Source organism: Salmo salar, chromosome 13 (genome assembly GCF_965601325.2).
Source record: "Salmo salar chromosome 13, fSalSal1, whole genome shotgun sequence".
Classification (NCBI taxonomy): domain Eukaryota; kingdom Metazoa; phylum Chordata; class Actinopteri; order Salmoniformes; family Salmonidae; genus Salmo; species Salmo salar.
The window spans coordinates 92,221,343-92,346,705 of NC_138303.1; the positions used below are offsets into that span (position 1 = coordinate 92,221,343).

Genomic DNA, 125,363 nt, shown 5'->3' on the forward strand with positions numbered 1-125,363 from the left:
AATAATCTTCCATTTGCTGATCTAGGCTTAGTTATGGGCTGTGTAACAAAACAGTCTGTCTTTAGTTGCCTGTGTATCATTTCGACATGAGGTTAGTCTGCGCTCTGGACTCTGAGTGCCGCTGTTGGACAGTAAGACGAGTTATAAGCTTCAAATTCACAGAACCTCCTGACTGATGGATTCATATGAGCTGATACAACATTCGGGGGAAGATATCTAGAATCAAACAGGAATGAAAATCAACACTGAATGATTACCAATATAGCTGATTTAAGTGGACTAAGAGAGACTTGTGCATCAGAAGGCTACTCAATATTTCTGTTCAGAAATGTATATTTTTGCAGTTTTTTTCTGAAATGTTTGAGGGAAAGCAAAATCGAACGCCACAATGGCAAGCACGGTTGATTATTGTGTGTGCCCTCTTGTCGCATATGGTTCAATGCCAGGTGCGATTTTCGATTCCAGAGGAAATGGTACGAGGGTCTTTGATTGGGGATCTCAAAGAATTTGGGACTAGATATCCGAAGACTAAAATATGGCCGGGCCCGCATTGTTTCTGAAGAAAAGGATTGTGTAGAGCTAAACGCGGACAAAGGGATTCTGATGGTCAAACAGCGCATAGACGGAGAGGAGCTGTGTGGACACATCCCCCTGTAGCTTCAACTTCGAAATGGTTCTAGAAAATCCAATGGAATTATTTAGTATAACTGTGGAAATACTCGATATCAACGATAATTCACCCGCCTTTGCGAATAAGGAAATTACCTTGAATATCAGTGAAGTAGCGTCGCCTGGAGCTCAATTTATTTTAGGCAGTGCCGTGGATCCTGATGTAGGTTTAAATGCCCTGCAAAGCTACAGTCTTAAACCTTCGAATCATTTTACTTTAAAAGAACAAATGTTTGCTGATGGTGGTAAATATGTGGAGATGGTTTTGCAAAGTCCTTTATATAGAGAGAAGGAAGGTGAAATGTTTCTAACATTGACAGCTGCCGACGGAGGAAATCCGCGGAGAACAGGGACTGTGAGCATAAAAGGGAATGTTTTGGATGCCAATGATAATGCTCCGGTTTTTAGTCAAGCCGTATACAAAGCCTCTGTTTTGGAGAATTCCCCTAAAGGGACTTTAGTAGCAACAGTGATTGCGACCGACGCAGATGTGGGCAGTAATGGTCAGTTAGAATATTACATTGACCACCTTACACAACAAAATGCTATGGTGTTCACACTAAATCCAAGCAGTGGAGAAATACGAGTATCAGGTTTAATCGACTATGAGAAAACTAAGCAGTTTCAAATTAATGTAATTGCCAAGGACATAGGTGGTCTCTCAAAATCTTGCAAAGTAGTAATTGAAGTGATAGATGTGAATGACAATCCCCCCATTATAGCGTTGACATCTTTTTCCAATACCATCCCCGAGCACTCTCCCCCGGGGACAACTGTCGCCATTGTTTACATTTACATTTACGTCATTTAGCAGACGCTCTTATCCAGAGCGACTTACAAATTGGTGCATTCACCTTATGATATCCAGTGGAACAACCACTTTACAATAGTACATCTATATCTTTTTTTTCTCTTCTTTTTTTTTGCAGGGGCCTCATATCCATTAATATGGATTTGAAAAGGCACGTTTTCAAAGTAAGAGACAAAGTTTATGTTTGAAAGAGAGGGACAAGTCTATCACACACACCCATACAAGCAAACACACACCCAAGAAAAGCACATGTATTCACAAGCAGAATGCAAATACCCAAGTATGTGAATTGGTTGAGCAAGCACGTGGAGACACAGACATGAATCCATGGAAAATGTACATGTGAAGGTGTAGAATAGTGGTATGCACACATCCATCAAAACTTTTCCCAGATGCTGGATCCGAGAGGAAAACATATGCTGATATTTTCATCTATGCTGTCTGTTGACCTACATCTGACAGTGCAATCTGGTGCGACATGCTTTCTGTTTGTAAGTAGACCTGTATGGCTTGATGAGCAACCCTCAGGCTGGATGTCTTAAATGAAAGGCAAACATTATTCCAAGGTGAAAGAATTGTAAAAGAAAACAAACTCTGATTTCACTGTTGATATTGAGCTGTCGAACTTGTTCACATACTGCTTTACTCTGCTCATATGTATATACTGTATTCTAGGCTACTGTATTTTAGTCAATGCCCCTCCGACATTGCTCGTCCTAATTTCTTAATATTTCTTAATTCCATTCTTTGACTTTTAGAGTGTATTGTTGTGAATTGTTAGATACTACCGCACTGTTGGAGCTAGGAATACAAGCATTTCGCTACACCCGCAATAACATCTGCTAAATACGTGTATGTGACCGATAACATTTGATTTGATTTGATACTTGAACAAGACATGTATTATTATGAGGTTTTGTGGGCCAAAAAAACTTAATTACAGTGAATCTGACAAGCCCAGACAGCACAGAAACACGACACACACAGCGCCAAATCAAACATACACAAACAATGAAGTAACCACACAAACAATGGTTACAAATGTGGGAAGTAGTATATAAAGTTCTAATCGTGCAACTGATAGCCCAAGTTCGACGAGACTTTTTGGAACTTGAAAGATTGCACGTGGCCTTTACCCTGTGGGATTGCACCAGGTCGGATTAGTGGAAGCAGTAGCCTACTGCGAGAGTAGGCAGACTTGGTACTGGAGGAAAAGTAACCAGAAAAAAATAACTAAAGGCAAAGGAAACACTAATAGTCTAACTGTGAAGTGCAGACAGTCAGACTTCATGCAGCGGGCCTTACTGTTTTACTTACCTTATTGTTAACGTGAAAGACTTGGACTCTGGACAAAATGGTCATGTTAATTGTTCCATCGACCATTCTCTTCCCTTTAAGATAAAATCTTCATTAGCGAACTATTACACTTTACTAACAAACAGTGTTTTAGACCGTGAGGTTGTGTCTGAGTATAACGTCACAGTGACAGCGGTTGACAAAGGTCTTCCCTCATTACGTCACAATAAGACCCTTCGCATAAGAATCTCTGATGTGAACGACAATGTGCCAGTGTTCGATAAAAGCGAGTACACAGCTCGGATATTAGAAAACAACTCCCCAGGTGTGTCAATTGGTTTGGTCCACGCCAAAGATGAAGACTGGGGTTAGAACGCCAGGGTCTCCTATTTCTTGGAGGAATCGCAGGTGGGAGGAAATTCTATTTCATCTTTAATATCGATTAATTCTGAAACAGGAGTGATTTATGCAGTGAGATCCTTTGATTACGAACAAATCAAAGCTTTTGAATTCCACGTTAAAGCGCAAGATAGAGGCTCCCCTCCACTTAACGTGACTATGAAGTTACTAATTCAAGATCAGAATGACAACCCTCCTCAGGTTCTCTACCCAGTACAGACTAGTAGCTCTCTGGTGGCTGAAATTGTGCCTCGTTCAGCAGATGTGGGCTATCTTGTCACTAAAGTGGTGGCTGTTGATGTGGACTCTGGACAGAATGCCTGGCTCTCATATAAACTGCAGAAAGCGACAGACAGGGCGCTGTTTGAAGTAGGCCTACAGAATGGAGAAATAAGAACCATACGCCAAGTCACTGATAAAGATGCTGTGAAACAAAGGCTCGCTGTTGTAGTGGAGGACAACGGACAGCCCTCTCGATCAGCTACAGTCAACGTGAACGTGGCGGTGACGGACAGCTTCCCTGAAGTGCTCTCAGAATTCAGTGACTTTATGCACGACAAGGATTACAACGATAACTTGACTTTTTATCTTGTTTTGGCCTTGGCTGTCGTGACTTTTCTCTTCATCTCGTGTGTAATGGTTATAATATCAGTTAAGATCTACAGATGGAGACAATTTCGCAACTTCCACCACTCCAATCTTCCAGTTATTCCATATTATCCACCCCGTTACGCAGACGCCGGAGGGACAGGGACTCTGCAACACCTGTACAACTATGAGGTGTGCATGACGACTGACTCGAGAAAAAGTGACTGTAAATTCGCCAGACCTTTTAGTCAGAACGTTTTAATAATGGACCCGAGCTCTACTATGACTAGAGACAATGCGACCTTGCAACGTTCTCCGAATGAGAAAAGCTTTCTGGATGACCCGGATTCTCCTGAGCAGGTGAGACGGCTGTACAGAAATATTACATGATTTGTTTAGTGAAAGTAGACTGATGAGCTTGCAATATGTTTGGATGCATTTCTTATCAGTACATTCTGTAAATCCTTTGTGGGGTCCTGATGGGGATGGGGGGGGGGGGTATGTGTATTGTCAGCACATTCGTCAGGCCAATCAAATGATGTATTTGTTTCATGATGTAGTTTATTAAGTAGACCTAGTTAGTCTTGAAAAAAGACAGCACTTACAGGGTGCTGTTTCGTGAAGAAGTATGGGCCTACTAAACTCAGAAAAAATGGAAACGTCCTTTTTCAGGACCCTGTCTTTCAAAAGATCTTTCGTAAAAATCCAAATAACTTCACAGATCTTCATTGTAAAGGGTTTAAACACTGTTTCCCATGCTTGTTCAATGAACCATAAACAATCAATGAACTTGCACCTGTGGAACGGTCGTCGAGACACTAACAGCTTACACTAACAGCTACTGACTCTGAAAAACACCAAAAGAAAGATGCCCAGGGTCCCTGCTCATCTGCGTGAACGTGCCTGGCAAATCTGGTGCAGTGCATAAGGAGGAGATGCACTGCAGTACTTAATGCAGCTGGTGGCCACACCAGATATTGACTGTTACTTTTAATTTTGACCCCCCCCCCCCCCCTTATTCAGGGTACATGATTCAATTTATGTTAGTCACATGTCTGTGGAACTTGTTCAGTTTGTCTCAGTTGTTGAATCTTGTTATGTAAATATACATATTTACACATGTTAAGTTTGCTGAAAATAAACGCAGTTGACAGTGATAGGACGTTTCTTTTTTTGCTGAGTTTACATGATAGTAGCAGTGTCTTAACGTGTAAGGCGTTTCAGCACCACGCTTAGTGGACATTGGCCCAGTCATACTAGGCTGTTCCGCCACGAAGCAGACAGCTGCAGTTTAATTTTGAAGGTTTTATTTACTGCGTTGTGGAACGAGCCTTTGAGGCCAAAAACCATTCATTTGCTTTTGTATTTATTTAAAAAAAATATTCTACAAAACATGATCCTTCTCTGCACAGTAAATTATGCCGATGACGTTATAGAAATAGCTTCGTAGCTTCATACATGTACATTACATTCATGATATACGTTTCAGGGTTGATTTTGTACCTCTGTCTCATCATCAGGGATTTAGCATGGTTGTCATCATTATTTTATAGATCATTGCGCTATGTTGCTCTATTGGACACACGGAACTAAAATGTTATTCATGGTGTTTCATGGGTGTCTTTCTTGGATTTGGACTGCAAGGGCCGCTGTTGATCACGGGAGGGAAATAAGAACCAAAAAAATACATCGCAATGATACCTCCCCTCTGTATACAGTTAGAGAGAAAGAGGGCAAAGAGAGAGTCGAGAGAGCAGGATAGGACACGATAATTTTTTTTTAAATTTGGATTCAGGTGGAGACAATCAAGTAACGTCCATTCCAATCTCCCACTTATTCCATATTATCCACCCCGTTACGCAGACGCCGGAGGGACAGGGACTCTGCAACACGTGTCCAACTATGAGGTGTGCATGATGACTGACTCGAGGAGAAGTTAACCTAAATTCGCAAGACCTTTTAATCAGAACGTTTGCATGAAAAAAACTTCCTGGATGAGCCAGATTTCCCATTGGAGGTTAGTTAATTTGATAAATTATTTTGTGTCTCTCATACTTCATGGTTATCCTACACCTCATTTCGTGTAGCTATTAGTTTTCACTGGTATGTTTGTTTTGTTCACTTTTAGCCAACGTGGGGCTGGTGATAGTCTACTCAGTATATATCCTAATGATCATATCCATCTGCTTATTATATTGATATGCCGTTTATGTAATGGTATACTGTATATATTTTGTAGCCTACACGTTGTATAATTGTACTAGGCCTGAGTGGCTGCTGCCTTGCCTTCAGTAGACTTCATCCACAATTCCAGCACCTTGGAAAGCGACAGGGCCTTGCTCTACCACGTTCACTATAGAGCTGGTATTTGCTGTTTTTTATCAGGATGCTGTTCTATTTTACCACACAGTAATTAACACACATGCACTGTTTACGTTTTGTGTGTATATTCCACCGTGTGGTAATCAATATAATATAATAATGTGCACGTGTGAGTGAATATTTTAATGCAGTCTTTTTTACAGCTTTGAATGCTTATGTTCCCATTTCTCGTTTATTTAGTCTTTGGGCTCTGATTGCCGCTGTTGGTCAGTAGAAAAAAGTAATTATCTAACGTGTAGAGGTCCCTCCCAAACAACTGTGATGTATAACAGAAGGCGGAGAGAGAGATTCACATATCTCTTCACGTCTAATAAATACAGGTTTTAATTGCAGTCCGACTGGAATTTTGAGAATTCTTCCGAGGATTTTGTGTTTTGCTGCTACAAGAAAGTGGCCTTCCGGATTTATATTGAGATAAGCCTCTGTTGTTAATAATGGAGGGAGGATTTATCATATTTAACATCATGAGATGGCAACTGTTTTGCCGTCTGCATTGGCAACTACGGTTGTGTTTCATTGCGTGCCTAATCCAGACCGTTTGTGGTCAAATTCGCTATTCTATTCCCGAGGAATTGAAGAAATGATATTTTGTTGGGAATATTGCGCAGGATTTAGGGTTAAATGTGGGACGACTGAGAGCAGGGAGGGCTCGTATCGTCACCGGAGACAGCATTCAGTACACAGAGCTAAAGACAGACAAAGGGGTATTGGTCGTCAGCGAGAGGATTGACCGAGAGCAGCTCTGTGGTGATTTTACTCCACGTAGCTTTACTTTCGAAATAATCTTAAAGAACCCGATTGAACTCACAGTGTCACTGTGGAAATTGTGGATGTCAATGATCACTCACCGATATTTAAAAAACAAGAGATCAAATTGGAATTCAGTGAGTCTGTTGCACCGGGAGCACGCTTTGTTTTAGGGATCGCGGAGGACCCTGATGTTTGAATAAACGCTCTTCAGAATTACATATTAACTCCTAATGATAACTTCATCCTGAAACAACATATTCGACCTGACGGGCTGAAATGGGCAGAGATGGTGCTTCAGAAGCCGTTGGACAGAGAGCAAGAGCCCCGTATCTCTCTTACCTTAACTGCAGTCGATGGTGGAAATCCACAGCGATCTGGCTCTGTAAATATTGAGGGCACTATTTTAGATGCTAATGATAATACACCTGTGTTTAAACAGTCAGTCTATAGAGCAACTGTTATGGAAAATGCGTCCATAGGCACATACATCACTACCGTTAATGCCAGTGACTCAGATAGTGGATCGAATGGACTGATAACATATTCATTTTCCAACATGAACGGTAAAGTGGCCGATGTGTTTAGTGTGGTTGAGAACACTGGAATTATATATGTTGTTGGGCAGCTAGATCACGAAAAAACTAAAAAGTATGACGTTGGCGTCGAGGCCAAAGACCAAGGGGGTCTAGCAGATTCTAGTAAGATGAAGTAGTTGATGTTAATGATAATGCACCTGTGATAAATGTTATGTCTTTCTCATATCCTGTGACTGAAGACGCACCAGTCGGTACGACAATAGCAGTTATCAATGTCAAGGACGTAGACTCAGAGTTGAACGGTCAGGTGACATGTAACATCAATCACAAACGTCAGTTTAAGATCGTGTCTTCTCTTACTAATTACTACACCTTGGTAACCGATTCTGCTTTCGACCGAGAAATATAATATCACAATAAAAGCGACCGATTCTGGCTTCCCACCCCTCTCAAGTAACAAAACAGTTGCTCATAAGATTTCTGATGTTAATGACAACGCCCGTGGGTTTGATCAGAGTGAATACTCCACATTCATCATGGAAAACAACTCTCCGGGGATATCTATATGTACAGTGAGCGCCGCTGACTCTTATTGGATTTCACAATACGCGGATATCTTATCTTTTGGAAGAGACCTAGATAGTTGTGTCATCGTCCATTTCTGTTTATTCTGAGACCGGAGTGTTGTATGCTGTACTGTCCTTTGATTATGAACGAATTAAAGAGTTTAGAGTTCATGTCAAAGCACAAGATGGAGGCTCACCGCCCCTGAGCACCAATGTGACTTTAACTGTATTTAGAATGGAGAAATAAGAACCATACGCCAGGTCACGATAAAGATGCTGTGAAACAAAGGCTCACTGTTATAGTGGAGGACAACGGGCAGCCCTCTCGATCAGCTACAGTCATTGTGAACGTGGCAGTGGCGGACAGCTTCCCTGAAGTGCTTTCAGAATTCACTGACTTAACGCATGAAACAGATTACAATGAGAACCTGACTTTTTATCTCGTTTTGGCCTTGGCTGTGGTCTCTTTCCTCTTCATATCATGTGTATTAGTTATAATATCAGTTAAGATCTACACGTGGAGACAATCACGCATGTATCAGTCTAGTCTCCCAGTTATTCCATACTATTCACCCCGTTACGCAGACACCGGAGGGACAGCGACTCTGCAACATATGTACAAATATGAGGTGTGCATGACTACTGACTCAAGGAAGAGTGACTGTAAATTTGCCAGACCTTTTAGTCAGAACGTGGTAATAATGGACTCGATCTCTACAGATACTTTCCAAAATGCACAAAGAGAGAAAAGTTTCCCACATTCTCCTGAGATGGTGAGATAATCATTGCCCAATGTGTTATGTTGCTTAATAATTGCATTAATTAAATAGTTTTATTTAAATTAGATTAGATTGGGACTTTGTATGTGTATTATCAACTGATTTACTAATGTTTTTCCAAGAGAGCCTCTAGTCCTGTTCATTTCAGCACCACCACTTGTGGACAGCGACACTGTCGGACACAGTCCCGCAGCCTCTTTCACGTATTATTTTATAGGGCACCGTAAGTCTGTTTACAGGTTTTATTATAACAGAACGATACTAAACCTTAATGAATATTTTTTTAACGTTAGGTGTATTTTTTTACATTTAACTTATTTTAAGTGAGAAGTAGTTCTGTCTGGGGATGACAACATATAGGCCTTAATGTGTATCTATCTCAGTTTTGTCTTACATTGACATGTTTTTGAGCAAATGTGTCACACTAGAAGATATAGTAGGCCATACAATTGAAATAATTAATGGTTTGTAGTGTCATTTTGTACAGTAGAAGTGCGCTCCTTGCAATGGTCTGTGAGTGCCGCTGTTGGTTCAGACTGTGAAATGTAAAAAGCACCTCCCATATCTGTGAGCTCTTTCTATCTGAAGGTTGCTAGTTGCTTCAGCCATATTTGAAAACAGACTCGCTAGAGTTACACGCCCGAAGCAGGCGGAACGACATGTTTTGTGATTAATTGACGATCGTTTGGATACTTTTACTTCGTTGTCTTTGGTCTGTGTAGATTGGTTTTTCTGTTGGTCTGGACATTTATGTAGTATATGAACTGGATTTTATCAAATGTCTGCTAGGAATCTGGTATGCGCTTTTGACAGCCATGCGTCACTATGGCTTATCCTCGTTTTATTTGGATGTATAGTCCATGGACAAGTGAGATATTCTATTCCTGAGGAGATGGCGAAAGGCTCGGTCGTGGGTAATGTCGCAGAGGACTTGGGCATTGCTCTGAAAAGGCTGAGGAGCGGCCGAGCTCGTATCATAGCCGGGGACAATAGTCCCTATGTGGAGCTGAACACAGACAAAGGAACACTGGCAGTGAGTGAGAGGATAGACCGAGAGCTCTTGTGTAAACAAACTTCTCCGTGTAGTTTCAGCTTCGAGCTAATCTTAGAAAACCCTATTCAGCTTTATGAAGTTACCGTAGAAATCATGGATGTCAATGACCACGCTCCTACATTTCCCAAAGATGAAATTTATATCGAGATTAGCGAGTCAGCCCTCCCGGGAGCGCGTTTCTTACTAGATAGCGCATTTGATCCAGATGTTGGAGAAAATACAATACAGAGCTACACTCTGAAACCTACTGATAATTTCATTCTGAAACAGGAAACTCGTGCAGACGGAAACAAATACATAGACATGATGTTGCTGTCGCCAGTAGACAGGGAGAGCCATGAGGAATTAACCCTCGTTTTAACCGCAATTGATGGTTGCCATCCACCGAAATCAGGCATGATGAAAATAAATATCCACGTTTTAGACGTAAACGATAACACTCCCGTATTTTCCAAAAAGCTGTATAGGGCGTCAGTTCCAGAAAATGCGCCTAAGGGAAGCCCTGTGGCTAAAGTAAGCGCAACTGATGCAGATAAAGGCATAAACGGAGAGGTGACGTTTGCTTTCAGGTACAGCGCAGACAGTAACAACGGGCTTTTCAGAATCGATGCACAGTCAGGTGAGATTTTCGTTTTTGGACATCTAGATTTTGAAAAAGCTAAAAAGTACGAGTTAAACATCGAAGCCAAAGATCATGGCGGCTTCACTGATTCTTGTGCCATGATTATTGACATAATTGATGTGAATGATAACATGCCTGTCATATCTTTGACATCATTCACGAATCCTGTTTCTGAAAACTCTCCACCTGGCACAACAATTGCAGTGATTAATGTTAAAGACATAGATTCGGGAGAAAATGGACAGGTGCGTTGTAGCATATCAAAAGATTCCCCCTTTGTCATTAGGTCATCATTACGGAATTACTATACGTTATTGACAGAGGAAGAATTAAACAGGGAAATGGTATCAGAATATAACGTCACTATAACTGCCACAGATGAAGGCTCGTCCCCTCTCTCTAGTAACAAGACTATTAACTTACGAGTGTCTGACGTCAATGATAACACACCAATATTTGAAAAGGAATCTTATATCACAAATATAGTGGAAAATAATTCACCAGGTGTATCATTATTTACCGTAAGAGCATCAGACGCTGATTGTTGCCAGAACGCACGCGTCTCCTACATCCTCGAGGATTCTGTGGTTAACGGGGAACCATCTTCCTCCTTAGTTTCAATTAATGCTGAAACTGGTGTTATATATGCGGTGAGATCATTCGATTACGAACAACTTAAAGCATTCAAAATCAATATTAGAGCGCATGATGGTGGTTCTCCAACTCTCAGTGGCAACGCAAGTGTGCATGTACTTGTCCAAGACCAGAACGACAACGCTCCTCAGGTTCTTTACCCAGTACAGACTAGTAGCTCTCTGGTGGCTGAAATGGTGCCTCGTTCAGCAGATGTGGGCTATCTTGTCACTAAAGTGGTGGCTGTTGATGTGGACTCTGGACAGAATGCCTGGCTCTCATATAAACTGCAGAAAGCGACAGACAGGGAGCTGTTTGAAGTAGGCCTACAGAATGGAGAAATAAGAACTGTACGTCAGGTTACTGATAAAGATGCTCTTAAACAAAAGCTCACTATTGTCGTGGAGGACAACGGGCAGCCCTCTCGATCAGCTACAGTCAACGTGAACGTGGCGGTGGCTAATAGCTTCCCCGAAGTGCTCTCAGAATACCCTGACTTTACGCACGACAAAGAATACAATGATAACCTGACTTTTTATTTAATTTTGGCACTTGCTGTGGTTTCACTGCTTTTTATTTTTTCGATTATTGCTATAATGTCAGTGAAAATCTACCGGTGGAAACAGAATCAATTATTCTATAAATCTGCAGCAAACCTCCCCGTTATCCCATATTACCCTCCCGTTTACCAAGATGGAACCCTGGGAACCCTACAGCGTGTATACAACTATGAGGTGTGTGGAACCACTGACTCTAGGAAGAGTGATGTGAAGTTTGCGAGGCCTTATAGCCAGAACACACTGGTGGATGTGAGTCGAATGGGGACAATGCAGCGAGAAGAGCGAAAGCAGGAAGACGCTGATGTCGATGGAGAGGTGAGACACCCACCCTCCCCCTATCCCGTCCTCTATTCAGATGTTGCTGTGTGTGTGTAACCGAAGTGAAATGGCTAGTTAGTTAGTGGTGGTGCGCGCTAATAGCGTTTCAATTGCTGACGTCACTCGCTCTGAGACCTGAAGTAGTTGTTCCCCTTGCTCTGCAAGGGCCGCGGCTTTTGTGGCGCGATGGGTAACGATGCTTCGTGGGTGTCAGTTGTTGATGTTCGCAGAGGGTCCCTGGTTCAAGCCCAGGTTGGGGCGAGGAGAGGGACTGGAGGAGAATGACTGGGTGATGTTTATAATCATGTATGCTCTGGCCTCTATATGATCAATTCAAAGTTTACAGCTGGAACCTACATTTATAATGAATTGTCCATATGTACTATACTACAATTTGCATCACTTGAGTAGGTTTTTGTAAAATAAGCAAGGTCAAATTCACAGTTTATTTGTGATATTTTATGGTGTTAGATACTTTTCAAGATGTGTTCACTTTTAGAGCAACTATGTGGAACAGGCCATGAAGCTGGCAAAATAATTTGTTTTTTTCGGAAATTGTGATTTCTGATAGAAGCTGTGTAGATTGTGAAAAACGTTTTTCTATACACATGTAATATCTCCGCTATGCGCTTAGTGCCGCTGTTGACCGGTAGAGCAGTAGGCATACACGAGTGTAATTTTGTCCCTGCCTATATAGTGTGGATGATATTAAAGTCGCAGTGACATGTGCACAATCCCCTTTGCTTTGGGAGAGTGAGGACACTGTCTAAAACGGATGTCACTGGAATAACAGAGGTAGCATATATATTTTGATTTGCTGCCTTGCCTACATATGAGTGTTATTGGATTTTAACATTAGATAGTTGTGCAACGCATATTAAGAAAAACATGCATTTTCTTTGTTTTTGTGGAACAAGGGGAGGAGGTAAAAGGGGATCCGCCATTCGGAAATGGCAATTGCATCTTCTCCTTTTCTCAGTCTGTTTTTCAATGTATGTGGACTGCCAGTTCCGCTATTCAATTCGTGAGGAGATGACGACTGGTTCGTTCGTGGGGAATATCGTTCAGGACCTAGGGTTGGAAGTTAAAAGACTCAAATCAGGTCGAGCGCGTATTTTTACGGAGGATAACCGTGAGTATATCGGTCTCAATGTGGACAAAGGGACTCTGGTTGTGAAAGAGAGGATTGATAGAGAGGAGCTGTGCGCCCAAGTGGCTCCATGTTCATTACATTTCCAGATAATTCTTGAAAATCCCGTTGAACTTCACCGTATTGACGTAGAGATATTAGATATTAACGACAATACTCCAGTATTTTCTAATAAAGATATTCGAATAGAGATTAGTGAGGGGTCTCTGTCTGGAGCCCGGTTTCCGCTAGAGAATGCTATGGATCCTGACGTCGGAATTAATTCCATTCAAACATATTCTCTCCTACCGAGTGATCATTTCACTCTGAAACAGCATTCACACGCAGAGGGAAGAACATATGTAGAGTTGGTGCTTGAAACGATGCTTGACAGGGAAACGAATGAGCAACATACCTTGGTGTTAACTGCTGTGGACGGTGGTAATCCACAGAAGTCCGGTACTGTTAAAATATATATAGAAGTATTAGATATAAATGATAATGCACCTGTTTTCAGTGCTGGCCTTTATAAATCCTCTGTCTCCGAAGATTCTCCAAAAAACACCGTGATTCTGAGAGTCAGTTCTACCGATTCAGATAAAGGGACACATGGGCAAGTTATGTATTCGTTTTCACATGCCGGTGGCGCGTCAGATCTGTTTAGTGTAGATCCCCTTACAGGGGAAATTATACTTACTGGACAATTAGATTTTGAGCGTAGTAAACAGCATACACTAATTGTGCAAGCAATGGATCGGGGGCGTCTATCAGATACAAGTAAAGTACTGATCGACGTTTTAGATGTCAATGACAACGACCCTCTAATTACACTAATGACCTTTTCTAACCCGATACCCGAAGACGCACCTTTAGAGACTGTTATAGCAATGTTGAACGTGAAAGATTTAGACTCCGATAGAAATGGACATATCAAATGTTCCCTCAACCAGGATTTACCATTCCACATTAAGGCATCCTCCTTCAACATCTACAGTTTAGTCACAGATCAGATGTTAGACCGTGAAATGATTTCTGAGTACAATATTACAATAATAGCAAGGGATGAGGGGTTTCCTCCGCGATCTACAAACAAGACTCTGACATTGAGAATATCCGATGTGAATGATAATGCACCATTATTTGAGAGGCACTCATACACTGCTTCTGTGATGGAGAACAACTCTCCAGGTGTTTCCATATTTTCACTAACAGCCAGTGATAAGGACACCGGCAACAGCGCACGGATTTCATATTGTATAGATGATTCATACAAAGATGGACTTTCAGTATTCCCATATATATCTGTCAATTCAGAAAGTGGCGTTATACATGCAGTGCGTGCCTTTGATTATGAACAAATCAAAGAATTTAAGATCTGCATTAAAGCGCAAGATGGAGGCTCACCGCCTCTGAGCACCAATGTGACTTTAACTGTTTTCATAACAGATGAGAACGACAACGCCCCTCAGGTTCTCTACCCAGTACAGACTAGTAACTCTCTGGTGGCTGAAATGGTGCCTCGTTCAGCAGATGTGGGCTATCTTGTCACTAAAGTGGTGGCTGTTGATGTGGACTCTGGACAGAATGCCTGGCTCTCATATAAACTGCAGAAAGCGACAGACAGGGCGCTGTTTGAAGTAGGCCTACAGAATGGAGAAATAAGAACCATACGCCAGGTCACTGATAAAGATGCTGTGAAACAAAAGCTCACTGTTATAGTGGAGGACAACGGGCAGCCCTCTCGATCAGCTACAGTCAACGTGAACGTGGCGGTGGCGGACAGCTTCCCCGAAGTGCTCTCAGAATTCACTGACTTTACGCACGACAAAGAATACAATGATAACCTGACTTTTTATTTAATTTTGGCACTTGCTGTGGTTTCACTGCTTTTTATTTTTTCGATTATTGCTATAATTTCTGTGAAAATCTACCGGTGGAAACAGAATCAATTATTCTATAAATCTGCAGCAAACCTCCCCGTTATCCCGTATTACCCGCCCGTTTACCCAGACGGAACCCTGGGAACCCTACAGCGTGTATACAACTATGAGGTGTGTGGAACCACTGACTCTAGGAAGAGTGGTGTGAACTTTGCGAGGCCTTATAGCCAGAACACACTGGTGGACGTGAGTCACATGGGGACAATTCAGAGTGAAAGGAGAGATCAGGCTGATGCTGATATCGATGGAGAGGTGAGGGCATATTGAAATTAATATTTACTCCTGATCAGGGTTGTTTTATAGGCTTTGTTGGGTGTTGATGCATCTCTTTCACCATCGTCTCCCTCTCTTTTCGCTCAATTGCTCTTTCTCTCTTTCTTTATCGCTCTGCGTTCGTGTGAGCACAAGCGTTGTCATTACGCATGTCTTTGTATGCACTCCGCTGCATCTTTGTCTTATTTCTCTTAAAAACTATTCCTGTAACACATTCTTATCCAATATTTTATGACACTATGGAGGTGAATTTTGCATTACGAAATATCTAAATGTTTTATGTCAACATTTATTCGGTATTTTTAAGTGTGATACATTAACATGCCAAAGCCTTAATTTCTGTAGTATTGCAATACTTTGTTTGAACCCTAAGTGCCGCTGTGGATCGCATGTAATATAAAACACAATCACACTGTGGTTCCTCCCATAATAATGCGTTTAGAAACGCACAGAAGCACACTAAACTGGAGCTCCAGATGAGAGAATAAAGACCCTTGTCTGGATTGTACATTAGGTGTCCAGAGGCTCTTTGTTCTGTTAATGGACGCCACATTGACTGGATTCTTGTCAAATACATTCTAGGATGCATTTTCAGCCTTAATATTGTGATTTGGCTTCAGATTTTTTTCGTGAAATGGCAATGAGAAAGAACAGACTCTTCGAGTGGCCGTTGTGCGTGTTCGTGGTTTGCGCGTTCTCAGTTTACCCTGTGGCCGGGCAGGTCCGCTACTCCATCCCGGAGGAGATGACATTGGGATCCTTTGTTGGAGATATAGCAAAAGATCTGGGACTGGAGCCGCAACGGCTTGTAGCCGGGACAGCTCGGATTTTCATCGCGGGCGACAGTGAGTACGTAGGGCTGGACCGAGAGAAAGGACAATTGTTAGTGAAAGAGAGAATGGACCGGGAACAGCTATGTGCGGAGATGCCCGCCTGTAGCTTCAGTTTCGATGTGATATTAGAGAATCCAATGGAACTGTTTCGAGTTACAGTTGAAGTACTAGATATCAACGATAATAGCCCCGTCTTTCCGAAGAGAGAAATTGAATTGGAAATCAGCGAGTTAGCCGTACCTGGTGCGCGTTTCTCTATCGAAAGCGCGGTAGACCAAGACGTGGGGGAAAATGCACTTCAGAAATACATATTAAACCCCACAGACCATTTTAATCTTAATATTCAAGGTCGCATAGATGACAGTAAACACATAGAGATGGTACTTCAAAAACCTCTGGACAGAGAAAAGACAAAGCATCACTATTTGACTTTAACTGCTGTCGATGGTGGAGACCCTCAGCGGTCTGGAACAGTTAAAATTCACATCGTCGTTCTCGATGTTAATGATAATGCGCCTGCATTTAGCCAAGCTACATATAAAGCATTTGTTCCAGAAAATGCAGTGAAAGGCACATTGATTACCACAGTAAGTGCGACAGATGCAGACGAGGGATCTAGCGTCAATATAGAGTATTATTTTGAGCATGCCACCAAAAGTATTCAAGAGCTATTCACAATCGACCCGATTTCAGGCGAGGTAAGAGTAGTAGGAGATATAGATTATGAAAAGAACAAACTATTCCAAATAAAAGTAAAAGCCAAAGATCATGGTGGCTTAACAGACTCGTGTGGCATCGTTATTGATGTTATTGATGTTAATGATAACATTCCGAAAATAACCGTCATGTCATTTTCTAGTGCCCTACCCGAGGACTCAGTTCCTGGCACTATTGTAGCCATGATTAACATCCAGGATCTTGATTCCGCGGAAAATGCAGAGATAACATGTTCCATTCATAACAACCTTCATTTCAAGATGGAATCATCTTTATCAAATTACTACAATCTGGTGACAGAATCTGTATTGGACAGAGAGCAGACAGCAGAGTATAACATAACAATCACGGCGGTAGATGGAGGCAGTCCGCCGCTCTCAAGTAAAAAGACGCTCAGTTTAAAGATATCGGATGTGAACGACCATTCACCCCAATTCCAACAAGAAAGCTATGATGCCTATGTGTTTGAAAACAATGTCCCTTCCCGGTCTTTCTTTTCTGTGAGCGCAACAGATGCAGACCTAGGACCAAATGCTAAGGTATCATACTTCCTTGAGGATGGTAGTTTAAACGGGGCTCCACTCTCCGCATATTTGACAGTAAATTCCGACAGTGGGGTGCTTTATGCGGTGAAGCCCTTTGATTATGAGCAAATCAAATCTTTCAAAATCAATGTCAAAGCACAAGATGGAGGCTCACCCCCATTGAGTGGCAATGTGACTATAAACATATTTATAAAAGATGAGAACGACAATGTGCCTCAGGTTCTCTACCCAGTACAGAGGAGTAACTCTCTGGTGGCTGAAATGGTGCCTCGTTCAGCAGATGTGGGCTATCTTGTCACTAAAGTGGTGGCTGTTGATGTGGACTCTGGACAGAATGCCTGGCTCTCATATAAACTGCAGAAAGCGACAGACAGGGCGCTGTTTGAAGTAGGCCTACAGAATGGAGAAATAAGAACCATACGCCAGGTCACTGATAAAGATGCTGTGAAACAAAAGCTCACTGTTATAGTGGAGGACAACGGGCAGCCCTCTCGATCAGCTACAGTCAACGTGAACGTGGCGGTGGCGGACAGCTTCCCTGAACTGCTTTCAGAATTCAGTGACTTCACAGTGGACAGGGAATATGACAACAAGCTGACTTTTTATCTGGTGTTGGCCTTGGCTGTGGTCTCGGTTCTGTTCATATTCTCCATCATTGCCATTGTCACGGTAAAAATCTACAGATGGAGACAGAATCGATTATTCTATAAATCTGCAGCAAACCTCCCCGTTATCCCATATTACCCTCCCGTTTACCCTGATGGAACCCTGGGAACCCTACAGCGTGTATACAACTATGAGGTGTGTGGAACCACTGACTCTAGGATGAGTAATGTGAAGATTGTGAGGCCTTATAGCCAGAACACACTGGTGGATGTGAGTTGCATGGGGACAATGCAGAGAGAAGAGAGAGAGCAGGAGGATGTCAATGGAGAGGTGAGACCCCGCTCCATTCTGTTCTCTATTCAGATGTTACAACTGAAACATGTTAGTAGCATGGTCCAAACTGTGGTATGTTGTATTGGTGGCTGGACTACAGCCAAACATACTTTGACCCTCTTCCAATCTGTGTAATGTCTGTCTATCTATATGAACGGGTGCACATACATGCAATGTATCTTCATAGGACTTTACCTTTATAATGTGTAAAGGGTTCTCCTACTATACATCAGTGAAGGCACTACATGGTGCTGACTAGTGTTATCCGTTTCTGTGTTCATCTCAGCTGGCGTATCAGTAACTAAAGTGCATTTGGGCAGCAGGTAGCCTAGTGGTTAAGAGTGTTGTGCCAGTAACAGAAAGGTTGCTGGTTTGAATCTCCGAACCAGCTAGGTGAAAAATCTGCCATCATGCCCTTGAGCAAGGCATGTAACCCTAATTGCTCCTGTAAGTTTTTCTGGATAAGAGTGTCTGAAAATGACTAAACATGTTAAATGTAGAGGCATTAGTGAGGCCAGATGGCTCATCATCAGGCATCCTGTGATGTCATGATTCTGTGTTAACCTGGTATAATGAACTGTGACTATGATCCTCAGTTGATTACTCTTCTCATTTACCCTGCAGGTGTGGATTTAAAAGAGCATGTTCTAAACTCACTGTATCAGTTTCCTTAGGTCTCTTCTGACTGACTGACTGACTGATTGACTGACCTCACTCTGCTAATACTATCAAATCTATGTTCTGAGGAGCCTTCTCCTTCTATCTCTCTCTCTCTCTATAAAACACCATAACGCTTGGGCACACTGACCCACTTTCCCGCTCACACACTACTCTAATAATCTGTGCTGCTGTACTGCAGTAATGGGCTTATATGTCTCTTCTATCAGGCTCTGGGCTTCATTCCACAGCAGTGTTACACTCATGCCTGTATGAACACTGCATCTGCTCTGTATTCAGAATGAGTATGCATGTCTGTCTGTCCATCTGTCCATCTTTCTGTCTGTAACCAATGTCTGTCTGTCTGTCTGTCTGTCTGTCTGTCTGTCTGTCTGTCTGTCTGTCTGTCTGTCTGTCTGTCTGTCTGTCTGTCTGTCTGTCTGTCTGTCTGTCTGTCTGTCTGTCTGTCTGTCTGTCTGTCTGTCTGTCTGTCTGTCTGTCTGTCTGTCTGTCTGTCTGTCTGTCTGTCTGTCTGTAACCTAGGTCACTACTTGTCAGTCACAGTAGTAATGGCTGACAGGTTGTAAGGGTTTTTAGATTAGAGCATGTTAGTGACAGGTAGAGAGATTTCTCATCTGCCTGGCATCCGCCAGCAACAGCTTCACATCTTTGTCTCCTGTTTTAACCACAGAATCCTGCATAGATACTGAGGTATTAGATGTGTTAGAAAAACGTAGGACTTTTTTTATGGTTGTGTGGTTGAGTGTTTGTGGTTATGTTCATGTTAGGGTCCCTGTCCTTGAATGTTTGTGAGTGATGAAACAGCTAAGTTGTGTTCCATTTTGTTTCCTCTGTAACTATCCATCAACCAATCTGTCCTAACTCCATTACACTGTTGCACTTATTTAATATTCCACTGTACTTATACAACCATACACCTTTAATTACATACAATCTTAGTCTTTTCCTCCTCTCAGACCATCACATCATCACAAGCACTCACTTTCCCATATCGGACCTGGGGGTCCTCAGTGTGTGAGTCTTTGTCTGTTTACCAGCCAGTGACTGGGTTGTATATTAGTGGTGCTGAACCCACTGTGTGGAGGCAGAGGGAGGGAGGGAGGTGTTGTTGTTCATCATGCAGCAGCAGGAGGAAGGCTGTGGGAGGCAGGTTTCACTGCAGCACTAGCTTCTGTTCCTCTTCAGTTCAATCAAAGTATTGTCTTCAGATGAGATGTACTGTACTGTATACGCTCACATACACCTACATACACAGAGTCACAGGGTCTATTCATTTAGAAAGTCTTTCTCGCTCTCTTCCCCCCCTCTCACTCTCTCTTTCTCTCTCACTAACACACTCAATCTGTTTCTCTCTTTTGTCTTTCTCCATCTCTCTCCCTGTAACAAAAAGCTTTTCACTATGTCACATCAGTATCCATTTCTACTCCCCATAGCCCTCTAGCTTGGTTCAAAACCACAGCTTAATACAGTGAGCTATAGACCAGATGTGTTTTTATAGAACACTTGTCCACAGTAAACCCTGTCCTTACAGAGACTGTGTTTGACAGTAGACCTCTGGCTTTACTCTTATAGCTTTGGATTTTCCTGAGCTATATGTAATAACAGAGAGTTAGAATGCAATGAAAGTGTGCTATGCTCATCTTTAACTATGAACATACACTGCACACAGCCCATCAACACTTCATTTGCACTGTAGCCTTTCCCTTTGGTGAAAACCTTCGAATTGAATGTGTTTCTCTGTGCGTGGTTCTCAGACAGCTTGCAGCTTGCAGTTTTCATGAGGAGAGGTGGGATGTGTTGCCATGACGACTCATGGTGAAGACTGCACCATTCCTTAAGAAGTTGGGGGGGGGGGGGGGGGGGGGGGGTTGCAGCTAAATGTCTGTGGGGTGTTTGGTAAAAAGGCACTGGGAAGCGACCCCTGCCATGGGCCAGCCCTAAGCTGCAGTGAGGCAGGGCAAGGTCAGCAGAAGGGGATAATGTGTGTCTGAAACTCTCTATCGTTTTGTCTGCGGGTATATTATCCTCAGTGAAGATGGTGTTGTTCCTGGTGCAGGTGTTTGTGACGATTGTGATATTTATTACAAAAACATACTCTCCTCTGTTCACTACAGAGATATTCACACCCTTGCATATCTAACCATGTTCTGTTAGCTATTGTAAGGACCAAACACAGTAAAACAATACAAATAACATGCATAACTACTGACATATTATAAGATACAGTATATTTTGTGTTTAGTAATAGCAAACATGTCTCTTTGGTTATGGTAAACATGCTTGTGTTTCCCTGAATGACGTTCAGGCACCGACCTCATGATTATAGGCCCCTGAATTTTCCCTGACCAAGGGACCTGACCAGGAAACCTCAAGGCCCTACTCATGAAGCATAAGGGGAACATGAAGTTAACACTAGTATAATACTATGGTCGTTCCACACATGGAACCCACACTACACATGCAGAGTGTGATATTTCATGCTAATATTCAGCATCATTCATTGCTCTACAACACAGTGGTCATACTAAGTGACTGTGGTGGATAACGTGTCAGATGGGTCTATGTCTGAACTCTTCTTCTGTTTTGGTAAGTATGTCTCTGTGTGCCGTGGGTACAGTCACTGTCCTGACCTAATAAATCTGATTTTATTCAATTCTCTTTTTCATGTTGTCGCTGCATCTGCTCCATCTGTGTTTCTCCAAACAAGGTAAGAGCAAACTTGTACCTCTCTCTCTCTCTCTCTCTCTCTCTCTCTCTCTCTCTCTCTCTCTCCTCTCTCTCTCTCTCTCTCTCTCCTCTCTCTCTCTCTCTCTCTCTCTCTCTCTCTCTCTCTCTCTCTCTCTCTCTACATTTTACATTTTAGTCATTTAGCAGACGCTCTTATCCAGAGCGACTTACAGTAGTGAATGCATACATTTCATATCTATCTATCTATCTATCTATCTATCTCTCTATCTATCTGAGCAGTGTATGAGAGAAATTAAAAAATATGGAATGAATGTGTCGGTACCTGTATCCATAACATCTTCCTTTGGGTAAAGGACCATTCAATCATTATTGTTATGTACCTTAGAAGGGGCTTTACATCTTGTTTATGTATTCAGCTATTGAGGACCCACTCATGAATGATAAAGAAGTATCTGGTCACGTGACAAATAGTGGCATGAACATAGCGGTTTGGGGCCATTTAAATTAGTATTCTTCCTCAGGAAATGCTACCAAGCTGTTTATCTAAGGAAGTATCTTTTCAGTTTGCTCGTGTTTTCCATTCCAGTGAGAGGAAACAGGCGCGCATTGTTTATGCAACTCTCGTACTGCCTATTGTCTGCCGCATGCACCAGCGTCAGCTGTCCGCCTGTGTGGCGCTGTCCACCCGCGTGGTGCTGAAATGCTCCGCTCGGTCTGTGCAGCGCGTTTGGGTCTCCTTTCTGCCTCAGCGCACCTATTTTCAGGGATTGAATAATGTGGTGCTGCAGAAGTGGGTCTTATTCTGCCACTGATCATCGTGATGAAATACGACTATATTTATGTTTTGTCGACCTGGCCCATATTACATGACACTGTGATATGGTTTATGAGCATGATTCATAATTAAAACGTTATTTTCATCTAAAGCTGTAATTCGAGCTCCCGCAGTTTCCAGTGAGATTACATAATCTATGTCCCCTGGTCGTAGCCTATTGTCGTTAAAAAATCAGTGTGGACGAATTGATATTGTGGTGGTTAGACACATAGTTTAAAGACACAGATAGGACAAATCTCTATAGCCTAAAGACACAGATAGGACAAATCTCTATAGCCTAAAGACACAGATAGGACAAATCTCTATAGTCTAAAGACACAGATAGGACAAATCTCTATAGCCTAAAGACACAGATAGGACAAATCTCTATAGTCTAAAGACACAGATAGGACAAATCTATATAGCCTAAAGACATAGATAGGACAAATCTATATAGCCTAAAGACATAGATAGGACAAATCTATATAGCCTAAAGACATAGATAGGACAAATCGTTATAGCCTAAAGACACAGATTTAAACTATCTTTGCTAAATACTTCCTCAATCAGTTAGATAGGCAAATTAGTAAAATAATGAAATACACTTAGTGTTCAAAACATTAGGAGCACCTTCCTAATATTGAGTTGCACCCCTCTTTGCCCTCAGAACAGCCTCCATTCGTCTGGGGCATGGATTCTACAAGGTGTCGAAAGCCTTCCACAGGAGTGCTGGACCATGTTGACTCCAATGCTTCTCACAGTTGTGTCAAGTTGGCTGGATGTCCTTTGGGTGGTGGACCATTCTTGATACACACGGGAAACTGTTGAGTGTGAAAAACCCAGCAGTGTTGCAGTTCTTGACACACTCAAACCGGTGTGCCTGGCACCTACTACCATATCCCGTTCAAAGGCACTTCAATATTTTGTTTTGCCCATTCACCCTCTGAATGGCACACATACACAATCCATGTCTTAACTGTCTCAAGGCTTAAAAATCCTTATTTAACCTGTCTCCTCCCCTTCATCTACACTGACTGAAGTGGAGTTAACAGGTGACATCAATAAGAGATCATAGGTTTCACCTGGATTCAGCTGGTCAGTTTATGTCATGGAAAGTGTATGTTTTCTTAATATTTTGTACACTCAGTGTATGTACTACCGCTATGTAAAAACACACTACTAAATCGTGTGTGTGTGTGTTCGTGTGTGTGCATGTGTGCGTGTATGTGTGAGTGAAACCTCTATCCTCCTTTTCACTCCCCTCTCTCACGATCCTTTCATTCCCAGCCCGTTACTCCCCCTCCCGTTCAGATTGAGCAGGCTACTGGGATTAGACGTGTGTGAGGATGAGAGAGACTGGCTTCCTGCTCCTTATGACGCGCTATGAGAACACCACTAGGCTGTGCTTCACTCTCATTGCCACACGACGGCAGAAAGAGTACAGTAAACGGAGGGCTTCAAAGGATACAGTTCTGCTATAATAATAATATTAATAATAATACTAGTAATAATAATAAACATAATATAGGCCTATGTTTGCATTCATCATTTATTATTTAATTCAGAATTTATAGAATTACCACATCTGTTTAGTAAAGTAGCACATTTATTACTTCTGAATCAAAGTAACATATTTTATTGTGAGTGAATACATTGTGCTGCTCATCTGTTTCTGTGTTTTAAGCGTTCTTCTCCAGTGTAAACATAGTGTGCCTTTAAGATCAAGTGAATCAGTGATTGGGCTGTAGCAGAGTGTTCTTTGCACCAATACTGTGTAGAGCCATACAAAGGGATCTACTCCCTCCCCTCAGCCTCAGCATCTCATCCTTTAGCCTACAATGCTCAGATCTGGGAGCTACTCTTGCACTGACTGGAAACAAAACACAGTCTGTTTGAACTTCGTGGAAATGTGTACGGGGAATACCTTTTATTTCCATATTGTGGGATGGTATTTCCTGCGAACAGGAGACTGACTCAATGGAACAAAGGACAATGAGTATTCGTGTTCTTTTGAAGTGGCAAGTGTTCTGGATTTATCAATTTGTTCTCCTGTGGAATACAATAGAGGCACAGATTCGATACACCATACCTGAGGAATTGAACGTGGGCTCTGTTGTTGGGAATATAGCTAAGGACTTTGGTTTGGGAATATCTGAGCTTTATGACCGTAAACTAAGGATAGCCTCTGATGCTGGTAAGCAGTATTTCAGTGTGGATTTGGAAAATGGTGAACTGGTTGTCAATGAGAGGATAGACAGAGAGGAGTTATGTGGAGAGAGCGTCCCTTGTCTGTTACCATTGGAGGTTATAGTTGAAAATCCCCTACAGCTGCATCGCATTGAAATCGACATACAGGATATAAATGATCATTCTCCGAGTTTCCTTACAAATGAAAGGGTTTTGAAAATAGCTGAGTCTATCACTGCAGGTGCGAAGTTCACAATCGAAAGCGCATATGACCCTGACGTAACCTCAAACTCCTTACGGTCCTATAGTGTCAGTGATAATGATCATTTCTTGTTAAATGTGAACACCCAAGATGGCACACAAATACCAGAGCTTGTACTAAAGACTTCATTAGACAGAGAGAAGAAGGCAGTTCATAAGCTCGTGCTCACCGCTGTAGACGGAGGGAATCCTGCGCGATCTGGCACCTCTGAAATCACGGTCATAGTGTTAGATATTAACGATAATTCTCCCCAATTTGAAAGACAATTTTATGAAGTATCTGTCGCTGAGAATACACCAGTTGGCACTACGGTTCTAAACGTCAAAGCAACTGATTCTGACGAAGGACTAAATGGAGTGATCGAGTATTTCTTTGCAGACCAAACCCCCGATACAATATTGTCATTACTTGACGTTGGTTCTAATACTGGAGATGTAACTATCAAAGGGAAGCTTGATTATGAAGTAACACATTTGCATAAATTCGACATAATGGCAAAAGATAAAGGCAATCCACAAATGGAGGGACAATGCAGTATAAAGATAAAGATTGCTGATGTTAATGATAATGCCCCTGAAATTATTATAACCTCACTCACCAGTCCAATACCGGAGAATTCATCCCCTGGGATGGTTATTGCATTGATTAGCGCTAAAGACCCAGATGGTGGTGAGAATGGCAAAGTAAAGTTAAACATGACACCGGGCTCACCGTTCACCCTGAAGCCCTCCGTCTCCAACCATTACGCACTGGTGACCAACGGCCCATTAGACCGAGAGACGTTCCCGGAGTATGATGTGGTCATAACTGCAGTTGATTCAGGGTACCCACCTTTATCTACAAAGAAAACCGTGACTGTGGAAATCTTCGATGTAAATGATAACCCTCCAGTGTTTTCCCAGCCCTCGTATACTGTTTATGTTAAAGAAAATGGCACCCCGGGATCTTTCCTGAGCTCAGTGTCCGCCTCTGATACAGACATGGGTGAGAATGCTAAGATCTCCTATTCTATATTAGACTGTACAGTTCAAGACGTGTCAGTCTCCTCCTATATGTACATCAACTCAGATAACGGCAGCATCTACAGCATGCACTCGTTTGACTATGAGACACTGAAGGTGTTTCAGATTCAGGTGCAGGCAAAGGACCACGGCTCTCCGTCTCTGAGCAGCAACACCACGGTTCATGTTTTTATCCTGGACCAGAACGACAATGTCCCCGCTGTTATTTACCCCTCCGCTGTCATGGGCTCTGTCTCCCATCAGAAGATGTCCCGGTCCGCTAAAGCAGGCCACCTCACAACTAAGATATCGGCAGTGGACGCAGACTCGGGCCACAACGCCTTGATTTCCTATAGGCTGACGGAGGCCACAGACTCGTCTCTGTTCAGTGTTAGTCTTTACACAGGTGAGGTGAGGACAAACCGCGCTGTTTCAGAGCAGGATGACTCCTCTCAGAGGCTGCTTATAGAGATAAAGGACAATGGGGATCCGGTCCAGTCCGCCACAGTCACAGTCAATATACTGTTAGAGGACGGGCTACACGAGCCCATCTCGGAATACCGCCAGAAAACAGCAGAGCCCAGCAAGAGAAACAGTAAAACCACCTTTTATTTGATCATCTCTCTGGCCTCAGTGTCCGTCTTGTCTTTGTTAACTTTTGTCATCTTAGTGGTGAAGTGCGTTAGAAACAGTAGGAGCAGCTCGAGTTGCTGTATCAGACGGGCTGAATCTGATGGATACAAGAATCCCAACAGAAACCTGCAGATCCAGCTGAATACTGACGGCCCTATTAAGTATGTGGAGGTCCTGGGAGGGGACATGTTGTCTCAGAGCCAGTCGTTCAGGTCGTATCTCTCTCCAATGTCAGAGTTCAGTGATTTCACCCTCGTTAAGCCCAGCAGCACCACTGACTTTAAGGAAATGATAAACGTGCTTGATGCATCTTTACCTGATAGTGCGTGGACGTTCGAGAGCCAACAGGTGAGCACAATTCCTGCTTAAATGAGGGTTATGACATGTCCAGTTTTTGTAATATATTGCTATGCATTTTCCACTACATTAGATTAGAACAAACATTAGAACACATTTTGTATACTTCCATTTGATATATGTTGATGTTAATAGTAGGTTTCAAGCAAGTTAATGACAGTTTTCCCCGCTCGTTTGAGTAGTTATTTTGTCAACCATTATGAGGCTGTTTAAACTGCATACAGGCAATTCCATGGTAATAGGGATTAATATGGGTAACCGGGATCCCGGGACTGTCCTGGGAAAATTCTTCACATTTCCCCCCAAAAATAAAATGACAAGACCCAGGAAATTACTAAAAATGTCCCCAATGTCGCACTGATGGAATTCCACAAAATACCCAAAATGCGCACCAGAAGATTACCAAAAATAAATAGCACAACCGGTTGTCGCATAGAAGCATAGCCTTTACCGTATTTACCTCACAAACTCGCCATAAATTCAAAGCACACGCATAATTGACACTGCAGAACTGCACACACAACCCGAATGCAGTTAATAAATCCTACTGGAAACCCCTAGAATATAAAATAATGTGTGTCTCGTTGAGCTGTCATTTTGACTCTTTCGACCAGGCCTGGGCAACTCACACTTTTCCCCAGCCCCAGCTAAAACGCCGGACTCCAATAATCAAATAATCAAATAATCATGATATTCAGTTCAAAATACAATTAGTTTAACTCAGGTGTGTTTGCTAGGGATGGGCGGAACGTGTGACCCCGACCACCCCCCGAGAACTGGAATTGCCCAGGCCTGCTTTAGACAGTCACAAATTTGACAGGCCTATGCATAATTCACTACATCTCTGTCACAGTCATTAAGTCTGTTAACAATTCAGAGAAGGATGAGGGGAAAATGCTATATCTTCTTCTGTCCTGAAGCCTAGGCTATTTTCCTATCCAGGCCCAAACCCAATGAAACGCAAAATCCTACTCCTGTCTCGCATGAAAATTCCTATTTCATTTCATAGGTTGCATTATCACAGCACGTCTCTCGCATATGCATGTCAAAATACTTGTATAACATTTCCTCCGCTTCTCTGCGCTGTTTCGTACAAATGATAGCTTCGGTAGAGAATGTATGATCAACAAACGATCTGATAGTATATATCGATATTTTTATAACAGAGTTGGTCCCCGTTAAGATACCTTGATATTTAAACTATTTCCACTCTTCATCAAATATAGGAGATATTCTGTCATGCGTTGAAGGAGATTATCTAGCAAGTTTAGCAACTTTGGTCATTTAACTTTTGTTTGACTGCCATTGCAAAGTTTGTATGATTTGACAATTGTATGCTTTGGGTGCGCTCTGTGTCGAGATAACCTACTGCTGAAATGCTCTGAATTCATTGAGGAACATGATACTGCTAGGACTTGATGAACGACCTATTTCGCAATTCATAACAATCTCATTGGCCAACAAAGATAGTTACTCTATCATTACTACATTTCAGTTTCCATAGTGCCACAGCCAAACCAACAAGGTGGCGTAGTGCCCTTCTTATTTGAGGGGAACCCTGCCATAGTGACCATATCTTGGTTTTTAACACTTTAACCTTCTACTGCTGTCGGCTAAATCAGGGTCACACAGAGTGTTTCTTGGTATTCTTAAGCAAATCTACTTTGAAGCAAAACTATACACCTCACACACATGGTTATGGGCTTAAAAAGAAGGAGAAGAAGAAGAAGACGGCATCCCGAGTGACGCAACGTCTCGACACGGCATCACAGAAGATGCCACAAACCATATCTTATGCACAAGGACGACAAGGACGACTTTTAACAATTTCCACAGAACATTTTACAAAAACACATTTACTTAAAAAAACAAGTTGATTTGTTTTTCATTCTCTTACCAAACTTTGCATCTGCACTGCTCTTCAAGTAAATATGTTTTTGTCACATTTTCTGTGTAAATTGTTAAAAGTGTTCATTGTGCATAGAGTTCTATGGTTTGTTTAACTTTGCAATCATTGGTTTTTGTTTGGCACACATTTTAAAGTGAAAAATCTGAGTCTCAACATAACTATGCTACTATGGAATTGCCCATAGCCTAACATGCTGACCACACCGCTCCCATTACAAAATAAATGTACACATACATGTTATTCAATCATTACACCCACACGCTCAGCGAGCGACTATGTAGCCAGGCACTAAAATAGAACTTGCTTTGTGACGCTCAACGAGCATCTATGTAGCCAGGCACTAAAATAGGACTTGGTTTGTGACGCTCAACGAGCATCTATGTAGCCAGGCACTAAAATAGGACTTGGTTTGTGACGCTCAGCGAGCGACTATGTAGCCAGGCACTAAAATAGAACTTGGTTTGTGACGCTCAGCGAGCGACTATGTAGCCAGGCACTAAAATAGAACTTGCTTTGTGACGCTCAACGAGCATCTATGTAGCCAGGCACTAAAATAGGACATGGTTCGTGACGCTCAACGCTCTGCAAGTCCAGCATCTGCCATCTCATCATTGTTTTTTAGGAGCATATTCCTACGTGGGTGATTGAAAGATCAAGTGGGGTCCACACTGTAAAAAATATTGTGCCCCTTTTACTTAAAAATGTTTTGGTAACTATTTGCATCAGCTGTTTAAGTAAAGGAGGATAATTTAAGTATAATAGGCTTCGCTTTTAGTGTATTACAAACTCAAATATATTAAGTTCAAACAACTAACTGGATCTCAAAAATTCCTTTCAATTTTAATTTTATCAGGTTCAGAACAGTTCTTTTTTTGTTTGACCTGCTTAAGTCCTTCAAGTCCCAGAACTAATGTTAGAAGTTTGATATACTTACTGTAATCAGTTACAAACTAATATTGTAAATTTAATTTGCTGGATTTTCTCAGTATCATAACTGATATTCTATGTTATATCTACAAATGTTTTTGCTCAGTTTCTTATGGTACTCAGGTTAGTAAAATGTATTTAAATTGGGTTCCTACTACTCAAATATATACTCACAACTATACTTAAAAAGCTGATGCAAATAGTTACCTCAACATACTCGGGATAATTTACTCCAAATTATTATTTCTATACAAAGGAATATGCAAAAAGAAACAACAGTGTTCAACTTCCAAACCTTTATTTAGAATAAAATAAATGTTATCATTTTATAATTTCTTCAAACTCAAATTGCCCTTTAAACCCTACTCCTTGGGCACTTTTGGAGAGCTCATTATTATGTAATCTGTAAGCAGTCTGGGTATAACTCCACCTTGCCTCCTGAGGCAAAGTCACATCCAGATAGATGGTACCTGACTACAAATCATTTCAGAGCTTCACAACTGCATAAGGTTTAGGTGATCGTTTGGGATTAGAACTTTACACAAAGCGCACTATGAACTTTAGCTCAAATACCTCATTCAAACTGTTTTAGATTAATCAAAACATGGGTTTAAAAAAAATAATTACACATATTGTTACAAAATACAGTGGCAATAAAAAGTATGTGAACACTTCGGAATTACCTGGATTTCTGCATAGTCATCACATTTGATCTGATCTTCATTTTAGTCACAACAATAGACAAACACAGTGTGCTTAAACTAGTGACACAAATTATTGTATTTTACTTGTCTATATTGAATAGATAATTTAAAAATTCACAGTGTAGGTTGGAAAAAGTATGTGAACCCCTAGGCTAATGACTTTTCCAAAAGCTAATTGGAGTCGGGAGTCAGCTAACCTGGAGTCCAATCAATGAGACGATATTGGAGATGTTGGTCAGAGCTGCCCTATAAAAAACTGTTATAGTATTTGAGCAGCCCAAGCTAGCTAATTACATTTCCATAAATGTTTAACGTTTTCGACCTGTCCCAAAAATTAAAATAGTTGGTTTAGAGTTTGTTTTGATATTTCAACCTGCGTGTCCTGATCGCGTCTGGTGTGGGGGGACAAAACCAACATGCGCGCGGTCTGTCAGCATGTAGCAGCTCTGACTTGGTGCTGTCCAAGGTCCTGAAACGGAAGTCAATAGTTCTGCTGACGGGCTGAGATGTGATTGTTTTGTTGCTGTCTGGTTTGCTTCAGGGAGACCACTGAGTGAATATTTGTCCACTTCATCATTGTATACAGCCCCTCATTAAAACATCAGCTAGTAAAACACCTCGTTTGTTTTGTGTCTGTAAACAAACCATTAGATAATTGTTTATCTTTATTTACAGTTTTATTACGATAATAAACGCCATTATTGCATCAATAGGATACGTCACAAAATATTGGGGACCCTGTTATGCTTGAATGTTTTGTTTTTAAAGTAGTAGACCTAACAGAACGAATTTTGTTGCATTCTACTTCTAATTGTGCCTTCCATTTTTTTTATTAGCGTCCAAGGAAAAACAGTTGATTTATTTTTTTATGATTTTAGAGCATACTACATGGTTTTTGTCATTTACCTTAGCCTGGGCCTGTACTGCTGCTTTAATGCTGCACTGGTCCCAGTCATAATCTATTGGAGCTCTGAGCACCAATACCATGCAGCTTTGTACAAAGAGATCTACTCCCTCCCCCAGCCCACAGCACAGTAACCCATGCAATGCACAGAGCTGGGAGAGACGGAGCTACGCTCACATCGATACAGTGAAATGGGAATATTTTTGCAATATTTCGTGCTTGAATGATACTGGAATGTTCATGATCTAATTGTTTAATATTGCGATGTATTGCAATCCAAGAACTTCGTTTGCATCAAATGTACATCTTCTTTGGAAATGGAGATTGTAAGGATACATATTCTGCCTAAAGGGGCGTTCTGGTTGTTTTTTCTGCTGTGGAATACAATAGAAGCGCAGATCCGCTACACTATTCCAGAGGAATTGAAAGAAGGATCTATAGTTGGTAATATTGCAAAGGATCTTGGTTTGGAAGCATTTGAGATGTTTGTGCGAAAATTAAGGATAGCCTCGGAGGCTGATAAGCAGTATTTCAGTGTGGATTTGGGAAAAGGCGAGTTGGTTGTCACTGAGAGGATAGACAGAGAGAGTCTGTGCGGACAAAGCGCCAGTTGTCTGTTACCACTGCAGGTTGTTATTGAGGAACCCCTCCAGCTTTACCGAGTTGAGGTGGAAGTCCAGGATATCAATGATAATGGCCCAGTCTTTCTTTCTACCGAACGTGTTCTTAATATTGCAGAATCTACAGCGACTGGGGCACGATTTCCACTTACAGGTGCAAAAGATCCTGATGTGGGCTCCAATTCCCTCAGCTCATACAAATTAAATCAAAATGACTTGTTTGTTATAAATGTTAAGACAAGTAGAGATGGGACGAAAATACCAGAGTTAGTTTTACAAAAAGCACTAGACAGAGAGAAACAGGCCGTTCATCAGCTTGTGCTGACAGCATTAGATGGGGGTAGCCCTGCCCGTTCAGGGACTACGGAGGTCACTGTTCAAGTTGTAGATATCAATGACAATGCCCCAATCTTTGAGAAATCGCTTTATGAATCTTCTTTACGAGAAAATTCACCGGAAAGTACAGTGGTGATAATCGTTAAAGCCACTGATGCTGACGATGGTGCTAATGGAGTGGTACAATACTCTTTTGCTGAGCAGACGCCAGACTTCATACATGAAATGTTTTCTATTGACTCTGAGACTGGACAGATCACTGTGACTGGCAGTCTGGATTACGAAGAGAGTCACACTTATGAATTGAATATCCGCGCAACAGACAAAGCCGTCGCCTCTTTGGAAGGGCACTGCTCTGTTCAGATAGATGTATTAGATGTGAACGATAACGCACCTGAAATAGTCCTGACCTCTTTACCTAACCCTGTGAAAGAAGATGCTCCTTTAGGAACAGTTGTTGCTTTGATAGGCTCGAAAGATCTAGATTCAGTGGGTAATGGGAAGGTCCGTGTGAGTTTACTAGGTACATATCCATTTAAACTGAAAACGTCGTTTGCTGACAATTATGCAATAGTTACAGACTCTAAACTCGACAGAGAGGAACTTTCTGAATATAAGCTGAAAATTCTCGCCTCTGATTCGGGCTCTCCTCCCCTTACTTCACAAAAGGACGTTATTGTACGAGTTTTAGACGTGAATGACAATCCTCCAATTTTCTCTCAGCTATCTTACACTGTCTATGTCAGAGAGAACAATGCTGCTGGGTCAATAATGTGTTCAGTGTCCGCTACAGATCCAGATATAGGTGAGAATGCAAAGATCTCCTATTCTATATTAGACTCTAAAGTACAAGACGTGTCAGTCTCCTCCTATATGTACATCAACTCAGATAACGGCAGCATCTACAGCATGCACTCGTTTGACTATGAGAAACTAAAGGTGCTTCAGATTCAGGTGCAGGCAAAGGACCACGGCTCTCCGTCTCTGAGCAGCAACACCACGGTTCATGTTTTTATCCTGGACCAGAACGACAATGTCCCCGCTGTTATTTACCCCTCCGCTGTCATGGGCTCTGTCTCCCATCAGAAGATGTCCCGGTCCGCTAAAGCAGGCCACCTCGCCACTAAGATATCGGCAGTGGACGCAGACTCGGGCCACAACGCCTTGATTTCCTATAGGCTGACGGAGGCCACAGACTCGTCTCTGTTCAGTGTTAGTCTTTACACAGGTGAGGTGAGGACAAAACGCGCTGTTTCAGAGCAGGATGACTCCTCTCAGAGGCTGCTTATAGAGATAAAGGACAATGGGGATCCGGTCCAGTCCGCCACAGTCACAGTCAATATACTGTTAGAGGACGGGCTACACGAACCCATATCGGAATACCGCCAGAAAACAACAGAGCCCAGCAAGAGAAACAGTAAAACCACCTTTTATTTGATCATCTCTCTGGCCTCAGTGTCCGTCTTGTCTTTGTTAATTTTTGTCATCTTAGTGGTGAAGTGCGTTAGAAACAGTAGGAGCAGCTCGAGTTGCTGTATCAGACGGGCTGAATCTGATGGATACAAGAATCCCAACAGAAACCTGCAGATCCAGCTGAATACTGACGGCCCTATTAAGTATGTGGAGGTCCTGGGAGGGGACATGTTGTCTCAGAGCCAGTCGTTCAGGTCGTATCTCTCTCCAATGTCAGAGTTCAGTGATTTCACCCTCGTTAAGCCCAGCAGCACCACTGACTTTAAGGAAACGATAAACGTGATTGACGCATCTTTACCTGATAGTACGTGGACATTCGAGAGCCAACAGGTGAGGATATTGTTTGGATTCGTCATTTTAGCTCCCATTGGTAGATGTCTACGCCCTATGCATAATACCTCCGTGTGGTTTCATAAACATGTTTCCTGCAATGTCCTACCATTTTTTGTATCCTTTGGAAATCGTTAACAAATTAATTAATTATTTGAATTGTCCATGTCTTGAATTAGTTTGTGCTATTCTGTTTATCTTCACTGTTGCATTTTGGTGTTGTCCACTACCGTGGCGCTGAACTGAAAGCAAATGCATGAATTCTTCGTCACGTTGATGGCCTGTTTAATTGGTAGATTTTTACAGCTGAGATGGCTGCGCTGTTTCATAAATAGTTCTCCTGCCTTTTCTTTACATTTTACTTGTACTTTTGTTTTTGACTTACGTTATGCACGTGTTCTCTAGCCATTATTTCAACTGTTCATGTCTTGAATTGGTTTTTACACAGTTGTTCAGTTTGTCTTTGTTTTTCAGTTTGGCGCTGTCCACCTTCTTGGTACTGAAAACAAAAACGAACGCCAGTATTTTTCCTCACATTGATTCTGATCATGTATGTTCTGTCAGTATATAGTGTTTATGATTTTGGATACATTTTCATACATATAGGAGGTTTTGTTCTATTTTAGAACTGTGTTTTTCAATAATACACAGTACATACAATTGTTGTACTGTAGTTTTCACATGAACGTCAATATGCTATTTTGACAGTATTATTCACCCATTGTTCAAAATGCATGAAGATAACGCTATAATTAAACATTGTAAGGGATCAAAATAGTCGCCATTTACTCCTAAAAATGAAGGGTTCCATGTGCGTCTCACAGTCAATTTGTGAAATTCTATTGTCATGAATTACACTCTTCCTGTTTTATCACAGATTCCATTGATGATTAAATGTTTTAGAACTTAAAAAAAAAACACTTCATGGCATTCAGACCAAATAATTAGCCTATGATTTTTATGTCCACGAAAATGCAATCTAGTCAAGCCAGTCAGTATGTACTGCTTCCTATTACAGTGTTTCCCAGCTCCAGTTTTTGAGTACCGCATCAGCTCGCATTGTTGTTGTAGCCCCAGACAAACTCACCTGATCCAACTCATTCAGGGCTTGATGATTAGTTGACAAGTTGAATCAGGTGTGCTTGTCTGGGGACACAACAAACATGTGTGCTGTTCGGGATACTGGAGGACTGGGGATACTGGAGGACTGGAGAAACACTGACGTATAGCATTAACTCTCATCCTCTATCTTCTGTTGCACTGTTTCTTTAATTCAGGACTGCTTCTGGTGGTAATTATTGGACCTCTGTAATCCAATCATAAACTGAACTGTACAAAGAGATCTAGTCCCACCCCAACCACACCGCTGCATCCCTTACCATGCACAGAGCTGGGAGAGACAAATCTGGGCGCACATCGATGTACATGTAGCCTATTGGATTTATTCCCGTTTTTACATTGTTAATTTAATAATTTACGGGATATTTGCAATTGCGTTGCGTTCTCTTGCGATGTGTGACGAATCAAGTCCTTTGTCTATTGCACACACTTTGTGGAGATGTGGACGCTAGTAAAGACTAAGGTTTTGCCATGGCTGGCGCTGTGGATGTTCTTTCTCTTGTGGAGTACAATAGAGGCGCAGACTCGATACACCATTCCTGAGGAATTGAAAGCGGGCTCTGTTGTTGGGAATATAGCTAAAGACTTGGGCTTGGAAATCTCAAAGATCTCTGATCGTAAATTGAGGATAGCCTTGGAGGGTGCTAAGCAGTATTTCAGTGTGGATTTGGGAAAGGGCGACCTCATTGTTAATGAGAGAATAGACAGAGAGAGCCTATGCGGACTAAGCGCCAGTTGTTTGTTACCCCTGGAGCTTATCATTGAGGATCCCCTGCAATTTTATCGGATCGAGGTGGAAATACAGGATTTAAATGACAATTCTCCACGTTTCATGTCAGACGAGAACACTATAAAAGTGTCCGAATCAACTCTCCCTGGCGTTCGGTTTCGTTTGGAAACGGCACAGGACCTTGACGTTGGAGTGAATGCTTTACGCTCCTATGCTCTGAATAAAAATTACTTATTTGCTTTGAAAGTTAAAAACAATAAAGACGGCACAAAAGTTCCTGAGCTAATTCTGGAAAAGGCTGTAGACCGGGAACAGCAACCCGTGCACAATCTAATTCTTACCGCGTTTGATGGAGGTACTCCAGCAAGATCTGGAACTACGCAAATTGCAGTGCTGGTGCTAGACATAAATGACAATGCGCCCATTTTTGAGCAAGACTTATACGAAATCCAAATGAGCGAAAGTACAGCTCCCGGGACATTAGTATTGACGGTTAGAGCCAACGACTTGGATGAAGGCACAAACAGTAAAATAGAGTATTCATTCGAATCACATACAGCAGACTCCATTCAAACGCAATTTGTTATAAATCAAGACACTGGAGAAATTACTTTATCACAGTCATTAGATTACGAGATAAGTCCTTCGTTTAAATTTGATGTATGCGCTGCAGACAAAGGTACGCCATCTATGGAGAGCCACAGCAGCGTTCAAGTGACTGTAGTCGATGTTAATGATAACCCACCCGAGATCAGCATCACCTCCATACCCAAACCCGTTAGAGAGGATGCCCCAGTAGGAACTATGGTAGCTCTGATTAGTGCCAAGGATTTAGACTCTGGGGACAATGGTAAGGTCTCCCTTCGTATGTCTTTTGATTATCCTTTCAAATTAAACCCCTCGTTTTCTAACCATTACACACTAGTAACAGATTCAACATTAGACCGAGAAACATTCCCTGAATACCATATTGAGCTTGAAGCATCGGATTCAGGGTCCCCACCTCTCACCTCAAATAAAATAATAACAGTGAATATTTTAGACGTTAATGACAACCCTCCAATTTTCTCCCAAACATCTTACAGTGTCTATGTCAGAGAGAACAATGCTGCTGGATCAATAATGTGTTCAGTGTCCGCTACAGATCCAGATATAGGTGAGAATGCAAAGATCTCCTATTCTATATTAGACTCTAAAATACAAGACGTGTCAGTCTCCTCCTATATTTATATCAACTCAGATAACGGCAGCATCTACAGCATGCACTCGTTTGACTATGAGAAACTAAAGGTGCTTCAGATTCAGGTGCAGGCAAAGGACCACGGCTCTCCGACTCTGAGCAGCAACACCACGGTTCATGTTTTTATCCTGGACCAGAACGACAATGTCCCCGCTGTTATTTACCCCTCCGCTGTCATGGGCTCTGTCTCCCATCAGAAGATGTCCCGGTCCGCTAAAGCAGGCCACCTCGCAACTAAGATATCGGCAGTGGACGCAGACTCGGGCCACAACGCCTTGATTTCCTATAGGCTGACGGAGGCCACAGACTCGTCTCTGTTCAGTGTTAGTCTTTACACAGGTGAGGTGAGGACAAAACGCGCTGTTTCAGAGCAGGATGACTCCTCTCAGAGGCTGCTTATAGAGATAAAGGACAATGGGGATCCGGTCCAGTCCACCACAGTCACAGTCAATATACTGTTAGAGGACGGGCTACACGAACCCATCTCGGAATACCGACAGAAAACAGCAGAGCCCAGCAAGAGAAACAGTAAAACCACCTTTTATTTTATCGTCTCTCTGGCCTCAGTGTCCGTCTTGTCTTTGTTAACTTTTGTCATCTTAGTGGTGAAGTGCGTTAGAAACAGTAGGAGCAGCTCGAGTTGCTGTATCAGACGGGCTGACTCTGATGGATACAAGAATCCCAACAGAAACCTGCAGATCCAGCTGAATACTGACGGCCCTATTAAGTATGTGGAGGTCCTGGGAGGGGACATGTTGTCTCAGAGCCAGTCGTTCAGGTCGTATCTCTCTCCAATGTCAGAGTTCAGTGATTTCACCCTCGTTAAGCCCAGCAGCACCACTGACTTTAAGGAAATGATAAACGTGCTTGATGCATCTTTACCAGACAGTGCGTGGACTTTCGAGAGTCAACAGGTGAGAATAAAAAAGTAATTAGTTTAATATATTTCTTCTCTTGATTCGATCTAATTTTAATCATAACGTTGTGTATTGTGTTTAGAGGTTTATTGTACTGTCTTTAATCAGAAATGCGCCTGCCGCATTCTTGTGTGTGACACTGTCCACCGCTTTGGGCCTGAAATGGGAAATCCACCATTATTTTAACAATGGTGTTTTAAATTGGCAACCTAGCATAACATTGCCAACGTGTTAAATATATTCTGGATTTCATCGAAATACATTTAATTTTCAGCTTTCAAAACGACTCTTATGTGTATTATATTTATTTCGTTCCACACCATGAATTTGGTGCTCACATTTGTTGAAACAGATTGTTTACCTGCTTGACTGCCTTTGAGGTCAGGATGTATCTTTGTCTTCAAAAGTAGCTTTGTGTCATATCCATTATGACGTTCTAGACTGCCTCTGAAGTTATGTGTTTGTTACATTGTGATATTTTGCCGCTCTGGCATTGTGTGATATTCATAATTACGACTTAGAATACACCTGAAGTCAAGCATAAGGACAATAACAGGACTAGCTAATGTAATAGATCTAACCATGAATCATTTAACATGTGGCTGTTAAATCTACTCATGATAATTAGGAGGGCTATTCATAACAGCTCCTCTCACTCTTGCTTCATGGTATGCACTGTTTCTTTAGGGAGCAGTGCTGCTGATCACAACCATAATCCATTGGAGCGCTGTGCACCAATCATGTGCTGAACTGTGCAAATAGATCTAGTCCCTCCCCGAGCCACAGAACCATAACCCTAACAACGCACAGATGAGCTGGGAGAGAGGGAGCTGCAATATCACTAGGACGGTGATGACAAACCATTTTCAGATGTTAACCAAAATGATACCTGGATAATTTATAATCCAACATTTTCTGGCAATGTATAGCAAACCACCTTGTCTACCCAGTCTACGTTTTGTGAAAAAATGGGGATTCCTATCGGAATTATGTTTTTTCCTTTGCGGACGCTTTGGATGTTATTTCTCTTGTGGAATACAATAGAGGCACAGACACGATATACCATTCCTGAGGAACTAAATGTGGGATCCGTGGTTGGGAACATAGCGATGGATCTGGGTTTGGGAATCTCTGAGATATCTGAACGAAAACTGAGGATAGCCTCGGAGGGTGGTAAGCAGTATTTCAGCGTGGATTTGGGAAAAGGCGAGCTCGTTGTCAATGAGAGAATAGACAGAGAGAATCTGTGCGGACAAAGCGCCAGCTGTATGTTGCCTTTAGAGGCTATAGTACAAAACCCACTACAGCTCCATCGTGTTGAAATTGAGTTACAGGATATAAATGACAATTTTCCAGTTTTTCAAAATAATCAAAATTTTCTAAATATTGCCGAATCTACATTGACAGGTGTAAAATTTCGTTTAGAATCGGCACAAGACCCCGACGTGGGCTCAAATTCCATATGTTCCTACACGCTAAGTAAAAACGACAATTTTGTTTTAAAAGTAAAAATTAGCAAGGATGGAACCAAAGTCCCCGAGTTGGCTTTGGAAAAAATGTTGGACAGAGAACACATACCAGCACACAGTCTAATTCTGACAGCAATAGATTGTGGAACTCCAGCCCGGTCAGGCACAACAAAAATCACTGTTCGGGTGTTGGACCAAAACGACAATGCACCTGTTTTTGAAAAATCTTTATATGGCTTGAAATTGCTGGAAAACACTCTTATCGGCACTGTAGTTTTGACTGTCAAAGCTGTAGATCTTGACGAAGGTGGCAATGGCGAAATAACTTATTCATTTGAACCACATAATCCTGAATCACTTCAGAATCTGTTTTCTATTGACTCACAAACGGGAGATCTCGCAATTAAGGGTGAATTAGATTTTGAAACAGGACGCTATTTGAAATTTGATGTTCTTGCTACAGACAATGGCCCGCTAACTATGCAGGGACTGTGCACTGTTGAGGTAGATGTCGTGGATGTGAATGACAATGTTCCTGATGTTATTTTGAAATCGGAACCTACCCCGGTTAGGGAGGACGCACCTATTGGAACTGTTGTGGCTCTGCTAAGCGCCAAGGACATAGACTTTGGACATAATGGGAAAGTCACTCTAAGTTTACCACCAGGCGTACCTTTTAAATTAAAACAATCAGTGTCCAATAATTATGCTTTAGTTACCGACTCCATTTTGGATCGAGAATCATATCCGGATTACACCATTGAGATAATGGCAGTTGATGCTGGATCACCTCCTCTCTCATCCAAAAAGATGATTCATGTCAGTGTTCTTGACGTCAATGACAACCCTCCAATTTTCTCCCAAACATCTTACACTGTCTATATCAGAGAGAACAATGCTGCTGGATCAATAATGTGTTCAGTGTCCGCTACAGATCCAGATATAGGTGAGAATGCAAAGATCTCCTATTCTATATTAGACTCTAAAATACAAGACGTGTCAGTCTCCTCCTATATTTACATCAACTCAGATAACGGCAGCATCTACAGCATGCACTCGTTTGACTATGAGAAACTAAAGGTGTTTCAGATTCAGGTGCAGGCAAAGGACCACGGCTCTCCGTCTCTGAGCAGCAACACCACGGTTCATGTTTTTATCCTGGACCAGAACGACAATGTCCCCGCTGTTATTTACCCCTCCGCTGTCATGGGCTCTGTCTCCCATCAGAAGATGCCCCGGTCCGCTAAAGCAGGCCACCTCACAACTAAGATATCGGCAGTGGACGCAGACTCGGGCCACAACGCCTTGATTTCCTATAGGCTGACGGAGGCCACAGACTCGTCTCTGTTCAGTGTTAGTCTTTACACAGGTGAGGTGAGGACAAAACGCGCTGTTTCAGAGCAGGATGACTCCTCTCAGAGGCTGCTTATAGAGATAAAGGACAATGGGGATCCGGTCCAGTCCGCCACAGTCACAGTCAATATACTGTTAGAGGACGGGCTACACGAACCCATCTCGGAATACCGCCAGAAAACAGCAGAGCCCAGCAAGAGAAACAGTAAAACCACCTTTTATTTGATCATCTCTCTGGCCTCAGTGTCCGTCTTGTCTTTGTTAACTTTCCTCATCTTAGTGGTGAAGTGCGTTAGAAACAGTAGGAGCAGCTCGAGTTGCTGTATCAGACGGGCTGAATCTGATGGATACAAGAATCCCAACAGAAACCTGCAGATCCAGCTGAATACTGACGGCCCTATTAAGTATGTGGAGGTCCTGGGAGGGGACATGTTGTCTCAGAGCCAGTCGTTCAGGTCGTATCTCTCTCCAATGTCAGAGTTCAGTGATTTCACCCTCGTTAAGCCCAGCAGCACCACTGACTTTAAGGAAATGATAAACGTGCTTGACGCATCTTTACCAGACAGTGCGTGGACGTTCGAGAGCCAACAGGTGAGCTCATAGTAAAATAATTTACTTCAGTGAGGTAATATCAGTGAAAAATAATGTGAATATAGGAATGGAATGACTTAAATGTTATTTTTGCTCATCTTAAATGTGAAGCACAATTTTAAGTTAAAATAACTTGATCCAAGCTTTTTTCACTTCATACTTGTCTTTTCCCTTCTTTAACCGCATATTATGTTTTGAACGAGGCCAACATGCTATTTCCTTATTCGAAAATAACATTTTTTCTTTAGCATATTTCTTCACTTGAATGTTATCAAAACAGACAGGATATGTAAAACCCAGAGTTTTAAAGAACTTCACAAGTTAACCTGTCTGGGAACGTGGGAAGCTTGGTCCCACCCTAGTCAACAGCCAGTGGAATCGCGTCGTGCGAAATACAAAACTTCATAAATGCTATAACTTCAATTTTTCAAACATATAACTATTTTACACCATTTTATAGATACACCTCTCCTGAATCGAACCACGTTGTACGATTTCAAAAAGGCTTTACAGCAAAAGCAAAACATTAGATTATGTTAGGAGAGTACCCTGCCAAAAAAAATCACACTGCCATTTTCAAAGCAACTACATGCATCACAAATACCCAAAACACCGCTAAATGCAGCACTAACCTTTGACAATCTTCATCAGATGACACTCCTAGGACATCATGTTACACAATACATGCATTTTTTGTTCGATAAAGTTCATATTTATATATAAAAACAGCATTTTACATCGGCGCGTGACGTTCAGAAAATATTTTCCCTCAAATGCTTCCAGTGAATCAGCGCTACAATTTACAAAATTACTATTCGAAACATTGTTAAAATGTAATATTGTCATTCAAAGAATTATAGATTAACATCTCGTGAATACAACCGCATTGCCAGATTTAAAAATAACTTTACTGGGAAATCACACTTTGCAATAAACGATGTGGTATGCTCAGAAAAATAAGCTAGGCGATACATGTTAGCGGCATCTTGGAACCATCTAAAATCAAATATACTATTGTAAATATTCCCTTACCTTTGATTATCTTCATCAGAAAGCACTTCCAGGAATCCCAGGTCCACAACAAATGTAGTTTTGTTCGAAAAAGTTAATAATTTATGTCCCAATAGCTCCTTCTTGTTACCACGTTCCGAAGGTTACTCATACTGAAGCGCGCGGGACTTGTCGTCACGAATGTGAAAAAAATATATATTTATGTTCGTTCAAACATGCCAAACGTTGTATAACATAAATCTTTAGGGCCTTTTTCAACCAGAGCTTCAATAATATTCAAGGCGGAAGATTGCATTGTCTTACTAAACGTTTCGGAACAAAAGGGTTCCCATGGGCGTCCGCGTCATAGTAGTAATGGCCCTCCCCCTGTGACCAACTTCCCAAGCCTCTCTTTGGGTCAGTTTCTACCATAGAAGACTCAAACCACTTTGTAAAGACTGTTGACATCTAGTGGAAGCCTTAGGAAGTTCTAAATGATTAATAAGTCCCTGTGTGTTTCAATGGCAAAGGCTTGAAGTGATTCCACACATCAGAGTTCCACTTCCTGTTAGGATTTGTCTCAGGGTTTGACTGCCATATGAGTTCTGTTAAACTCACAGACACCATTCAAACAGTTTTAGAAACTTTAGAGTGTTTTCTATCAAAATCTACTAATTATATGCATATTCTAGTTACTGGCCAGGAGTACTAACCAGATTAAATCGGGTACGTTTTTTATCCTGCCGTGCAAATACTGCTCCCTATCCCCAACAGGTTTTAACAGGTTCACTGAAATGACGTTTTTTTTTATTTTTATGAACGCAATTGAGAAGTGTTACACTCAAATGAAATGATACTCAAATTATATCTGTGATATAAATGATATCTGTGACATAAATGAGCAGTAAGAAATGAGCATGTATATGCTTTCAGGAATGGGATTATTTGTTTACCTCATTGCCAGCAGAGAGCGGTTTTTACATTTCATCACCATGGACAGCGACAATCGCTCTTTACTGGCCAGGAAACACTTTGCTTGCTGTATTGTTTCTGCCGTTTGTACCACACGTCTGCTAGACATAGGTCCACTTTCAATTAGTTTTAAATGATTTACTTTGACCTTCAGATAAAGGGCTATTGCGATGATTATCCTCACTGTCAATATTTCACAATCATTGCTGTCAAGGGAAAGCGGTCATTTTGCATTCCCTCATGAATACCATCTCCATTTCTTCATGAATGCTCTGGTGTGTTAACAGGTTTGAAACGCTGACTCCTATGCCAGAAAGATGGCTATGACTTTAACAGCCACTCGGTTTTTAATTGGTTTAAACGTTGCTGTGCTCTGCCCCAATAGCATGCTTAACTGTACAAAAAGATCTACTCCCTCCCCCATCGTCAGCATCGCAGCCCATACAATGCATAGAGCTGGGAGAGACGGAGCTGTGCTCACCCATTCATTCACCGTGGAATTAGATACCTGGCTAAAAAGGACATGTGATCAATAACAATTTCCATGGAATATTTTATTCTAAACATGTTTTTCACGCGTTATTTTTTTCCGAGTACAGCAATATGAGGAAATTCAAATTGAAAGAGAGGTCGCGCCTGAGCGATTGGAGAGGACAAGTGCTATGGCTGTTCAGTTTCTTTTTGTCTTGGAATACAACAGGAGCACAGATTCGTTACACTGTTCCAGAGGAATTTAGCGTGGGATCCGTGCTTGGCAATATAGCTAAAGATCTAGATTTGGATGTAACTGAGATTTCTGATCGTAAGTTGAGGATAGCCTCCGTGGCTGGTAAGCAGTATTTCCGTGTGAATTTGGGTAAGGGCGACCTGGTTGTGAGCGATAGAATTGACAGAGAAAGTCTGTGCGGACAAAGCGTCAGTTGTCTCTTGCCATTAGAAGTCATCGTTGAGAATCCTCTAAAGCTCCACAGAGTGGAAGTTGAAATTAAGGATATAAATGACAATGCTCCACAATTTCAATCAACAGAGCGGACATTGAAAATCGCAGAATCTACGGCTCCTGGTATGCGCTTTTCTTTGGAGAGCGCGCAGGATCCTGACGTTGGCGATAATTCCTTAAAATCTTACACTCTCAGCAAAAACGAACATTTCAGCTTGAAAGTAAAGGAGGTTGGCGATGGAAGAAAAGTGCCTGAATTAGTATTGGAGAACGCACTGGACCGAGAAAATAAGGCAGCATACCAACTGTTGTTGACAGCCTTGGATGGTGGCTCTCCAGCCAGATCTGGGACCTCGCAGATAACCGTTGTTGTCCTTGATATAAATGATAACAACCCCGTATTCGAAAAATCGTCATATGAAGTGTCTCTAAAGGAAAATAGTCAACAAGGCACATCTTTCTTAACGGTTGAGGCAAAGGATTTGGACGATGGCCCAAATGGTGAGATTGAATATTCTTTCAGTGATCATACTGCACAGTCCATAAAGAATTTATTTGACATCAATCCAAAAACGGGGGAGATGTATTTAAATGGTATCCTGGATTACGAAAACACTCCCTCACACAGAATCGAGATTATTGCTAAAGATAAAGGCATGCCTGAAATGGAGGGACAGTGCAGCGTCCAGATTGATATCATAGACGTCAATGACAACCCTCCCCAAATTACCCTCACTTCTACACCAAGCCCAGTGCGTGAGGACTCACCCAAGGGGACTGTAGTGGCTTTGATTAGTGCATGGGATCCTGACTCTGGGGAAAATGGAAAAGTGACATTACAAATCCCACCAGGATATCCTTTTACACTAGAACCTTCTTTTTCCGATCATTACACGTTAGTCACCAATGGTGTTCTAGACAGAGAGACGTTCCCAGAGTACAGCATAGAGATAACAGCTACTGATTCTGGCTTCTCCCCTCTGAGCAGCAGGAAAACTATCCCAGTACGTATCCTTGATGTCAATGATAATCCACCCAGGTTTCCAGGCAATGCGTATACCGTGTATGTCAATGAGAATAACTCACCTGGTTCTATTATCTGTTCCGTGTCTGCATCGGACATGGATTTTGGAGATAATGCTAAGATCTCCTATTCTATATTAGACTGTACAGTACAAGACGTGTCAGTCTCCTCCTATATTTACATCAACTCAGATAACGGCAGCATCTACAGCATGCACTCGTTTGACTATGAGAAACTAAAGGTGTTTCAGATTCAGGTGCAGGCAAAGGACCACGGCTCTCCGTCTCTGAGCAGCAACACCACGGTTCATGTTTTTATCCTGGACCAGAACGACAATGTCCCCGCTGTTATTTACCCCTCCGCTGTCATGGGCTCTGTCTCCCATCAGAAGATGTCCCGGTCCGCTAAAGCAGGCCACCTCGCAACTAAGATATCGGCAGTGGACGCAGACTCGGGCCACAACGCCTTGATTTCCTATAGGCTGACGGAGGCCACAGACTCGTCTCTGTTCAGTGTTAGTCTTTACACAGGTGAGGTGAGGACAAACCGCGCTGTTTCAGAGCAGGATGACTCCTCTCAGAGGCTGCTTATAGAGATAAAGGACAATGGGGATCCGGTCCAGTCCACCACAGTCACAGTCAATATACTGTTAGAGGACGGGCTACACGAACCCATCTCGGAATACCGCCAGAAAACAACAGAGCCCAGCAAGAGAAACAGTAAAACCACCTTTTATTTGATCATCTCTCTGGCCTCAGTGTCCGTCTTGTCTTTGTTAACTTTTGTCATCTTAGTGGTGAAGTGCGTTAGAAACAGTAGGAGCAGCTCGAGTTGCTGTATCAGACGGGCTGAATCTGATGGATACAAGAATCCCAACAGAAACCTGCAGATCCAGCTGAATACTGACGGCCCTATTAAGTATGTGGAGGTCCTGGGAGGGGACATGTTGTCTCAGAGCCAGTCGTTCAGGTCGTATCTCTCTCCAATGTCAGAGTTCAGTGATTTCACCCTCGTTAAGCCCAGCAGCACCACTGACTTTAAGGAAATGATAAACGTGCTTGACGCATCTTTACCTGATAGTACGTGGACATTCGAGAGCCAACAGGTGAGCATAGACTGAACGAAGTACCAGACATCCAGTCAGTACTCAACCCTCAAGTTTTTCATAGGAATTAGGACAGTGCAATGTTATTTCATTATTAGACGATGAATGTGGTAGGCTACGTTGCGGATATGTTTGCGTAAATTTCAAATATTTATTGAATGACTCAATTGACGAAAACTGTTACTTTCGTGGCAATTCTATAATAATATCTATATTGTTTAGGTTTCTAGTTGGGAGGACTCATAGAATTTGTCTCCAGATTTATTAAAGCTTTTGTACATTTTTTCTCCCGTAAAACCAAGAGAAAACGAAGATAAAGTTGTATTGTCTATTATTATTACCTCCCTCATCCTTTCATTTTTATTTGGACCTGTTCATCTTTTATTTCGGTGTACATAACTCGTTTTGGTGTGTGAGTGTGTGTGTCCGTGTGTACTTGCGCGTGTGTGTTCGCCTGCACGCGCTGTGTAGCGGATGTGGCAAACTAATGAGAGCCGCTGATATTGTCCTACAATTGGAGTTTCCTGCCTTTGTTTGGAGACCCAGGCACCTCCTCTGAAAAAGTGTTCCTTCAGAAGCTAAAGGAACTTTGCGCGTGGAAGGGAGTCGGTGTTAACTTCTTATTTATTTTCTCTAAATTATCATATTTGAAAGTTATTGAAGCTCTTGGAGCGTTATTTTTGTTACTGTGTGGTTCAATGATAAAATAGGATATTTCCCCGATATGAGGAGTTGAACAATCTGAGTTTTGGAGACAAGAAGAAAGGCCTTGGGATGGCCGGTGCTCTGGCTCTCCTCTCCGCTTTATACAGCGCATCATCTTCCGCTGAACTTTCTTATTCCGTATTGGAGGATTTAAAACCGAGGTCCTTTGTCGGGACACAGTGAAGGACTTGGGCCTCGGCGTACTAATTCATGTGAACTGAAACCCACAAGTTGTGTCTGAATCTTTTGCCAAGTATTTTGACGTGAACGCGAGTTTTAGTAATCAAACAAACTATGGACAGAGAACGTCTTTGTGCATTAACTTTGCCATGTTCTCTTACTGTTCAAATTGTTTTTCAAAACCCTCAGGAATTCCACCGTTTTGTCATAAAAAAAGATTTATCTGGAAGTATCTGAGGCTACCGTACCGGGCACCGGGTTTTGTTTGGACAGTACACCGGATCTAGATGTAGACATCAACTCATTACGCACATTCATCCTCAGTCGTATTGAAAGTTGAATCAAAAAGTGATGGCAGGAAATCCCCCGAGTTATTACTGGAGAAACCTCTGGACAGTGAAAAGCAGTCAGTATTCCACCTGCTGCTTGCGGCTGTAGATGGTAGACAACCTGAGAAATCAGGGACTACTTCTGTTCTTATTAATATACTAGATGTCAATGGCAATGCTCCAGTACTTGACCAGCTAATGAAAACAGCTAGTTTAATGGAAAACTCTCCACCAAGCACATTATTGACTAAACTCAGGGCATCTGGCTCTGATTCTGGTCTTAATGGGGAGATATCTTAACTCTTTAGTAATATATCTTAACTCTTTAGTAAGTACGGATTTCACCTGTCTTCGGGTGAAATCCGAGTGAAAGGAGAGGTGGATTATGAAATGGCTGACAGTTATGACATCACTGTGAATGCCAGGGCCCCCGCCATGGGAGGCTCCTGTCACATTCAAGTCAAAATCAATGACATGAATGACAACAAGCCAAAGATAATCATAAATGCATGGTCCAGGAGGACGTATAATCAGACACTGTCATAGCCTTGATCACTTGTAGAAATGGGGAGGTTGACGTCCGCATTCCCTCTGGGTTTTAATTTATGCCCTGGTTACAGACGGCCCTTTGGACCGAGAGGCTGTGACTGAATACACCATCACCATGACAGCCACAGACTCCGGCTCTCCCCCTCGCTCTGCACTACAGCCCATTGTGGTCGCTCTTCCAGGTGTAAATGACAATGCCCCCCTCTTCTCCCAGTCCTCCTACTCTGTTGATATAGCGGAGAACAATGCCCATGGTGCTCTCCTCCTGACTGTGACTGTGTTCGACCAGGACCTCGGCCAGAACGCCCGCCTCTCCTTCTCCATCCTGGATCGTGAGGTGCAAGGCTCGGCCGTGTCCTCTTTGGTCTACGTAAACTCTGAGAACGGCGACCTGCATGCCATTCGTGCCCTCGACCATGAGCAGGGGAATGTGTTCCAGGTGCAGGTTAAGGAGGCGGGGATAACCGTACAGAGCTCCATTGTGACCATGCATGTGTTTGTGATCGATGAGAATGACCACGCACCTGCCCTGATCTATCCCGCTCCGCCCCCAGACGGTGTGCTGCAGCTGTCTGTACCCCTCTCGGCTGGTTTAGGACACCTGGGGCCTCATTTATAAAATGGACTTAGGATCTATTTTGATCTTAAGTATGACTTACGCAGAAAACCACGTGTAAGTAGTTATTTATAAAACCTTACTTTGACGTGGGAATTATCTTATCTCTACGCAAAGTCTAGACTTGACGTAAGTGATTTTCCTGCTGGTTATGTAGGGATATTCTTTTTTTCCCTTGCAGTTTAAGGTCAGACACTTTCTTTTTCACATCAGCCACAGTTCTGTCTTGCTGCCCCACCTCGTTCACTCGAGTGGCGACACACTCCCAAGCTACCTGTTTGGCTTTGTTTGTCAACCCACTATTTAGTCCACTGAATAATATGTGTTGCCTGTCTTCAATCTCCTCTACCATCGCCGTGATCTCGTCTTCCAAAAAGTTTGCTTTTCTCTTTTGATCCATGGCTAATCCTGACTAAACCCTCATTTGTGCTAGCATTCTATAAAGGGAAATTGCGGATTGTAAGGCACGTTCAGGTGTCGTCAATTTGAAGTTAATTTGAGATTTACAGATCACAGGTGCATAAGTTACAAATGGACTTCTTAGAACCTGCGTAAGCAAGGTTGTTTATGCTCAGTATCTTTTATGAATCCAACGTAAGCACACCGTCTGAAATGATCTTACGACTAAGTTCAAATATAAATCTAAGAACATTTTTATAAATGAGGCCCCTGGTCAACAGGGTGGTGTGTGGGGACCCAGACAGTGGGCACAATGCCTGGCTCTTCTACAGCCTCTCTGGGAGGGACGCAGGGCTCTTCCATGCGCACGGCCCATAGATTTGAGGAGGAAGATGCTACATTCAGTGCTGGTGCAGGACAGTGGTAAGCCTGCTCTCTCCACCAGTGTGCCAGTCAATATCACTGTGTCTGAGAAGGGTGCAGACATGTGGTCCCGTGTGGCTCAGTTGGTAGAGCATGGTGTTTGCAACACCAGGGTTGTGGGTTCAATTCCCACGGGGGACCAGTACGGAGAAAAAATGTATCAAATGTATGCATTCACTAGTGTAAGTCGCTCTGGATAAGAGTGTCTGCTAAATGACTAAAATGTAGACACGTCCTCCCAGCTCAGCAGGGCTCTGGCCTTACCCTGGCTCTGATTGGCTATCTGGCCTGTGTCTCGGTTGTGTGTTTGGTGACAAGCATTGGCGTGGTGATGCGCTGGATGAGACACAGAGGCTACCTGACTTGGTTGGGCCTGGGCCCCAAGCGGGCCCTGCACTCCTACTCTCATAAAGACCTCCACCTGCAGCTCAACATGGACAGGTCGCTGCGTGATGTGGAGGGGGGCCCCCCAGCAGTGACAGAGACATTGTGTTTGTTAAAGCTCCCATGATGAACCAGAACACTGAGTGTAACCCTCTTCAACAAATACACTAGGAATGTAGCCTATGTGAGGGCTCTCTAAAACTAATGAGATAAGACCGTGTCAAGACTTAAACGTAAGAGTGCATCTGTATATGTGTGTGGGTGTTTAGATGTTAAACCACTTGTGGTTACCTCTCAGGAAAATACTTAGTGATTTAAAGACACTTGTGAAATCTCAGGGAAGTACAGAATGTTTTGTTTGTGATTAAGTGCTTAAATCCCAGTGTTGTATCCTCTTGTCTGCCAGGGGGAGACTGAATATTTCATATGACTGCGGAGGAACGCTCTCTGTACTAGACATGCTATTACACTGAGGGTGTTCTCACTCAACATGTGTTCATTTGCACAGTGACAGGGATGGGGAGGGACATGGTGAGTAGGATGTGGAGGTATGTGGCAGTACGGGTCATAATAATGAAGATATCGAGGTCAGCTGTTGACCTTTGACTGCTTATTGAATGAGGTAAAGCTAATAGATTGGGGTTGTTGAATTGAACCTATAGCCAGTAGCCACCTCTCATGACCTCACCAAACAGAGTGCCTGACTTTCTCTCTGTCTGACTTTTATGTGACTCATCCCTTTAATTGGCAACTCCCTGAGTCAAGCCTCAGTCATAAATAAATGGAAATAGACCTTCATAGAGAGGATTGTTTTTTGCTGTATACTTATCACATATTTGACCTGCTTTTAATCAGAACTATATTTGTCATATATTGCTGAGCATATCTGTTTATTGAACTTCATGATTCCTTGTTGCTTCATATGAAAGTACAGTAATTACTCCTGCATGGCACATCACCCATTCATAGAGAGTATTCCAGTGTATGAGAGTATTACAGGCCTGCATAGGGCTTCTCTAGGCTGCAGGCCTGGCAGGGCTCTGTCTGTGTAATCCAGCCCAGGGTTTAGAGGATCAGTGGGGCAGGGCAGGGCTGCAGATTACTGACTGACTGACTGACTGACTGACTCTCTCTCTCTCTCTCTCTCTCTCTCTCTCTCTCTCTCTCTCTCTCTCTCTCTCTCTCTCTCTCTCTCTCTCTCTCTCGCTCTCAGTTCAATTCAAGGGGCTTTATTGGCATGGGAAACATATGTTAACATTTGCAAAGCAAGTGGAGTAGATAATAAACAATAGTGAAATAAACAATAAAAATGAAGAGTAAACATTAAACTCACAAAAGTTCCAAAAGAGTAAAATATTATGTATATATACAGTGTCTCTCTCTCTCAGCCTGGCTTTGGCTAATGATCCAGGGTTTGGAATGAGATATTCCCTCATCTATAGCAGATATAGCTTGAGTGGAAAGCTCCTTTGTCAATACATTGGGAGAACTGTGGTTAAATATTTAGCATTATTAAGCTTGTTTTGAAGTTGCTTGTAACAGGAGTATGTTTGATCCTTCCTCTCAGCGGACTCGCTCAAGCACATCACTGGCAAAATAGTTCAATAATTCACACGTTCTCTCACACTGCTTTCTCTATCGCTCTCTCTAGCACTGTCTCTTTCCCTCTTGTCTTCTATCCCCATGTGACATCTTCTCTCTTCTTGGCCCACTGAAGGACAAAATGGCTTCCAGTGCTGATGACTGAAGATGACATGCCATCAGTGGCATTTTGTAACAGTATCTCCTCTCTCTCCAGCAAAATCCACCCAACAATGACTGGCGCTTAAACCAGCAGGGACAGAGACCTGGACCCAGTGGGTAGGTGTTCAGCTTCTTTGAATATATACATCACACACACACACACACACACACACACACACACACACACACACACACACACACACACACACACACACACACACACACACACACACACACACACACACACACACACACACACACACACACACACACACACACACACACGTCCCTCATTCCTATACGCATTCACAATTGAATTTAATTTCCACAATGTGAATGAACAATTTGTGCCTAAGATATGTGTTCCATTGAAAGACATGAAGACTTAAGGCAGATGTGTGTTTGAACAGAAAGTACACATTGGTGCCCCACTACTCTCCACACAGATCCAATAACACTGAGTAACGGGTCATCTAATGGTTGTTATATGGTAGTTGTGATAGAAGTTGTGAGTCCTTCGGTAGTAGTTGGAGTAGAAGTGATTTATAGACAGTGTGATGATTGTTTAGTTGTCAGTGTGCTTCCAGAAGAAATCAATCAATAGAGATCGGATGTCTGTTGTGTGGGTGAGGTTAGAAGTATACCAGAGTAGAGGTAGGGGCAGCCCTCTGGTTGTGGTAGTGTTGTGAGTATAAAGCCTGCTTTAGATTAGCAATGTCTTTCACACTGTATTGTCATTTCAGACAGTAATGTGACTTGCTGCCTCATTTGCTTTTGTAGAAGATGCTTGGATTATCTGATGCATCTTGATTAACAGGTTGTGGCTCTATTGGTGGAGCAAATATTGAGCATCTGAGTGTCTTGGAGTTATTAGCCACTGATTGTATACTGTATCATTCAAAGAAAGTGAGACAGTAGATTCCTTAACATATGGACAATGACTTGTAAATAGTCATTGCGCAATTTCTATTTTGTGGCGGCACAAAATAGAATGTGACACACCATTGTATTGTAGTTCCTTTTCTAGAAACTGAAAAGGAACCTTGTTGGCTAATGAAGGAGTCCATCTGATTGCATGGGGCTGAAGGAGTGACGGCCAGAACTGTTTCCCCTGTCTGTGTTTCAGCACATACAGGTACAGCACCAGCACCCAGCAGAGATGGACACCGTACGGGAAGGCGAGGTAGAGTGGAGTAGGTAGAGCAGAGTGAGCTGTGCTGAGTGTGCAAGGTGGCCTCCTGGTCTTCTACGTGATGCTGTCTGACTGGCTGTAGGCTTGGTGCAGCTGTGTGTAGTCAAGCCTGGCTTCTGGCTTTTGAGTGTGTGATAATCTGTACATGCTCTTGCGGTCTAACCTGTGTATCTGAAATGGGTCGAGGCTTTGTGGTGTTTGTAGATGTGCTTAGCTCAGCACTGTTCCGTAGTCTTTTGTTTTATACTTTGGGTTTGTAGGCTTCGCTGAACTGTGTAGTTTTTCCTTTTATTCGTAGTGTAAATGTACATGTTCCTGTGGTTCTGTCGGTCTGTCTCTGTCTATCTGTCTGTTTGTGTGTGAGTGTATGTGGTTATGCTAGCGTGTGTGTGTTACTGACTCCCCTATGGCTGTAATGAACCCAGCAAACTAAATTCAACATATCTCCCCAATCCTGCATTTAATATTTGAACATATTTGATGGGTAAATTAAGGGATTGAGAAGAACCATATAATATCTGATCATCTTCAGCCACTCTACAATATAAAAACATGCACACATTCTCTCGTCGTCCCCCTCTTTTTTCCTTTCTCTCTCTGTCTCTCACTCTCCCACCCACACAGTAACACACAGCATGTGTACAAGACACATAGCATCCGGGCAGCATCCAAACAGCTCAGTTAGTCCTTACTCTGTGTGTTTGAGTGTGTGTGTGTCAGCTTGCGTATTGTGGATCTGTGCTACCTAATAACATCTATAGCACGTCCTGCTCTAATGTCTTCTCCCAGCCTCCATATTGTCTGTGCTCTGTGATGCTCCGGGAGCACTGCTCACTCAAAATGGCTGCTGGAGGCTGAGTGTTGCCATGCTGACAACCATGATGGGAAGAGAGTGTCCTCTATTTTGTGTCTGTGTGAAAGAGCGAGCGAGAGAGAGAGGTTCACATTAAATGAGAGTGTGTGTGTTCATGAGAGAGTGCGAGACACAGTGGATGAGAGAGATTTGTGTGTATCTGTTATACTAACTCCTCCCCTTCCTCTCCTCCAGAGCTGGCCCCCATCCTGAGGGGGCAGGTGGTGTCGTACCTGGAACAGGACCCTGGCCCAACCCCCCCACCGAGGCTGAGCAGATCCAGGCTCTGATGGCTGCTGCCAATGGTTAGTCTGCTGCCTACATCTCCCAGAAATCCCCTTGCCTTCTCTGTCTTTAGCTACCTCACAATGTTAACTCAATATACGAGAGAGAGAGAGACTTTGTCTTTCTTTAATGAAACATTCTTATGTCATTAAAACCTCACCACCATCCCATTAAATAATAGTAAAGGGTCTGTTATCCCTCCACCTTCGACCCTGTTCCTCCTTGTTAGCCAAATAGCCAACTTTGCCTGAGCAAACAGAAAATTCAACAAAACACATTTGGCCTTTTCTTTATTTGAATACCTATACCCCATTATGAACACCCCAACAGTAAAAACCACCCCCAACCTCTCACAGACATTTCAACAGAGACATTAACCTCTCTAGGGGGTGAGGGATGGTAGCGTCCCACCAGGCCAACAACCCGTGAAATTGCAGAGCACCAAATTCAAATTAAATTACTATAAATATTTAACTTTCATGAAATCACAAGTGTAATACATCAAAAATAAAGCTTAACTTGTTGTTAATCCAGCCGCCATGTCAGATTTCAAAAAGGCTTTACGGCGAAAGCAAACCATGCAATTATCTGAGGACAGCGCTCAGCACACAAAACATTACATACAGTTACCAGCCAAGTAAATTAGTCACGAAAGTCAGAAATAGCAATAAAATTAATCACTTACCTTTGATGATCTTCATATGGTTGCACTCACAAGACTCCCAGTTACACAATAAATGTTTGTTTTGTTCGATAAAGTCCCTCTTTATATCCAAAAACCTCAATTTTGTTGGCGCGTTTTGTTCAGTAATCCAATGGCTCAAATGTGGTCACAACAGGCAGACGAAAATTCCAAATAGTATCCGTAAAGTTTGTACAAACATGTCAAACGATGTTTATTATCAATCCTCAGGTTGTTTTTAGCCTAAATAATCGATAATATTTCAACCGGACAATAGCGTCGTCAAAATATAAAAGAAAAACAAGAAAGGCGCGCTCTCGGTCGTGCGCAGGAAACAGCTCTGGGGACATCCCACTATCCACTCACTCAAAGTTGTCATTCTCCCTCATTTTTCAGAATAAAAGCCTGAAACAATGTCTAAAGACGGTTCACAACTAGTGGAAGCCATAGGGAACAGAATCTGGGTCCTATCCCTTTAAATGGTGGATAGGCTTTCATTGGAAAAACAAATTATTTCAAAATAATGGTACTTCCTGGATGGATTTTCCTCAAGTTTTCACCTGTCATTTCAGTTCTGTTATACTCACAGACATTATTTTAACAGTTTTAGAAACTTTGGAGTGTTTTATATCCATATCTACTAATTATATGCATATCCTAGCTTCTAGGCCTGAGTAGCAGGCAGTTTACTTTGGGCACGCTTTTCATCCGGAGGTGAAAATAGTGCCCCCTACCCTAGTGAGGTTAATGGCATTAACCTGGCGCACACAGAAAACACATGAATCACAGTTTTTCTCATAACACAGAAAGTACACCCCTGCCCGACTCCCGGTTCAATCTGTGCCAACCAGCTATTAGTGGCCAGGGCTCCATGTCGAACCCTCCACTGGAGGTCCCCTAACCTCTTTGGTACTGGGGGTTTGTAGAGCCCTCTCCATCTAAAATCCACCATACTCTCAGCCCCACACAGCCCCTGCCACTGATGTGCCTTCACTCCTGTTAGTCTCCTAATGTTCCTTACCTTAATGCAGAGGTTGTAGATGGCTTTACCTCCCACCCCTTCAAACTCCCCCAGGCTCAGAGTGTTAAGATCTAACAAGTCCTCCAGACCCCCTTGCCTGTCCCCAGTCTCTGCCATCACCTGCAGTGGTGGAAACACTGATAGCTCCTCCCCCTTTGGCTGCTCAAACACCCCCACTTACCGGCTCAGACAGTGCATCCTGGACCTCCTCCAGGAATCTCTCGAGCAGCCTAAGAGACATTATTCCTGTTTGTTGTGCCAGGATGCCAGTTTATGCCAAAGGGAAGATGCCACCAGGTTGTTGATTATAAGCACCCTCCCTCTATATGACACTTGGGACAGGAGCCACCTCCACCTGGCCAGTCTTGACACCACTGCCTGTGACAGCCCTTTCCATCTCTCCGAGCCCAGGTATACCCCCAACATTTTAAGCCCTTCACAACCCCACTACAAACCCCCTGGAAGCAGAGAAGGGGCCCTATCCCCCCATGCCCAACATAACAGAGCTTTGCTCTTGCCCCAATTTGCCTTAGCTGATGAAGCTCCCTTGTACACCTTCAAACTAATATCTAGTGCCTGCATATCCTGACCATCCCTGACCGTCACAGAAACATCATCTGCATATGCTGACACAGCTATGCCTGTCAACACACCCATGCCTGTCCAGCACACTCCCTGCATTCTCCTACAAAAAAAGGCTCAATGGCTAGTGTATATAACGGCCGGATAGAGGGCATCCTTGTCTAATGCCCCGTCTCATCCAGACTGGCCTACAAGAGCCCCCCTCCCCAACTTGTCCATACATGACGCCCCAGCATACAACATCTTCACACTGGTCAAAAAACTTTTCCCAAACCCCAAAACAGACATCACATTAAACAGATACTCATGGTCCACTCTATCAAAAGCCTTCTCTTGATCTAAAGAGACCAGTCCAAAGTTCACGTTAGAACCTCTCAACATGTCCAACATGTCCCTGATTAAGAACAAGTTGGCCGTGATTGACCGTCCCGGTACACAATATGTTTGGTCCTTGTGTACTATAGAATCCAGATGGGACTTCATTCTGTTAGAGAGGACCTTGGCAAATATCTTGTAGTCCGCACAGAGCAACGCCACAGGCCTCCAGTTCTTTAAGTTCACACAAGCCCCCTTTTTTGGGCAGGAGAGTCAGAGCCGCCCGACGGCAGCTCATCGGCAACTCTGATACCCCAACGCATTCACGCAACACGCAAAAGAAGTCCAGTCCAATTATTCCCCAGAATCTTTTAGAAAACTCCACTGGGAATCCATCGACCCCCGGTGCACGGCCAGAGGACATCTGGGTTACGGCCTCTGCCAGTTCATGGGACAACAGAGGAATGTCCATTTCATCCCTCTGTGCCAGAGAGAGCTTAGGGAGTTCTGCAAACAAGACCTGAGCAAACATAGGATCACACAGTTCTGCCCTATACAACTCAATATACAACTCCACAGTCCGCTCCCGCATCTCCCCCACCACAGAGGTCACCCACCCATCAGACAGCCGTAGACAATGCATACCCTTGGCTTCACTGCTCTGTTTTTCCAAACCTAAGAAGAAAGAGCTGGGAGCTTCCATCTCTTTGAGCATGGAGAACCTTGCTCTTACAAGTGCTCCCTTTGCTTTAACCTGGAAAAAACTGCCCAGGTCTCTACATAATTCAGCTAAATTAGCCTGGAGGCCTACATTGCCTTGCCCCACCATCTCTATCTCCATCTCACTAATACGATGCTCGAGTTCCCCCAATACTCTCCTAGCCTCTGAGGATGAGAAAGCTGTATACTGTTGACAGATCAGCCAAATTAACTTTCCCCACTTCCCACCATTGATTCAGAGACTCATACTCCTCTCTTTTCTGCCTCCACCTTTCCCAAAAAATCTGCAAACCTGAGCAAAAAGTGGCATCTTGTAAGAGCTTTACATTAACTTCCAATAGGATGAATGCCGAGGCCCTGGTGAAATAGACATCCGAGCCATGGTTATGTGGTGATCCGAAAAACCCATCGGGAGAATGGTAGCACCCAACAGCCTATTGCTCTGATTCCTGGACATGTAAAAACGATCAAGTCGGGCTGCACTCACCCTTGCCCCAAATACCTTCACCCATGCATACTGTCTTTTGTCAGGATGTTTAGTTCTACAAACATCCACTAGGTCGAACTGATTAAGGATGGCACTTAACACTCCCACTGACCCTAAATGAGGCTCTTCCCCATATCTGTCTTTCATAAAATCCATTGTACAGTTCCAGTCCCCGCCGACCACCAGCGTTTCCTCAGGCGCTACCTGTGAGAGTTCCTGTCTAAGACACCCAAAGAGAACCCCCCTCTCTCTCCCTGTGTTAGGCGCATACACATTTATAAAGACAAAACCCATGTTGTTAATTTCTGCTTTTACAACAAGCAGCCTACCCCTACACACCTCCTCTGAGGGGCAAATTTTTACAGACAGACCCGGTACAAAAAGGACTGTCACCCCTGCACTAAAATTTGTCCCATGGCTCAACACACTTGCCCCTTTCCACCAGATCCCCAAATTGACTTCATTCACCACATCACTATGCATCTCCTGCAGATACAACACCTGTACCTTTTTTTGTTTTACATATTCACCCAGCACACTCCTCTTTCCCGCATCTCTGGTGCCATTTATATTAAGCAAGCCTACCCAAAGAGTCTCCATAAGAAGTGGGAGAAAAGCCAGCAGAGAAAGAGACCAATAGCAAAGCTCAAAAAGCCACAGTGCCAGAAAGAAACTATTAATCTAAACAGTGTCTGAAGGTAGACCTTATGTACTGTTGTGACCCACTTCCTCAACCTAAACCGTTTCCTGGGTGAGAGGACACCATGCCCCTCTTTTTTCATAGCATGTTGTACTGATCTTACAAACTTTCTCGAATCAGAAGAAAAAGCCTCAAGATGAACTTTTTCCCCCTTGGTCTCATTCAGGAACCTTGTCAGTTCCTTCACCGTATACTTTGACCCCTCTGCTTGACTGGCTGTCAGCTCCGGACCCATTGAGGAGGAGCCTGAAAAAAAGCCTCGTCATCCTCTTCCTCAGACTCACTTTCCTCCTCCTCCTCATCTCCATCTCCCATCCTGACCACTTGCCCTTCCTCTCTGGTCAGGGCCTCCCCCTGAGCACCAGGCAAAGGTTCCTTGGTGTCTTGGACCACACCAGCCTCTCCCCTCCCAACTTCTTTCTTCTCCCCCTTTTTCCTTTTCCACGTGACACCCTCATCCCCCTAGTCTCTTACACTTCACCACTATACTCTCCTCATCCACTAGCATAACCTGACTAGACCAGCCTCATCTACACCACCATCCATAACCTGACTGGGCCCAGCCTCATCTACACCACCATCCATAGCATGACAAAGCTGAGCCTCAGCTACGTCACCATCTCTAGCCTGACTAGGCTCAGCCACATCTAGACTACCATCTCTAGCCTGACTAGGCTCAGCCTCATCTACACCACCACCACTGGCATGACTAGACCCAGCCTCTGCTGCCTGCATCTCATTGCCCCCTGCACGTTGACCTCGATTTCCCCCACTGGCGCTTGTACCCTCACCTTATCTACAGCCTTTATGTGGGCACGCAAAGCTCTTATGCCCCAAATCCCCACACTCAAAACCCCCATAGACTAACTGTGCTGACAAACCCTGCGTAGAACCCATCCGTTTATTATGGATGATTTGATCATCCGTAATAAACGGAGGCAAATTTGCAACTATCACCCTGGTCGAAGGGGTAAAAAGACGCGAAATTGGCGAAATTGGCACCAACACACCCCGTACCAATATTCCACTAGCAATGAGCCTACCAACCAAATTTGCTCTTTTCTTGAACACAACCACAGCTTTGTTCATTCTGGAAGTGGAATGTATAAATTCAGCTCCTACCTGTTCACCGACCGCGAGCAGAACCTTTTCCACCTTAAACCTGTTGGGGCTCGGGGGCAGTATTGAGAAATTTTGAAAAAAATATGTGCCCATTTTTAACTGCCTCCTACACCAACTCAGAAGCTAGGATATGCATATTATTAACACATTCGGATAGAAAACACTCTGAATTTTCTAAAACAGTTTGAATGGTGTCTGTAAGTATAACAAAACTCATATTGCAGGCAAAAACCTGTGAAAAATAGATTTAAAAAAAATTGAATTTTGTGACTGTACTATTTAGTGTCATTGTTTTATAGATACCATAGTGAGAAAGGATTCATTTCGCAACACCTACGGCTTCCACTAGATGTCAACGATCTTTATAAAGTTGTTTGAAGCATCTATGATAAACAGAGAGCAAATTAGAATGCAAGGAAGTTGACATGTCGTCACTTCATTTTTTTGCGCCTGCGCATAAATCTGAGAAGCGTGAGTTTGTCATTATTGTTTATCTAGACATAGGATAGGTTGTGTGAAAATATTACTGATGTTTAACGTTAAAAATGGACCAAAAGATTAATGCTAAACAACGTTTGACATGTTTGAACGAACGTAAATAGATTATTTACTAGGTTTTTTTAGCTTTTCGGCGTGATTTTACAACCCCCCACCACGTTTTGTGGGAGCATAATGAACGCTAACTACTTGGTGTTATTTGTCAAAAGAAACCACATTTGTTCCGGACCTGGGATTCCTGGCAGTGCCTTCTGATGGAGATAATCAAAGGTAAGGGGATATTTACAATGTTATTATCGATATTAGATGATGCTAACTGTATAGCATAGCTTATTGTTCTTAGCATAGCACCCCGTTTATTGCAAAATGTGATTTCCCAGTAAAGTTATTTTGAGATCTGGCCATTCGGGAGCAATTACGAGATGATAATATATTATTCTTTGAATGACAATATTATAATTTACCAATGTTTTCGAATAGTAATTTTGTTATGTTCACCGGAAGCATTTCAGAGAAGAAAAAAATCGGAATTTCACGCTACTGTAAAATGCTGTTTTTGGATATAAATATGAACTTGATGGAACAAAAAATGCATGTATTGTATAACATAATGTCCTAGGAGTGTCATCTGATGGAGATTGACAAAGGTTAGTGCATAATTCTAGCTGGTTTCTGCTTTTGGTGACGCCTGACCTTGAATTGAAAATGGATGTTTGTACTTTTGTGGCTGTGTACTGTCCTAACATAATCTAACTTTATGCTTTTGCCGTAAAGCCTCTTTGAAAATCGAACAATGTGGTTAGATTAAGGAGATGTTTATCTTTTAAATTGTGTAAAATAGTTGATTGTTTGAGAAATTGAAATTATTAGATTTTTGATGTTTTGAATTTCCAGCCTTGTTAGCAATCCCGACTCGGGGTTCATTGCTAACCTGTAGCCCCAACAGGTTAACTCCATTCTCAGGAACACACCTGAAACCATGCCGTAACGACAGCCTCTCCTCCGCACCAGGGGCGAAAATCTGATATCCACTTTGGAGGGGACAATTACATGAAATTTTCTCAAGAGCAATTCCTGAGGGGGACACCAAAAGTAGTGCTGTAACACATAGCCTACATTGTAATATGGTAAATGTATATTGAGGAACCAAAGAAATAAGGTGTTTGCCGTACTCCTAACTACCGGTACCCAAAACTACACAACTAATCACAACAGCAATACCATTGCCTTTAACAAATCTTAGTTCAGTCACCAGTTTAAGTTGAGAGTGGGGGTATCCATGGCATTTTCCAATTATGTTCCTATTTTACAAGTCAAAAAAATTGAGAACCTTTCATAATGTTGCCAAACAAAGACTCAACAAACTTACCTGAGACTCCCTGTCTCTGCCAGTCTGTCCCTGCATATCTGTCCCCAACTCTGCTGTCTGTGTGCCATCTGTTGCCTGCTCTGCCTAATGACATCATTGTGAAACATTTCCATTAGAATTTCATTTCTTTCTTATGAACATTTTATCAACTAGTCTTTGAGATATTAGGCTACTAGGGTTCTTACTATGCGTTTTGGTGTATTGAAAAATACTCTGATGTCCGTCTTTTATTTTTCTGCCATTTTTCTAGGGCTTCGATCTAAAAGGTAGCTAGCAAATGTGAAACGGATTGCAGTGACAAGAGTTGACAGCTGTATGAGTTCACCATTAACACGACATATGCTGCAACCTTTTGTAATTTTAATAGTTTGTTTCATATTGTCTGGCTTCCAACAATAGCTGAATTTGCAAAGCTAACGAGCACCAATTCAGTTTCAGTGGTGTTTGCTATAATCTTTGCTACCCGGGTTAAATAAAGGTGAAATAAAATAAATAAATAAAGTTCCCTTGCGACAATTTAGCTTTTGCAACGAGACCATTAAATATATTTAAGACAATGGTAGAAGAGAGTGTAGTTCTGTTCAGTTTGGACTTCAGTTTATCGCTAACCTTATCACAGGGACTTTGAAGCACTAACTTACATCATCTGCATGCTGATTCCATCTTTGACGACGCCACATAAATGGAATAGGTACTAGCTAGCTTAATAGTTAATATTTGCGCGCTAGCTCTGCATATTCAGCTAGTGTGTGTGTGCGCGATTGACTGGATGAACCTCACGGCAGTTACGTGCAAACTAAGGAACTGGCAGTGGATCAAACCATTGTGAGGCAAAGGGCGGGGGGGTCGCAACCTTTTGAAACTTAAAAACGCGCTATTAAGTGTCTATAATCAGCACAATTGCTTTCATTGCGTATTATTAATATTATTTAAATCACATAGTTATGTTTCAGTGATATATTGGGGGGGACAAATCATATTTTTCCCAGGATGGGGGGGTTGTGTCCCCCCCGTCCCCCCCGGGATTTCCGCCCCTGCTCCGCACTAAGCTGAGAAGCCATCGCACACACCACACCTTCCAAACCCCAGGAAACTAAAACTCTGTCCTCTTCCACCCTAACTTTGAAAAAACCTGTGGATACCGCTAAAACAAATAGTGCATTAACCCTCCACCACAGAAAACAAAAATTGAAAGAAAAGACCAAGGACAGAATCAAGAAAATGTAGGACAGAGCCCTCCACAACAAACTCTCAAATTCCAAAAGAACGAGAGAGAGAGAGAGAGAGAGAAAGAGAGAGAGAGAGAGAGCGCAAGATGGAGAGAGAGACAGAGAGAGAGAGAGAGAGAGAGAGAGAACACTGAAGTATCTCTGTTCTCCTCTGAGGACTGACACTGCATACAGATGGTGAGATAGAGATCTCTCTGCCACTGGGTAGAGCTACAGAGAGAGCCCTGTTGGAGAGCAACATCTCAGGCACTAGATTCTAAGTGCATACGACTTTGTTACATGTCAGTTGATAAGGAAACAACACATCCTTCCTGTGTTTGCCTCCATTAGGACACACTGAGAGAAATGCTGCCAATTACACATGTGCCAATTACACATGTGTGATAGCACAGTGTGATTCTCTACAGTCCCTGTGTATGAATGAAGCAACACAGAGGGCTATGGGACACAGAGCTCTTTGTTTCAATGCTTCCCAGCTGCAGTCACTCAGAAACCTGTGCACTGCCTCTCTCTCTATTACTGTGTGATTAGTCAGTGTAGCTAATCCTCAATTCTAAATGATATTTGATTATATCTGATTGTGCTGTTTGAAGTTATTTACATCTGATCTCTGTGTGAGAGAGCGGAGGTTCTATATGTTGTGGGGAGGGGAGGGGCTGGCTGGCTCAGAACAGAGTGCTGAGCTGGAGCTGCAATGCAGTGCAGCAATGACTCTCAGTGAGTTACGAGTCACTCTCTCTTCACAGCAGCACAACACACCCAGCTATAACCCTTTCTCCCTCCCTCCCGTCTCTCTCTCAGAGGTGAGCGAGGCGACTGCGACCCTTGGCCCCCGCTACAACGCCCAGTTCCCCATGCAGCATGTGCCCGACTACCGCCAGAATGTCTACATCCCCGGCAGCACGGCCACCCTGACAGCCAACCCCCAGCAGATGATGCCCCAGCAGGCCCTGCAGGGCCCGCCACAGGCCATGCCCCAGGTCGATATCCACAACGCTGCCCAGACCCCCGCCAGTAAGAAGAAGTCCACCAAGAAGGACAAGAAGTAAGCCAAACTAACACCAAACCCAATCGCCACGACACCAAGACCCTTTACCCCCATACTGCAGAGCATCCTCCCTCAATAGAAGCCTTGATCTTTCTTTTTCTTATGCCATTCAATCTGATAGTTCAATCTGATAGTCCCAGCGTTGTGGATGTAGTGAGCATATGTCAAAATGTTGGTAGTGGGCTATTGCTGTACTTCTTACTCCTATGGTCATCACAGCTCACTTCAGCAGAGGTTATTGGTTTGTGGTGTATGTGGGGTGGTAGGGGGAGGAAGAGCAGAGAAAAGAAGAGGGCATGAGATGTATTTTGGATTCAGATGGATTTCAGGTACCTGGAATTCATAATGTGATCTAGCTCTGCATTATAGCATTCTAAAGAAAAAAACATCTGATTGTTTGTTTTCATTGAAACTTTTAATGTTTCTCTAAAATGCCAAGTAGTTGCTTCTTATGATGACATGAATTACACTACCTTCTTGTTTATTTAGAGAACTTGCTTTAGCTCTTTAAGGAATGAAGTAGACAAGACGTGTTGCATGATTCATCCTAAAGATGAACCACTGAAGATAAGCCTACACTAATATACATTTGAAGAAAGAGGCTAGCTCAACTTCGTCACAAAAATACAAATTTAATGTGAGAATGCATACCGTGGCATTAACATTTTAAAATGTAAGGTTCATTGTAGTTATACGACCAGTAAGCATACGAACAGATTCTGATTTTGTGTTACTTATAATGGTCACCATCAATGTATATCCAGCTGCTTTTTAAAATCTTGTCCAAGCAGGATTCTGTGGTAACTTAGATCATTTATCCACGATTGTAACCTTTTTCCATCATTATTGGTAGAATCCTGTACTGCGTTAAAACTTTTGTTTAAATAATGTAACAGTGTAAAGGTGATGGATCAGTGTTTTATAAACTTAGAACCAGCATTATTTCGATATTGTATCAGCGTTGTTGTAACGTTGTATTAGGGTTATGCCGAGCTGGCCCAGTGTGATTGGCTCTGCACTGTGGCCCTCTCTAAGGCTCATAGACAGAGTCCTGTGACCACGACCCCAGGGTTGTGGGTTAGGGTTAGTGTTAGGGTTAGACAGAGTCCTGTGACCCCAGGTTTGGGTGTGTGGTAAAGGCATAAAGAGGGGAAAGGGTGGACAGTCTCTGTCCTCTTGCCACATGTACAGTATCTCTCCGGCTATGACAGCCTGTAAATGTGCTCTAATCACTTCTTCAGCCTAGACCACAGGTTCAGTACACTACAACTCCAGGCACTGTAGGACGTTCTGTAATGGACAGTTTACAGGAGCCTCTGTAGAAGCCTTGTTGTGAGTCCAGGGCAATATCAGGACCATGGACAGAGACCACCTCCCTCTCCTCTCTTAGAAGCAGTCTGGGGCACATAGAATGTTTCCAGCCCATTCTTTACCCTGCCAAATCCTCAGCTGCACTGACACTCTGCCCCCATGTAAATAAGACACAGCAAATCTGAGAGAGAGACATCACTCTCTCACCACAGCCACACAGCTGGCTAGTACTGGAATGTTTTGAATATTTTTCAGGGAAAAAATCTGATAAAAAAGAGAAGAAAAAAAAGAAGTGATTCATATGAAATGTATTGGTGTAGTGACTAAGAGTTGAGCAAATTGACTCTACCAAGCTGTAAATAAAACTAAAACTTTCAAAAGACAGTCGTAGTTAGTGGCTTGTGAAATTTTTCGTACATATTTTGGTGTTTTCTCTGTATCACTTTCTTTCTTTGGTCACACCAAACTTTAAATCTTAACACACAACACCTACATGCCTTTTAAAGTGTGATTCCATTTCCCTGCACCTCCTGTGTTTGTGATTTTGATCAATTGTTTATGCTACTGGAATGCCACCCTTGCTCATATGAATATAAATGTGTGTCTTCTAATCCTTTTTATTCTATTGTATTATCTTCCGTATTAAAATGCTTAGCGCTTCTCCCTGTTACACTCTTATTTTATATGCTAAAATTTATATCGCTGTTTATTTCTTTATGGTTTTTGTTTATTCTCTGTTCACTGACATTTCCAAATAAAAATCTCTTCTGAAATGATGTCTGTGTGTGGCCGTCTCTTTAGTATTGGTGTTTTTTTTACTGATGAATGATGCTTTGGTAGCTGGTAAGAGGCAAGGGATTATCATAGCTAATAGCAGCGTCCTTATTGGAGCCTGTCTGTTGGAGTTGACTGAACTGGAGCCAAGGCTCTGTTAGAAGTAATCCGCTCTTTGTTCAGCACAGTTCAGCCAGAAATGATGGAGTGGAGCGGGACCCTAATCCTGTACCTCACACACGCCTAGTCTTTACCCCTTTATAACATTCTAAACCTCAAATGCCTAGTCTCTCCCCCTTTATAACATTCTAAACCTCAAATGGCTAGTCTTTCCCCCTTTATAACATTCTAAACCTGAAACGCCTAGTCTTTCCCCCTTTATAACATTCTAAACCTGAAACGCCTAGTCTTTCCCTCTTTATAACATTCTAAACCTGAAACGCCTAGTCTTTCCCTCTTTATAACATTCTAAACCTGAAATGCCTAGTCTTTCCCTCTTTATAACATTCTAAACCTGAAATGCCTAGTCTTTCCCTCTTTATAACATTCTAAACCTGAAATGCCTAGTCTTTCCCCCTTTATAACATTCTAAACCTGAAACGCCTAGTCTTTCCCCCTTTATAACATTCTAAACCTCAAATGCCTAGTCTTTCCCTCTTTATAACATTCTAAACCTCAAATGCCTAGTCTTTCCCCCTTGATACATTCTAAACTTCAAACGCCTAGTCTTTCCCTCTTTATAACATTCTAAACCTGAAACGCCTAGTCTTTCCCCCTTTATAATATTCTAAACCTCAAACGCCTAGTCTTTCCCTCTTTATAACATTCTAAACCTGAAACGCCTAGTCTCTCCCCCTTTATAACATTCTAAACCTCAAATGCCTAGTCTTTCCCCCTTTATAACATTCTAAACCTCAAACGCCTAGTCTTTCCCCCTTTATAACATTCTAAACCTCAAATGCCTAGTCTTTCCCCCTTTATAACATTCTAAACCTCAAACGCCTAGTCTTTCCCCCTTTATAACATTCTAAACCTCAAATACCTAGTTTTTCCCTCTTTATAACATTCTAATCCTGAAACGCCTAGTCTTTCCCTCTTTATAACATTCTAAACCTGAAACGCCTAGTCTTTCCCTCTTTATAACATTCTAAACCTGAAACGCCTAGTCTTTCCCCCTTTATAACATTCTAAACCTCAAATACCTAGTTTTTCCCTCTTTATAACAGTCTAAACCTGAAACGCCTAGTCTTTCCCCCTTTATAACATTCTAAACCTCAAATACCTAGTTTTTCCCTTTTTATAACATTCTAAACCTCTGTGGTAACTTAAATAATTTTATACATGATTGTAACCTTTTTCCATCATTATTGGTAGAATCCTGTACTGCGTTAAAACTTTGTTTAAATAATGTAACAGTGTAAAGGTGATGGATCAGTGTTTTATAAACTTAGAACCAGCATTATTTCTATATTGTATCAGCGTTGTTGTAACGTTGTATTAGTGTTATGCCGAGCTGGCCCAGTGTGATTGGCTCTGCACTGTGGCCCTCTCTAAGGCTCATAGAGTCCTGTGACACTCTACCCCCATGTAAATAAGACACATAGCCAATCTGAGAGAGAGAGACATCACTTTCTCACCACAGCCACACAGCTGGCTAGTACTGGAATACTTCGAATATTTTTCAGGAAAAAAAACATTCTAAACCTCAAGTGCCTAGTCTTTCCACTTTTATAACATTCTTAACCTCAAGTGCCTTGTCTTTCCACTTTTATAACATTCTTAACCTCAAGTGCCTTGTCTTTCCACTTTTATAACATTCTTAACCTCAAGTGCCTTGTCTTTCCCCTTTATAACATTCTTAACCTCAAGTGCCTAGTCTTTCCCCTTTATAACATTCTTAACCTCAAGTGCCTTGTCTTTCCACTTTTATAACATTCTTAACCTCAAGTGCCTTGTCTTTCCCTCTTTATAACATTCTTAACCTCAAGTGCCTTGTCTTTCCCCCTTTTATAACATTCTTAACCTCAAGTGCCTTGTCTTTCCCCCTTTATAACATTCTAAACCTCTCACATACCATTAGAGTTAATAAGGTACCTTGCAAACTCAGCATGTAGCAAGACCATCAAAGTAAGTGTGTCTCTGCAGCTCACATATCAACAGCATAGAATGACACGTGTGTGGATGAACTGCTGTCTGAGTGATGGATCCTAGTCAATTTCCCCCTCTATACTCAGAAATCACTGTTCCACCCAGATCAGCAGTTCTGTGGGCTCTTTAAATCCATAGCGCTCTGAATCAGACCTGACCCATTTTCAGCCCACATTTAGTCAACTGGGGAATGTGAAGGCAGAAAAACGTCAGAGAGACATGGAACAGAACAGGGCTCTACAGAGAGTTTGGAAGTAGGATATAAACTCAAAGCCATTTATAGTTATTTTGTCTTCAGAAGACCTGCAGGGGAAGGACATACCCTAAACTGTGGACACTTTATAATGCAATTATAATGAATTATATCCTAATGACATCTTTCAACAACTTACATATGCTTTTAAAATATGAGATACATACATAATGCCTTGATATATACAATAATATGTTGCTTGATTTAGGATCAAATACAGTGACCTTGTTTTGGGTGCTCAGCCAGCAAGCTAATCCAATCAGGTAATTTGATTCTATCATAAAGACGTGAGATTAAGGACTTCTTAAGGACACATTTTATGACAATGGCAACCTCCTTTACAGCACAACCTATAAACTTTCATTGTGTAATGAATTCTACATCAGTGGACACAGAGGACGCAGGCATCTCACTGTAGGTCCCACATTAACACTGGCCTGTCTATATATAGCTACAGGAACTGCTGCAATGGCAGACACACACTCACTGAGTCACTGACATAACAGAACCCACTCTCCCAACGATATACAGTATGGGAAGGTGTTAACAATTATTTAACACAGGTTGGTGATACACAATTAGATACAAACATGCTCTTATAAAAGCAATTTTTATTATTATTATATTATTTTCAACTATTGTGAAATATTATTTAGAAAACAATGCAATACACCTCTGTCTTTAGTAAAGCAGTAACATTAATTTCAGAGCATTGCTTTCATGCAAGTCATCAATTCCCATACTATTCCACTTTATCTGGCCGATGAAATAAGCAGAGCACATCTATCTTAATACAACAACAAGGATGAATACCACGTGATATTTCAACAACATTTTTATTACAGTTGTACGACATAAAATTAGCAATAATCCTACAAAAAACTATATTTTGAATATTCTATACCTTGAAGAAAAGAATGCCTCCATGTTCTTAAATCAGATGTTCCTGACTCTCCTGCTGCGGACACAAAATGTCTGCCACCTGACACACTACAATCACTTCAGTGCTGCAGTGGTTGCCAAGGTAATGAGAGAAAGACTGGGATTTGATGATGCAGATCACTATTTCCTCAGCTGCTCATGAGGCTGGGAATAGAGAGGGGGTAGAGCACATGAAAGACTGTGTTGACATCAGCCCTAAATACATGCACAGGGGTTAAATCAGAGTTTCTATGGAAAGTAAGGGGATTGAATGGTTTAATGGAGAGAAGAACACAATAAGGTAAATCGAGAAAAACATCTGCAATTTATTTTTTATATGAATGTAAGACTGTATAGTAGGCTAAACTAATGTTAAGTTCCTTGCAACTATATGTACCATAGATGAGGGAAAGTCTATCTCTATCAACTCAGAACCAAACTGAACTACAGTTATAGACTAATAGAATAGAGTTTGCAGTCATCTTTGTTCCTCTCTCTCTCTTCCTCCTCCACAGTCTCACCATAAACACCACAGAAAAGCAATGTCAAACAGCAGGACGGTGTTCTTTCCCCAGAAACCCTTAAATCCGGGTCCCGTGTATACAAATTGAGAAACATTCCCCTCATCGGAGGACTGGAGGGGTTGTTGTTGTAGGGGCTGAGTGAACCAACCCCACAAACACAGTGGGGTGAAGTTAATCAAATCAAAGTTTATTTGTCACGTGCGCCGAATACAACAGGTGTAGGTAGACCTTACAGTGAAATGCTTACTTACAGGTTCTAAAAAAATAGTGCAAAAAAGGTATTAGGTGAACAATAGGTAAGTAAAGAAATAAAAACAACGGTAAAAAGACAGTGAAAAACAGTAGCGAGGCTATATACAGTAGCGAGGCTATAAAAGTAGCAAGGCTACATACAGACAGGCTGATTGAGGTAGTATGTACATGTAGATATGGTTAAAGTGACTATGCATATATGAGAGATAGGAGCTACTCTTGTGGACTACAAAGGGCTTATGAGTGAAATGACGTGGTAATAATATGGTTGAGTCAACAAGAGACAGACAGAAGGAAAGTTGCATCAGTATATTGAAGATACTGTAGTGACTGTAAAAAAGATCAAGGGAAAGTACAAAAGACAAAAGTTAATCATTGCAAGGCTTTGGTATGATAATTACTAGGTTGTGAAAAAACACCGTAGCAATTATTTTGATTGCAGTACTCTACATATGCTTAAGTAAATTAAACAAAGAAGTTGAACTATCCCTAAGTTGTTCCTGTTTCTGGCAAGTCTTTCAGCAGCAGCATTCAAGAGTACATCCCTTAAGCAGCTTTAACATGAGTGGTCAGTGAGGGGAGGGTGTTAAGGCCTGAATGAGGACTACTGGTGCTGCTGCTGGGAGGTCACCCTCTCCCAGGGAAAATCCCATCCCCTGCTCCTCCTAAGCACCCTGCTGGGAGGTCACCCTCTCCCAGGAAAAATCCCATTCCCTGCTCCTCCTACATTACATGTCATTTAGCAGACGCTCTTATCCAGAGCGACTTACAGTAGTGAGTACATACATTTCATTTTCATTTCATGCATTTTTTTTTGTTGTTGTTGATTTTTTGTACTGGCCTCCCGTGGGAATCAAACCCACAACCCTGGCGTTGCACACACCATGCTCTACCAACTGAGCCACAGGGAAGGCCAACGCACCCTGCTGGGAGGTCACCCTCTCCCAGGGAAAATCCCATTCCCTGCACCTCCTATGCACCCTTGTAACGGTTGTCGTAGGAAGTGGACCAAAATGCAGCGGGTACGTGAATGCTTATATTTATTTTATTACAAACACCACACAAAAACAACAAAACAAAAAAACGAACGACAGCTAACAGTTCTGCAGGCTAGACATAGCAGTGCACGAATACAACTTCCCACAAAGGGACAGGTGAAAACAGGCTACCTAAGTATGACTCTCAATCAGCAACAACGGTGCACAGCTGTTCCTGATTGAGAGCCATACCAGGCCAACACAAAGAAATACACAACATAGATAGAACCTAGAATACGACACATAGAACATAACCCAAAAACCCCGGAATACTCTAACCAAATACCCCTCTACATAAACACACACCCCGAACCACATAAAACAAATACCCCCCTGCCACGTCCTGACCAAACTACAATAACAAATGACCCCTTTACTGGTCAGAACGTGACAACCCTGCTGGGAGGTCACCCTCTCCCAGGGAAAATCCTATTCCCTGCTCCTCCTAAGCACCCTGCTGGGAGGTCACCCTCTCCCAGGGAAAATCCCATTCCCTGCTCCTCCTAAGCACCCTGCTGGGAGGTCACCCTCTCCCAGGAAAAATCCTATTCCCTGCTCCTCCTAAGCACCCTGCTGGGAGGTCACCCTCTCCCAGGGAAAATCCCATTCCCTGCTCCTCCTAAGCACCCTGCTGGGAGGTCACCCTCTCCCAGGAAAAATCCTATTCCCTGCTCCTCCTAAGCACCTTACAGAGAGTAAGACTGAGACTGAGACTGGGACTGCATTAAAGGATCAGGGCAGACAGATAATTAACACAGCCAGCAGCTGCTGCAGTGCTAATCCTTCCATTTACACACTGTCGGGGCCATTAATCTGGCAATCAAATATGCTGATGCTCTGATAAAATGTATGGATAATGAAGGACATCTTTTTGTTGAGGGGTTTAGATGGGGGGTTGTCTATAATGCACACTACAACACCCTCCACCCATCTCCACAACAACTGTAATTTAGTATGCGTAGTCTAATTCCTCACTGAAGAACCCCCTCGTGGATATTTTGGTGCATGCTTCTAAAGAGTTTCCATGTGGTGGTTACATCAGTCACTGACAAACATTGAGAGGAAGAGCCACTCCCAATGCCCTTCATTTTACCCTTCCTTTCTATCATGGGGCTCCCCCCTCTTCCACCCCTCATTTAGGAGTGTGCCCAGTAATCTGTCTGTTACCAGGCAGACTTACACTTCTTTTGTCAACAAAGTCGTGTGACTTCATTGGTCATTGCCTGGTGTCCTTGGCAACAGCTTAGTAATGTCTTCCCCAACCCGGCAACACCCATACAAATTTCACAGGGCAGATGTCCTGTTCAGACCACAGTCTCGTGCCATTGGTCACCCTCCTTAGAAAAGGTAAACTATTCCGTTTCCTCTGGTCATTATGGTGAGGAAAGGCCAGCTGACCAATAACACTTGGTGTGGTCATTGGTTTAGAATGACCATGCTCCAGAGGACAGTCCTGCCATATCCACAATACAATCTTCAAACTATGGACTAGTTTTATTTCTGTCTTAATAGACAATGCATTTATATACCTCCACTTTCACCAAAAGATTATTCAATGGTATACGTTATATATCAGGCTTCATATACTGTTGTTTTGCATCCAGTCTCAATGACTATAATATTAGAAAGAGACTGGTCCGTGAAAGCATGGGACAAAAAGCATCGTAATGCACAAACACAGGTTGACACCTAGAATGCCTGAGGTCTATCCCATTAGACAGACTGAGGCATGGGCTTGTGTACGCTCCTGGTGCTGGAATAGAAGCAGTGTTTGCCAACACACACAGTGTTGCTGTGGCTCCTTGTTCTGGGAGGGAGGCAGCCCCCCCCCCCCCCCCCTTCCCTTCTAGCCCCAGTCACACAGTAAACACAGAAGCACAGCCTTCCCTGCAAGGATGTGAAAAACCCCACTGCAGCTGCAGTTGTCATGGAAACAGGGCTGTCGACTTAGGTCTCCCACCAGCTGAGGATAACAGGATTGATCATCCTGCAGAATCCGGGTCAGAGTTTAAACACAGACCAACAAAATCCTACACCGAGGCTGTGTTTGTGTGAGTGTACACAGAAAGTGTAATAATTGTGTCAGTGTTACATCAGCTCTGCTTCACACTAGAATGCTGTTGCCTACCAGTACCACCAGCTCTCTTGGCCTAAGTAAACCAAACAGCCTCCCACTCTCTATACCTCGATTTAACCCTTTTCTGTCGTTACCACCTCCTCCTGCTCACTGTGTCATTGCTTTATACGTAATCGTTACTACCTCTCCTCTACCATTCTCTCTCTTCATTTCCTTCCCCTTTCTCCTTCTCCCTGGTCTGAGTCTTCATCCCCCTCTAATATTTATGAAGCATGGTGGTTTTGCAGAAAGAAGGGGGAAAGATGTAGTTCATCCAACATCCGCATCCCCCCACTCCCGCTCCACCGTTGCCACGGCAACCCCATCATTCCTCAACCTACATTCGGATTTGTTATCAATGACCTAGACTGTGTACTGCCTTTGTTCTGAACGATACAGCTACGGAGGAGAGAGGGAGGAAAGAAGGGTTGACCTGTTGTGTAAGCTCCACCTGTGAAACAACATGCCTCTGCATCTGAAAAACCCTCCGCTATCATCCTGATCACCTACCAACTCCCTCTTCATCTAAATGAATAAAGATTGTCAAATTCCATCCGTCTCTCACTCTTCTTTAACCCTGCTGTCTAGCATTCTTTTCCCTGTTCCCCAGGAAGGAATACATCACAACAGTGCAACGTCTCACACAGTAAGAAGATTACTGCCTCACTTGGCTTCTTCACCTTTCTTCATGACCCTGCTCTATTGTCTAGGTCCACTCTGCCTCTGTCTTCTCCCCGCTGTCTTTGTCCTATGATTCCGTCATTTTATTTGAATCAGTGGACTCCACACACAAGCATACATTCACACTTACATGAACACACAGACACACAGACACATACAACTCACAATGAGAGCCATGAATCACTCGTTGTGTTTGTATTCATAGTCATGAACGTGAACACAAGCACACGCCCTGAAGCACAGTGCGCTGGGGAGGCTAGACTAGTCAGAGCCAGGTAACTATAGCAACAGACACAGTGAGGAGATGTCATGCTTCCTGATGGCCTATTAAACCATTTGCAGGGTAAATGGGGGAAGGGGGTTTCTGCAAATTCACTGTGCAAATAGTGTTGGTATTTTACAAACATACATTTTGTTTTGCTCTTTGATGGAACCACATTGAAAAAACAATATGTCCACCATGCTTTTCCTCTGCATCTCATGGGGGTTAAGCCTCAAGATGAATAAAATACTAATGAAGTAATAAATCACAAACAGGCTGTTTTATTTCTAGGGGTTCAATGAGCAGATTGTAACTCAGGTTAAGGTCATCTCCCATTAACAATGCAGACCGTACGTCCTTAAGCTTTAGAGTAAATTATGCTGTTTCTTTTTCCATTTTTCCATATTTTTTCACTATTCTATATTATGTAGTGTTGTTTATATTATGAGCATTTTGTTGTTTGCTTCTTTAGTAATTTTAGTAAATTCTGTGAGCTGTGTATTAGGTCAATGTGCATGAGCAATTTGTGAGTTTGTTTTATATAGGTTGTGCAGTGTTTTCTCTGAACTGAACAGATGTAGGTTGGCAGGGTGGGGGTCAGTAAGAGGATGAGTAGTCAGTAATTTACTAGATAATCATTCAGTCCCAGGAGAAATGAGCTGTTGTTTGTCCCAGGCTCCAGTCCTGTTTATCTCCACCCTCACCGGATTCCCACCCTGTCTTTAAAGCTTCAGATCCATCTCCACTCATCAGGGTGGGCTGACTGGTAGGGGCTCAGCCAGGGCAGACAGAGTGATGCAGGGGAAGACATGATCACTGCCCTGGGCTCTCACATACGTACATGCAGACACTGTACAGTGTAGTAAACATACAGACACACATTTCCAGTGAGGCAGGGAGACTCACTGCCTGGAGGGCTGAGGGGAGTCTGTAGTCCAGGCAGCACTGTGACCCATGCCAGTGTCTGTCACATCAATAACATCAACCAGGGCATCAGAGAGACATGAGAAATGCCCCAAATACGCACATGCATATAGAGTTGACAGAGCTGGTGTCACGTCCTGACCCTTGTAAGATGTCATTTTCTATAGTAGAGTGGCCACGGCGTGACAGGGGGTGTTTTTGGGTGGTTTTGTTGTTATTCTGTTTCTATGTGGGTTTTCTAGGTTTCTATTTCTATGTTGGGGTTGTTGGGATGATCTCCAATTAGAGGCAGCCGGTCCTCGTTGTCTCCATTTGGAGATCATATTTAAGTAGGGTGTTTTTCCACTTGTGGGTGTGGGTTGTTAAATTTGAGTAGTGTGTATTTCTCTCTGCGTCACGGTTTTGTTGTTTTGTTGTTTCAAGTATTTGGTTATTGCAACGTTTCACGGTATAATAAATATGTGGAACTACAACCATTCTGCACTTTGGTCCGATCCTTTAAACAGCCGTGACAGCTGGATTCCTAGAGGTAGAGAGAGGGGGGTAGGGAGGGATGAGGGATGGAGGGAGGGTTGAGGGGACAGAGCACATGAGAAACAGAAAACAGATAAGTAGACACATTCTTGTTAAACACACATGCAGACAAAAAAGAGACACAATGAGTAAATACAAAATACAGACAGACAGACACATATGCACACATATCCAGGATACAGGTAAACAACTGTATCCACTAGGTACTCTTACTGACAGTTGTGGCTGCTTTGTGTGATGTATTGTTATCTCTACCTTCTTGCCCTTTGTGCTGTTGTCGGTGCCCAAAAAATGTTTGTACCATGTTTTGTGCTGCTATCATGTTGTGTTGCTACCATGTTGTTGTCATGTTGTGTTGCTACCATGCTGTGTTATGTGTTGCTGGCTTGCTATGTTGTTGTCTTAGGTCTCTCTTTATGTAGTGTTGTGTTGTCTCTCATGTTGTGATGTGTGTTTTGTCCTATATTTATTTTCTCTTTATTTTCTATTTTTAATCCCAGGACCCCGTCCCCGCAGGAGGCCTTTTGCCTTTTGGTAGGCCGTCATTGTACATAAGAATTTGTTCTCAACTGACTTGCCAAGTTAAATAAAGGTTAAATAAATAAAATAAAGATATGTTGCTTATCTGGAGATGTGTCTGTGAGGTGTTGAGGGTTCTGATGGTGCTGTACGGTGTGTTCTCAGGATCAGCCCATGGCGTAATTGAGGTGTCATGCTGACAGGAGAGTGACAGCTTGCTAAGATTAGCTGGCACCCTGGTAAGTCTCCGTGTTAATGAGCGTGGCCCTGTGATTCCACGCGGTGTGTTTTACATGCTACCGTGAAATCTCTCATCACTAGCATATGTACACGATTACAGTCTCCGCCACTAATGAGCAGGAGACAGAGACTGACAGTTGTCTGGGTTTGAGGTGAGGGCATCCTCAGAGCATCAGAACTATACTCAGGGATAGCTGAGGAGAGAGGCTGTGCTATCTGAAAGGTTACTGTGCTCCTATCAATATTAAAAACATGCTAAAATATCCTGTACAATAGTTACAAGATTATATTTGATAAAGATTGTTATGATTATTATGTTTTATTTCGGGAAACGGGGATGAAGGTTAACTGGTAGGTGTTGTCCTCCATATTAGCACAGCATCGCCCTGCTCAGGCTCTTTCAGTCTAGGGTTGTCATTGTTTTCTATTGACTTCCTTTAATTGAGGCTATCTTACAGACAGAGGGGTAAAATGTAGATTGTGACTCCTTCAGGGGTAACTTGTTCTACCTGGAGACATAACACACCCTCCTCCAATCAGAGGACAATGGAATGCAGCCCTTCCCCGATAGGTCCACACAGCCCCCTGGCTCATTACAGTATTGATGGGTGGGTTAGCGATGGGGGCAGGGGTGGAGGGAAGGAGCGTATTTGTGTGTCTGTTTGGGGGACAGAGGGTGGGGGTAGGTGGGTAGCTGTCTGTCTGATTCGAATCTGACCTGTCTTTTAGTAATAAGAACCAATTAACTTGTTATTTACTGATACAATAGCTAGACAATAGTTAACTTGTTATTTACTGATACAATAGCTAGACAATAGTTAACTTGTTATTTACTGATACAATAGCTAGACAATAGTTAACTTGTTATTTACTGATACAATAGCTAGACAATAGTTAACTTGTTATTTACTGATACAATAGCTAGACAATAGTTAACTTGTTATTTACTGATACAATAGCTAGACAATAGCCTCCAGCATGATTGGTTCTGGGTCTGGTCTGTATTCAGAGAGGGCTACAAACCATTTCAGGCATATTGCCTCCTCTACAGACACTTGAGCAGCCTACTGTAACCCAGCAGACAGATGGAGAGAAGTCTTTATGCAGACTGTTCAACCGAATATAACTGACTCAATAAAACAATTCCTATTTTTTTTCTGTGAAAACTTTTTTGTTGAATATGATGGACTCAATACAATTCTGTCTGTCTGTCTGTCTGTCTGTCTGTCTGTCTGTCTGTCTGTCTGTCTGTCTGTCTGTCTGTCTGTCTGTCTGTCTGTCTGTCTGTCTGTCTGTCTGTCTGTCTGTCTGTCTGTCTGTCTGTCTGTCTGTCTGTCTGTCTGTCTGTCTGTCTGTCTGTCTGTCTGTCTGTCTGTCTGTCTGTCTGTCTGTCTGTCTGTCTGTCTGTCTGTCTGTCTGTCGCAGTGATTTTCAATCAGCCCTCTCTCTCTCTGCCCGGCCAGGGATGTGAGTTATCCGATTCAACATTTTCAGAGTTTTACCATTTAATTTCACATCATGGTCTTTATGTATGCACCTGACACCTGGGACCCACCCCGCCTCATCCCCCCAGGGTTTCCAACGGAACCCAGGTACCAAGCAGAACGGAATGTAGCACTCCCCCTGTCGGAGTAAATCATGTTCATCTCAGAGAAGCAGCGACATCTTCCAAATCACACTGACACAATGTCACACCTCAGTGACCTTCCAGCAGGGTCAGCTCGCATGCCTAAGCGACATAAGCAGTCTACTATTGATAGCAAGAATAATAGAATACACCAGGTGCAATTTCAAACTTTTGTTGTGCATCAGCAGTTTTTCTCTTGCTATGTCAGTCACTCAATTAGCTGACAATTAGCCATGTCAATGTTTAGATTGGTAGTTAGCCAGCTATCTAAACTTGTAGTAATCATGGCCAAATACCGGCAGGGCATGCAGGGCACGTGCCCATGGGCCCTAATCTCCAGGGGGCCCCGAAGGATTTTGTTAATCATTCTTCCACAGATATCATCTAATTGCAAAATGTTCTCTCCGTAACATTTTCTCTACGCTGTCAAGAGGGGGGCCACTAAAATGTTTTGCCCCGTTGTGGGGGGGCCCCCCAACCAAATCTCACTTAAGGCTCCCAAAAGACTAGAGCTGGCCCTGCCTCTCATCTACCAGGCACAGGGTCAGACACACACACTCACGAACACCTGCACATAGACAGTCACAGACAAAAAAATCTATAAGAGAAGTTTAAGCAATATCTATTCAATAATTAAAATATGGCACTTAGCAAAAAAAACTATTCTCTCTATCCCTTCTGTGAACAAGGATCCATTTTAGCTCCTTCTCCCTCTCCATTCTTTTGCTGGGCTCTGTTACTCACCACTCCATCCCTGTTGGAACAGATGGGTCCATCAGAGAGCTTTATTCAGCCATAACTGAATGATGCCTAAATATAGACGCATCAATGTATTTAATAGAACATCTTCACTGGGTCTTGGATCAGGGACAGGCAGGCACCATGCTCCTACTGACCTCAGGATGTCATAAAGAGAGTATGTGGCCACTGACCCTGTTTCAGTTCCAGGCATGCTATTGTCTGGTGAACAGCCTCCAAATGATTTCAACAGGCTCTGGAAATTACATTACATGTAAATTAGTGCAAGTTTGAATATTACCTGTCTTATTATTGTAAACGGAGATGGGAAACATAGGCAATGTAATACTATACATACAGTATCTAGGATCATCTGAGAGAAAGATAAATAAACAAGGGAAAAATATGATACATTAAAGCCACTACACATATTGGGAGCAAGGCAGCAGGGCTGGAGTCAAATTGAATAGAAGGCAGTGATTAAAAAAAATGTTTCTACTCAGTTTATTGAGAAGTCATTGAAAAATGTTTTTTTTTTCACATTTTTAATTGTTATTTAAGTTTACTAACTGACTTGACTAACTTCAATTCGAATTGGCGCCACCCCTGCAATGCAGTCTGTTTTGCCTGAAGTGACTTTTATATTGCATTATCATAATGATGTCCAGTGAGTCCATGAAGCTGAGAGGATTGAGTGTGTCAGGGTCATGCTGGCTGGGTAGCACAGGGTAGAGAACTGGAGGTCTGTGTGGTAGAGAACTGGAGGTCTGGGTCTGCATGGTACACATCTGTCAAAAAAGACTGTAAAATCACCAGGAATTCATCTTAAAATTAGTTTATTTTGGAAATTTGTTCCCAAGTATTCCCACAAATAAAAAATAGACCAGTTTCTTTCTCAGTGTAATCAAGATAACAAATTATTGTTATTTTCAAATACAAATATTTATTTTTGGGCATAGTTGTGGTCAATTTGCAGTGTACAAATTCTATTATAATTATGTTCCGGACCCTAACCATCCTCTCTGACAAAAATCAGCCCGTCTCTGAATCTAGTTGCATACCCCTGCACTACATATTGTAGTATCCCTCGATCATGTGTAGCAATTACGATAGAGTTTTATAGTATACTGTAGAATACTACAGTAATATCCACCAAAACACACTGTTGTAAATATTACATTAATGACCGCAAAAACACTCCAGTTTTTAACAATAGTAATACTACAGTATTTAACTTCCATTTACATTTACATTTACGTCATTTAGCAGACGCTCTTATCCAGAGCGACTTACAAATTGGTGCATTCACCTTATGATATCCAGTGGAACAACCACTTTACAATAGTACATCTATATCTTTTTTGGGGGGGGAGGGTAGGGGGGAGGGTTAGAAGGATTACTTAATCCTATCCCAGGTATTCCTTAAAGAGGTGGGGTTTCAGGTGTCTCCGGAAGGTGGTGATTGACTCCGCTGTCCTGGCGTCGTGAGGGAGCTTGTTCCACCATTGGGGTGCCAGAGCAGCGAACAGTTTTGACTGGGCTGAGCGGGAACTGTGCTTCTGCAGAGGTAGGGAGGTGAGCAGGCCAGAGGTGGATGAATGCAGTGCCCTTCTTTGGGTGTAGGGACTGATCAGAGCCTGCGGGTATGGAAGTGCCGTTCCCCTCACAGCTCCGTAGGCAAGCACCATGGTCTTGTAGCAGATGCGAGCTTCAACTGGAAGCCAGTGGAGTGTGCGGAGGAGCGGGGTGACGTGAGAGAACTTGGGAAGGTTGAACACCAGACGGGCTGCGGCGTTCTGGATGAGTTGTAGGGGTTTAATGGCACAGGCAGGGAGCCCCGCCAACAGCGAGTTGCAGTAATCCAGACGGGAGATGACAAGTGCCTGGATTAGGACCTGCGCCGCTTCCTGTGTAAGGCAGGGTTGTACTCTGCGAATGTTGTGGAGCATGAACCTACAGGATCGGGTCACCGCCTTGATGTTAGTGGATCACGCCAAGGTTCTTAGCACTCTGGGAGGAGGACACAAGGGAGTTGTCAACCGTGATGGCGAGATCATGGAACGGGCAGTCCTTCCCCGGGAGGAAGAGCAGCTCCGTCTTGCCGAGGTTCAGCTTGAGGTGGTGATCCGTCATCCACACTGATATGTCTGCCAGACATGCAGAGATGCGATTTGCCACCTGGTTACTCGAAGGGCGAAAGGAGAAGATTAATTGTGTCTCGTCTGTGTAGCAATGATAGGAGAGACCATGTGAGGATATGACAGAGCCAAGTGACTTGTTGTGTAGCGAGAATAGGAGAGGGACTAGAACTGAGCCCTGGGGGACACCAGTGGTGAGAACACGTGGTGCGGAGACGGATTCTCGCCACGCCACCTGGTAGGAGCGACCTGTCAGGTAAGACGCAATCCAAGAGTGAGCCGCGCCGGAGATGCCCAACTCGGAGAGGGTGGAGAGGAGGATCTGATGGTTCACAGTATCAAAGGCAGCAGATAGGTCTAGAAGGATGAGAGGAGAGAGAGTTAGCTTTAGCAGTGCGGAGAGCCTCCGTGACTTGCATACTTGCATAATGTATGCATACTTGCATACATTACATGACCAAAAGTATGTGGACACCTCCTCGTCAAATATCTCACTCCAAAATCATGGGCATTAATATGCAGTTGGTCCCCCCATTGCTACTATAATAGCCTCCACTCTTCTGGGAAGGCTTTCCACTAGATGTTAGAACATTGCTGTGGGGACTTGCTTCCTTTCAGCCACAAGAGCATTAGTGAGGTCGGAAGCTGATGTTGGGCGATTCCGTCGGACTGCCAGTGTGATTCATCACTCCAGAGAACGCGTTTCCACTGCTCCAGAGTCCAATGGCGGCAAGCTTTACACCACACCAGCTGACGCTTGGCATTGTGCATGGTGATCTTAGGCTTGTGTGCAGCTGCTCAGCCATGGAAACCCATTTCATGAAGCTCCTGACAAAAAGTTATTGTGCTGATGTTGCTTCCAGAGGCAATTTGGAACGCGGTAGTGAGTGTTGCAACCGAGGACAGATGTTTTTACGCTCTATGCTCATTAGCACTTTGGGGCGGCAGGTAGCCTAGTGGTTAGAGCTTTGGGCCAGTAACCGAAATGTTGCTAAATCAAATCCCCGAACTGACAAGGGGAAAATCTGTCATTCTGCACCTGAACAAGGCAGTTAACCCAGTGTTCCTAGGCCTTCATTAAAAGCACTCAGCAGTCTCATTCTGTGAACTTGTGTAGCTTATGTTTCTAGCAGGTCAGAAATTGTACAAACTGACTTGTTGGAAAGGTGGCATCTTATGACTGTGCCACGTTGAAAGTCACTGAGCTCTTCAGTAAGGCCATTCTACAGCCAGTGTTTGTCTATGGAGATTGCATGGCCGTGTGCTCGATATTATACACCTGTCAGCAACGGGTGTGGCTGAAATAGCCGAATCCACTCCTTTGAATGGGTGTCCCATAACCCAATTTGTGCCACCCATGAGTGAGAAACCTACATGCCATGTATAGACCATATGTTGTGTTCCCTACATGTTATAGAAAAGCTCTGTACTATCCATTCAGATGCTAGTCCTACCTACATTCAGGTTATGGATCATTTGCTCTTTCAGTATTTGTCCAGTAGGTTTCCTCAAGGAGAAAGCCTTCACTTCTCTGTCAAAGATAATATAACTAAAACACTATAGTTAAAACTTCAATATACTACAGTAATGTCTGCAAACACACTACAATAAACAGTACAGTAAAGTGCACAAAAACAATACAGTGAATAGTACAGTATATAAACGCAGTAATACTACAGAATTTATACCATGGTATACTATAATATTTTTTCATGTGGGTGATGACAGGCAGCTCTACACACTCAAAGTTCACACATTGCAGATATGGACATAGCAACACATAATAAGTCACTGATAACAGCTACTTTATAATACGCTCACTCACAGCTACACACACACTGGATCTCACTTACAGTAGAACTGTTGCTCCATAGACCCATATAACAAATAGAAATGTATTTTCGATAAAATATTGTCAATGGGTCTCATTGCAAAAATCCTTTATATTCCATGATATCCTGTATACATCTACAAACATAGCTGTAAATGTATATATCTAACAGTATTTTCTCAGAGAGTGAGGGCACAAGAAGACGAGAGGGAGAAAATGAGAGAGGAGTCTCCACCCAGTGTGTTGTAGCATTATGACAGCCATGTTGGATTATGTAGGTCACTGGGAGATTCTGAGAGGGTGGGGCCTAACCCCTTTAGAACAAGTGTGGCTATACTGATCATTTCAAACAGCGTCAATTCTTTGGGGCATAGACTATACAAGGTGTCGAAGGCATCCCACAGGGATGCTCGCACATGTTGACTCAAATGCTTCCAACAGTTGTGTCAAGTTGGCTGGATGCCATTTGGGTGGTGGACCTTTCTTGATACACACGGGAAACTGTTGAGCGTGAAAAACCAAGCAGCGCTGAAGTTCTTGACACAAACCGGAGCGCCTGGCACCTACTACCATACCCCATGCAAAGGTACGTAAAAATATGTTGTCTTGCCCATTCATCCTCTGAATGGCACACATGCACAATCCATATCTCAATTGTCTCAAGGCTTAAAAATCCCTCTTTAATCTGTCTCCTCCCCTTCATCTAAACTGACTGAAGTGGATTTAACAAGAGACATCAATAAGAGATAATAGCTTTCACCTGGATTCACCTGGTCAATCTATGTCATGGAAAGAGAAGGTGTTCTTAATGCTTTGTACACTCAGTGTATTGCTCATATAGATGTACAGTATACATAGACAAACACACTGACACACTACTGTAGTTATGTATGACATTGACCTGTAATTGGAATACAGGTGTGTGGGTGTGTGCATTTTTGCGTATGTGTCTTGGTAATAATCTAATTTCATGATGGATCATGTACTATTTGTTCGTCGACTGTATTAAGAGCAGAGAGCTACCAGTGAAGTGGGAACAGTGTTCATCCCTGGTCCTGAACTGTCAGTGAGGAGTGTTGGAATCTGGACTGGTTTTAATGAAGAGTCTTGTTGGGAGGGAGGAGGCATATGTACCTCTTCCTGCTGAAGAGCTGCGTTGTGCTTTAATGATAATTACCATCAGGCCAGATGTCGGTCCCGCTGGGGGTGTAAGCGCTTTAATTAAACTGGTTTAAGATGTTTTTACTGGGTGGACTGGGAGGACCTGAAGGCTTTCAACTCTGTCAATCACCGCATTCTTATCAACAGACTCAACAGAATTGGTTTCAAAATGACTGCCTCGCCTGGTTCACCAACTACTTCACAGATAGAGTTCAGTGTGTCAAATCGGAGGGCCTGTTGTCCGGACCTGTGGCAGTCTCTATGGGGGTGCCACAGGGTTCAATTCTCGGGCCGACTCTTTTCTCTGTATAAATCAATGATGTCGCTCTTGCTGCTGGTGATTATCTGATCCACCTCTACGCAGACGACACCATTCCGTTTTCTTCTGGCCCTTCTTTGGACACTGTGTTAACAAACCTCCAGACGAGCTTCCATGCCATGCAACACTCCTTCCATGGCCTCCAACTGCTCTTAAATGCAAGCAAAACTAAATGCATGCTCTTCAACCAATCACTGCCCACACCCGCCTGCCCGACTAGCATCACTACTCTGGACGGTTCTGTCTTAGAATATGTGGACAACTACAAATACCTAGGTGTCTGGTTAGACTGTAAACTCTCCTGCCAGACTCAGCAGGAGTCTACTCAGCAAATTGGATGTAGTCTATCACAGTGCCATCCGTTTTGTCACCAAAGCCCCATATACTACCCACCACTGCATCCTGTATGCTCTCATTGGCTGGCCCTCGCTTCATATTCGTCGCTAAACCCACTGGCTCCAGGTCATCTATAAGTCTTTGCTAGGTAAAGCCCCGCCTTATCTCAACTCACTGGTCACCATAGCAGCACACACCCGTAGCACGCACTCCAGCAGGTATATTTCACTGGTCACCCCCAAAGCCAATTCCTCATTTCTTCGCCTTTCCTTCTAGTTCTCTGCTGCCAATGACTGGAACGAATTGCAAAAATCACTGAAGCTGGAGTCTTATACCTCCCTCACTAACTTTAACTTACCAATCACTGCACCTGTACATAGCCCATCTGTAACTAACCCCCCCAACTACCTCATCCCCATATTGTTATTTCTGTTTTTGCTCCTTTGCACCCCTGTATCTCAACTTGCACATTCATCTTCTGCACATCTATCACTCCAGTGTTAATGCTAAATTGTAATTTCGCCACTATGGCCTATTTATTGCCTTACCTCTCTAATCTTACAACAATTGCACACATGGCAGGTAGCCTAGTGGTTAGAGCATTGGACTTGTAACCGAATGGTTGCAAGATTGAATCCCCGAGCTGACAAGGTAAAAATCTGTTGTTCTGCTCCTGAACAAGGCAGTTAACCCACTGTTCCTAGGCCAAAATTGAAAAAGAGAATTTGTTCTTAACTGACTTGCCTAGTTAAATAAAGGTAAAAAATGGTATATTGATTTTTCTCTTGTGTTATTAACTGTACGTTTGTTTATCCGTGTTGACTGTACGTGTTGTTTGTGTCGCACTGCATTTCTCTATCTTGGCCAGGTCGCAGTTGTAAATGAGAACATTTTCTCAACTGGCCTACCTGGTTAAATAAAGGTGAAATAAAAAATATATGTATATAACATCCATTACACACCCACACAGCCGAGTCAAAGGCCAACCTGACTTTAGCTGAGATCAAGTCAACTTTCCTACATTGATTTAGGGGCTTCACCAGACAAACACAGACTCACGCCCATGCAGATGAAAATATACAAACAAAATGAGAAAAGGAGGATTGCAAAAGAGAATCACAGCTTGGAAACGTGGAATAAAGTGGGGAAAAAAGGCAATATGACACTTTACTGACTGAATAACTATGACCCTTTACTGACTGAATAACTATGACCCCTTACTGACTGAGTAACTATGACCCTTTATTGACTGAGTAACTATGACCCCTTACTGACTGAGTAACTATGACCCCTTACTGACTGAATAACTATGACCCCTTACTGACTGAGTAACTATGACCCCTTACTGACTGAGTAACTATGACCCCTTACTGACTGAGTAACTATGACCCCTTACTGACTGAGTAACTATGACCCCTTACTGACTGAGTAACTATGACCCCTTACTGATTGAATTACTATGACCCCTTACTGATTGAGTAACTATGACCCCTTACTGACTGAGTAACTATGACCCCTTACTGACTGAGTAACTATGAAGTAACTATGACCCCTTACTGACTGAGTAACTATGACCCCTTACTGACTGAGTAACTATGACCCCTTACTGACTGAGTAACTATGACCCTTTATTGACTGAGTAACTATGACCCCTTACTGACTGAGTAACTATGACCCCTTACTGACTGAATAACTATGACCCCTTACTGACTGAGTAACTATGACCCCTTACTGACTGAGTAACTATGACCCCTTACTGACTGAGTAACTATGACCCCTTACTGACTGAATAACTATGACCCCTTACTGACTGAATAACTATGACCCCTTACTGACTGAGTAACTATGACCCTTTATTGACTGAGTAACTATGACCCCTTACTGACTGAGTAACTATGACCCCTTACTGACTGAATAACTATGACCCCTTACTGACTGAGTAACTATGACCCCCTTACTGACTGAATAACTATGACCCCTTACTGACTGAATAACTATGACCCCTTACTGACTGAGTAACTATGACCCCTTACTGACTGAGTAACTATGACCCCTTACTGACTGAATAACTATGACCCCTTACTGACTGAGTAACTATGACCCCTTACTGACTGAATAACTATGACCCCTTACTGACTGAGTAACTATGACCCCTTACTGACTGAATAACTATGACCCCTTACTGACTGAATAACTATGACCCCTTACTGACTGAGTAACTATGACCCCCTTACTGACTGAGTAACTATGACCCCTTACTGACTGAATAACTATGACCCCTTACTGACTGAATAACTATGACCCCTTACTGACTGAGTAACTATGACCCCTTACTGACTGAGTAACTATGACCCCTTACTGATTGAGTAACTATGACCTTTTATTGACTAACTATGAGCCTGCAGATGGGGCCTTTGTTGCATATGAGCCTAAACTAAAATGAATGTGCTTGCGTGTATGTGCCTGCTTGTGTGTTTGAGGACACATGCTGCTGCTACTACCTCCTCCTCCATTCCAACACATCAGCAGGACTGGCTTTCTTCTGCATGCACTACACGCTCCTCCATTGTCCCCCTGCTCAAAGGCTAAGGAAGAAGGGCCAAGGGGGCTGGGGGCAGGAGCGATGTCCGCGGGGCTAGAGGCTGGGGCAGGGGGGAGGTTCGAGGAGTTAGAGGCTGGGGGCAGAAGAAAGCCAGTCCTGCTGATGTGTTGGAATGGAGGAGGAGGTAGTAGCAGCAGCATGTGTCCTCAAACACACAAGCAGGCACATACACGCCAAGGGCCTAGACGCGAGGGGCAGGAGGGAGGGCCGAGAGGCTAGAGGCGAGGGGCAGGAGGGAGGGCTGAGGGGCCAGAGGCTGGGGGCAGGAGGGAGGGCCGAGAGGCTAGAGGCTGGTGGTAGGATGGAGGGCCGAGGAGGCTGGGGGCAGGATGAGAGCCGAGGGCCTAGAGGCTGGGGGCAGTAGGGAGGGCCGAGGAGGCTGGGGACACGAAGGATGGGCCGAGGGGCTGGGCTACCAGCTCTCACAATCTCACACCAGAATTAGACGTTTTTATCCATGTTTCACAAACATCAAATATCAAAGTTGTTCCAAATGTCAAATTTCAAGTGTGTAAGGTAACGTTTAGGTATTAACTCAGATTTTTTAAGGTTAGGCATTAACTCCGAATGGTTAAGGTAATGGTTGAGGTTGGGATAGGCGTAAAACAAAAATCTCAAAAACAACTTTCTATCGCTGGATGCTTGCGCCCATCCGCCAGCCCCGTCCACAACGCCCTAGCAAAACTGAAACCTACTTGAAGGTAACATTGATCTTAGAAGTGTGTACATGTGTGCGTGTGTGTGTGTGTGTGTGCGCTTGCATGAATGCGTGTATGTGTGTGTGTTTGGGGTTTGTGGATGACTGATTAATGGGTTTTATTCATAAAGGTTAGAATCATGGTGAATCTGAGATAGTTGTTCATAAATCCCTCTACAATTAATTTTTTTCCCCTCAAATATCTGCGCTCATTTATCAATAGGCCATGACACAGATCCAACAGACCCTGATCAGTACTCTTCTCCGAGTCTGTCAGCCAATCCCATTCAGGTCAAACAGTGTAATTGCCTAGCTGGGTCAGTTATCCCCCAAGCACTCCAATCTTGCCAATCATTTGGCCTGCTCTATTAATCACATAAACAGGCTGTAAACTGGCTTATGCATGTTGAATCGTTTAGCTGGGCCTGTGGTCCAGATGCTACAGGAGGGTACGCAGCCACCCGCTGCTGCACACAAACACAGTGATTAACTTTGACATGACCCAACGCCAACGAAAGGAGGAGGATCAAAAAGAAGATGAGGAGGAGGAGGAGAAGAAGAAAAAGGAGGAGAAGGAGGAAGAGGAGGAGGAGAAGGAGGAGGGGGAGGAGGAAGAGGAGGAGGAATAGGAAGAGGAGGAGAAGAAGGGGGAGGAAGAGGAGAAGGAGGAGGAGGTGGAGGGACAGATGGCAGTGCCCTGGATGCCAACACACGGCCCTGGCAGTGAATCCAGGGTCCTCGGATATCCAGGAATAATTTGCTGTTGAGACTGTTAACTACAAAGCTATCATTCCCATTAGGGTTGAGCTGGGGTGCGGACAAGCTAGGTTTAGGGTTAGGGTTGATTGGGGTTAGCATTCTCTTTCACTACTCTCTCTCACACACACACATATACACTGTTTCTCTATCTCTCTTACTCTCTCTTTTTCTCTCCATCTCCTCTCTCTCTCTTTCTCAGGAGACAATTAGTCCCCAATCGATGTTCATACTGAGACATTTAACAAGACTTCATTACACTGTGACAGAGTCTCTGTAATCAAATAGACAGATAGTATCACTTTCCAACACGCTTATGTCATCACGCGCTGTACACGTGCATGATACAGAAGCAATCCCCATCTCTTGTTGGAAGTTACAGACCTCTCAGTGAGACTGTGCGTGCTGATTTTGAAACCTCACACTAAAGATATAAATATCTGTTTATACACTTGAGACTGAAGAGTACAGACAGAAAGTACAGATACACTACTGCCTGGTATATAATGGTACAATGGTGGCCGACTAAGGGATTACCCAACCAAAGAATCAAGCTGATGTGAGAAACAACCTCAGAGGAAGGACATGAAATCCCTAGATTATATCAACGAGGACAGTAAAGAGAATCAGATGGTTACACAGAAAACTCTACCAGCAAAGTAGAAGTTACACCTGTTGACTTACTGTACACGCAGTTCACTGACAACCCCAGGATCCACTGAACTCAAACAATTAAATAAGAGTAGGCACAATGCTTCTAGAATGGCTGTAACATTTCCGCAGAGACTATGTCCCTCCCACAGGGAATATTACCATACACTCAGTTTAAGTGGTCTGTTACTTTTATCGGATACACACAGACCTAGGGCCAGGGGACAGTGGAAAGATACAGTAAGACTAATAGCCCTTATGCACATTCCATGAACGAACATTCTAAGCACACTTCCTACCGGTCTGGCAATGTAATGGTCCTGTGTATAGCTGGTGTAGAGAGTCAGGCGCAGGACAGCAGATATGAGTACCGTAATTTCCAGACTATTAAGCGCACCTGAATATAAGCCGCACCCACTGAATTAAAAATTTTTTTTTATTTTGAACATAAATAAGCCGCACATGTCTATAAGCCGCAGGTGCCTACCGGTACATTGAAACAAATGAACTTTACACAGGCTTTAACGAAACCGGGCTTGTAACAAAAAATAAAAAATTAGCAGTAAGCTTTAGTTGTCTTTTTGCACTGAGTCAATTCCTCACGCTGCTGTTTCCAATGTCTTATCATCGACTCATTAAGACCAAGCTCCCGTGCAGCAGCTCTATTTCTTTTCCAACAGCCAGATCAATCGCCTTCAACTTGAAAGCTGCAGCATATGCATTTCTCCGTGTCTTTGCCATGATGAGGGTGACAAAATGACTACCGTAATCAGAATGATGGGAAGTTTGAGAGCGCTCGATTTAATCTAAACAGTAAACCAAAAAGTTGTTTGACCTTAACCCGTTTGGCAATTTCATTGGTCTAATGAAAGCTTCATGCCGCCAAAAAACTGAACACGTCACAGAATGTGTTTTTTTGGAGAAAAAAAAATTGAAAGCGGGAAAAATCCATATATTAGCCGCGTCAATGTTTAAGCCGCGAGGTTCAAAGCTGGGAAAAAAGTTGCGGCTTATAGTCCGGAATTTACGGTAATCAACTTATTTTACTCAAAATACACAAATACAAAGCAAGATAGCGAGCCCACAAAAACGGACCGATATAGAACGAACAATTACTCACAAACAAACATGGGGGAACAGAGGGTTAAGTAATGAACAAGTAATTGGGGGATTGAAACCAGGTGTGTAAGACAAAGACAAAACAAATGGAAAATGAAAAGTGGATCGGCGATGGCTAGAAGGCCGGTGACGTCGACCGCCGAATGCCGCCCGAACAAGGAGAGGGACCGACTTCGGCGGAAGTCGTGACAGGCAATTTCCGGTGGCGCATAGTATATAACGGAAGTGAGTCTAGTTGTTATCGATGGTATAACATTACTACCACTATGTCACAGTTTTTCACTAGGTGTCTTCAGGAATTGCCTCAAATTAATATTAATGATGTACATCGAATTGTTAAACCTGCCTCTAAGACTCCAGCTAGCAAGAACGAAAAGGCGTTCAAGATATAGGAAGCTACATAGACAACTATGAAGGGGAGTACCAAGTCAGTGACAGATATAATGTTAGCTAGCTACAATCATATTAGCTAGCTAGCTAATTTAACTAGTAACTGTAGCTAGTTACTAGTTTCTAGTTACTTCGTAGTTACTTCGTAAAATTATGTAACGTTGACAGACTCTACCTGAGAATGTGTGTATTTTCGTTAGCTTACTTAAAAATTATGCTTGCTAGATATATTTGCTAAAAATAATTGTTATTCATGTCTTCTACACAGTATGTAACAAAGATACATTGACAGGGGAGATCACACATAACACTTTGAGGCGGCAGGTAGCCTAGTGGTTAGAGCATTGTTCCAGTAACCGAAAGGTTGCTCGTTTTAATCCCTGAGCTGACAAGGTAAAAATCTGTCGTTCTGCCCCTGAACAAGGCAGTTAACCCACTGTTCCCCGGTAGGCTGTCATTGCAAATAAGAATTTGTTCTTAATTGAATTGCCTAGTTAAATAAATAAAGGTTATATCACGGTGAGGGCTGCCTGTCACAGGTTCATGAGGAAGAGTGAAAAGCTGCACAGCATGAGAGTAGGGAAAGGTTATAGATAGCTACTAGGGACCTTGTTAAACATCTCCTGTGAGACACTGTCATCATGGTTTAATCTTATCAAAAAATAGATATTAATGATCAATCCCAATTTAGAATTGTCCACTTAACAGGTTATTTGGTAAAGATCTGTTGATGCGGTGTTCGATAATTGTGTTACCGAGACACAATGTATTCCTGTATAGTTAAATCAGCCCCTAGTTAAGAAGACTATGTTTATTGTTATTTATTGGCCACATCATTCTTATTTCTCACTTCAGTCTTATCTTTTCTTCACTTCGCAGATGGTGTTAAAGCACTCCGTACCAGTGATAGAGGTCCAAAGCCACTGCTCCTGTGTTGCAGGAAGTGCTATGTCTAATCATCTGGTGGCCCTTCTTTACCAATCCTTCCATTAGATGGCTACAGGCTTCAGTCTTCTCAGTATGCTGACGTCCTTAACCATCAGGAGCAGTTCCACGTCAAGGCATTAGAGACAACCTACGAGATGTCACACAAAGTCAAGGTTGCTACAAGGGAGCAGAGCAGCAGCCCGGAATGGCATCAGCTCAGGAAAATGAGAATAACATCCTCTCGTTTCTGAGAGGTTTGCCATGTCCAGGGAGAGACTTCAGCTGACCACCTAGCTGAGCGGATGTTCAAGGGATCTGGTATGCAGAGCATGGATATGAAGAGGGGGCTAGCCATGGAGCCAGTGGCTGTACAGCAGTACTGCACACTGAAAAATGTTAACTTCTTTCTGTGTGGCTTCGTAGTGCACCCAGATGCCCCATGGTTATGATGCTCTCCAGATTGCATCATATTTGATCCCAGTGTGAGATCACACTTTGGACTCTTAGAGGTCAAGTGCCCAAATGTACCAAGTTGTGATGACTGCCCTTACCTGAAAATACAGAACGGAGAGCTGAAGTTGAAGAGATCTCATGCTTACTACTGGCAGGTGCAACGTCAAATCCTTCTCACAGGTTGTAACTGGTGTGGCATTGTCATCTGTGCACAGGAGGACATCCTAGTTGAAAGGATATATAAAGATCTACAGGTTTCAAAAACTATGAGAGAAGGTTGACCACTCATTTTACCACTACTTGCAGAAGTGTCTATCTCACACCTGAAAGGATCCCCTGCATGGGTGTCAAGTTTTGTGGTATCATCAAGTGCCAGAAGGCCATCAGGTGGGTGTAGCTTGAAAATCTAAAGATGGACTTAGAGTATTTGAATACCAAAAAAGCTCATTACTCTTATTGCTCATCTTCTCTAAGCATCAAATAGCACTAGACATGACCTAGCTGCTATTGTAGCCTGTTTTGTTTTGTTACTGAAATTCGTATTGTAATTCACAACAACTATCATCACAGCAGTGGATTTGTTTAAAATGTTCTGTTATTTATCCTGGGAAGTGGACTAAGAACCAAATATTATTGCAGCAACAATCTGGGAGCATTTTTGGGGATTATTTTTTTAAACTGCACAGTTGGTTAGGGGCTCGTAAGTAAGCATTTTCACCTGTTGTATTCAGCACGTGATTAATACAATGTGATTTGATTTGATTTGAAATAACAATGAACATGTTCTTAAAGGTAAGATGGACTTTGTGATAATAATAATAATAATTCATAGTAAATAATAAACAATAGTAATGCTGGATAATAATAAATAATTACTGTACCTTGTGTAAAAACGTATATCCTCGTCAGAACCAGCAAATCGCTGTAGACCAACGCCGTGTTGTGTGGTCAGTTTCTCCAGCTTGGCTCGAAGCTCCTCAATTTCTCTTACGTGTTCATGATTTGCCATTAGGGCCATGTCCAGGGCTGCGGATTCAGGGATTTCACAGTAATCATGTGTCTGGACCGGATCAGAGACGGCACAGTCCATAGGCACACCTTGTTCTTCATCCTCCTCAGTCAGGGCAGGAGGTTTCAGTCTTCTTTCCCAAACACCAGGTCTCTTTTGAATGTTCCAGTTCCACGCAAAGACTGTAGGAACCACACCTCTTTTTAGGTATTGTCGCCCCCCAATTTTCCCCTCAACAAAGTCACTCTCGACAAAATGTGTACTACACACCTTTGTGTGTTTGGTGACAGTAAAGTTATCACGAAGTACTGCCACCAACCACTTTTTTCTGAGCTCTACATTGACTGGGAAGCTATGGAAGCTCACAAAACCATTACATTTGGAAGTAACTGAACACAGAGGCAATGAACAATGTTCATTAGCACCTCCTTCGCGGGTGTTAGAATAATTTGTATGTGTTAGGATAATGACTTAAGTGTTCCACTCTGAAATTGTAGGATAGGGGGAAAAGTTTGATAATTATGAGAAGATAAAACCAGGATGGGGTAGATCTGTTAGTATATTCTTTAGTAGGGATGTAAACCGAGTGAAGTTGTAGAGTAGATAATAGAAAATCATTAGAGGGTTTCAAACCAAGAGGGTCCCAACAGGGGAGGGGAGGTGAAAGCCTTGAAGAATGTGACAACTTTTATGGTTCTTTGTGGTTAGTGGAAAAGTACTGGTTGTTTGAGAAGGGAGTGGTCTAAAGATAGGAATGTATGTGTGTATTATAAAAGGACTGAGTCCTCATTTTTCACTTTAGAGCACTCATGAATAAATCTTTGAACCTTTTTTATAAAATCTGAGACTTCGCCCAATTATTAGTGAATCAAGGGTCTTACAAACCTTGTTGAATTGGTTAAAGTTTAAATGCATTGTTGGGATTAAAAATTCCCTTAACAGCGGGCTGTAATTTAAACATAGTCATTGTGAACTATTTCAGTCAGAAATGCATCGACGACAGTTAGCTAGCTAGTAAGCTAATGATAAAAACAACAGCGGAAATCACTCCGGAAGTCAGCAACCTGGTAGGAAGCAAAATAGAATGTGGGAGGCGGTATAATGCATAGAGCCTATTACACATAAAACACAACAACATGTAGCATGACAGATAAACAAGGAAATGGATACTTCCTGTTTATGCACTCACAAGCACGGATGCACACACACACGCTCCCACACACACAGGGGGTTGCTGATAGAATTAAAGCACTGAATTACACTTCATCCTGAGATCATGCTTTCTCTGTTGAAGGTTAGTAAACATTTAGCCTTTTCCACAATATGAGATAGACCACAGAAATGATAGCGCCTCCCCTGTCCAGAAGGAAAGGACTAGCTGTTCTTTTTCTCACAGAGACACACAACACATACATACCATCTTCTGTACATCTCTTGTGAGTCTTCAACAATGTTATAAAGATTACAACCTCTAAAGTCACGAAAAAAAATGTATTCAAACGTAGGCTACTGATGATTGGCATCAGGCATAACCCAGGCAAGTGGCTATGTCTAATAATCCATCAGATTAAAGGGTCAGGTGCTTACTGTAGTCAACACATCCCTTTAACTCTATCAGTCAGTCAATCCCCTCCCTCCACTGACACCATTCTATCCTATGTGCCTTGGTACATAGAAGATCGCCTTTGTCATAGAGCCTACTGATCTCACAGACACACACACATTCCTTTGGCCCTCATATGCCACACTATGGCTGAACTATGCCACACTATGGCTGAACTATGCCACACTATGGCTGAACTATGCCACACTATGGCTGAACTATGCCACACTATGGCTGAACTATGCCACACTATGGCTGAACTATGCCACACTATGGCGGAACTATGCCACACTATGGCTGAACTATGCCACACTATGGCTGAACTATGCCACACTATGGCTGAACTATGCCACACTATGGCTGAACTATGCCACCCTATGGCTGAACTATGCCACACTATGGCTGAACTATGCCACACTATGGCTGAACTATGCCACACTATGGCTCAGTGGTGGAAAAAGTATTAAATTGTCATACTTGTGTAAAAGTAAAGATACCTTAAGAGAAAATGACTCAAGTAAAAGTGAAAGTCACCCAGTAAAATACTACTTGAGTAAAAGTCTAAGAGTATTTGGTTTTAAATATACTTAAGTATCAAAAGTAAATGAAGTTGCTAAAATATACTTAAGTATCAAAGTAAAAGTATGAATAATTAAAAATTCCTTATATTAATTAAGCAAACCAGACGGTTTAGCCAGGGTCACACTCCAACACTCAGACATCATTTACAAAAAAGCATTTGTGTTTAGTGAGTCCGCCAGATTAGAGGCAGTAGGGACGACCAGGGATGTTCTCCTGATAAGTGTGTGAATCGGACCCTTTTCTATCCTGCTTAGCGTTCAAAATGTAACGAGTACTTTTGGGTGTCAGGGAAAATGTATGGAGTAAAAAGTACATGATTTTCTTTAGGAATGTAGTGAAGTAAAAGTAAAAGTAGTCAAAAATATAAATAGTAAAGTACAGATACCCCCAGAAAACTACTTAAGTAGCACTTCAAAGTATTTTTACTTAAGTACTTTACACCACTGCTATGGCTGAACTATGCCACACTATGGCTGAACTATGCCACACTATGGCTGAACTATGCCACACTATGACTGAACTATGGCTGAACTATGCCACACTATGGCTGAACTATGGCTGAACTATGCCACGCTATGGCTGAGCTATGGCAGAACAATGCCACACTATGGCTGAACTATGCCACACTGTGGCTGAACTATGCCACACTATGGCTGAACAATGCCACACTATGACTGAACTATGCCACACTATGACTGAACTATGGCTGAACTATGCCACACTATGGCTGAACTATGGCTGAACTATGCCACACTATGACTGAACTATGGCTGAACTATGCCACACTATGACTGAACTATGGCTGAACTATGCCACACTATGACTGAACTATGGCTGAACTATGCCACACTATGGCTGAACTATGGCTGAACTATGCCACACTATGGCTGAACTATGCCACACAATGGCTGAACTATGGCTGAACTATGCCACACTATGACTGAACTATGGCTGAACTATGACACACTATGGCTGAACTATGGCTGAACTATGCCACATTATGGCTGAACAATGCCACACTATGGCTTAACTGTGCCACATTATGACTGAACTATGCCACACTATGGCTGAGCTATGGCTGAACTATGACTGAACTAAGGCTGAACTATGACTGAACTATGGCTGAACTATGCCACACTATGGCTGAGCTATACCACACTATGGCTGAACAATGCCACACTATGGCTTAACTGTGCCACATTATGACTGAACTATGCCACACTATGGCTGAACTATGCCACACTATGACTGAACTATGGCTGAACTATGACTGAACTATGGCTGAACTATGCCACACTATGGCTGAACTATGAAACTGCAGCTGATTCCTTCTCACTGCAGTGTGAAATTGAACATTTGTGTTGAACATTTCATGAAAACAACTTTGGCATTTAAAATACCTGAGGAAACAGGTATACTGTTATATTATCTATATATTTACATTTCAGAGATGACCCACTGCTAAAGATCAACCCCCCCCAAATATCCCCTGTACTGACTATGAACTACTGCTACTCTACTGTCTGTAGAACATGTGTGTTTGTGAACCACGAGGCATTGTATGACTGGATCAATACAATGACCAGTTCCACAAAAAAACATCAGTTGACACACACACACACACACACACACACACACACACACACACACACACACAGTTGTGATGTGTTGTTTTCCCCAAGCAGAGCTGACTGGGTCAGTGTGTCTGTGCCTTCAGCTCTTCTCCTGAGTCACGGCTCCATCTGGTGGGAGAGTAACAGCCTGATAATCCTATTCAGACGTCAGTCCCCTACCCTCTCTCCTCTCTGACAGACAGCCTCCCCCTCCAGCAACACTGCCCCCTGCAGGCCCAGGACAGGAGCTGCATCAGACCCAAATTTGCCAAAAAGAGATGTAATATCCCTTTAAGTCAGAGTTCTGCGTCACATCCACACACTTGCGCACAAACTCCCTCAAACAAAGACACACACATTCACAACAGTGTTCCCTGCTGTCTAAGACAGAGTACTGCAGGAGATGGATGCATGTAATACTGGGATGCTTTGATAGGAGTATGACATCACAAACAATTTGACTTTATTATGGTTGGGTACAGCTTCACACCCAATTCACATACACATCACACAGCTGTGTTGTGAGCCGAAACAGAGTGTCTCTATCTGTTTATGGCACTTCAAAGAACTGTTCAACTACTCAACATAGAGCAAAGGTATTATTTTCTAATCTATCTGAATGTGAATGTGATGATGATGACGATGAGTAGAAGGAGTTGGAGGAAGGAGAAGAAGAAAGATTATGAAAATTATGATTATCATGCAATTAGCTTTCTCTATCCAACAACCCCTTTACCTTACTCTATCTAACAACCCCTTTAGCTTACTCTATCCAACAACCCCTTTACCTTACTCTATCCATCAACCCCTTTACCTTACTCTATCCAACAACCCCCTTACCTTACTCTATCCAACAACCCCCTTACCTTACTCTATCCAACAACCCCCTTACCTTACTCTATCCAACAACCCCCTTACCTTACTCTATCCAACAACCCCTTTAGCTTACTCTATCCAACAACCCCCTTACCTTACTCTATCCAACAACCCCTTTAGCTTACTCTATCCATCAACCCCTTTACCTTACTCTATCCATCAACCCCTTTACCTTACTCTATCCAACAACCCCTTTAGCTTACTCTATCCAACAACCCCCTTACCTTACTCTATCCAACAACCCCTTTAGCTTACTCTATCCAACAACTCCTTTAGCTTTATCCAACAACCCCTTTAGCTTTCTCTATCCAACAACCCCCTTACCTTACTCTATCTAACAACCCCTTTAGCTTACTCTATCCAACAACTCCTTTAGCTTTATCCAACAACCCCTTTAGCTTTCTCTATCCAACAACCCCCTTACCTTACTCTATCCAACAACCCCCTTACCTTACTCTATCCAACAACCCCCTTACCTTACTCTATCCATCAACCCCTTTACCTTACTCTATCCAACAACCCCCTTACCTTACTCTATCCATCAACCCCTTTAGCTTACTCTATCCAACAACCCCCTTACCTTACTCTATCCAACAACCCCTTTAGCTTACTCTATCCATCAACCCCTTTACCTTACTCTATCCATCAACCCCTTTACCTTACTCTATCCAACAACCCCTTTAGCTTACTCTATCCAACAACCCCCTTACCTTACTCTATCCAACAACCCCTTTAGCTTACTCTATCCAACAACTCCTTTAGCTTTATCCAACAACCCCTTTAGCTTTCTCTATCCAACAACCCCCTTACCTTACTCTATCTAACAACCCCTTTAGCTTACTCTATCCAACAACTCCTTTAGCTTTATCCAACAACCCCTTTAGCTTTCTCTATCCAACAACCCCCTTACCTTACTCTATCCAACAACCCCTTTAGCTTACTCTATCCAACAACCCCTTTAGCTTACTCTATCCAACAACTCCTTTAGCTTACTCTATCCAACAACCCCTTTAGCTTACTCTATCCAACAACCCCTTTAGCTTACTCTATCCAACAACTCCTTTAGCTTTATCCAACAACCCCTTTAGCTTACTCTATCCAACAACTCCTTTAGCTTACTCTATCCAACAACCCCTTTAGCTTACTCTATCCAACAACCCCTTTAGCTTACTCTATCCAACAACCCCTTTAGCTTACTCTATCCAACAACCCCTTTAGCTTACTCTATCCAACAACCCCTTTAGCTTACTCTATCCAACAACTCCTTTAGCTTTATCCAACAACCCCTTTAGCTTTCTCTATCCAACAACCCCCTTACCTTACTCTATCCAACAACCCCTTTAGCTTACTCTATCCAACAACTCCTTTAGCTTTATCCAACAACCCCTTTAGCTTTCTCTATCCAACAACCCCTTTAGCTTACTCTATCCAACAACCCTTTTAATTACTCTATCCAACAACCCCTTTAGCTTACTCTATCCAACAACCCCTTTACCTTACTCTATCCAACAACCCCCTTACCTTACTCTATCCATCAACCCCTTTAGCTTACTCTATCCAACAACACTTTTAGCTTTCTCTATCCAACAACCCCCTTACCTTACTCTATCCATCAACCCCTTTAGCTTTCTCTATCCAACAACTCCTTTAGCTTTATCCAACAACCCCTTTAGCTTTCTCTATCCAACAACCCCCTTACCTTACTCTATCCAACAACCCCTTTACCTTACTCTATCCATCAACCCCTTTAGCTTACTCTATCCAACAACCCCTTTAGCTTTCTCTATCCAACAACCCCCTTACCTTACTCTATCCATCAACCCCTTTACCTTACTCTATCCAACAACCCCCTTACCTTACTCTATCCATCAACCCCTTTAGCTTACTCTATCCAACATCCCCTTTAGCTTACTCTATCCAACAACCCCTTTAGCTTTCTCTATCCAACAACCCCCTTACCTTACTCTATCCAACAACCTCCTTACCTTACTCTATCCATCAACCCCTTTACCTTACTCTATCCAACAACCCCCTTACCTTACTCTATCCATCAACCCCTTTAGCTTACTCTATCCAACAACCCCTTTAGCTTTCTCTATCCAACAACCCCTTTAGCTTACTCTATCCATCAACCCCGTTCCTCTTTTTATCATTTCTCAACTCTCTTTCTCTTCTTCTCCTCACATGGTTATCTTTTCCATGTTATGGGTTGCAATCCAGGCTTTTCATGTACTGAAACACTAACAATCCACTTCCCCCCTCCCCTTGTTTTTCTGTAACCAGAGACCAAATAGTACTCTGTGAAAAAGACCCCTACTTCACTACTGGAAGAGAAATACGACCCTCCCCCACCTTTGCTTTTCTCTCCATAGTACACATACAGAGGCTACTCAAGATGAGGGTGTCAAATGACATGGATTCTGGAATTTGGGGGATGTGGAGGAGTGGGTTACAGGCAGCGGGAGAGAGAGAGAGATTGGGTGAATAAGTGTGTTATTCTTCTTATATTCATTGTCTCAACATAGTAAACACGGTGAGCTCATGTATACACACTCATACACACACAGACAAAAGCTGATTGTCCATCCCAGGGAGAGGCAGCAGCAGGGGAGACTGAACTGAGTTGAGTTGAATGTAGTAGCCTATGATTAGAAACAAATGTGCAGTGTCATGCAACTGGAGTCAAAATGGAGCAGGCTCTCTGATAGGCTGCATAATGAGACCAACCTTAAACTGCTCTCGCTCTCTGTCTCTCTACTACACAGATATGTAAATATACAGTCAGGACCAGTATGATGGTGTGATGTTGCGGGGGCCTCAAGAGGCCAGACAGTTAGTGTCAGATTCGGTGTGTAGTCCTACCACTCCTTCAGGATTACAGGGTTACACAGAGGAACAGGAGTCATCTCCCTCTCTTCCTACCTTTCAACTCACTCATGTGCTACTACCGTCTCTCCTTGGTTACATGTCCCCCAGCTCACTAATGTGTTTAAATTCTCACTTTATACCACCTCCCTTGGGGGACAGAGTTTCCACTCTCTTTTTCATCCCTCTGAAGAGATTTCACAGAAATAACCTTCCTTTCACTCCCGGGTTTATAGCTAGTACTCAGAGACCATGTCCCGAAGATTATCTCCCCATACGCCCAAAATACCCCCCACCCCCCAATCCACACACACACACACACTGAACGGTGCATGAGGATGAGAGCAGATTAACCCCTCCTTGGTGTGTGCCCACTATCCCAGCAGAGCAGCAGTACGAGGGTTGTAATCGCAGGGGGACCCCCAGCCTCAACATCCCCAAACCTTACATCCCTGTCCTCACCACTGTCTCCTACTCTGATAAGAGGATTTACTATCTCCCTCCCTCTCTCTCTCCCTTAATTTCTCTCTCTAGCTCTCTCTTTATAAACCCCACATCACTTAGCTCTCCATAAAACCCTTCCACAGATGACACGTACGTATTTTTGTGTCTAAAGATGTTTCTTATCATGTGGATTGTGGCCAGTGTGCTGGTATTTGTGTGGAAACTGTGTTGAATGAGTACTGTTGAAGATAAGGAATCAGCTTACTTCAAGGCTCTTCCCAGCATGCTGCATTCCATCAGTAAGCCTGCAGTGTGGGTAGAGGAGGTGTAATGTGGGCTTGGAGCTCCCCCAACTGGCTTCTACAGAGACCATGCAGGCCTGAGGAAAGGCCCATTAGAAACCAGGTTAAATACTTTCATAAAAAGCACAGGTTTTTGCTGACAATGAATAACAAACACACACCTTACTTACACAGATTCAAAACACGCAGACAAAGGGCTGTTTAAAGTATAAACAAATATATTCCCTTTTGATTTGCAACTTGGTAAAGTGTCTCATCTCTAATGGAAATGATGCACTCCCACATGAAAGGGTTGAGACAAAAGGAAAGGGGAGGGTGTGTGTGTGTGTGTGTGTGTGTGTGTGTGTGTGTGTGTGTGTGTGTGTGTGTGTGTGTGTGTGTGTGTGTGTGTGTGTGTGTGTGTGTGTGTGTGTGTGTGTGTGTGTGTGTGTGTGTGTTGTGTGCTCTGTGCAGTATGTGTGTGTGATGTTGAATACAGGGGTCAGACTCTGGTATATGACTCAGACTGCTGGATGGCTAAAATAGACTCTGGGCTACAATTTAGTCTTTGTTATCTCAGGATACAAGAGTGACCTTGTCTTTGACATTTGTCAATGAAGTCAACAGAGTGGATGTCCCTGATTGTCCCCCAGTGACTTTCCCATGATCACTGAGCATGCGAGTCACACACTGAGTACAGTGGACAGAGAATTAGACCTGAAGTTTACAAAGAGTATGTCCCTTCTAATCTCAAACGAGAGTTACCATATTTTAAAGGTTAAGTAGAGTAGAATGTGTGTGAAGTGAAGTAATGAGTGAGCTATAAAGTTTTGTGAAGTGAAGAGTGAGATATATAGTTGTGTGAAGTAATTCAAATAGATTTTAGTCATTTAGCAGACAATCTTATCCAGAGCAACTTACAGTAGTGAATGCATACATATGATACATTTTTTTTCTTCCATGCTGGTCCCCCATGGGAATCAAACCCACAACCCTGGCATTGCAAACACCATGCTCTACCAACTGAGCCACACGGGACTCATGAGTGAGATATATAGTTGTGTGAAGTGAAGTAATGAGTGAGCTATATAGTTCTGTGAAGTGAAGTAATGAGTGAGATATATAGTTGTGTGAAGTGAAGTAATGAGTGAGCTATATAGTTGTGTGAGGTGAAGTAATGAGTGAGATATATAGTTGTGTGAAGTGAAGTAATGAGTGAGATATATAGTTGTGTGAAGTGAAGTAATGAGTGAGATATATAGTTGTGTGAAGTGAAGTAATGAGTGAGATATATAGTTGTGTGAAGTGAAGTATATAGTTGTGTGAAGTGAAGTAATGAGTGAGATATATAGTTGTGTGAAGTGAAGTAATGAGTGAGATATATAGTTGTGTGAAGCCACCTCAACATTTGTTTATCATCTGCCATACACAGGCTGGTTTGTATGTGAAGTAATCACTCCATAAGGTTCAGAACATGGAGTGTGGGAGAGGGGGAGGGAGGGGGTGTAAGGATGCAGGGACAGGACTGACAGCTACAGTATCCCTGGTTGGGGAGTGAGAGAGGAAAGAGAGGAAACCCTAGTGTTAGGTTATGTCTGGTGAACAGTGGGAGAGAGAGCGCGCAGGGAGAACTCCATGAATAGACATAGCTAGGTGACTCAGTGTTGTTACCAACGGTGGCAGAGTAGACAGGGAAACAGTGTGAGAGAACACACACCTACAAATACTTTTTCAATGTACAGGCACTTGTATTTTATTCCAGGTCTGATACTCTCGTGGGGCTACAAATTACAAAATTGTACCGTGAAATTGTAAAGTACTTCCATAATCAAATTACACACTTCCGCTTTAATGGAGCTACCACCTGTTACCTCAGTCATCCATCTCCATAGAAACATGATTCTGGGCCATTGAGCTATTTTCTGTCCAAATGACCCCTTCAATTTGTCTTCAGATAACACTATACACTGAGTGCACAAAACATTATGAACGTCACAAATCAAATCAAATTGTATTAGTCACATGCGCCGAATACAACAATACAACAACCTTACAGTGAAATGCTTACTTACAAAACCCTATCCAACAATGCAGTTAAAAAAATATGAATAAGAATAAGAAATAAAAGTAACAAGTAGTTAAAGAATGATTTCTAAGCCTTGAGACAATTGAGACATGGATTGTGTGTGTGCCATTCAGAGGGTGAATGGGTAAGACAAAAAATGTAAGTGCCTTTGAATGAAAATCCAGGTCGAATCAGGAATTCCCCAGGGCAGCTGTCTAGGCCTCTTACTTTTTTCAATCTTTACTAACGACATGCCACCGGCTTTGAGTAAAGCCAGTGTGTCTATGTATGCGGATGACTCAACACTATACAAGTCAGCTACCACAGCGACTGAAATGACTGCAACACTTAACAAAGAGCTGTAGTTAGTTTCAGAATAGGCGGCAAGGAATAAAATAGTCTTAAATATATAGAGAAAAAACTAAAAGCATTGTATTTGGGACAAATCATTCACTAAAAACTAAGTCTCAACTAAATCTTGTAATGAATAATGTGGTAATTGAGCAAGTTAAGGAGACTAAACTGCTTGAAGTAACCCTGTATTGTAAACTGTCATGGCCAAAACATATTGATACAACAGTAGCTAGGATGGGGAAAAGTCTGTCCATAATAAAGTGCTCCTCTGCATTCTTAACAACACTATCAACAAGGCAGGTCCTACAGGCCCTAGTTTTGTCGCACCTGGACTACTGTTCAGTCGTGTGGTCAGGTGCCACAAAGAGGGACTTGCAATTGGCTCAAAACAAGGCAGCACAGCTGGCCCTTGGATGTACACAGAGCAGGAACATTATTACAGTTTTTCTCAATTGTTTGCACACAAATACTGGTACTTGAGACACAATGACCACAACATGTAACTCATGCACCAACCCCCTGAACCAATTCTGCTAAACTACAAGCACAATTCCTGCTTTACACTCAAATGGCAGTTCTAAAACACACTTTTTTCAAAACACTACACACAATTCTATGCATTTGGCACAATTTTCATGCAGAAAATCTCTTGTTTTCACAATGAACACACTGCCATTCAAATATGCACACTGACTCATCACATGGGCAAACACCCGTCACACAGTTTTACAATTTGCAATCAGAGCTTTAGCATAAAAGGGCAACAGGTGAGCTCTTCTGTTTTGGAGCAGTGGATGCCAACATTGGAAACAGAGGCAGAGCCAGAGGAGTGAGAGTAAGAGGAGGAGGACGGGGAGGACGAGGACGAGGACGAGGACGAGGATGAGGACGAGGAAGGCCAAGGACCGTAATCTCTGATGAGATCCGAGCCACTTTGGTTGTCATGTGGTCAACCATGGTCTAACAATGAGGGAGGCTGGGCAAAGAGTACAGCCAAATTTGAGCAGGTACACTGTAGCATCCATCATCCGGACATTCCGAAATGATAATAGGTAAGAAATCTACTCTCACTAGAAAATTGCAGTACTGCATATCAATACAGTACTCAATGAGTACAGTAGTACAGTATTGCCTGTGGACTGTTCTGTAGGACTGTAAAAATAAAGTATGTTTCAAGTATTTGGGAAATGTATTCCTACTTTGTATTTACAGTATTTTACTATTTGTTTGGCAGAACTGAAAGATTACCAACACAAGGTGGTCGGGGACGTGTTCTGTCTCCTGAACAGGAAACTGAAATCATGAACATAGTCCTAGAAAATAACGCCATAACATTACGGCAAATACAAAGAAAAATAATAGAAAACAATGAGATATTTCAAAATATTGATAGGGTAAGCTTATCAACACTGGAACGTGTCTTGCACAGAAATAATCTCAGGGTGAAGCAGGTCTACAGGGTGCCATTTGAACGCAATTCAGAAAGAGTCAAAGAATTGCGATATAACTATGTTCAAGTGAGTCCTATACAATCCCACAATTGATGCATACTCTCAACACTGTATAAATTATACATATTTCAGTATTGTAATCATAATGATTGTGCTTCACAATAGTGACCACTCCATGTCTATTTCTGATATTGCCATGTGTGTTTCAGAGAGTCCTTGAGCTAGAGGTGGCTGCAGTGGAGCACAAGTTCATCTTCATTGAAGAGGTTGGATTCAACCTCTGTAAGGGCTGTCGTCATGGAGAGAAGAAGTCCAAGGTGCAGTGGAGTTAGTGTTCATGATTTAATTCAAAAAGAACACTGGAACACTACAAAACAAGAAAACACTGACAGCTCGACAGCTCAACAGCACTGACAGCTGCAGCACAACTGAACAGAAACAATTACCCACAGCCACAAGGAGAAACACACACTACTATATAGGACTCCCAATCAAAGGCAACTCAACACACCTGCCTTCAATTGGGAGTCCAACAACCAACTCACACATAACACAAAATCTCTGCCACGTCCTGACCAAAACTAATACAATTGCTCCCTCTGCTGGTCAGGACGTGACAACCTCGCAAAAAGACGAAAGAGGGGAAGGAATATCATCGGCCAGCGTGCCATTGTTCAAGTCCCTGGCCAGCGCGGAGGGAACATCACAATGTGTGCAGCGATTACCCACCACGGCGTCATCCATCACCATGCTACCCTTGGCCCCTACAACACCGCCCATCTGATCACATTCCTGGACACCCTACACAACACACTCATTCCACCAGATCAGGTAGATGGCCCAGAGCAGCTCAGGTACGTTGTCATTTGGGACAACGTAAGCTGCTCTGGTTCGTAACTGGTTCACTGCCCACCCACGCTTTTTAGTTGTTTATCTCCCTCCATATTCTCCAGTCCTCAATCCTATTGAGACATTTGTTTCTGCCTGGAGATGGAAAGTGTATGACCGAAATCCACAAACGCGTATACCTCTTCTCCAAGCTATGGAAGACGCATGTGGAGATATAGCAGCTGATGCTTTTCATGGCTGGAATCGCCATGCTAGGCCATATTTCCCCCGCTGCTTGGCCAGGGAAAACATTGCTTGTGATGTGGATGAGGTGCTGTGGCCAGACCGCAACAGTAAATACATTAAATTACAGCTCTAAAATCAATCAAGGTTAGAGTGTGGTTGCAGAAAATGCAGAAAATAAACACTTAGAAAATAAGGATTTGTTTGTGTAAACATACAAAGGTATTAGAAGCTACAGAATTACCCTCACGTTAGGTCAGAGGTCAACAGAGGTCAACAGATGACGTCAAAGGATTAACCAAGGTCTCCCAAGGTCTCCCAAGGTTTTACTTTAAAAAAAATTTTTTTACTGTAACTGTATACATTAAATTCTTCTGTTTTGTATGTAGACCACTGTATGTGCAACTTTGTGTTGGTTGGGAATGGGATGTACACTGTGTACATTGTTTTTGTGGGAAAAATAAAATATATTTGTTACCGTGTATTTGTGTGTTCTGAGTATAAAAACAATATTCTGAAATATTTTACAACACACTTATGTATGTACTGTCTGTAGTAATGGCAACACTGAACCAAAAAAAGGCCTAAGTCATTATGATGAATGGAGAAGAAGTGTTTTCCATTCATCATAGTGTTTTACATTGAGCACATCAGTGTTCAACTGGTTCTTATAAATGTCTATTCATATGATGGTTTGTGTGTGTCATTGAAAACAAAATACCATTTTGATAAGAAATAACTTTGTTTTGAATGTAAAGTTTAATTTTGCTGGAGAATTGAGGGGTTTTACCCATTGTGTGTGTGTTTTTTGATTTATGTGTAGAGTTCTGAGAATATGAGGCATGCTTTCAGAAAATGTGTGTAAACAATCGAGAAAAACTGTAATATGTCAATCTCTCCTGGCTCAAAGTGAAGGAGAGATTGACTTCATCACTACTTGTATTTGTGAGAGGTTTTAACCTGTTGAATGCACCGAGCTGTCTGTTTGAACTACTAGCACACAGCTCGGACACCCATGCATACCCCACAAGACATGCCACCAGAGGTCTCTTCACAGTCCCTAAGTCCAGACTATGAGAGGCGCACAGTACTACATAGAGCCATGACTACACGGAACTCTATTCCACATCAAGTAACTCAAGCGAGCAGTAAAATTAGATAAAAAAAACAGATAAAAATACACCTTATGGAACAGAAACATAAATATAAGCACAGACACATGCATACAAACACACAATAAAAGTATAACTGCCTTCATTTTGCTGGACCCTAGGAAGAGTATCTTCTGCCAGGCGCACCTAGTTTGTATCAAGATCTGCAACCACCCAAAGGACATCCAGCCAACTTGCCACAAGTGTGGGAAGCATTGGAGTCAACATGGGCCAGCATCCTTATGGAATGCTTTCGTTATGTTCCTAATATTTTGTGCACTCATTGTAACTACACTATTAAGTTTAAACTCCTCATCTCAGCGCAACATGTCTTCTCAGTTTCTTATGGATATGCATACTCTCTGGCAGCTGGCCAGGGTTTTATCATGTTGGTGAGCGGGGGTGACACCTGCAGCTGGGACTCTTTAATGGGTCCACAGACAGACACAGAGAGCACTCAATTATCTGAGAGCATTGGAATGCCCTGAATGGAGGGAGCAGCTGTTGCTCAGACTACAGGACCCTGTAAAGAGCTGTGTCCTTCATATTAGCATAGTGAAGGCTAAAAACAAGTGGCTGTGTATGCTGCAATTTATAATTGTGTTGTTGCACTGTAGGCTGTACTGAGTTTATTACTATTATTGTGATAGTAATAAACTCTTGTGGGCTAGTATATATCACATGTTTGTTGTGTATGACAGCATCCTTTATGAGAATCAAGGTCAAAACCTCAGGCCTGTGCACCCTCATGAAACCATGTGACTGATGCAGCTCCCTCCTGGCCTTGGATGAGACTGTCTATTTATGTGTGTGTGTGTGTGTGTGTGTGTGTGTGTGTGTGTGTGTGTGTGTGTGTGTGTGTGTGTGTGTGTGTGTGTGTGTGTGTGTGTGTGTGTGTGTGTGTGTGTGTCCATGTGTTTTGGTGTGTGTACTGTATGTGCATGGGGGGGCTTGCATGTGTGTATACATGTGAGCAGTGTTTGCAATGGTGCAAGCAGTGTCGGTTTAAATACCGAAAGCTAAGCCAAAAAGTATTATATTTTTGGTTACAGTGTTACATACACTGTGAACATGTCTATGTTTGTGTTGCGTGTTGCGTGATGGTATGACATCCTCAGCACAGAAAAAGTCAGGAGCATCATTTGCCTGTGGATTGATGATACAGTAAGTATGATTTGTTTGTTTATTCCATGTGTAACTCTGTGTTGTTGTATGTGTTGAACTGCTTTGCTTTATCTTGGCCATGTCGCAGTTGTAAATGAGAACTTGTTCTCAACTAGCCTACCTGGTTAAATAAAGGTGAAATAAAAAAAATAAAAAAATGAGAGGGCTAACTGTGGTGCAAATGTCTTTGCCCTGCAATGGAAGGAAGTGGAGAGAGCTCACACAGGGAGAGGAGAGACAGATGGGAGATTTCATTGATCCAGAGTTGCTCTCCCCACTCTGAGTCAAAGAGCAGGGCCGGCCCTTTAAATCTTCCCATCCCCCCTCCTCGCCTGACCGCAATCTCGTGTGTGTGTGTGTGTGTGTGTGTGTGTGTGTGTGTGTGTGTGTGTGTGTGTGTGTGTGTGTGTGTGTGTGTGTGTGTGTGTGTGTGAGACCTGTTTGTGACCTGTTGCCACAAAAAAAGGGCAACCGGTGAAGAACAAACACCATTGTAAATACAACCCATATTTATATTTATTTATTTTCCCTTTTGTAATTGACATTTATATGACATTTGAAATGTCTTTATTATTTTGGAACTTTTGTGAGTGTAATGTTTTCTGGTTATTTTATTGTATTTCACTTTTGTTTCATTTCTACTTCACTTGCTTTGGCAATGTTAACATATGTTTCCCATGCCAATAAAGCACTTAAATTGAAATGAGAGAGCGAGAGAGAGCATTTGTGTGAGTATGTGCATTAATTCCTTTATAGATGTAGTAGATACTTGCATGTGTAGATGCTTAAAAACAAACTGTAGTAAATCATAAGTCATAAAATGGGTTTGGTATGGGGGTGGTAAAATGGCCACTCTCTCAGCGGTAGACTCTGTCATTTATGGTTCAACATTACCCCCTACTGCATTCTTCTGGAACTGACACCGACCAGAGAGAAACAGAGAGGTTATATTCAGTCATGCTAGGGGCAGACGAGACCCATGATGGTCCTCGTGATGACCACTAAGCTGATCCTCTGCTCTCTGCTCCTAGATGCACTCACTGAATGGGCCTCTGTGTGACTGGCTCAGATCTCAGACAGAAGGATAGACACAAGGTCTATGATAAAACTTCTGCTAATGAATCCAATGGATCAAGAATGTGAGAATCCTTTGTCTGATTCTCTATGTGTTAGTGTAAATCTGCCTCTGACCAGGACTAGTCCCTAACCAGGATTAGTCTTCTATTCTAGTTTAGTCGACATAATCACTGTAACTGAGTTTCACAAAGTAAAAAAAACATTTAACACACAAACAAACAAACATGCATGGACACACATACACATATGCGCACACAGACAAACACACTTGTACGCACAACACAGCTGTGCTATGAGATAAAACAGTCACACAATAACTCATATGCTGAACACTCACACATTCCACATTCAGACAACGTTAGACCGATCCCTCCTCCCTTGCTCCTCCCTTGATTCCCTCCGTCCTTGGTTCTTTCCTTAAAAGGCCTGAAGCAGTGAGCCAGGACAGTGAGCCAAGGGTGGAGAGGGAGGAGAGGGAGGGAGGGAGGGAGCGACGGAGTGAGGGGGAGTTGTCCTGGACTGACTTGCATTTTATGACCAAATGAATGTTTTTTGCAATGCTGCTATGTTTAACCTCATCTCCACATGTTCTCTGACTACACATACAGAGATAACTCTTAAGGGTCTTCTCCTCTCTCTCTCTGAATCCTACCACTGCTCTCCTCTCATGTGGTTAGATCTCTCTCTGAGTAGAGGGACACCACGTGTGCTCCCTCCATTGTTCCCACAGCAGCCAAGCATGACTCAAGAGTGTTCTCTATTGGCCACAAAGAAGAACTGCAGGGCTGCCCCTCACATCAAATTATACTCTGTAGAATTTTAACTATGAACAATTAGACAACAGTTAAACAAATGTAAAACAGCACAGATGCCTTTTTTTACTTCAGTAATATAATGGAGATATTGAACAGAAGTTGTTATTCTTATCCACTGTGTGTGAGGGACTATGAATGCTTGTGTGAGACAGCAGATGTGAATGCTTATTGTTCATACTCTAAGTTTAACCTGTTCATCTCTAAATCTGTGCCGCCCTGTCCCTTTAAACTTTAAAACCCCTCACAATAACAAAGTGCATGCGGGGGCTTGGCGTATTTGGGGGTCGGTGGGGGTTTTTGTCTTTTTCAGTTGGAGGTTGTCATGTTTACAGGGTACTATGGTGCTGATTACTAGGGATGACTGCACAAAGGAAAATAAGGGGTTGGGGCTGAGTCACTGAATGGCCTCTTGTCTCTGTTTTCTAGAGAAAGGCAGGAATAAAATGGAGGCAGCTTGGAAGCAGGAAATGTCTGACTCACTGGCAGATGGCTGGGTGAGGCCAGGGAGAGGGGGACTAGCAGCATGGGCGGGTTCTGACAGGAAATGGGAGGGCCAGGTGGGAGGGGAGGGGTTAGGGGCGGGATTTAGGAGCTGCTCACTTGCGCACATCTGGTGTCTGTTTGATGCAACTGCAGGCTGGAATCCTTCAAAATTATATTTTTAAACTTTAAAGTCAGATATATTCATGTTAAGATACAAATAAAAAAATGTAATTATTATCTAAAAATAGATCTGGTTTGGATGCAAAAAATGTATGTCTTTAATTTGTTTGTAGACTTCTAGTTTGGACATAGGAAAATATAGAATAAGGTATAAGCCTAAACATTTTGAAATTGTGGTTTTAGTGTGCAAGTGAAACTGTGAAACTGAGTGATGTTATTTTGTTGTGAGAGGCTATATCATAACTAATTTTATATTTTTTAATTTCACCTTTATCTAACCAGGTGGGCAGGCTAGTTGAGAACAAGTTCTCATTTACCACTGCGACCTGGCCAAGATAAAGCAAACCAGTGCAACACAAACAACACAGAGTTACACATGGGATAAACAAATGTACAGTCAATAACACAATAGAAAAATCTATATACAGTGTGTGCAAATGTAGTAAAATTAGGGAGGTAAGGCACATAAATAGTCCATAGAGGCAAAATAATTACAATTTAGCAATTGAACACTGGAGTGATAGATGTGCAAAAGATGAATGTGCAAGTAGAGATACTGAGGTGCAAAGAAACAAAAAATAAATAACAATATGGGGATGAGGTAGTTGGGTGGGCTATTTACAGATGGGCTGTGTACAGGTGCAATGATCGGTAAGCTGCTCTGACAGCTGATGCTTAAAGTTAGTGAGGGAGATATAAGACTCCAGCTTCAGTGATTTTTGCAATTTGTTCCAATCATTGGCAGCAGAGAACTGGAAGGAAAGGCAGCCAAAGAGGAGTTGGCTTTGGGGATGACCAGTGAAATATACCTGCTGGAGCGCGTGCTACGGGTGTGTGCTGCTATGGTGACCAGTGAGCTGAGATAAGGCGGGGCTTTACCTAGCAAAGACTGATAGATGACCTGGAGCCAGTGGGTTTGGTGACGAATAAGAAGCGAGGGCCAGCCAACGAGAGCGTACAGGTCGCAGTGGTGGGTAGTATATGGGGCTTTGGTGACAAAACGGATGGCACTGTGATAGACTACATCCAATTTGCTGAGTAGAGTGTTGGAGGCTATTTTGTAAATGACATTGACGAAGTCAAGGATCGGTAGGATAGTCAGTTTTACGAGGGTATGTTTGGCAGCATGAGTGGAGGATGCTTTGTTGCAAAATAGGAAGTCAATTCTAGATTTAATTTTGGTTTGGAGATGCTTAATGTGAGTCTGTAAGGAGAGTTTACAGTCTAACCGGACACCTAGGTATTTGTAGTTGTTCACATATTCTAAGTCAGAACTGTCCAGAGTAGTGATGCTAGATGTGCGGGCGGGTGCATGCTCGGCAAGCGATCGGTTGAAGAGCATGCGTTTAGTTTTACTTGCATTTAAGAGCAGTTGGAGGCCACGGGAGGAGTGTTGTATGGCATTGAAGATCGTCTGAAGGTTTGTTAACAGTGTCCAAAGAGGGGCCAGATGAATACAGAATGGTGTCATCTGCATAGAGGTGGATCAGAGAATCACCAGCAGCAAGAGCGACATCATTGATATATACAGAGAAAAGAGTCGGCCCGAGAATTGAACCCTGTGGCACCCCCATAGAGACTGCCAGAGGTCCGGACAACAGGCCCTCCGATTTGACACACTGAACTCTATTTGAGAACTAGTTGGTGAATCAGGCGAGGCAGTCATTTGAGAAAGCAAGGCTGTTGAGTCTGCCGATAAGAATGCAGTGATTGACAGAGTCGAAAGCCTGGCCAGGTCGATGAAGACGGCTGCACAGTATTGTCTTTTATCGATGCGGTTATGATAGGGTTTAGGACCTTGAACGTGGCTGAGGTGCACCCATGACCAGCTCGGAAACCAGATTGCATAGCGGAGAAGGTACGGTGGGATTCGAAATGGTCGGTGATCTGTTTGTTAACTTGGCTGTCGAAGACTTTAGAAAGGCAGGGTAGGATAGATATAGGTCTGTAACAGTTTGGGTCTAGATTGTCTCCCCCTTTGAAGAGGGTGATGATCGCGGCAGCTTTCCAATCTCAGACGGTACAAAAGAGAGGTTGAACAGGCTAGTAATAGGGGTAATTTTAATTTAACATTTTTATAATTTTAGAAGGAGAGGGTCCAGATTGTCTAGCCCAGCTGATTTGTAGGGGTCCAGATTTTGTAGCTCTTTCAGAACATCAGCTATCTGGATAGGGGTGAAGGAGAAATGAGGGAGGCTTGGGCAAGTTGCTAACTTCCCTAACTTCCCTACCTTCCCTGTTCCTAACTTCCCTGAAAAGTTGCATATCATATTGCACATTGTATATAAATGTACACCTTGCAATAAGATATCCTTACTGACCTCCATACATAGCAAATGCATGTGTTGTCATGGCGAGGTTGAATCATTTCCATCCATCAATCCATTCACATAAGAGGTCTGTGTTGTCTGTCTCCATCTCACTTGAAAGACCACACAACCAAATATAGGCATTTACTACCTCCTACTGGTCTAAGTGAATAATGCAGCATGTGTTGTGGATCAGAAGTGTGGGTTTGTGTGCACGTGGGAGTGCAGGTGCTTGTGTATAATGTCTCTGTGCAGCAATAATTAAATGAAACAAGATTGGTCAAAAAGCACTTCATTGATCAAAAGCACTTCATTGATGTTCATCATCACAACACATTTAAAACTTTCTCAAACAGGGAAGAGTAGAATGCCATTAAAAGTGTTACGGTGATTTGAATCATCATAAATCCTGTAGTTTGCAGGGAGTTGCATAAAAATGACATCTCCCACTTCCAGCTGTAGTATGACTGCATTGGATGCATACCTAAACTGCTGATGGTCACCTACTTCCCCTGAATGAATTATTTGTTGTTCATTCTTGAACAGGGATAGGCCCATAACAGTTGACTGGAGAAAATCACCGATTGTGAAGCTGAAGTGGTAGACCCCTCTCACAGGTGCTGTGAAGATACCTGGATGTGAGGGAAATCATAGAGATCATCAAGACTTGTGCTGCACAGTACATGACCGTACCTGTAGCACATTGACATAAATGTATGATCTTGATTGCACTAAACAAAATCATGGGGCATCAAACGCAACCTGCCACCAACATCAAGCAGTTTTTACTAGTTGTGCTGCTTTTTAAAAAACCTCTGATGCACTTGTATTTGACTAGGTAGGCTATAGTCTACACTAACCGTTGACTGATGTTGATGAAGACAGTACAGTACCTGTAGCTTGGTTGTAGTGGCCACCAGTGTTTGTGAAGATGTTCTTGTAGACTACGGTGGTGGCAGTGTTGAATTGTCCTAGGTGTCCAGTTTTTCCCAAAGAGGTTGAAAATGCCACCTTGGGTCTCTCTGTGAGTGCAGGAGAATAAAGAGAATGATTTGATGATGACAATGATTAACATTTTACCTTTTTCAGACTCAGAAATGGAAGGGGAAGGAATTATTCCCAAATTACATTACATGTTATTTAAAAGTACCATAATTCCATTTATGTTTTACCTGCATTCTCCCTCTGCAGTTTCTCAACCTCCCTCTCAGTGGATGTTACCCTGCTCAGTACGGCTGGAGTTACAAAAACTACACAAACATTTACAGGAAAATACCCCGGAGAACACGAAATTAGTGTCTTTATCAATAGCAATCATAATGACAAGATAATTAGGTACGTATATTCTGCCTGGTTTCTATGGCTACATTAACAATAGTTAATTTGATGACCAATGTCACGCCCTGACCGTAGAGATCCTTATTATTCTCTATGTTTGGTTAGGTCAGGGTGTGACTCGGGTGGGAAAGTCAATGTTTTTTGTTTCTTTGTTTTTGGGTGAGTGTGGTTCCCAATCACAGGCAGCTGTCTATCGTTGTCTCTGATTGTGAATCATACTTAGGCAGCCTGTTTTCCACCTGTGTTTGTGGGAGGTTATTTTCTGTTTATTGTCTATGCCTGACGGAACTGTTCGCTTTCGGTTTGTTGCTTTTGGTTATTCTTGTTTGAGTGTTTCTTGGAATAAAGTATCATGAACACTTACCACGGTGCGCCTTGGTCCACGTCTCCTTCTAACGACGAGCGTTACAACTAAACAAACTGATATTTAACTGTACATTTTACCTGCATTCTCTGTCTTCATTGCCTCAAGTTGTCTTTCAGAACTCATCAGCCTGGACTCCATGACTAAAACAAAATTAAATAATTTTCATGTCAACAATGGAAATGAACCAGAGTATAACATTACTCAGTCAACTGATAGTGGGCTTAGTATTCTGCTATCACCTGAGATCTCTGTTTTCAGCCCCTCCACCTCAGTCTTAGTGTCTCGTAGTTCAGTCATGGTGTGGCTCAGCTCTGCTCTTTGCAGCACCATCATGTCTCTCAGATCTCTCAGCTCAGACTTGATGTCAAAGTGAAGGGCTGTCTGTAAGTGAGAGGATTCATCTTCACTTGGAATGTTCTTAGCTTCTCCCAAATGACAGATCAGCAACACCAGTGGAACTAGAAAAGCTCTCATTGGGAAAACATGCATGGAGCTAGTTCAGAATACAATATACTCCAAACATCAGTCTCTTTTAAAATCACCTTGTGCTTAACCATTAACTTGGAGTATTTAGCAATCTTCTGGTACACCCATAAAAGGATTCAACTGGGCCGTAAGCCCTTTGTCAACCTGTTATCTTTCTGTAAGATTTAAACTAGGTCATTAGCCCTTCGTCCACCTGTTATTTTTCTGTAAGATTTAAACTCGGTCATTAGCCCTTTGTCCACCTGTTATCTTTCTGTAAGGTTTAAACTGGGTTAAAAGCCCAGTGGTGGTTACATCATGGTTGATAGGTGATCAAATATACTGCTCAAAAAAATAAAGGGAACACTTAAACAACACATCCTAGATCTGAATGAAAGAAATAATGTTATTAAATACTTTTTTCTTTACATAGTTGAATGTGCTGACAACAAAATCACACAAAAATAATCAATGGAAATCCAATTTATCAACCCATGGAGGTCTGGATTTGGAGTCAAACTCAAAATTAAAGTGGAAAACCACACTACAGGCTGATCCAACCTTGATGTAATGTCCTTAAAACAAGTCAAAATGAGGCTCAGTAGTGTGTGTGGCCTCCACGTGCCTGTATGACCTCCCTACAACGCCTGGGCATGCTCCTGATGAGGTGGCGGATGGTCTCCTGAGGGATCTCCTCCCAGACCTGGACTAAAGCATCCGCCAACTCCTGGGCAGTCTGTGGTGCAACGTGGCGTTGGTGGATGGAGCGAGACATGATGTCCCAGATGTGCTCGATTGGATTCAGGTCTGGGGAACGGGCGGGCCAGTCCATAGCATCAATGCCTTCCTCTTGCAGGAACTGCTGACACACTCCAGCCACATGAGGTCTAGCATTGTCTTGCAATAGGAGGAACCCAGGGCCAACCGCACCAGCATATGGTCTCACAAGGGGTCTGAAGATCTCATCTCGGTACCTAATGGCAGTCAGGCTACCTCTGGCGAGCACATGGAGGGCTGTGCGGCCCCCCAAAGAAATGCCACCCCACACCATGACTGACCCACCGCCAAACCGGTCATGCTGGAGGATGTTGCAGGCAGCAGAACGTTCTCCACGGCGTCTCCAGACTCGGTCACGTCTGTCACATGCTCAGTGTGAACCTGCTTTCATCTGTGAAGAGCACAGGGTGCCAGTGGCGAATTTGCCAATCTTGGTGTTCTCTGGCAAATGCCAAACGTCCTGCACGGTGTTGGGCTGTAAGCACAACCCCCACCTGTGGACGCCGGGCCCTCATACCACCCTCATGGAGTCTGTTTCTGACCGTTTGAGCAGACACATGCACATTTGTGTCCTGCTGGAGGTTATTTTGCAGGGCTCTGGCAGTGCTCCTCCTGCTCCTCCTTGCACAAAGGCGGAGGTAGCGGTCCTGCTGCTGGGTTGTTGCCCTTCTACAGCCTCCTCCACGTCTCCTGATGTACTGGCCTGTCTCCTGGTAGCGCCTCCATGCTCTGGACACTACGCTGACAGACACAGCAAACCTTCTTGCCACAGCTCCCAATGATGTGCCATCCTGGATGAGCTGCACTACCTGAGCCACTTGTGTGAGTTGTAGACTCCGTCTCATGCTACCACTAGAGTGAAAGCACCGCCAGCATTCAAAAGTGACCAAAACATCAGCCAGGAAGCATAGGAACTGAGAAGTGGTCTGTGGTCCCCACCTGCTGAACCACTCCTTTATTGGGGGTGTCTTGCTAATTGCCTATAATTTCCACCTGTTGTCTATTCCATTTGCACAACAGCATGTGAAATGTATTGTCAATCAGTGTTGCTTCCTAAGTGGACAGTTTGATTTCACAGAAGTGTGATTAACTTGGAGTTACATTGTGTTGTTTAAGTGTTCCCTTTATTTTTTTGAGCAGTGTATATATTTACATCTTTTCTTCGCATATCTTTTTATATATATATATATATTTTTTTTTTTTTCTTCTGAAAACTCAACTTCAAAATGCTCTCCTGCAACCCGCCTCACCAATTAAAAAAAAAAGTATTATTTACCTCAAATCTGAAATCCACAACAGAAGCTAGCCAGACGTTAGCCAGTTCACTAGCTAACGTTAGAATTCAGCTAACCACGGTTGGCGGTCATCAGCTATCCCTTAGCTCGAAAAGCTATCCCCAGTTTTGTACAATGCGACTCAGACCAGAGCATACCGGACCTATTTTCTCTCCATATCCCCGTATTTCTACCGCAAGCTCTGGACATTTACACCTGGATCTTGCAGCTAGCTAGCTGCTTTCCGAGTGACTATTGGCAAACGTTGGTCCCGGAGCTAACATCAATTATTCCGGAGCTAGCCAGCTGAAGAGTTCCATCAGCCACTCCTGGGCTACAATCACCTATCCGGACCCGTTTTACTGCCGATGCGGAGCCCTATCGGGCCTTCACGACTAGACTACCAACATTATCTGCCCGAGGGAGTTATCCAACTGGCCCCTCTGTCGCGACGTAACCTGAACGCCCATCATCTGCCAGCTAATCGTTAGCTGTCTTATCGGCTGCTATCTGAATGGGTCTATCGGCCAATTTTCTTGGGCCACTATAACTATAACTATTTTGCCAGTTGGATTGGTCCCCTCTACCACACGGAGCCCCACTGGTCTACCGACGGAAACGCACGAGGTGGCTAGTAGCAGACCATCTTCTGCCAACTTGCTGCCCATGGCCCGGCTAGCTGTCTGAATCGCCGTGACCGCAACCAACCTCACTACTCACTGGACCCCTTTGATCACTTGGCTAAGCATGCGTCTCCTTAATGTCAATATGCCTTGTCCATTGCTGTTCTGGTTAGTGTTTATTGGCTTATTTCACTGTAGAGCCTCTAGCCCTGCTCATTATACCTCATCCAACTTCTCAGTTCCACCACCCACACATGCGATGACATCACCTGGTTTCAATGATGTTTCTAGAGACAATATCTCTCTCATCATCACTCAATGCCTACGTTTACCTCCACTGTATTCACATCCTACCATACCTTTGTCTGTACATTATACCTTGAAGCTATTTTAGCAACCCCAGAAACCTGCTCCTTTTACTCTCTGTTCCGGACGTCCTAGACAACCAATACTCATAGCTTTTAGCCGTACCCTTATCCTACTCCTCCTCTGGCGATGTAGAGGTGAATCCAGGCCCTGCAGTGCCTAGATCTACTCCTATTCCCCAGGCGCTCTTGATGACTTCTGTAACCGTAATAGCCTTGGTTTCATGCATGGTAACATTAGAAGACTCCTCCCTAAGATTGTTTTATTCACTGCTTTAGCACACTCTGCCAACCCGGATGTCCTAGCCATGTCTGAATCCTGGCTTAGGAAGACCACCAAAAACTCTGAAATCTCCATACCTAACTACAACATTTTCAGACAAGATAGAACAGCCAAAGGGGCCGGTGTTGCAATCTACTGCAGAGATAGCCTGCAGAGTTCTGTCCTACTATCCAGGTCTGTACCCAAACAATTTGAACTTCTTCTTTTAAAAATCCACCTCTCTAAAAATAAGTCTCTCACCGTTGCCGCCTGCTATAGACCACCCTCTGCCCCCAGCTGTGCTCTGGACACCATATGTGAACGGATTGCCCCCCATCTATCTTCAGAGCTCATGCTGCTAGGTGACCTAAACTGGGACATGCTTAACACCCCAGCCATCCTACAATCTAAGCGTGATACCCTCAATCTCACACAAATGATCAATGAACCTACCAGGTACATTTACATTACATTTAAGTCATTTAGCAGACGCTCTTATCCAGAGCGACTTACAAATTGGTGCATTCACCTTATGATATCCAGTGGAACAACCACTTTACAATAGTGCATCTAAATATTTTAAGGGGGGGGGGGGGGGTTAGAAGGATTACTTTATCCTATCCTAGGTATTCCTTAAAGAGGAAAAGAGGAAAAGAGGTACCACCCCATAGCTGTAAACACGGGCAAACTCATAGATATCATCCTAACCAACTTGCCCTCTAAATACACCTCTGCTGTTTTCGACCAAGATCTCATCGATCATTGCCTCATTGCCTGCATCCGTAATGGGTCAGCGGTCAAACGACCTCCACTCATCACTGTCAAACGCTCCCTGAAACACTTCAGCGAGCAGGCCTTTCTAATCGACCTGGCCAGGTTATCCTGGAAGGATATTGACCTCATCCCTTCAGTAGAGGACGCCTGGTTATTTTTTTTAAATGCCTTCCTCACCATCTTAAATAAGCATGCCTCATTCAAGAAATGTAAAACCAGGAACAAATATAGCCCTTGGTTCTCTCCAGACCTGACTGCCCTTAACCAACACAAAAACATCCTGTGGCGTTCTGCATTAGCATCGAACAGCCCCCGTGATATGCAAATTTTCAGGGAAGTTAGAAACCAATATACACAGGCAGTTAGAAAAGCCAAAGCTAGATTTTTCAAGCAGAAATTTGCTTCCTGCAACACAAACTCAAAAAAGTTCTGGGACACTGTAAAGTCCTTGGAGAATAAGAGCACCTCCTCCCAGCTGCCCACTGCACTGAGGATAGGAAACTCTGTCACCACCGATAAATCCACTATAACTAAGATTTTCAATAAGCATTTTTCTACGGCTGGCCATGCTTTCCACCTGGCTACCCCTACCGCAGTCAACAGCACTGCACCCCCCACAGCAACTCGCCCAAGCCTTCCAACCTTTCTCCTTCTCCCAAATCCAGTCAGCTGATGTTCTGAAAGAGCTGCAAAATCTGGACCCCTACAAATCAGCCGGGCTAGACAATCTGGACCTTTCTTTCTAAAATTATCTGCCGAAATTGTTGCAACCCCTATTACTAGCCTGTTCAACCTCTCTTTTGTGTCATCTGAGATTCCCAAAGATTGGAAAGCAGCTGCGGTCATCCCCCTCTTCAAAGGGGGGGACACTCTTGACCCAAACTGCTAAAGACCTATATCTATCCTACCCTGCCTCTCTAAAGTCTTCGAAAGCCAAGTCAACAAACAGATTACCGACCTTTTCGAATCCCACCGCACCTTCTCCGCTATGCAATTTGGTTTCAGAGCTGGTCATGGGTGCACCTCAGCCACGCTCAAGGTCCTAAACGATATCTTAACCGCCATCGATAAGAAACAATACTGTGCAGCCGTATTCATTGACCTGGCCAAGGCTTTTGACTCTGTCAATCACCACATCCTCATCGGCAGACTCAATAGCCTTGGTTTTTCTAAGGATTGCCTCGCCTGGTTCACCAACTACGTCTCTGATAGAGTTCAGTGTGTCAAATCGGAGGGCCTGTTGTCCGGGCCTCTGGCAGTCTCTATGGGGGTGCCACAGGGTTCAATTCTTGGGCCGACTCTTTTCTCTGTATACATCAATGATGTTGCTCTTGCTGCTGGTGAGTCTCTGATCCACCTCTACGCAGATGACACCATTCTGTATACTTCTGGCCCTTCTTTGGACACTGTGCTAACTACCCTCCAGATGAGCTTCAATGCCATACAACTCTCCTTCTGTGGCCTCCAACTGCTCTTAAATGCAAGTAAAACTAATTGTATGCTCTTCAACCGATCGCTGACCGCAACTGCCCGCCCGCCCAGCATCACTACTCTGGATGGTTCTGACTTAGAATATGTGGACAACTACAAATACCTAGGTGTCTGGTTAGACTGTAAACTCTCCTTCCAGACTCACATCAAACATCTTCAATCCAAAGTTAAATCTAGAATCAGCTTCCTATTTCGCAACAAAGCATCTTTCACTCATGCTGCCAAACATACCCTCGTAAAACTGACCATTCTACCGATCCTCGACTTCGGCGATGTCATTTCCAAAATAGCCTCCAATACCCTACTCAATAAAATGGATGCAGTCTATCACAGTGCCATCCGTTTTGTCACCAAAGCCCCATATACTACCCACCACTGCGACCTGTAGGCTCTCGTTGGCTGGCCCTCGCTTCATACTCGTCGCCAATCCCACTGGCTCCAGGTCATCTACAAGACCCTGCTAGGTAAAGTTCCCCCTTATCTCAGCTCGCTGGTCACCATAGCAGCACCCACCTGTAGCACGCGCTCCAGCAGGTATATCTCTCTGGTCACCCCCAAAGCCAATTCCTCCGTCGGCCGCCACTCCTTCCAGTTCTCTGCTGCCAATGACTGGAACGAACTACAAAAATCTCTAAAACTAGAAACACTTATCTCCCTCACTATCTTTAAGCACCAGCTGTCAGAGCAGCTCACAGATTACTGCACCTGTACATAGCCCATCTATAATTTAGCCCAAACAACTACCTCTTCCCCTACTGTATTTATTTATTTATTTTGCTCCTTTGCACCCCATTATTTCTATTTCTTCTTTGCACTTTCTTCCACTGCAAATCTACCATTCCAGTGTTTTACTTGCTATATTGTATTTACTTCGCCACCATGGTCTTTTTTGCCTTTAACTCCCTTATCTCACTTCATTTGCTCACTTTGTATATAGACTTACTTTTCTACTATATTATTGACTGTATGTTTGTTTTACTCCATGTGTAACTCTGTGTTGTTGTATGTGTCAAACTGCTTGCTTTATCTTGGCAAGGTCGCAATTGTAAATGAGAACTTGTTCTCAACTTGCCTACCGGGTTAAAAAAAGGTAATAAAACAAACCTGAGTTGGTATAACTGAGTCAGGTTCGTAGGACTCCTTGCTTGCACATGCTTTTTCAGCTCTGCTCACACATTTTCTATAGGATTGAGGTCAGGGCTTTGTGATGGCCACTCCAATACCTTGACTTTGTTGTCCTTAAGTCATTTTGCCACAACTTTGGAAGCATGCTTGGGGTCATTGTTCATTTGGGAGACCCATTTGCGACCTAACTTCCTGACTGCTGTCTTGAGATGTCTGCTTCAATATATCCACATGATTTCCCTTCCTCATGATGCCATCTATTTTGTGACGTGCACCAGTCCCTCCTGCAGCAAAGCACCCCCACAACATGATGCTGCCACCCCCGTGCTTCACGGTTGGGATGGTGTTCTTCGGCTTGCAAGCATCCTCCTTTTTCCTCCAAACATAACAATGGTCATTATGGCCAAACAGTTCTATTTTTGTTTCATCAGACCAGAGGACAATTCTCCAAAAAGTATGATCTTTGTCCCCATGTGAAGTTGCAAACCGTAGTCTGGCTTTTTTATTGCGGTTTTGGAGCAGTGGCTTCTTCCTTGCTGAGCGGCCTTTAAGGTTAAGACGATATAGGACTTGTTTTACTGTGGATATAGATACTTTTGTACCTGTTTCCTCTAGCATCTTCACAAGGTCCTTTGCTGTTGTTCTGGGATTGATTTGCACTTTTCACACCAAAGTACGTTCATCTCTAGGAGACAGAATGCGTCTCCTTCCTGAGCAGTATGCCGGTTGCGTGGTCCCATGGTGTTTATACTTGTGTACAATTTTTTGTACAGATGAACGTGGTACCTTCAGGCATTTGGAAATTGCTCCCAATGATGAAACAGACTTGTGGAGGTCTACAATTTATTTTCTGAGGTCTTGGCTGATTTCTTTAGATTTTCCCATGAGGCACTGAGTTTGAAGGTAGGCCTTGAAATGTATCCACAGGTACACCTCCAATTGTCTCAAATGATGTCAATTAGCCCATCAGAAGCTTCTAAAGCCATGACATCATTTTCTGGAATTTGTTTAAAGGCACAGTCAACTTAGTGTATGTAAACTTCTGACCCACTGGAATTGTGATAGAGTGAGTTATAAGTGAAAAAATCTGTCTGTTAACAATTGTTTGAAAAATTACTTGTGTCATGCACAAAGTAGGTGTCCTAACCGACTTGCCAAAACTATAGTTTGTTAACAAGAAATTTGTGGAGTGGTTGAAAAACGTAAGTGTTTGTAAACTTGCGACTGTATTTCCATTTCACACTTGTACAGGTAACACACTTTTGTAAACAGGACAAATATAAGCATCCGTATTTGGCATATGAATTATTATGAATTACTGTAGCCAATATTAATTATTGTATCCAATGTGATTTATTTTTAGGGAAAATGTATGCATGTTTTGCTATAATTTAACTGTCGATTTAGATTTAGATACAGAGGCCAGACTGAAAAACAGTGAGAGCTGAGTGGTAGAACTGTCAGAACTCACTAGTAGTGATGGGGTGAAGTCAGGCGCAGGAGACCAAATATGCATAGTAGAACATTTTATTTCTTGAGTCCAAAAATACCATACCCAGGCATGAAACAAGGAAAACAAACAGACCATAAAGTCCACCTCAACAGGGTCGGGACACAGTCCAGGAAAAACGTCCTTCCAGAAAATACACAAGAAAAACAAAACTACCCCAAAACCCCACGACAGGAAACAACAAACAATCCCACACAAAACCTCAACCTAGAAAGCAAGACTAAATACCCCTCTAATGAACTCAACTCAAAACAGGTGTAACACAAGACAGACAAAACCAAACGAAAAGGAAAAAGGGATCGGTGGCAGCTAGTAGGCCGACGACCGCCGAGCGCCGCCCGAACAGGGAGAGGAGTCACCCTCAGTAGACGTCGTGACAAGAACTGAGGACTAGCAATGCAGGTAAAATATAAAGATCACTTTGATGAACAATTCCGAAATCAATGATCACATGAATTCACAACAATACCATATATGTTGCTGAAGACCAGACTCAGTGCCAGTGATGGTAAATTAGAGGAACTGCGTAGTGAAAAATTATTGTCAGGTGCTCTTGCATGAATATTCAACCCAACCTCACATTTTATTCTTATTCTATTTATGACGTTGGTGGTGTTGTTTTATTATTCATTTTCATTTATGTATCTTATAGTGATCGAGACCAAAATAAGAGCCACGGAGGGTTACTTAGAGAAGCTGGAGAAAGACAAAGCAGGTGCAAATAAATAATACTTTCCACTTTCCAGAAGTGTATGATTTTGTGATGATGCTTTTCTTTGTCAACATAACCTCAAGATATTATTACAATGTATGTTTACTCTCAGCCATGGAGGCTAGGCTGAGAAGCAGTGAGTGCCAGGTGGAAGATCAAAAGAGAAAGAAAGAAGCTGAAATAGGCTGCTGATGACTATTCTTCTTAGCCTATCCCTTGGCAATTGTCTATACTCAGACAGTAATGTAATTCATTTCAGCACAATCAATGCATATACAGTGGGGAGAACAAGTATTTGATACACTGCCGATTTTGCAGGTTTTCCTACTTACAAAGCATGTAGAGGTCTGTCATTTTTATCATAGGTACACTTCAACTGTGAGAGACAGAATCTAAAACAAAAATCCAGAAAATCACATTGTATGATTTTTAAGTAATTAATTTGCATTTTATTGCATGACATAAGTACACTGCTCAAAAAAATAAAGGGAACACTTAAACAACACAATGTAACTCATACATTTCACATGCTGTTGTGCAAATGGAATAGACAACAGGTGGAAATTATAGGCAATTAGCAAGACACCCCCAATAAAGGAGTGG

General features: G+C 42.8%; 3 protein-coding genes, 1 non-coding gene and 2 pseudogenes across 19 annotated transcripts; 5 read left to right on the forward strand and 1 right to left on the reverse strand.

Moving 5' to 3' along the window:
- Positions 1-202: 202 nt before the first annotated feature.
- LOC106568114 (protocadherin beta-1-like) lies at positions 203-3,094 on the forward strand. The gene is given in 3 exon segments (XM_082960446.1): positions 203-493; positions 495-644; positions 646-3,094. Coding segments are annotated over 3 exon segments (1,122 nt in total). The 5' UTR covers positions 203-356; the 3' UTR covers positions 1,481-3,094.
- Positions 3,095-9,350: 6,256 nt separating this feature from the next.
- Positions 9,351-66,130, forward strand: LOC106594404 (protocadherin gamma-C5). Of its 16 annotated transcripts, none has more exons than XM_045692369.2 (5): positions 9,351-11,960; positions 51,996-52,057; positions 53,067-53,123; positions 54,181-54,290; positions 63,797-66,130. In XM_045692369.2, exons 1-5 carry the CDS (start codon positions 9,555-9,557, stop codon positions 64,042-64,044), a joined length of 2,883 nt encoding a protein of 960 aa, XP_045548325.1. In that variant the 5' UTR covers positions 9,351-9,554; the 3' UTR covers positions 64,045-66,130. The 16 variants fall into 16 exon arrangements, with proteins under 16 accessions (XP_045548325.1, XP_045548331.1, XP_045548324.1 ...); XM_045692368.2 differs by lacking the exon at positions 9,351-11,960 and adding an exon at positions 12,769-15,284; XM_045692370.2 differs by lacking the exon at positions 9,351-11,960 and adding an exon at positions 15,362-18,336.
- LOC145860081 (protocadherin gamma-C5 pseudogene) lies at positions 31,543-35,167 on the forward strand (annotated as a pseudogene).
- LOC123726093 (protocadherin alpha-4 pseudogene) lies at positions 46,619-51,989 on the forward strand (annotated as a pseudogene).
- A 16,380-nt stretch (positions 66,131-82,510) lies between the features above and the next one.
- LOC123726250 (U7 small nuclear RNA) lies at positions 82,511-82,567 on the forward strand. Its single transcript, XR_006758642.1, has one exon. It is a non-coding gene; the product is annotated as a U7 small nuclear RNA (small nuclear RNA).
- Positions 82,568-113,953: 31,386 nt separating this feature from the next.
- Positions 113,954-115,906, reverse strand: LOC106568124 (uncharacterized). The gene is made up of 5 exons (XM_014138153.3): positions 115,622-115,906; positions 115,460-115,522; positions 114,850-114,927; positions 114,571-114,699; positions 113,954-114,309 (listed from the first exon to the last, which is right to left on the reverse strand). The coding sequence occupies exons 1-5, from the start codon at positions 115,869-115,871 to the stop codon at positions 114,026-114,028; spliced, it is 804 nt and encodes a 267-aa protein (XP_013993628.2). The 5' UTR covers positions 115,872-115,906; the 3' UTR covers positions 113,954-114,025.
- Positions 115,907-125,363: the final 9,457 nt, after the last annotated feature.

Coding starts and splice junctions, on each gene's coding strand:
- LOC106594404 (XM_045692382.2), top strand. CDS start 44,147: ATGAGGAAATTCAAATTGAAAGAGAGGTCGCGCCTGAGCGATTGGAGA. Junction 52,058..53,066: donor CAGAGACCTGGACCCAGTGG/GTAGGTGTTCAG, acceptor TCTGTGTTTCAG/CACATACAGGTACAGCACCA. Junction 54,291..63,796: donor TCTGATGGCTGCTGCCAATG/GTTAGTCTGCTG, acceptor TCTCTCTCTCAG/AGGTGAGCGAGGCGACTGCG.
- LOC106568124 (XM_014138153.3), bottom strand. CDS start 115,871: ATGCATGTTTTCCCAATGAGAGCTTTTCTAGTTCCACTGGTGTTGCTG. Junction 115,523..115,621: donor GCTGAAAACAGAGATCTCAG/GTGATAGCAGAA, acceptor ATTTTGTTTTAG/TCATGGAGTCCAGGCTGATG. Junction 114,700..114,849: donor ACTGCAGAGGGAGAATGCAG/GTAAAACATAAA, acceptor CTGCACTCACAG/AGAGACCCAAGGTGGCATTT.